Genomic DNA, 144,179 nt, shown 5'->3' with positions numbered 1-144,179 from the left:
ATTTCTTCACCAATGCTTGTTATTGTCATTTTAATTTTAGAGATCCTAGTGAATGTTAAATGATATCTCATTGTCACTAATGATGTTGAGTATCTTTTCTTGTTCTTACTGGCCATTTGTACTTCTTCTTTGGAAAATTTTCTATTAAAATCCTTTGTCCATTTTTTTCTTTAATATCTTTATTGGAGTATAATTGCTTTACAATTGTGTGTTAGTTTCTGCTTTATAACAAAGTGAATCAGCTATACATATACCTATATCCCCATATCCCTTCCCTCTTGCATGTCCCTCCCTCCCACTCTCTTTATCCCACCCCTCTAGATGGTCACAAACCACCGAGCTGATCTCCCTGTGCTATGCGGCTGCTTCCTACTAGCTATCGGTTTTACATTTGGTAGTGTATATATGTCCATGCCACTCTCTCACTTTGTCACAGCTTACCTTTCCCCCTCCCCATATCCTCAAGTGCATTCTCTAGTAGGTCTGGGTCTTTATTCCCGTCCTACCCCTAGGTTCTTCATGACCTTTTTTTTTAGAAAAAAAATACCATGTTAGCATATGGTATTTGTTTTTCTCTTTCTGACTTACTTCACTCTGTATGATAGACTCTAGGTCCATGCACCTCACTACAAATAACTCAGTTTCATTTCGTTTTATGGCTCAGTAATATTCCATTGTATATATGTGCCACACCTTCTTTATCCATTTATCTGTTGATGGACACTTAGGTTGCTTCCATGTCCTGGCTATTGTAAATAGAGCTGCCATGAACATTGTGGTACATGAGTCTTTTTGAATTATGGTTTTCTCAGGGTAAATGCCCAGTAGTGGGATTGCTGGGTCATATGGTAGTTCTGTTTTTAGTTTTTTAAGGAACCTCCATACTGTTCTCCATAGTGACTGTATCAATTTACATTCCCACCAACAGTGCATGAGGGTTCCCTTTTCTCTACACCTTCTCCAGCATTTACTGTTTGTAGGTTTTTTTGATGATGGCCATTCTGACTGGTGTGAGATGATGTCTCATTGTAGTTTTGATTTGCATTTCTCTAATGATTAGTGATGTTGAGCATTCTTTCATGTGTTTGTTGTCAATCTGTATATCTTCTTTGGAGAAATGTCTATTTAGGTCTTCTGCCCATTTTTGGATTGGGTTTCTTTCTTTTTTTTTTTTTGATATTGAGCTGCATGAGCTGCTTGTAAATTTTGGAGATTAATCCTTTGTCAGTTGCTTCATTTGCAAATATTTTCTCCCATTCTGAGGGTTGTCTTTTGGTCTTGTTTATGGTTTCCTTTGCTGTGCAAAAGATTTTAAGTTTCATTAGGTCCCATTTGTTTATTTTTGGTTTTATTTCCATTTCTCTAGGAGGTGGGTCAGAAAGGATCTTGCTGTGATTTATGTCATAGAGTGTTCTGCCTATGTTTTCCTCTAAGAGTTTTATACTGTCTGGCCTTACATTTAGGTCTTTAATCCATTTTGTGACCATTTTTAACTTGCCTGAGTTTTCTGTGGGTTGTCATTTTACTTTCTTGATAATGTGCTTTGAAACACAAATGATTTTAATTTTGACGAAGTCCTGTTTTGCATTTTTTCCTTTTGATGCTGTGCTTCTGATGTTGTATCTAAGAAACAATGCTTAATCCAGTGAAGATTTTCCTCTTTTCTTTTCTCCTAGGAATTTTATTGTTTTAGGTCTTTATTTTAGGCTATGGTTCACTTTTTTGGTATGTGATATAAGGAAAGAGTCCAAATTCATTGTTTTGCTTGTAGACATCCAGTTTCCCAGCACCATTTGTTGAAAAGATACTCTTTTGTAATGTGACTTTGCAATTCCTCCTGTCAAGTATTGAGTCTATTTCCCCACCCCTTAAATTTTGGCCTGGCTTGTGAGCATTATTTTTGTTAGAGTGGTGTCCACCAGTCTCCTTACTCTGCTATTCCAGAAGTTGGCTCTGGCCCTTCAAATTCAAAACAACTTTTTAAAGAGAAAAAAAATCATGAAAATGGATTTGAGAAACTGTTCATAATTTAAGATTATTATGCATTAATAAGTTAAAGATCTGTGTTTTTAAGAACAAATACTATAGAGAAGAAAAGGTGAGACCTTTTGAAGAGAATATGATTAATTTTTTTCCTCCTGGAATTAAATTAAAAAATGTAGAATTAAAAAAAATTTTGGTCTATCATTTGGAAGTAAAAAAATGCTACTTAGTTTTCCTAAATATTTCTTGTTTTGTCATTTTGAAACTAGCATGAATTAATCTGAGTATTAACACGTCACAATTTCTTTTGCAATGTTATGAATAGACACTATTAAGTGTTATTCAAAACATCCACAGAGTTTCGAGCCGGTCTTGCCAAGAAGACCATTGTATATCATCTGGAAGTTGCTGAAAACTAAATTGCAAACTCTGCCAGCTAAGACACGTGCTTATAGGTTAAAGTATGAAAGCTGCATAAGCAAGCAGCCAGAACAACTCTTCATATTTTAAGTTTTGATGATGGCTGGAGTATAATTCTGCACAGTGAAAACAACTAGTATCTTGATCTCAGAATGTGACAAATTATACTAATCTTCAACTTTGGATAAATGTATACAGTCTTGCAATAGAAGGAAATAAAATACTGGTTTATGGGCTTTCATATGTAACTGCATTGAAGTTTTTGAAGTGAGTTATTTACTTTTTATTTTCTTATCAGCGTCTGTGCCAAGTATGTTGCATGTGACTCTTGGTGAGTCCTCTGAATTTTCTTTTAAGAGTCCTTTGATTTTTTGGATCTATAGTAAAAAGACTTTCTTTTTGACAGCTAATGTGTACTTAATTTATCATATTGGAAAAGCAATCATTGTTAAGTATCATCAGTGACAAAATGTACATTAAGTGTACATTATGGAGTATATGTCCAGCCGCATGCACAGCTGATTATGTAACTTTAAATAGTGTTTGAGACATAAATTTTGGTTTCTATTCATACGTGAAATATTTACCACTGAATGTCTAGGGAAGGTATTAATCAGTAGTTAGTTTTGTGTCCAAATTCAGGGGGGCATCCTCAAAATAGAGAATTGAGATCTGAGCCCTACAATGAGTTGCCAAAGTCAAGGTTAAGGGCATAGTTTTGTACAAGACTGGCCTCAGTTCAGACACCAGCCATAGGTTCAGGGGTTCCTGGGCCACCCTTAGTTTCTCAACAGCTGTTTACAAATTTGGGTGTTCCAACAACCACTGTCATGTGTGACAGTTCACTAGAGTGACTCACAGAACTCAAGTAAGCTCTATACTTAGGAGTACAGGTTTATAATAGCAGAAGGATACAAATCAGAATCTGGCATATGGAGAGAGACATAGAGCAAAGTCTGGCAGTGTTCCAAACATGTAGCTTCTTTCATCCTTAGGGATGTGTTATTCTCCTAGCACTGAAGTGTGACAATAATCAGTGAGTATTGCTAACCAGGAAACTCACCTGACCTTCAATTTCCAGAGTTTTTATTGGGATTTCATTGTGAAGACATTATTGAATGAGTCATTGACCATGTGGTTGAACTCAATCTGTAGCTCCCTTCCCTACCATGGAGGTTGGGCTGGTTTCATATGGCTCAAAGCCCCAACCTCTAATCACATGGTTGGTCCTTCTAGCATGACCAGCCCCATTATGAGTCATTTTGTTAACATGAGCTATTCAAAGACCCACCACAATCAACTCATTAGCATAAACCATCAGGTATGGTCCAAGAGGGCCACCTTGAACAACACAAACACTCCTATCACTAGAAAACTTCCAAGGGTTTAGAGGTTACTTCCAGGGAACTAGGGACAAGCGTCAGTCAAATTCTTTATTGCGCAAGCCTAGTCCAGGTTATTGGTATAACAGCCTGATGCGCTACTTAATGTGTGAGATACATAAAATGTAGTTGGCAATATCCATTACTATTCCTGTCTTATAAGTCTAGAGAATATAAATTCTTAGATGCCAGGTTGAAATGTTTATTCATCCACCTTGTTTTATTCTTCTCTAACATCTAAAAATATTACTTCATGTAGTTGTAAGATGGCAGGGGAAAAAAGCTAAAATTGTGAAAAAAAATTAAAAAGACACAACATTTATACTTTATTGGACATTTACTGTACACATTTTAGAATTTTTTGACAGTATCGGTGCTAAGAATTTTCTTTACATTATATAAAATAAAAGATTTTCTAAGTAACTAAAATAATTATACTCTAAAATCTACTTAGCTTTAAACTAAACAATATTATATCAGAAATCATGGATTTGATGGATTAATTATTCTTTCTTGTGTTACACATTACAATAAGCAGAAAATTGCTAAAATTAAAACTTTAAGTGTACCACATAAAATCATCACTAGTGTGTGTACAACACTTTGAGAACACTTTGCATGAATTAAATTTCAAAGGCAAAGGAACACCATCTTAATATATACTCTTAAAGACTACCCTTGTAATTTACAATAGACTATTCGCATAGGAATTTGCAAAACAACCCATGCATATATACTTCTTAAAGGAAGTTTATTTTCCCTAACTTAACTATTTTAACTGCTTCATTTTTTCATCTATTCAATAAAGCATTTATTGAGTTTACTCAATTAACTATTATGGTTAATTTTATGCATCAACTTGACTAGGTCATAGGATGCCCAGATATTTGGTCTAACATTATTCTTGTTTTTAGATGAGATTAGCATTTACATCAGTAGACTGAATAAATCAGTTGCCCTCCCTAATGTCAGTGGACCTCATCCAATCAGTTGAAAGCCTGAATAGAACAAAAACACCGACCCTCCCCCAAGCAATAGAGAATTCTTCCTGCTAGACTGCTTTTGAATTGAGATATTGTGGGGTTTTTTGTTTGTTTGTTTTGTTTTTGTTTTGTTTTTTGGCTCTTCCTCTGTCTCAAAGAAACTTGAGTTTTGTACAAGAACTAAATTACTTCTCTACTAGGTCTACACCTTGCTAACTTACCCTATAGATCTTGGATCTTGGGAATTGCCAATGTTCATAATTATGTGAGCCAATTCCTTATAATCAATCAGTCTCAATCTCTGTGTATGTGTGTGTGTGTGTGTTTTGTTTCTTTTGTGTGTATGTGTATGTCTTTGTTTCAATTGGTTTTATTTCTTTGGAGAATACTAATATAATTACTATGGGCAAGGAACTATGTTTTGGCATCTAATTGCATAATTTACAGATAATTTACAGAGTCTCAAACTTAGGGATGCTTCTTCTATCTTTGATAGGTAATTTAAAAACTTTTTTAGTATAAATGAATGAGAATATATTTTAGAAGTCAGGGATGCATCTTCTTTGTGGGATAGACGGTTTTTTGAGTTTGTAAACAAATGAAAATTTCAGTATGCAAAGAGTCAATAACTAGATTTACTCTACCTTTATTTCCTTTGCAGTTTTTTCCACAGTACTTTTTGCTATTTTCCAGAGATGAGGTTCTTCAGGTATATAGCCCCTAGTCCTTGAGCTAATATGGCTTATCAGATGGTGTTTATAGTAGGGGTGTATCCAGAGGTACTTTTCCATCAACAAGAAATCATGATTCCAAAAAAAAACTCCTAACAAGGAAGTTTTAATTTTTAAGTATCATTTTTCTTATTTCACAAAGCTATTTGCTTTGGTTGTAAAGGTATAAAGGAAATACAATTACATGTTTTTTAAGGAGTTCTCAGGTCCCAAATGAAAATTTTGTTTTTAGAGTTTCTATAGTGGGAGATACAGAGTATTGGAAAAAAATAATAAGAACGTTTTCTCAATCTAATCAGTGTTGCTCTCAAGATGTAGGGAACTGAACTAACAGATGTGATAGCTGACAGGTGAATATTTCTAGGACTATTGAAGCACCTTTTCCTGGCTTTCTGCTCTCTTGTGTTGGAAGTTTCTGCCCTGTAGAATTTTTGTAACTCTCTGGAGGATACAGTAACCTTTTAATTGAAGGAAATGAAAGGATTTTCTTTTCCAATAAAATCATGTACACTTCAGAAGTTTAACATGATTTTATTGAATGAATAATTTAGTTTAGAGATAAAATAAACACTGGACCAAATTTGATAACTAAATATCTGTGTAGATGAGATTGTGAAACTTTCCTTAATGGTATAAAACTATGTCTAAATTGATTATCTAACTATTCTACCCTCTGCCTACTTCTGTAATGGAGTCTTTATGCTGAAAAAGATATGGCATTGCCCCACCCCAGCAGAATCTGAGTGGGTGGCAACTGTGTTTAAAAGCAGAGAGAAACCTGTCGTCACCCATCAGAGCTCCTTTCAAGTTGTTAACCATTATTTGAGATTAGACCTTTAATTATGGAAATAAGTCATAAACTTACTAAAACCATGTCTAAAATGAATGAAGAAATAGTAGCTTTTAAGTTTTACTTCTGCAGTCTTTCTTATAAGCTCTCAATGTCTGGGATATTTGAGAAAACAATAACAGAAACAGCTTTGCATTGACCAATTAATGGTACCTCAGTCTTTCTCTTTACATGATCATCTTTACATGACACATTCTCTTTGAGGAAAAAGCTTGTCTTCCAGATGTCCTCTCATCCTCCTCCTCTGTCTTTTTGTCACTGAAAGGACATCTGGTGTGACATTTTGTCCTTGCTGCCTCTGAGTTGAGTGGCTGATGTTAATTGGTTTCCATTAAGTGGTGGCTAGTCTCATCTAGACCTTTGGAACATTTTTACCAGGACTCACTGCTGAAGTCCATAGCCACCCATGTACTTCCAGTCAGGAAGTCCTTGTACAGTGCAACCTCTTTGCCCTGATCTCATTACCCATTCATTCAATAATTATATGTGTTCTCCCCAAGCAAATAAAAAGAGAAGTTTTAGATAACCTTCACAGTATATCCAGGATGTGGGGAAAAATCCGTTTTCTCAAGTTTATCTCTCTAATCACCTCCCTCTGATAATGCTGAGGCATATATCTTGTGTACTGTGGGAAGTTGTTTCGAGATAAATGATGAGCTTCCTTTGGAAGCCTAACCCTTCCCCTTGTTATCCCTAGGGAAGTAGCTATAGCCCAAGGTATCTTCTTAACTTACTGCTTGCTTCTATAACCCACACGTCAAGGTTTAGCCTTAAGGCAGATAGATGGCACAGAAGCATAGAAAGTACTGTGGCAACTAAATTCTTCAATTTTCTTTTATATCTCATTATTTTTCCATGCTCCTAAGGTCATGAATTGGGCCTCTTAATCTTTGTAGGAACTTCCACTATATTATATCCTCTTTCTTTCCTCTGACACAAAGTTTCTAAGCTTTATCTTAATGTGTTACAGGACAAAAAGAAAATATTGGTATATTAATAAGGGGGTAACTGTAGGGAAGGAGGTATTTTGAAAATAATTTTTACATCATGTTCTTACTTGTCTCGATAAATCCCTTGTGTTATTGGAGAACATTTATTGTCATCTAGGTATTCCCCTACTTCTGAGAAGGAGGAAACTGGCACTTTTGTGGATTTCTCTGTCTCAGTTCCCAGTCTCAAGCTTTCAAGATGTGTCTGCGTTAAGCCTGGATACTAAGTGAAATGATCACTTCTTACCAGTAGGGGCACTAATCAATCTCCAGGGAAACTGACTTCTCAGTACTAGATCAAAACTACTTCGTCCCTTCACAGGGGCAGGTAAAATATTTATTGCATGAAAATGAGTCTCAGGTTCTAGCATTAAGCCATAGTAAACAGCTGTTATTGCTTAAAGATACAAGGTATTAGGGGCTGGCACCCCAATCCTAATCTTGAACTCAACATTGGCTACACATTAGAATCACCTAGGGAGTTTTCCAAAAGGAGATAGGACAGGACCCAACCAGCCCAACTGAATCATAATGTCAGGAGGGCTGTGTCTTTTTTTTAAAGGCTCACCAGTGGTTCTTTGCATATGAGTATTAAGAGCTGTTGAAGTTATTGTCCAGTCTCTGGTCCTAGCTCCTGAGGACCTGGGTATGAGTACGATTAATTTTGCAGAAGTCACCCAATTTTTTTCTGGTTTGACTGAAATTTCCCAACCTACCTAAACTTTTGCATTTTGGGCTGTGGGTTCTCTTTCTGGCCTGCTTGTGGAATTTTCTTTTCTCATACAAAGCGCAAGTACAGACAAATGCAGTCTAAGGAAACCCTTAATGGATGAAGTTTTTGTAATTAGAATTGCATTCAGGACTTTCAAATTTAGAGCATCCAAAGGGGACTTGCCAATGCATGTTTCTCCCTTTCTCTCCTTTTCTTACTTTCCTATTGCCTATTTTCTCTTTGACTCTGCACACTTGATGTCACAGGGGTACATCTTGGGCCTCAAGATACATAGTTCGCTTATTTTCATCCAAAGTAGGAATAAATACTGCAGGATTTTAAAGAATCTCAGAGAATCTCTTACATATATTTCATTTTCTATAACTCATTCAATACTTCAGGTTGCTGGGAAAGGTGGGAGATAGGGAGAGAGAGAAGGCACTTAAAACCTGTTTAATTTCCCTTTTTAAAAAATTTTTTTAAATTAATTAATTAATTAAATTTTGGCTGCATTGGATCTTCATTGCTGTGCACAGGCTTTCTCTAGTTGCAGCGAGAGGGGAATACTCTTTGTTGTGGTGTACGGGCTTCTCTTGTTGCGGAGCACGGGCTCTAGGCGCACAGGCTTCAGTAGTTCTGGCACGCGGGCTCAGTTGTTGTGGCACACGGGCTTAGTTGCTCCGCTGCATGTGGGATCTTCCGAGACCAGGACTGGAACCTGTGTCCCCTGCATTGGCAGGTGGATTCTTAACGACTGCACCACCAGGGAAGTCCCCTAATTTCCCTTTTAATAGTACCTGTTATTAGACTCAGTCTTTTGTGGGCAAATGCTATGTCTTGAAGACGTTCTCACCTCCTCCTTTTTTTTTTTTTTCCACTGGAAGGACACTTATTTGACTACAGGGAGATGGGCTTTTGGATGCGCAGGCTTTTTCTCTGGTCCTTGATGTCCTCTGATTCCTGATATTTAGTCTGGCCTACACACTGTATGCTGCCCAACAAGATGATCCTGCTCTTATCTGGCGTTTCACAGGCTTCCATGGCTGAAGTCTGCAGTCCACATTGCTTGCATCCTGCTATAAAGAGCTCTCTCGTTATATACTTCTTCTCAATCTCATGACTTCACTGACCCACTGGATCTCTCAACACTTCTCTGTCCATTCACTGGGGCATGTGCAACCTTCTGGATACCCTAAGCACTATATGCAGACTGTAGCGAGCCATGAGGTTTGTTTCAGTCTCATTCATCTCCACACCTCCTTCCATCTAGTGCCATCCTGTCCATATTGATTTAGGGATAAGTCCAATGTCAGGCTTTCCCCAGACTCTTAAACCTTCACCCAGGCTATACCTTGGGAATTGTGCCACTCACCCTGAGGTTCTCAGTTTCCCTCACTCTATCAATCCCTTGCATTAAAGTAGCCCCATGAAGTCAGTAAGAATAACTCTGATTGCTGACCTGCTTTTTTCACATGTCTCTTCTTTTTCTTATATACCCTGAGGCCAGAATGAATGGGATTTCTACTTCTTTTTCTTTAGAGAGCCCTCCCTATTCTGTTATATCCTCCTTCTTTCCAGGAATATTGAGCCCTGTGGCCCAGCATTAAATGTAGATGAGTTGGAGGATAAGATAAACTCATCTGATTTTCATTCTGAAAAATATTTTTATCTGTTACATGCACATTCTTGAAAATTACATTTCTCTTTGAGCTCTGCTGGCAAAGACACCTGCAGCTAGCAGAGACATTCTTCATGATTTCTTGAACTCCCCACCCCCTTGGCTTTTTAGCCCTGACTCTACCACCACAGGAATTTACCAGCAATATCTTAGTGTAAATGCTTAATTTAGCAAATATATTGAATGTATGCTATATATCAAGCATTATTCTTAAAAGAAGATTATTAAATGGTGATCGACAGTAAGTTGGTCGAAGAAAGCAGGAGGCATTCTACTTGAGAGTTAACAACCCAAGTGAAGCAACTGACAGTTGCAGACATGCCGTTTGTTCTGCAGAATACAGGGTTCCTATCCTTGAGTAACTCAAAATCTAGACAGCCAGGGAGACATTTTATGTATTTAATAGGGGAATGGTTCAAAGAAGTCAATTACAAAGTTTTATGGAAGGCTAAGTGAAAAAGTGGCTAATTCTGCCCGGGACAGTTTAAAAGCAGTGATTTCTTAGAAACTCTTGAATGCTAAACTTACTTTTGCTTTAAGCAAGGCAGTTCTAGTCAGCATAGATGACTGGTTTTGTTTACAAGCATTTAGTCAAGCTTATCTTATGTATTTTGGCTGTCCTTAAGTTGGCAGAACTGAACTCATCATCATTCAGACCTGAACCACGATATATTTCACACTCCTGCCCTCAGTTTGTTAAAGTGATTTTTCTGTGAATTGGAATAAGTCAAGATAAGGACAACTTAATGTGAAGACTATAGTTCATTGAAAATTTAGTTAAAAATATTATGCTTTCTATACTTTTAATACAATTAACATTAGGAAGGTTATGCTACTTAAAATTTTTAAATTCATTTTAGAAATGTGTTATAGGTGAGAAAAGTCTGGACCAGGAAAAAAGATGAGGCAAACAGTGCTGATTCTTATCAATATCACTGTTCCTTCTCTCCTTTTGGGCATAAAAACCATATTTCTAATTTTGTCTTTCAGCCGCATACAGCAGTCTGACTGAATTCTGACCATGATCACACAAGAAATAAATGGCAAAGCTAAGATTCGAACCTAAGTATTCTGGCTTCTAGTTCCTTGCCCTTAATAAACTAATTGTAATTCTAGGCCTTACCAAGTGTAGTGTGATTAAGGCACTGAAGATAGTTGAGTGTGCCTAGGTCCCAGGAAATAAGAGAGAGGAGATTAGAAGATGATGTTGGAATTATGTAGAGCCACATAAACCATAAAAATTTGGGAGTTTATTATAAGAGCAATAAGAAACTATAGGTGGATTTTAAGTAGATTACTGATAAAAATCTCATTTATGATTTTAAAATAACATTCTGCCATGTGGCAAATGGATTATACGAGATGAAGAGAACTATTGCAGTAGCTCATGTAAGGGATAATAGCTGAGAAAAAAGTAGTATGGTAAAAATGGAGAGACATTATTGGATTTATTTATGTGTTGAAGATAGAGCCAATAAGGCTTTCCGCTGGATTGGAAAGAAGCTGGGAGGGAAGAAGACAGAATCAAGGATAATAATTTAAGATTTTAGCTTTAAGCAGAAGGGATGGGTGGTGGTACCATTTACTAAAATAGTGAAAACTGTGGCAAGAATAGGTTAGGGTTAAAATCAATAGTTTTTTATTGTTGTTTTTTTTTGTTTTTTTTTTTAACATGGTATATTTAGGAGGCCTAGGATAAATATCCAATTAGAAATTTATACATCTGGAGTATTTCAAAGGAATTGAGTCTAGAGCTGTACATTTGGGTGTAGTTAGCACTGAGGAGGAAGTTTAAGTCATTGGGCTAAATAAGATTAGCTGCAAAGAGTGTTGCAACTTAGGTTGAGCAGAGATATTTTGAGCAGAAGCAGTGCAACCTGCAAACAAGACTGGTAAAGAGAGGTCAGAGAGGAAAGAGAAAAAGTAGGAGAGTTTCAATGGACATAAACCTTCCAAGGAGGAAATGCTCCTGATTTTTCAATTAGAATGAAGGCACAGATGTTAACCATTGGATTTGGTATCAAAGAAGACATTTTGATAATGTCATTTATCTATATTTTTAACAAATTTACTGAGGTAAACTTGAGATATAATAAATAAACTTCTCATATTTAAAATATAATGTACTATTTGAAAAGTTTTGACATAAGTATACATCCATGAAGCTATAACCACGATCAAGAGAATTAACATATCTATCCCCCGCAAGAATTTTGTTCCCCTGATAGCCCTTCCCTCCTATTCCTTGCTAACTCCCTCCTTTTGGACCCAGCCAACCACTTACCTGTGGTAAGATTACCTGTGGTAATCTTATTTAGCTCAGTGACTTCTGTCACTGTGTATTGGTTTGATTTTCTAGAATTTTATATAAATAAAATCACACAGTATAAATTCCTTTTGTCCAGATTTCTCTTACTTGACACAATTTGAGATTCATTTCTGCTGTTGTGTGTTGTCACCTACTTTGATTGCTGACTAGTAATCCATTGTATGAATATTCTACAATAGTTTATCCATTCACTTGTTGAAGGACATATGGGTTGTTTCCAGTTTGGACTGCTAAAATTAAAGCTTCTATCATATTTGTTTGGAAGTCTGAGAATGGATCATATGGTATGCTAAACTGCTTGAAAACCTTACACACTATTTTCCTTTCATGGCCTATAATATTGGTGTCATATTCAAGAAATCTTCATATAACCCAAAGTCATCTTCTAGAAGTTTCAGTTTTAAGTTTGACATTTAGTTCCATGATCCATTTTGAATTAACTTTTGAATATGATGTGGAGTATGAATTAAAGTCACTTTTCTGCATATGGATATTAAGTTGTCCCCCCACAATTTGTTGAAAATTGTGAACTATCTGTTCACCACTGAGTTTCCTTTGGGTCTTTGTCAAAAATTAGTTGTCCATTTATGTCTGGACCTTTTTCAAGTCTCTGTTGTGTTATATTGAAACAGACATCTATTTTCACTCCAGTATTATACTGTCATGATTATTGTAGTTGTATTATAAGTCTTTAAGTCAGGTAGCATTTGTCCTCTAACTTTGTTCTTTCTCAAAATTACTTTGGCTAGCCTAGGTCCTTAACATTTCCATATGAATTTAAAACCAGTTCATTAATTTCTGCAAAAGTGTCTGCTGTGACTTTGATTAGGCTTATGTTGAATCTATTGATCAGTTTGGGGAGAATGTTCACAATATGGTATTTAATGACCTGCAAACAGAGTATGTCTCTATATTTAGGTCTGCCTTACTTTCTGTCAGCAATTTTTTAGAGTTTTCAGTATACAGTTCTTTCCTATATTTTACTAAATTTATCCAAAGTATATCAAATTTTTGAAGCTTTTATAAATTGTATCTTATTACATTTTACTTTTCAATTGCTTGTGGCCAGTTTCTAGAACTACAGTTGTTTTCTTTGTATTAATTTTGTAACTCGTAATGTTAATACTGAGATCACTTATTTATTCTAGTAGCATTGTTGTAGTTTTGTAGGATTTTCTATGTAGATGATCATGTCATCTGAGAATAATAGAGATTTTATTTTTTCCCCAATCTAGATGCTTTTAAATTTCTTATCTTGCTTGATTGCTCTGGCTAGTATCTCCCGTACAATGTGTAATAGAAGTGATGAGAGTAGACACCCTTGTTTCTTTTCTGCTCTTCAGGAGTAAACATTTGGACTGGACTGCTAAATATTATGTTAGCTGTAGGTTTTTTGTAGATGATTTTTATTGATTTGCGGAAATTTCCTCTGTTGCTAATTTTGCTATGAAACTTTGTCAGGAATGGATGTTGGATTTTTGTCAAATGCTTTTTCTGCAGCTATTGAGATATCATATAGCTTTCTTTTTTAGTTAGTTAATATGATGTATTACATTAATTAGTTTTAATGTTAAACAACCTTTTATTCCTGGAATAAACCCTATTTAGTCATGAAGTATCATCATTTTATATATCAAATATTTGATTTTCTAAATATTTTATCAATGGCTTTTGCATCTGTCTTATGAGGGATATGTATTGGAAGTTGTATATTCTTATTGTCTGGTTTAATATAGAAATGCTGGCTTCATAGAATGAACTAGGAAATATTACTTCTTCTTCAATTATCTGTAAGAATTTGTTTAGCAGTGGTATTATTTATTTTTTAAATATTTGTTAGAATTTACCAGTAAAGTCATCCTGGCTAGATTTATTTATGAAAGTGGAGGTGACTAGGAGGAGAAAGTTTTAAGTAAAATTTCAATTTCCTTAATAAATACAGGGTTATTCATGTTATCTACTCACTCTTGAGTGAGCTTTGCCAATTTATGTCACTCAAGATGTTTATCTATTTTATTTAAATTGTCAAATTTATTGGCATAAATTTGTTAATATTTTCTTATTATCTTTTTAATATCTATATTATATTTAGAGATGTCACCTCTCTTATACCTGATATACATAATCTGTAACTTTCTTTTTTCCTGACCAGTCTGATAAGAGATTTATCAATTTTATGGTTCTTATAAAAGAACCAACTTTTGGGTTTGTTGATATTTCTCTATTGTTTTACTGTTTTCTATTTCATTAAAATTTCCCTGTTTGTTTTCTTTCTGTTTACCTTGGGTTTGATTTGCTTTCTTTTTTAGATTTTTATAATGGAAGCTAAGAAATGAATTTGAGATCTCTCTTCTATTATAAGGAAGAGCCATGATTTTTTTTATAAGTACTGGTTTAATCGCATAACCCAAATTGGAATTTATTGTGTTACCATTTTAATTCTGATAAAAATATTTTGTGTTTTCTTTTTCACATGGGTTAATTAGAAGTATGTTGTTCTGATTTTATATCTTTATAATTTTCCAGATATCTTTCTGTAATTTGTTACTTAACTCCATTGTAGTGAGAAAATGTATTTCGAATGACTTTAATCCTTTTAAATATATTGATATGTGTTTTCTCATTAATTTGGTTTCTCTCTGGGCACATTAAAAATGTACTTATATTTGTATTCATACACACTCATGTGTGTGTGAAGTTTTTTTGGAAGTTTCCCAACATGATATTTGAGGTTCTTTTTTTCAGTTAGAGAAAATGGCATCCAAGCAAATTTGACATAAGAGCCTAGATGTTTCTACTGTGATAACAACTTATTTATGTATACCTTTAGAGCACTGCCAAAATCTTGTAAAATATGAAGTTATCAGTTGATAATTAAGTGTAATTAATTAATTTTGCTTTGTATTTATATAGTTATTTAGTCCTTCAATTATGTGATCTATGTTCTTATGAACATTGTATACTTTATCACTCAATACCTCTTAAAAGAGAATATCTCAGGTGGTATTTTTATATTAGTGCTATTTTTGCCATACTGGTGTTGGGATGATTCAAGTTTTAGTAAATGAGTAGGGATGCTTTGATAATTTTCTACGTTTTGAAATTTTAAAAATACTTGTAAACCCAGAGCTCTTTTTGGAGCGTATAAGTGGCATGAGTAGAGAAATAATTTTTAAATTACATTTTCAGATCTTACACCCAAGATAATTTTATTTCCACAGCATCTAGCTAAATACCTATATTTTGAAGATATTTCTAGTTGATCTGCTACTCTGAACAATATTCTCCTGTTTTCATTGTCTAATACAGTGACTATAAGTAAATATATGCAGTTTTGGGTATAATTTGAAAGACCCTGTCATACCTTACTCATAAAAAGTGTAATCCCTAGAGTATACTCCTCAGTGTCTTCTTTTTATTCCATCCTAATTTAGACTGTCTTCACATCTCAAGATAAAAGTCTACTCTAAGTCATTTTCTTTCTCCCTTGGCCTTGCTGAATTCCAAAAATTTACTGCTTCTAAAAGTACACAGAAAGAGAGGTAATGTTAGAGGAATGGGAAGAGAGAAAGTCATTTGTATTGTGGGGACAGATTTTTTTTTTGGTATTGTTAGATAATCTCAAAAATCCCTGGGTGTGTTTAAATTTTCTAATAGTTCCTGCCTATTAGACCATGCTTCTATGTTTCAAAGATCAAGTCTTGAGAGTTACTAATTATTTCTCAAAATGGCCCATTTGTACCTATGTTAAATTCTTCTCAGAATTTAGCATATTGTTACACCTAATGTAACAAATAGTTTCCAGTACCATAGTTATTTTGCATCTTCTATGTGTATTTCAATGGCAAGTATGAGAGGGTGAGAAAAATGCAGCTAGTGGTCAGCAAAAAAAAATAAAATAAAACTTCTAGTTTTGAGATACATGAAGCACTGTACAAGTTTAAGGTGTACAGCATAATGATTTGACATATATACATCATGAAATAATTACCACGATAAGTATAGTGAACATCTATCTCATATAGATACAAAATTAAAGAAATAGAACACCCTTTTTTTCCCCCTTGTGATGAGAACTATTTGGATTTTCTCTCTTAGCAACTTCCATATGTAACAAACAGCAGCATTAATTATATTGAGCATGTTGTACATTAAATCATTAGTACTTATATTTTTCTTATAACTGGAAGTTGGTACCTTCTGAGTACCTTCATCCAGTTCCATGTCACCTCATCCCCCACCTCTGATAACCACAAATCTGATCTCTTTTTCTGAGTTTGTTTGTTTGTTTTTGAAGTAAAATTAACCTACAACACTATGTTAGTTTCTGGTACATAACATAGTGATTTGATATTTCTATACATTCAAAATGATCACCATGATGAGTCTAGTTACCATCTGTCACCATACAAAGATATTACATAATTATTGACTATATTCACCACACTTTACATTTCATATGCATGACTCATTTATTTTGTAATTGGAAGTTTGTACCTCCTAATCCCCTCACCTATACCTCTTCTACCCCAACAACATCCTCTTTAGGACAGTCACCTGTTTGTTCCCTTCATCTATGACTGTTCCTGTTTTGTTACATTTGTTCATTTGTTTTGTTTTTTAGATTCCACATATAAGTGAAATCATTTGTCTTTCTTTGTCTTATTTCACTTAGCATAAAACACTCTGGATTCATCCAAGTTGTTGTAAATGGCAGGATGTCATTATTTGTTATGGCTAAGTAATGTTCCAGTGTGTGTGTGTGTGTGTGTGTGTGTGTGTGTGTGTGTGTGTCTATTTATCACATCTCCTTTATCCATTCATCTATAGATGGGCACTTAGGTTGCTCCCATATCTTGACTATTGCAAATAATGCTGCAATAAACATACAGGTGCATATATCTTTTCAAATTAGTATTTTCATTTTCTTTGTATAAATACCCATAAGTAAAATTGCTGGATAAAATGGTAATTCTATTTTTAGTTTTTTGATGAACTTTCATACTGTTTTCCATAGTGGCTGCATTAATACACATTCCCACCAGTAGCGTATGAGTGTTCTCTTTTCTCCATAGCCTCACCAGCTCTTGCTATTTATTGTCTTTTTGATAATAGCTATTCTGAGAGGTGATATGCGTTTTGGTTTTGATTTGCATTTCTCTGATGATTAGTGATGTTGAACATTTTTCATGTGTCTGTTGGCTCTCTGTATGTCTTTTTTTGGAAAAAGGTCTATTCAGATTCTCTTCCAATTTTTTAAATTGGGTTGTTTGTTTTATTGATGTGGAGTATTATGAGTTCTGTGTATATTTTGGGTATTAACCCCTTATTGGGTATATTATTTGCAAATATCTTTTCCCATTCAGTAGGTGACCTTTTGTTTTATTCATAGTTTCTTTCACTGTGCAAAAGCTTTTCTGATTGATATAGTCCAAATTTGTTTGTTTTTGCTTTTGTTTCCCTTGCTTGAGGATACATATACAAAAAATATTGCTAAGATCAATGTCGAAGAACATACTGCCTATGTTTTTTTTTCTAGAAGTGAATGTTTTCAGATCTTAAATTTAAATATTTAATCCATTTTGAAATTATTTTTGTATATAGTGTGAGACATTAGTCCTGTTTCTTCTTTTGCATGTAGCTGCTCAATTTTCCCAACAGTATTTATTGAAGTGGCTGTCTTTTCTCCATTCTTGCCTCCATTGTCTGGATTAATTGACCATATACATATGGGTTCATTTCTGGGCTCTCTATTCTGTTCCATTGATTTGAGTGTCTTTTTTATGCTAGTACCAAATTGTTTTGATGACTGTAGCTTTGTAGTATAGTTTGAAATCAGGGAGAGATATATCTCCAGGTTTGTTCTTCTTTCTCAAGATTGCTTTGGCTCTTCCTGGTCATTTGTGTTTCCATACAAGTTTTAGAATTACTTGCTCTATTTCTGTGAAAGATGCCACTGGTGTTTTGATAGGGATTGCATTGAATCTGTAGATTGCCTTGGGTGGTGTGGTCATTTTAGCAATATTCTTCCAATCCATGAGCATGGTATATATTTCACTTGTTCTTTCATCAGTGTCATATAGTTTTCTGAGTACAGGTCTTTTACCTCCTTAGAGACATTTAACCCTAGGTATTATATTCTTTTTGATGCAATTGTCAATGGGATTGTTTTCTTAATTTCTCTCTTGATAGTTTGTTGTTAGTGTATAGAAATGCAGTAGATTTCTGTATATTAATTTTGTGTCCTGAAACTTTACCAAATTCACTGATGAGCTCTAGTAATTTTATTGTGGTATCTTTAGGATTTTCTAGGTATAGTATCACATTGTCTGCAAATAGTGATAGTTTTACTTCTTTCTTTCCAGTTTGGATTTATTTAATTTCTTTTTCTTATCTTATTGCTGTGGCTAGAACTTCCAATACTATCTTGAATAAAAGTGGTGAGAATGGTATCCTTGTCTTGTTCCTGATCTTGGATTAAATCCTTTAGTATTCCACCATTGAGTATGTGGGCTTGTGGTATATGGCCTTTATTATGTTGAGGTATGTTCCCTCTATACCTACTTTGATGGGCTTCTTTGGTCATAAATGGATGTTGAATCTTGTCAAAAGATTTTTTTTTCATCTATTCACATGATTATGATTTTTACTCTTCAATTTGTTAATGTGTATCCCATTAATTGATTTATGGATATTGAGCCATCCTTGCATCCCTGGGATAAATCCCATTTATCATGCTGTGTGATTTGTTTAATGTTTTGTTGAATTCAGCTTGCTAATATTTTGTTGAGAATTTTAACATCTGTATTCATCAGGGATATTAGCCTGTAATTTTCTCTTTTTTTGTGATACCTCTGTCTGGTTTTTGTAGCAGGGTGATGCTGGCCTCATAGCATGAGATCAGAAGTATTCCTTCCTCTGCAATTTTTTGCTACAGTTTGAGAATGATAGGTGTTAACTCTTCTTTAACTGTTAGAATTTACCTCTGAAGCTGTCTCATCCTGGACTTTTGGTTTTTAGGAGTTTTTTATTTTTTAAATTATTGATTAAATTTCATTACTGGTGAATTGTCTGTTCATATTTTCTATTTCTTCCTGATTCAGTCTTGGGAGATTGTACATTTCTAGAAATTTATCCATTTCTTCTAAGTTGTCCATTTTGTTGGCATATAATTGTTCTTATTGTTCTTTTATAATCCTTTGTGTTTTTGTGGTGTCATTGTAACTCCTCCTTTTTCACTTCTGATTTTAATGATTTTGGCCCTCGCTTTTTTTCTTGATGAGTCTGGCTAAAGGTTTATCAATTTTATCTTTTCAAAAACCAGATCTTAGTTTCATTTATCTTTTCTATTTTTTTGGTCTTTGTTTCAATTATTTCTGCTGTGATCTTTATAATTTCTTTCTCTCTACTATCTTTGGGATTTGTTTGTTCTTCTTTTTCTAGCTTCTTTAGGTGTAATGTTAAGTTGTTTACTTGAGATTTTTCTTGTTTCCTGAGGTAGGCTTGTATCTCTATAAAATTCCCCTCTTAGAACTGTTTTTGCATAGTCTCATAGATTTTAGATTATTGTGTGTTCATTTTCATTTGTCTCAAGGTAATTTTGATTTCTCCTTTGATACCTTCATTGATCCATTGGTTGTTTAGTAGCATGTTGCTTAGCCTCCATGTGAGTGTTTTTTTTACAGTTTTTTCCTTGTTAAATTCTAGTCTTATAGCATTGTCATAGGAAGATATGCTTGATATTATTTTAATATTCTTAAATTTATTGAGACTTGTTTTGTGGCCTATCACATGATCTCTCCAGAATGTCTCATTTGCACTTGAAAAGAACATGTATTCTGCTGCTTTTGAATGGAATGTTTCATTCCGTTCCTCCTTGTGATTGCTCTAGCCTTTCAAGTCACAGAGCACAAAGAGGTGGTGGCTGTGCAATTAGCTGGTCTGATAGAGGAGGAAATAAAGCAGATACTAAAAATAAGCAAAATTTTAGATGAAAATCTCTGTGCAAACACACAAACAGAAAAGTGGAGCCTATTCTGTCATAATTACCCAAGTACTACTAAAAGGAAAAATTGTGTTACCTTGTAACATTTTCTAAGTTCCCCTTCCATAATTTTTATGTTCTTGTGAGGAAAAAAGTAAAACAAATTTAATTGTATTTGATTTTATGACATTGCTTTTAAAAAGCATGTGTTATATGTTAAGACTTGACTTGTGTGCTTGTGTTATAAGTTTCCAATTAAAAGTGTCCCTAAAGGCTACTTCCTATATGATTTTTCCCAGTAAATGAGGCAGGCCCTTCTAAGATCTTTCACAAAGCATCTAGACATTCAAATGAAGAGATGAATCCTTCTTAAACAAGCTAGCTATTAGGATTTAATGGTCTGGGTATGTTACTGTTAGGATTTAATGGTCTGGGTATGCTACTATTAGGATTTAAGGTGTCTTCAAACTGAAATCTCAATGTTTGCCTTATGAAATACCTGAGATAAGATGCTTAAATAAGAAAAGGGCTATTCACCCAGTAAACCCAAAAGAGCAAATGGATATTTTTGGCCACATTTTGCCTTTCAGACATTTCTTTGGAAATCTTCAAGAACCTCCACTTTCTCCTTCTCTGAATAGGACCATTTAAGTGCATGTTAAGCAGTTATAGAATTGTAAATAAAAACTTTTGCTAAAATAAAAAATAAAAGGGGGGACATCGTCTCCATGATGAAATTAGTTTTTTTACAAGAAGGGTTACCAAAGAGCTTGCTTGTTCTCTTTCTGCCTTTTGAGGACATAGCTAAGGCAGCCATCTGCAAGCCAGGAAGAGAACTCTCACCAGAACCCAACCATGTTGGCATCATGATTTCTGACTTCCAGCCTCCAGAACCATGATAGTATTGTGGGAAGTGGCCAAGATGGCAGGGGAGGAAGACCATGATCACACCTCCTCCCACAAGCAGATCAAAATTATAACAATTTACATAGCAACTGTCAATGAGAGTGACCTGAATACTAGCAGAGAAAATCTTCTACAGCTTAAGAGATAAAGAAGGAGTCACAGTGAAATGGGTAGGAGGGGGAAAGATGCAGGACCCACGCCCCTGGGTAGTCAAACTACAAACAGAAAGATAAGCACAATTGTACAGGACTCCCCAAGGAGTGAAGGTCTAAACACCACATGGGGCTCCCCAGCCCAGGGATGGGCTCCCCACCAGAAGGATGAACCTCCATAACATTTGGCTTTGAAGGCCAGTGGGTCTTGGGAGAGCCAGAGTGCTGTAGGAAACAGATTCTCCTCTTAAAGGGCACACCCAAAATCTCACACACTCTGAGACCCAGGATAGAAGCAGTGAATTGAAAGGAACATGAGTCAGATCCACTTGCTGATCTTGGAGAGCCTCCTGAAGGGGTAAGAGGTGACTGAGACTCACACTGGGGACATAGATGCTGGTGGCAACCATATTTGGAGAGCTCAATCTAACATAAGGACACTGGTGCTGGCAAGGCCACTTTGGAGTCCTCCTTCTAGCTTATTAACCTTGGTAAACAGCCTAGCCCACCAGCCGGTCTGCATCAGTCTTGAGTTGTCCCAGGCCAAGCAGCTAGCTGGGCAGGACATAGCCCCACCCACCAGCAGGCTGGCTGTCCTAGGCCACCCTGAGTCCCCAGCCTTACTCACCAGTGGGCTGACACCAGATCTAGGACCCTGGGCCTGGCAGCCAGAGACACCTGGATCCATCTCTATCTACCAGTGAGCAACCACTAGCCCCAGGACCTGGATTCACCCACCAGAAGGCAGGCATCAGCCCTGGGAGCCCCCTCCAGGACCCCACAACCAGAGATCTCAGGACCCAGCTCTGCCCACTAGTAGGCTGGCACTAGCCTCAGGCCCCCTGGGTCACTCAGCCAGCTGTCAGAACCAGCCCCACCCACCAGCAGGCTGATACCAGCTCTGGGACCCTGCACATCACAGCCAGGTGCTCCAGGACCTAGTGCCACCCACCACTAGATCAGCACTAGCCCTGGGATCCCCTTCCCCCAGGTCTCTGGATCTAGCCACCTTGTGTTCTAGGCCCACCCACTACTGGTCAAGCAATAGGACTGGGGCCACCTGGGCTGTCCCAAGCTGTGCCAAGACCCAGCCCCATTCACCAACAAACGGAAGCCTCTGCAATAGACAGGGCCTGGTAAATAACCTAACCAGAGGCCAGCCACACATACCAGGGTACCCACAGTAGTTAGCCTGACACAATAGAAGGGCCCACACATCCCACAGAGAGGGTTCCACTAAAGCATATAACTATGGTGACCAGAGGGGAGTGCATTGCTGGGCCCCCTAGGACAACTCCTACAAAAGACCACTTCTCTAAGATCAGGAAATGTAAACAACATACCAAATACATAGAAATAAAAGCAGAGAATTAGGCAAAATGAGGCAAGAGAAGAATATGTCTCAAATGAAGGAACATGATAAAACTCCAGAAGAAGAACTAACTGAAGTGGAGATATGCTACCTACCTGATAAATAGTACAAGGTAATTGATCATAAAAATGCTCAAAGAACTCAAGAGAAGAATGGATGAACACAGACATTTGCAACAAAGGGTTAGAAAATAAAAGAAGAACCAAACAGAGCTGAAGAATACAATAACTGAAATAAAAATACACTAGAATAAATCAAGAGTAGAGGAACAGATCATCAGGTTAGAAGATAATGTAGTGGAAATCACCCAAGCTGAAGTGAAAATAGAGAAAAAATAAAAAGAAATAAGCTTAAGAAACATCTGGGACAATATCAAGGCATGCTAACATTCACATTTTTAGGGTCTTAGAAGGAAGAGAGAGAGAGAGAGAGAGAGAGAGAGAGATAAAGGTGAAAATAACATATTTGAAGACATACAAGTTGAAATCTTCCCCAACTTGGTAAAGGAAACAGACATCCAGGTCCAGGAAGCACAAACAGTCCCCAAGAAGATGAACCCAAAGAGGATTACAACAGACATATTGTAATTAAAATGGTAAAAATAAAGATAAAAAGAGAATTTTAAAAGCAGCAAGAGTTAGCAAAGGAAACCATAAACAAAATGAAAGACAACACACAGAATGGGAGAAAATATTTGCAAACAAAGCAACAGACAAGGGATTAATCTCCAAAATATACAGGCAGCTCATGCAGCTCAATATCAGAAAAACAAAAACCCAATCAAAAAATGGCATAATATCTAAATAGACATTTCTCCAAAGAAGACACACAGATGTCCAAGAAGCACATGAAAAGATGCTCAACATCACTAATTATTAGAGAAATGTAAATCAAAAGTACAGTGAGGTATCACCTCGCACACATCAGAATGGCCATCATCAAAAAAATCTACAAACAATAAATGCTGGAGAGGGTGTGGAAAAAAGGGAACCTTCCTACACTGTTGGGGGAATGTAATTGGTACAGCCACTATGGAGAACAGTATGGAGTTTCCTTAAAAAACTAAAACTAGAGATACTATATGATCCAGTAATCCCACTCCTGGGCATACATCTGGAGAAAACCATAATTTGAATAGATACATGTACCCCAATATTTATTGCAGCACTATTTACAATAGCCAGGACATGGAAGCAACCTAAATGTCCATCGATGGAGAAATGGATAAAGAAGATTGGCACATATATACAATGGAATACTACTCAGTCATAAAAAATGAAATGATGTCATTTGCAGCAACATGAATGAACCTAGAGATCGTCATGCTGGGTGAAGTTAGACAGAGAAAGACAAATATCATATGATACCACTTATATGTGGAATCTAAAAAAATGGTACAAATGAACCTATTTACAAAACGGAAATAGAGTCACAGAGGCAGAAAACAAACTTATGGTTACCAAGGGAGAAAGTGTTGGGGGGGGGATAAATTGGGAGATTGGGATTGACATATACACACTACTATGTATAAAATAGGTAACTAATAAAAGCCTACTGTATAGCACAGGGAACCCTACTCAGTAGTCTTTAATGACCTATATGGGAATAGAAGCTAAAAAAGAGTGATTATATGTGTATGTATAACTGCTTCACTTTGCTGTACAGCAGAAACTAACACAACATTGTAAATCAACTATACTCCAATAAAATTAAGTTAAAAAAATAAAAGCAGCAAAGGAAAAGCAACTAGTTGTGTAGAAGGGAGATCTCGTAAGAATGTCAGCTGATTTTTAAGCAGAAACTCTGAAGGCCAGAAGGGAGAGGCATGATAAATTTAAAGTGATGAAAAGTTCTACAATAAAGAATACTGTACCAGCCAAGGCTGTCATTCAGATATGAAGGAGAGGTTAAGAGTTTTACAGATATGCAAAAGTTAAGAGAGTTTAGCACCACCAAACCATCCTTACAAGAAATTTAAAGGGACTTCTCTAAGTAGAAAAGGCCACAACAAGACTTGGGAAAATTATGAAAGAAAAAAAATCTCATTGGTAAAGGCTTATCTCAAAGGTAAAAAAATCTCAAAGGTAAAGGTAGTAGATCAACTACTTATAAAGCTAGTAGGAAGTCAAAAGTAGTAAAATCATCTATATCCACAATAGGTAGTTAAGGTGTATGCAAAACAAAAAGATGTAAAACATGACGTCAGAAACATTAAATGTGGGTGGGGGAATATATTATATATTATTATTATTGTATAATTAAATAATTATATTTTATAATATATAATTAAATGTATATTAAATTATATATTAGATATAACATATATATATTTATACACATTGCTATATATAAATCTCATGTAAGTGAAATACATGCTCTAATCAAAAGACACAGACTGGCTGAATGGATACAAAAATAAGACCCATATAGAAATATATATATTATACCCTACAGGAGACTCACTTCAGGTCTAAACACAAAAGACTGAGAGTGAAGAGATGGAAAAAGTTATTCCATACAAATGGGAATCAAAAGAATGCTGGGGTAGCAATACTTATATCAGACAAAATTGGCTTTAAATCAAAGATTCTAACAAGTGACACAGAAGGACATTACATAATGATAAAGGGATCAATCCAAGAAGGAGATATAACAACTGTAAATATATATGCATCCAACCTAAGACCGCTTAAATACATAAAGCAAATATTAACAGATATTAAGGGAGAAATTGACTGTAACACAATAATAGTAGGGAATTTTAACACCCCATTTACATCAATGACAGATAATTCAGACAGAAAATCAATAAGGGAACACTGGCCTTAAATCAACATTTCTTTTAAAATTTTGTTTATTTTGGGAATATTCTTCAAGTACACTTTGGTTGAGAATTATAATTACTACCAAACTAAATAAAAATATGTTTCTTAACATCTTACAAACATATATGAAAATTTAATGAAGAATCTAAAGTTTATTGACAGGCTCTGCTTCTAACACTTTTTCCAGTTACTATTGAAAGTACTGTCAAATATCCTTGTGACTGTCATGTGGAAATGATCTATGACTAACTCATGTAGACTATGAGTGGATCCAAATGAGAAATAATTCATGAGAGTGTTTCTAATTCATGGCACAGTAAAGATACAAAAATGTTTCCTACCCAGATGACATGACCATGAGGAGATAGTTGATATGGGTGTTTTTACTTAAGAAACACTGGTATGAATTTCTTTAATTTTTAATTTTGAACAAAGAATCTGAGAAGAATGATAGTAATAACCTACTGTGCATTTCTTGATTAGTTAAAACACATATGAAATTTACTGTAATGCATCCAACATACACACATCTGGTTTGTTTAGTCACCCCTCCCTTCTCACGCAGACCTTGTCCTCCTAGGTTGTTGTTTCATTCTGCCGAGAGTAATACTGTGTAGCATTTAATAGCAGGGCTTTAAAAAAATCTCTTCTTATACGAAGATGGAAAATTCTACTGCCCTATGTTTTTCTGTTCTAAATGCTGTTGCTATCTATCTATCTATCTATCTATCTATCTATCTATCTATCTATCTATCTATCTGTCTATCTATCTATTTATGTTGTGCCTGGTCTTAGTTGTGGCTCCAGGGCTCCTTAGGTGTGGCTCTCTGGCTCCTTAGCTGCGGCTGATGGCTCCTTAGTTGTGGCATGCGAACTATTAGTTGCGGCATGCATGTGGGATCTTGTTCCCAGACCAGGAATCCAACTCGGCCGCCCTGCATTGGGAGCATGGAGTCTTATCCACTGTACCACCAGGGAAGTCCTTGCTGTTGCTATTCTACTTCATTTCTCTTTCACCTCTTGTTCCTTTCTCTTACCTGGCTTTTTTGACTTTTTATCCCAGTCATATGTTGCTGAGTGATTGACTAAAAGAGACTTCTCTCTGAAGAAGAAATTTTTATCTTTGTAATGTGTGTTAGGCTCTGTTTCCTGATGCTACTCGAGTTTTTATTAAAATCTGCTTCTTCATGAGCCATTTTCTTTATTCCCAAGGCTCTGCTTTAGTCAACTACTCTGTAAAATAGGACTCTATGAGGTCCCATTATGATTTCACAGACATAGGGTTGATGACCCAATTGGACACATGAATGAATTTGAAATGGTCATTTCTATTCTCACTTCTTCAGAATTATTTGTAGCAACAATATAATGTTTCTACAAACATTTCTCCCTTTCTTGCCATGGAGACAACAGTGATTTCAAATGTATCTGAAAAAAATTTTTCCCTCCCTCCCAGAGTGTGGAACCATCCACACATTAATATTTCTTATTTTAAAGGAGTCAGTTTTCTGAAGGAAGAAATAAGTAAGGGAAGCCTATATTTAAGTAAATCCCAAGCTCTTTTCCTAAATGTTTTGATCTTCACACTGAACGGATTTGAGGATATCTTCTAGGCACTATAGCTGGAAACTGAGAAGAAAGAAAAAAAAAAAACCAAAAACAGTACTTGCAAAAACAAGCATAATGTCTTGCTCTGTGGTTTAGTTTAATCTCTCTATAATTGAACTCCTTTGGTAGACATCCCAGAATACTGTCAAAAGTGGTGGTGTGATGAATTGGGAGATTGGGATTGACATATGTACACTAATATGTATAAAGTGCATAACAAATAAGAACCTGCTGTATAAAAAAAATAAAATTCAAAAGAAAAAGAATTCCTAAGTTGATAAACTCTAATTGTGGAATTATCCAATACAATAAATGTCTCTTTAAATTTGAGCAAATTCTAAGAAGCTGGGTTTTCCCGTGGTGAAAATTCATTTCTCCAGCATATTGATCAAAGCCCCCAAATATATTGCTGTTTGTAAGACAAATTCTCATTCTCTCCCTTACTGATTTTATACTGAAGGTAGAGCTCAAATTGAGCTAGGGCAACTCTACATAATTATAAGCTTATATTTGTCAGAGTTCCAAACAGTTCATTTACTGGGAATAGTAAATGATAAACCAAACAGGTGGGCAAATGAATGTTTGTTTATGTGCAAAAACAAAAACATTAATAGATACACAAGGATTTTTCAAAACTGGTCAGCTCTTGAAAGCCTGAGGCAATGTCTGTGCTGTCAAGGCACAGCTTGCTATATGAAAATATGAGACTACTGCAAGCTTCTGATCCAAACATAGTGGATTATTTATAAGAAATCCAGGCATATTATTTTCTGGTAACTATAAAAAACACCTATTTTTATTCTGACTCACTTTTGCCTGCAACATTTGCAGTTGACTACTAAAACAGTAGTTTTAGTGCAGGTTTAGACAAAACTGGCAAGTTATTTAGATAGAAAAGACTGCTACGTACATAGTCGTGCTCTGAGGACTGTGAGGAAAATGTCTCTCTACCTCCCACTATAAAATATAGAGCCCTCTCTTATTACTAATTGCATATCTAAAATTCGCATTTTGATCAAGGTTAATTTTAAACATGCACTAATTATCAACTCTGTGATTTGGAGCATGCTTTTTTATAATTCTGAACCTTAGTCTATTCATTTTTCAAAGGGGATAACATATGGATGTCACAAAAGTTTTCTGAGGGCTACATGAAACAATTCATATAAAGTGTTCACTACTGTTGCTAAAAAGTTAGTTCTTGTTGTTATAATTATTGTTACTATAATCATCATCAGGCCTTTACAAATAGCAATGCCTTTTAGAGTGCTCAGTGTTTAGCAGCCGGAGGAAGGAGGGAAATCAGTCAATGGAATAAGCAGCTATAGTTGTTAGTAGCTCAAGCCAATTCGAAACATTTACCTGAAGAATGTGCATTCCTGTCACTCAGGACTGCAGCTGCTGCCCATATACCAATGGCTCTAGGTAGAAGAAGTGAACTCTCTTTGATACATTCAGGTCTGGCACCTGTGCACTGACTGCCCTCCTGTCAGTGAGTGAGGCACAGATTCACATGCATGAAAAATTCTCCACATTAGGAATTCAGCAAATTTTTGAAAAGTTATCACCTGTGGTCAAAGCACTGATTTCACCCAACCTTCACAGTCAGGACTCTTTCCTGTACAGTAAGTCCACTACATACGAACCTTCAAGTTGCAAATTTTCAAAGATGCGAACATGCGTTCCCATGTCCAATCACGTAAGTTAGTTCACGTGTCTGACGTACACTGTCATATGTGTGCATCCTCTACAAGTGGTTGTGCTTTTGTGTACTTTATTGTACAGTACTGTATACAATACAGTAGTACAATATCTTTATTTCAAGCCCAGGCTGTCCGGAAGCAAGCATAAAAACAGTGGTGATGTAGCTGGTACTGCAAAGAAGTGCCAAGGGATAACGATGGAAACAAAAGTGAAAATAATTGAGAGAGTGGAGTGAGGAAAAAAGATAGCTTGCCCTCTGTCTCCTATTGCTGACAATCCTTCAGCTCTACCATCTCCCACCTCCTCTCCCTCCTCCAGTCAGTAACTCTTCTTGCCTGTTCACTTGATGCCAGCCCCTGTATGCCAGCTGTTGTACTGTACCACTGTACTTTTCAAGGTACTACACTGCAAGCTTAAAAATGTTTTCTTTATTTTTTGTATTTGTTTTTATGTATTATTTGTGTGAAGAGTATTATAAACCTATTACAGTACAGCACTATATAGCCAATTGTGTTAGTTGGGTGCCTAGGCTAACTTTGTGGGACTTACCAACAAATTGGACTTACGAACATGCTCTCGGAATGGAATTCGTGTGTATGCAGGGGACTTGCTGTACTGTACATCCTCTATCCTAAATTAATGCTATCATTTGTGTGTGGCTTATTTTGTCAGTGTATTATTATTTAGAGAAGGATGCCCGCAGCAAGAGCAGCCAGAAATTGTGCCTGTGAATTTCATCTTTTGTGGGACATTCTTTTGCACTTGAATAAACTGGAGATGATTTTTCTAGAGGTATAATTGACATATATTAGTTTCAGGTGTACAACATAATGATTTGATATTTGTAAATACTGCAAAATGATCACCACAATAAGTCTGGTTAACATCCGTCACCATGCATAGTGACAGAATTTATTTTTCTTGTGATGAGAACTTTTAAGACGTACTCATAGCACCTTTCAAATATGAAATACAGTATTATTAACTACAGTAGCCATGCTGTACATTATATCCCATGACTTATTTATTTTGTAACTGGAAGTTTGTACCTTTTGACTCCCTTCAACTGTTTAGCCCACCCCTCATGCCCTGCCTCTGGCAACCACGAATCTGTTAACTGTATCTATGACCTTTATTTTTTTTTCTATAAGTGAGATTATATGATATTTGCCTTTTTCTGTCTCACTGATTTCACTTAACATAATGCTCTCAAGGTCCACCATTTTGTGACAAATGGCAAGATCCCCTTCTATTTATGGCTGAATAATATTTAATCTTCCTTATCCATTATCTGTTAATGGACGCTTGGGTTGTTTTCATATCTTGGGTATTGTAAATAATGCTTCAATAAACATGAGGGTGCATATATCTTTTTGAGTTAGTGTTTTCATTTTCTTTGGGTAAACACCCAGAAGTAGAATTGCTAGGTCAGATAGTAGTGCTATTTTTAATTTTTTCAGGAACTTCTATAATGTTTTCCACAGTGGCTGCACCAGTTTACATTCCTACCAACAGTGTACAAGTTTTTCTTTTTCTCCACATCCTTGCAAGTATTTGTTATCTCTTACCATTTTAATAATAGCCATTCAGACAGGTGGGAGGTGATATCTCATTGTGGGTTTGATTTGCATTTCTCTGATGATTAGTGATATTGAGCACCTTTCATGTACCTATTGGCCACCTGTGTGTCTTCTTTGAAGAATGTCTATTCAGGTACTTTGCCCATTTTAAATTGGATTAGTTGAGGTTTTTTGCTATTGAGTTATATGACATTTATTTTGGCTATCAAGCCCTTATCAGATACATAATTTGCAAATGTTTTATCCCATTTGGAAGATTGATTGTTCGTTTTCTTGAATGTTTCCTTTACTGTGCAGAGACTTTTTAGATTAATGTAGTCCCACTTCTTTATATTTTCTTTTGTTGCCTTTGCGTTGGGGTATCAAATCCAAAAAAAACCATCTCCAAGACTGATGTCAAGAAGCTTACTGCCTGTTTTCTTCCAGGAGTTTTATAGTTTCAGGTATTACATTCAAACCTTTAATCCATTTTGAGTTAATTTCTGTCTACGGTATAAGATAATGGTCCAGTTTCACTCTTTTCTGTGGCTATTCAATTTTCCCAACACCATTTATTGAAGAGACTATCTTTTCCCCATTGTATGTTCTTGGCTAATTTGTCATAAATTAATAGACCATATAAGTGTTGTTTTGGCTAATCAGGGTCTTTCATTGTTCCATACAAATTTTAGGATTTTTTGTTTTTCATCTGTGAAAATGGGATTGAAATTTTGATAAGGATTGCATTGGCTCAATAGATTGCTTTGAGTATGGACATTTTAACAGTATTAATTCTTCCAATTCGTGAGCGCAGAATATCTTTTCCTTTATTAGCATTTTCTTCAATTTTTTTCATCAGTGTTTTATAGTTTTCACCTCCTTAGTTAAATTTATTCCTAGGTATTTTATTTTTTTTGGATACAATTTTAAATTGGATTGTTTTCTTAATTTCTCTTTCTGAAAGAGAAGTTTATTTTTAGTGTATAGAAACACAACTCATTTTTAAGTATTGATTTTATATCCTGCACCTGTACTTAAGTTATTTATTAGTTCTAACGTTTTTTTGATGGGGTCTTTAAGGTCTTCTAAATATGATATAATGTCACCTGCAAAGAGTAACAGTTTTATATTTTCCTTTCCAATCTGGATGCCTTTTATTTCCTTTTCTTGTCTAATTGATTATACCAGGACTTCTGATACTATGTTGAATAAAACATCCTTGTCTCATTTCCAGTCTTAGAGAAAAAGCTTTCAGCTTTTCACCATTGAGTATAATGTTAGCTGTGATCTTGTCATAGAAAGCCTTTACTATATGGAGGTATGTTCCCTCTATCCCCACTTTGTTGAGAGTTTTTATGATAAGTGGATGTTGAATTTTGTCAAATGCTTTCTCTGCATCTGAGTTGATTATATAATTTTTATTCTTCATTTTGTTAATGTGTTATATCACATTGACTGATTTGATGATATTGAACCATCCTTGCATGTGTGGGATAAATCCCAATTGATCATTGTGTTTGATCCTTTTAATGTATTGTTGAAGTTTTTTGTTTTTTTGTTTTTCGGTTTTTTTTGGCTGCCCTGTGCAGCTTGTGGGATCTTAGTTCCCCCCAGGCATTGAACCCAGTCCCTCGGCAGTGAGAGCACAGAGTCCTAACCACTGGACTGCCAGGGAATTCCCAATGTATTGTTGAATTTGTTTTGCTAATATTTTATTGAGGATTTTTGCATCTATGTTCATCAGGGATATTGACCTATAATTTTCTTTTTTGTGGCATCCCCATCTGGTTTTAGTATCAGGTTAATGCTGGCCTCATAAAATAAATTTGGAACTGTTGTCTCCTTTACCATTGTCTGGAAAAGTTTGAGAAAGATTGGTATTAATTTTCTTTGAATGTTTGGTAGAATTCACCAGTGAATTAATCTTGTAATGACTGGTTATTTGGGAGTTTTAAAACTATTGATTCAATCTCCTTACTAGTAATCATTCTGGTCAGAGTTTCTACTACTTTAAGATTCAGTTTTGGAGGTTTGCCCGCTTCTAGGAATTACCCATTTCTTCTTGGTTGTCCAATATTTGGTGTATAATTGTTTATAGTAGTCTTTCATGATCCTTTGTAAATTTTGGTATCAGTTGTAACATCTCTTCTTTCAGAAATTTCTGATTTTATTTGAGTGTATTCTCTTTATTTTTTTGGAGATTCTAACTGAAGTTTCATCAATTTTGTTCATCTTTTCAGGTGCCAGTCTTTAATTTCGTTGATCTTTTATATATTTTTTTTTAGTCATCAGGTGTCAAGTGTCTCTTTCATTTATTTCCACTCTGATCTCGGTTATTTCCTTCCTACTTCTAAATTTGGACTTGCTTTGTTCTTTTTCTACATCCTTCAGGTGTGAAGTTACTTTTGGTATTCATTTGCATGGCATATTATTTTCATCTTTCACTTTCAATCTTTATATCTGAAGTGAGTCTCTTGTATTCTGCATACAGATGGATTTTAGTTTGGTTTTTAAAAAATAATCCATTTAGCCACACCATATGCCTTTTGATTGGAGAATTTAGTCTATTTACTTTTAAAGAAAGTATTAATGGTTATGTACTTATTGCCATTTTGTTAATTGTTTTCTGGCGTTTTTGCAGTTCCGCTGTTGCCTTCTTTTCTTGGTCTCTTCCTTTGTGGTTTGGTTAGTCTCTTTATTGTATGCTTAGATTCCTTTCTCTTTTTCTTTCATGTATATATAGGTTTTTGCTTGGGTGGTTACCATGAAGCTTACACATAACATCTTATATTACAACAGTCCATGTGATAACAACTTAAATTTGAATGCATTCAAAGCTCTACGTTTTTACTCTCCCCTCACAATAGTTTATGTTTTTGATATCTTTCAACATCTTTTTATCCTGTGTACCCCTTAACTAATTACTGTAGTTGTAGTTATTTTGGCTACTTTGGCTTTTAACCTTCATACTACCTTTATAAATGATTAATCCACTGCCTTTACTGTGTACGTACCTTTACCAGTGAGATTCATACTTCCATATGTTTTCTTGTTGCTAATTAGTACCCTTCCTTTTCAGTTAAAAAGTCTCTTTAACAATTCTTATACAGCCAGTTTATTGTTGATTGAACTCTCCTTCAATTCTCAATGATAACTTTGGTTGGAAGTTTTTTCCTTCAGCATTTTGAATATATCCTGCCTCTCCCTTCTGTACTGCAAAGTTTCTGCTAAAAATCTGCAGATAATCTTATGGGGAACTCTTCTGCCATTATTTTGTTAAATAAGTTTTTTGCTCTTTTCTTTCTCTCATCTCCTTCTGGGACCCCTATAATGCAAATATTAGTACTTGATGTCCCATTAGTCCCTTTTACTATCTTCCTGTTTTTGAATTCCTTTTTCATTTTGCTGCCCTGATTGGGTGAGCTCCACAGCTCTGTTTCCTAGGTCCCTGATCCTTTCTCCTACTTCATTTAGTCTGCTATTGAACCCTTCTCATGTAATTTTCAGCTCTATGACTTTGATATGGTACTTTTTGAAATTTCGTATTTCTGTTGAAGTTTTCACTGTGTTCATCCATTCTTCTCCTGAGTTTGTTGGGCATTTTTATGACCATTACATGGATCTTTTATCATGTAAATTACTTTTCTCTAATACATTACATTTCTTTCTGAGGTTTTAATTTTTTCTCTTATTTGGAACATATTTCTCTGCTTCTTTATTTTACTTGACTCTCTGTATTGGTGTTTCTGCATTAGATGAAACAGGCATGTCTTGTAGTCTTGAAGCAACATCCTGTAGGAGATAAATCTTGTTGTTCAACCCTACCCTGGCTCTTCAATGTCTCTCAAACCTTTTTGCTTGTCCAAACAGGCTATTTTATTTTTAACAGCTGCCAGTAGTTGAGGGTGTGCCAAGACCTGTCACTGTCTCAAAGGAGAGGATCTTAGTTAACCTTTACCTGATTGGAAACCAGAGCCTCAGGCAGCAGCTTTTAATGAATGCAAATATATACAGTCCTATGGGACTCCAAGAATAATCCTCACTGGCCACCAGAGCCAGAGGATCTGGAGGTGTCCCTTGGTTAGCAGTCAAAAAAATTGGGGCTATAAGTTCTTTCATGTGAGACACCAATGAGGTGTAGTGAGGCAGAGGGAGAGCGCAAAGATAGCATCCTTTAGCCTATGTTTTCTGAGAGTAACTCCATAGGCTTGGAGATCAACAAGGCGAGGGGATAAGTTGAACAGATTTACATAATTTCAAGAAACACAGGGGAAAAGAAATGCAGTACAGTTGTGAAGTAGGGACCACAGTATAAAGATTGAAGATTAGTAGAAAAACAAGTATCACATAATTTCTTTTCAGTCTCACCTTCGTTCCTGGCCATTAAGATATACTATTATTATTTGCATCTTTTATAAACTTATTTTAATTTTTTTCACAGAATATTTTTGCCTCGTCCTGAGAATTCTGTACATGATATTTTATTTTTAAAGTTTATATGATTGAAATAAATTTTATTACAAATTTGTTTAAAGTTCTGGCATATTAAGATAGGTACAAAGTTCTCCTCTCCCGTGGCAGCCTCTGACACTCCTTGTTGTCTGGGAGAGCAAGGAAATGTGGTACTAACATGAAAGTCTTCTACGTTCATCAACAACATGCCATACTGCTGTGCTTCCACACAGGTTATTCTCTTTGCACTCCTCAGCAAACAAGTTCTGTAGAGGTGAAATATCATTCTCTCCCACAGGATGTCATACACAGCATAGGTAATTTGGTATGTTAGAACTGATTCATCCTTTCTCAGCATTTGTTGTTGGTCCCAAATATTTGTTTTAAGTCCTATAATTGTAACACTGGACCATTTATCCTGTTGAAGTTGATTCATAGCTTAGCTGAAATGTGTTTTCCCAGTGTTGAAGTAGGATAGAAATTTCTAGAATTAGTCTTTACAAGTTTTTCTGGGTAGATGAGTTTCTAAAGCTGCTCAAAGGTATGGAGCCAGAGGATTTTTAAAAAACTTACAGAAAAGCAGTTTTTTCATTATAAAAACGGTCCCCATGGCTGTTCTCTAGTGATAATTTCCATCTACAAATAATGTGTAGTTACAGCGGTGTTTACTAAAATCTCATTTTAAATGAAAAGTAATGCCTTCATTTACATGTTAAAAAAATGACAGCAAATAATTTTTTTCTTTAGAAAAAGATACAATATGTTTTTTTAAATTTAATACTGTTTTTAATTTTTTTTCTAGAATTTTGAAGCTCATTGCAAGCAATTACATGCTACCAAATCCACAGTTTCTTTTTGCTGCCAGAGGTTTTGCCATGTCAAATGTTATTTGAAAAATAGGGGTTGGAAGGTGACAATATTAATCATCTTGGGAAGAGGAGGTGCACTGAGAACACAGTCAGTTGCTAGCATTCTAGAACTAAGTGCAAAATATCAACTCAGTTGATCTGATATCAATAATCATAGTGGGACTAGACAAGTTGTACTTCCTTCATCTCTCTTCTTGGCTTAAACATTCACTGATTCTATATGGACTGTCATATGTATGAGATACTGATAAAAGAACTCAGTAGGGCTGGACTCACCATTATAAAGATAATTTGGGGTATTTTAAGCATTCACTGACTGAGATCTGTGCTGTAGTTTTTCAGTGTACTTGTTATAAGTTTGTTAGAATTCACTTGTGATGTGGAATTTTCTTTGTGTGAAGTGTTTTAATTATGGATTCAATTTCTTTAATGACTAATGCGACACAGTTTCTATTTCTTTTTTGTGAGTATTGGTAATTTGCATGTTTCTAGGATTTTTTTCATGTTACCTGTATTTAAAAAAAAATTGCCATAAATATAATTGCAGTGTCGTTTTATGGTTCATTGCCTGTAGGATTTGTAGTCTTCTCCCATGTTTAATTACTGTTATTATTTATGTTTTCCCTTTCTTTTTGTTTATCTGTTTAGGCCTTGCTGATACTTTCTATTCTATATTTTCAGCCTTTATCTTTTCTACTATGTGCATTTTCCTTTTAAGTACAACTTTAACTTCATCCTACACATTTTCATATGCTATGTTTTTCATTGATTTCAAATTATACTATTTTATACTTTTCATTGTGATGTTTTCTTTGACCCATCGTTTATTAGTAACTGTATTTCTTATTTTCAAACACATGGAAATTCATGGAAAGATTCCCTATTTTTTTCCTCTTTGCATTCATAGGTAGAGTAAGATTTGTAAAACTCATGCTGAGAAGTTTTATTTGTTATGAAATCAACAATTTTTATATTTTTTTCATCCTCAGTGATGATAAACATTTTGGAAAGTACTGTCTTTCACCAGACACAACTGTGCTAAGTTGCATATTTTGTATGATTTCATGGAGGAGTAAGAAAAGCATTCCTTGTTTATTTTAGACAAATCAACATTATATCTTGGAATAAAAGAAACATAGTGGATATAAGATAATGTTTTAAGCAATGCACATTTATTACTTGCAGTAGAATATTTCCATTTTATCTGACAAAAGATTAACTGTACATTTATATTATTTTTCTTTTTTTAATATTTTTTCACATTTGTATTTTTTGCATGTCTCCTTTCCACTATCAGTTTTCACAGTTGTCAACCTTTTCTAACCTGTACTTGTTATTCATTCCTTCATTTCTAACCTGTTTATTCATTCATTTCTAGCCTGTACTTGTTAGATTTATATTACTTTAATTGGAACATGTCATTTCTTAAAAAAAAATCAGTAAAAATATTAACTAGCATTCTTTCAAAGCCTTGCATTTACTATTGGCATGTAAACTTCTCTTTTTAAAGTTAATTTTCAGAGAATAGATTAAAATGTACTCCTAAAGAGAGAACATCTACTTATTTGCATATGTAGGATAAAATGATTCCAATATGCAATCAATGACAGAAAGCCATGCACACTAGAAGTCCCAGCTCAATGAGGACAGTAATATATGAGACCAGCCATATAATTTGCAATTTGAATACAGCTGGTGCTAGGTGATGACATATATTTTCCCATCTTTTGGTATCTGGCAATACTCTTCCTCAGCTTTCTTCTCTTTGGTTTATTTAAACAAACTGTGAAATAATTCTAAGCAAAGGAAAAAAAAGAGGTGTAAAACAGAAGAATCTATAATTCATTTCTATTATTCCGTTTATTTATACTTTATGACATGATAAAGTGCTCCTTCTTCTTGGAAGAAGAAATGCCAGTGGCTATAAACCTGTTATACCAATAGATCGTGCATTTACAACAGTAGTCATGTCTTATAGTCAAGCAGGTTCCTTACTGGAAATGTTAGATGCGAAGTAGCAATTAATACTACAGGGCTGTTAATACCATTGTGACTGGTTTTATTAGAGAAAGATTCTTGAATTTTACATCAAAGTTAGGATTTGTTTCATAACAAAATAATGAAAGTGAACAGTAGTGGATATCTGTCATATTCTGGATATAATAAATATGTCAACTTTTAAAATATTAATGGTGGGGCAAAATAACTTTTCACATGTTATCAGTTTACTTGTCTACATAGCATATAAGCAGTTAATAGGTAAAATGAATTGGCTTTCTGTATAAAATCATCTAAATGTTTGCTCTATGTTTTTATTCTTCCCCCAAACCAGTTTATATGAAGCATTTTCAATGCATGGCTGCATGTCAAAAGGCATTTCTGGATATGTTTTGGTCACTTAAATCAGCAAGCTCAGGAAAGTAAAACAGGGTAGAAGTTTTACTTGGGGCATAGTCATATTGCTTCATGCTTTGCCTTATATTTCTAGTAAGCCCTATTACTCACCTTTCTTGTATACACTTACTCTTATGATACCTCCTATTTGGTCTAAAGTCTTCACTACATATATGTTTAGAAACTCCAAATCTATTTAAAAAATTTTTTTTGCAACCACAATGTTATGACTTAAAATTTTGCCTCTGCTAGACTCTTCAATCCACTTGCTCCCTCTTTCAATGTGGTTTCAGCTAAGAGTTGAGAGGATCATTCACTTATTTATTAATGTATTCTTGAATTAATAAATTCATGCAATTCAGTATTTGTTGACCACTTACTATTTGGCAATTACATAGGTGCAATTGGGTTGAAAAAGTTCTCGACAAATGATGAATGAATGATAACCTTCTTACTTTCCTTCCCGAACCTGAAATGATCATGTTAAGAAAGACACATTTTAAATCAGCAATGAAGTCCTTTCCTATAACATGTGGGAAGAATTTTTCTTTTTGAGAAAAGTGTACCATTTATATTTCTTAGTATTTTTTTAATCAATTCTAAATACAATGGTCTCTTTCAAAAAGTTATTTTCAATGTCCAAAGAACGGAAACAAACCAACAGATCACTTGCATGCTCATATAGCCAAGTGTTGGTGCTGTCAAACTGGGAGACCACCACACGATGTATGAAACAAACGACAAACACATCATGCTGAATTTATTGCAAATATGAGTAAGAGTCATTATATTGGTAGGGCACGTCACTTCCAGAAGAGCAGGCTGCTGATTTTATAGAGGGATTTTAGAGAGTGTAGCAAATAGGGATTGGCCAGCTTTCATTGGCATGGGTGAGTTGATGCCATTTGTAGAAACATGAGGTTGTTTATTGGTTGGTACTGAGAAGTGTGTTCATTAGAACAGAGTCCACTTCATAATTTGAAAGGCCCAGTGCTAAATGAAAATGTTAGGTTCTTTATTCAAAAATGCAGGGGGATAAAACCTTTTTTTCCTTTTTTAACATGGTCTGTCTCTTAACCTGTCATGGTATTTTTATTTTGTTATATAATGTCACATTCTTTTGAGGACAGTAAATGTAGACCTTCACAGGAGGCTGAGGCCTGATACCTGGACCCTTCTCACATTAGTGCCCAAGCCCCTGTAGAAAGGCAGAGATTGGCAAATGGTCATTGAGTGGGATTCGGGGAGAGGGTGGCTGTGGACCCTCCCAAGAATGCAGACTGGTGATGGGTAGTGGGATTGTGCATGAGCCAAGGATCCTAGCTGCTAACTCAGGCTTTACTGACCTACTGGACCTCATTTATAAATAAATTTAAAGATAAAAGTATTAAGAATTATAAGCTAATGACCATAGGGCATTAAATCCCAAGTACTGAACCTCTTCTGAGTACAGAGTCCTATGTGCCTATGTTGGTCACATGTTCATGAAGCTGGCTGTGCTTTGGAGTGAGTTTTTTCCAGATTGGCTAGAATTAGAAGCAAAGAGCTACAATTGCAAGCAACTTGCCATGGTGTATTCACTGGGATAAGGTAAGCCATCAAAATCTGGTCCATGTAGTATCTGTCCCCAAGCCTTTAGAAAGCTGTCATTTATTGTTTAATCAGGCTGATGGCTATAAGACAATCAGCTGTTTCCTGATAATGTGGGAGCATTTTTAAAATTTTCCTTGCTTAGGCTGCAGGAGAGCCCTTCAAGCGTTGTCACATCTACACCATTCTTACTGAATTCCTTGAAGATAAAGGTTAGCTTGAGTAGGTCTCACTTTTAGTTTGAATTTGATTAACATGAAAAGTTTACATGAAAAGTTTGCATCGCCTGTTAGGACAGTGAACACAAGCACTTAGGACTGAGACAACCTGATTGTATAGCTGTGAAACAATAGGTATAACTAAAAATACTGTAAGAAGGATATTGAAGGCTTTCTAGAACTATGATCTGATATTTCCCTGGTTTAAGCAATTTGTAAGCTGCAAGAACTGAGCCGGTATGAATTTTTTCAAAAAATTTGTATTGGGGTATAGTTGATTTACAATGTTGTGTTAGTTTCAGGTGTACAGCAAAGTGCATCTGTTATACATATACATATATCCACTCCTTTTTAGATTATTTTCCCATATAGGCCACTACAGAGTATTGAGGAGATTTCCCTGTGCTATACAGTAGGTCCTTATTAGTTATCTATTTCATATATAGCAGTGTGTATATGTCAATCCCAATCTTGCAATTTATCCCTTATCCCATGGTAACCATAATTTTATTTTCTATATCAGTAACTCTATTTCCATTTTCTAGATAAGTTCATTTGTACCGTTTTTTTTTAAGATTCCACATATGAGTGATATCATATGATAATGGAATTTTAGCTTAGATATAGATTGTACCACCATACCCATGATGTTAATCCAGAAACAGCATGAAGTGTTAGCAATGGTACAGATACCCTCTGGTGGGCAAAATGAAATCCAATGCCTTTTTTTTTTTTTTTTAACTAATGACTTTAGCTAAGAAATACAAACTTGTTCGTTTGTTTTGCCCCAAGGGAATGGGATTTAGTATCAACAACGTTGGCCCAAATGAAGAACATATTTTTGATTATCTCGTTGAGCTTTCCAACTACTGTGGATAGAATTATTATGTTCAAGAATATGTTCTATGAGTTATCATTTAACCTACTAGGAAAGGTTTTATCCCTTCAAACTGTTAGCGAAGAGACAAAGTCCTTAAGGGTATTGGGAGTCATATACTTTGAACAGTCAGTAGCTCAGTGAACAATTAATCTTCGCCCTGATTTGGCATTTAAAATCCAGAGTCCCACATAGGGGAAATAATCTAGTAGCTACAGAGGAGATATGTTCAACTTTAGAGGATATGTGGATGGACATACTCTGTGTGGGTGTTGTTGACACAGTTACTGTGAAATGCCAAGAAATGTCTATCTTTCTCTTGGGGAGCAAGGATTTTCCTGTATTTATTTATTGTCTCTACCATGTATCATTATTACTAAGGTTAGTGTAACATACCTTTATATCATGGTTTAAGTTGGCTACACTAGCAATAAAGTTCAGGTTGACATTCTGTACATAATAGAATTTTCTGAATCTTATGTAACGCCAAAATATACATTCTTGAAATAAAAAAGCAAATTAATAGAACTTCCTCCAAGTAATAGATGTGAGACAATAGAATCACAGCAAAGTATGGCACAATTAAATCTACACACTGATTTATAAAATTATTTTACTTTGTGTAGTTTAAATAGATTCTTAGGAAAATATACTTTTGTGTCTTAGCTCTCAAAAAGACCTTGACTTATTGGTCCTGCTGTTGTGAATACAATCATACAATCCTCTCTTCTCCCCACACCAAAATAAATAATCAGTTATTTTACTACATATCATTCGGGGATCCAACAGAAAAATCAATGGCACTTGAAAAACTGGTTAAATTAAGGAGTATTTATTTACAAAAGGGGTCTATTTATGGAGGTGCTTTAATAAGGTAACTACAAAGCATAGTGCAGTACCCTTGAACTAACTTTTGCTGTCCCTATGCCTGAAGACAAGAGGGATATATTCACAAATGAATGTACTTTTAGAACATTTTCATCCCCCCAAGAAGAAACCGCTGTACCTATTAGGAAACCACTGTACCTGTTAGCTGTCATTCCATATTCCCACTCCACTCCCTCCTCAGCCACTTTCTGAACTTGCACCAGCCCCACTTTGTCTTTATGGATTTGCCTATATGGAATACTGTACAGATATTTTGTTTATTCATTTATCAAGGCGATGGACATTTAGGATATTTTCAGTTTTGGTTATTATGAATAATGCTATGAAAATTCATGTACAAGGGGACATATGTTTTCATTTCTCTTGGGTATATACCTAGGAATGGAATTGCTGGGTTATAGGGTAACTGCATGCTTAACACATTGAGGAATTGCCAAAATATTTCACAAAGTGGCTGCACCATTTTAGATTCCCACCATCAACAGATGAAGAATCCAAATTCTGAACATCTTCACCAACACTTGTTACTGTCTTTGATTTTAAACATCCTAGTGGGTGTCAACTGACATCTCAGTGTAGTTTTGATTTGCACTTCCCTAATGACTAAAAATATTGAGCATCATTTCATGTATTTACTGACCATTTGTTTATGCTCTTTGGAGAAATGTCTATTCATACCCCTTGATAATTTTTTAATTGGATTATTTGTCTTTTTGTTGCTGAATTATAAATTTTTTTACATATTCTAGATACAAGTTGCTTATCAAATATGATTTGAAAATATTTTATCCCATTCTGTGTATTGTCTTTTTACTTTCTTGGTGGTATTCTTTGAGCACAAAAGTTTTAAATTTTGATGAACTTCAATTTTACTATTTTTTCTTTTATTGCTTGTACTTTTGGTGTCACAGCTAAACAATCAAGGCATAATATAAAGTAATGAAAATGTATTCATATTTTCTTTTAGGAGTTTTATAGTTTGAGGAGTTTTTCCATGAAGACATGTGCTTCATTTTGAGTCAAATTCTGTGTATGGTGTGAGGTAGAGGTTCAAATGAGTTCTTTCACAGGTGGCTCTCCAGTTAGTTGTTACAGCACTGTTTGTTGAAAAGATTAGTCCTTCCTCACTGAATTGTCTAGGCACACTGACTGGGCTCTCACTTCTGTTCTATTTATCTATATCACTATCCTTATGTCAGTACCCCATGTTGTCTTGATTAATCTAGCTTGGTGGTAAATTTTAAAATAGGGCCGTGTGAGCCTTCCAACTTCTTCCTCTTTTTCAAGATTGTCTTGGATCTTCATTTCAAGATCAGATTGTCAATTTATGATTAAAAAAGCTGGAATACCGATAGGAATTATGTTGACTATATAGATCAATTTGGGGAGTATTGCCATTTTAAAATGTTTGGGTCCATAAATATGAGATATCATCCAATTTTTTTGGATCTTCTTTAATACCTTTGAACATTTTGTATTTTTCACTGTCCAAGTTGGGTGCTTTTTTTGCTAAATTTATTTCTACTTATCTATTTTGTTGCTACTGTAAATGAGACTGTTCATTTTTGGATTGTTCATTGCTAGTGTATAAAAATGCAATAGATTTTTATATATCTTCATTGCTGCACGTGGGCTTTCTCTAGTTGCAGCGCACGGGCTTCTCACTGCAGTGGCTTCTCTAGTTGCAGAGCGCAGGCTCTAGGCATGCGGGCTTCAGTAGTTGTCGTGCACGGGCTTAGTTGCTCCCCAAAGTATTATACTGTACAATGAAAAAGAAGAAAACATTTGAAAATTCAAGGGCTAAAAACATTTTTATAAGTGCAATGTAACAATTAGCTGTTTATCAAATAAAAATGCTGGAATTAGGCAGAATACTTTGAAGTGTAAAAGGCTATATACAAGTATTTATTAATTCCACAACACACATGAAGCACACAGTACTTGTAGATAGTATGTGAGGTCTTTGGTATATAACAGTAAATGAAACAGTCTTGGTCCTCAAGTTTATATCACAGTGAGGGGACAAATAGTAAATTGTGAATAGTAAATTGTGCAATGATAAGTAAGTGCAGAATGTTGTAGGAGCACATTGGAACAACACCTAACAACATTTATAAAAGTATGTGAAGATTTTAAGGAAGTGGTGCCACAGAAGATTTGAGGGCAATATGAGGATTGAGGTCAAGTTTTCTGAATGTAGATAGCATTTCAAAAACCCAAATAAAAAGATTATTAGAAATTAAGCACAGGAGTAAAATAATCTGTGTGTGAGAGAGAGAGAAAACAAGCAAAAATGACACTGATTAGGAACGCTTGAGTCAAACATTGAATAGCAACTGAAAGTTTAAACTTTATCCTGAGGACAAATGATGAATAGCATTAATTCTTAAAATACATGGGAATGATAAATCCAAATTCAGAGTAATAGGTATTTTAATACTTTTCCTTTTCCTGAAATTATATTTATCTATAGGCAACAGTTGACATTTTTGTATGTTTTTAAGTTGTACAAAAAAAAAATCTGCTCTACATATGATTACATGAAGTACAGTTAAATTTAGGTTTTGATTTCAATGAACTGGGACTTAACCTGCTAGCTATATATACACATAATATATTATCTAGAAATATTTATGGAAACTAGAAGTTATGTCTTACATTTAGTTATTACAGACTAGTTTAAATGTAAAATATTTGTAACCTATCTATCTAACACTCAGTTGGGAAACAATTTCCTCAGTACTATTATTCTCTCCCCTACTGAATCTCATCTTTCTTCTTGCCTACAAATCTGATAGTCCAACTAATGTGTTTATCATCCCTTGCACATTTTATGAATATGCATGCATCCCTAAAAAGCACAGGGCTACATATGTTTTTTGAAACCATCATATTGAATGTACTCTTCTTCTGCTTATTTTTGTTTAATATTATGTTGTTTTTGAGATTAATATATTTTGTTTCCTGTGGAAGCAGTTCATTCTTTCCATACTGTGTGGTATGATATTTTTTCAATTCGTACAAGTGGAATTGATAGGTCATATGGTGGTGTATGTTTAAATTGAAAAGATACTGCAGAATGATTTTGCAAAGTATTGAACTATTTATACTATACTTTCAGAAATGTATATATGTTGTAATTGTGCCATATACTTGTCAATACTTGGTATATTTAGTGTTTTAAATTTTAGCTATCCTAAATTCTAAAATTATGTACTATCTCATTATGATTGAAGTATGTATATCCCTGAAGGCTAATGATGGAGGGCATCTTTTCCTGTACTATGGACATTTTATTTTTGAAGTCTCTATTGCATTGTTTTCTTGCCAATTTTTGAGGACTAATGGACATACAGCATTATATTACTTTCAGGTGTTGAGGATTATTTAAATTTTTGTAAATATTGCAAAATAGTCGCTATACAGACTGTTTTCTTGTGATGAAAACTCAAGACCTATTATATAAGCAAGCAACTCATAAATATTATTAACTATAATCGCATGCTGTACATTACATCCCCATGACTTGTAACTTTTGACCTTCTTTGCCCATTTCACCTACCCTCCAACACCCAATCAGTTCTCTGTATCTAAGAGCTCTTTATTTTTTTTAGAGTTCACATATAATAAGGTCATATGATATTTGTCTTTCTCTGTCTGACTTATCTCATTTATCATAATGCCCTCAAGTTCCACCCACGTTATTGCAATCCTACGTATATATTCCTATATATGTGTGTGCATGTATATATATATATATAATTTTCTTTATTCGTTCATCTGTTGATGGACACTTAGGCGTTTTCCATATCTTTGGTATTGTAAATAATGCTGCAATGAACATGGGGGCGCATGTATCTTTTTTAGTTAGTACTTTCTTAGTTAGTATTGGGCTGACTGGTGAAGGTCTCTTTCTGCCTGCCAGAGCAAACATGTAAAACCTGGAATAGAGGCCTAATTACCCAAATATGCAGATACCAATGTAAGGAACTGAGAGAAGCTAATAAAAAGCTCCAGTAGCTGACCCTAAAGTAATGGAATGCTCAAAGTGTTCAGCATAATTCTGGTAAGGAAATTAAGAACACAAACAAAATGAGAAGTTTAACAGAGAAACAAAACCCATCAAAAAATCACAGAGTTGAAAAATAAATAGAGAAACTGAAGAACGCAACAGAGTGTTTCAAAAGTGGACTAGATCACAGACAATTGAAATTATCCAGTCAGAGAAACAAAAAGAAGAAAAGAATGGCAAAGAATGAAAAAAGCCTATGGGACTTTGGGACACAAAGAAAAGAAAAAAAAAATTGCACTATGGAAATCCAGAAGAAAAAGAGAAAGGGACAGAGAGTATACCTAAAGCAATAATGGATCCTAAAGCAATAATGGATGAAAACTTCCTGAACTTGGGAAGAGAAATGGACATCTAGACCCACATCTAGACCCATGAGGCACAAAGGACCCAAAATGGGTTGAAACTAAATAGTGCCACAAATTATAATTAAAAGTCGAAGACAGAATTTTAAAAGCAGCAAGACAAAAGAGAGAAGTCTTATGAGGGTTCCCTAACTATCAATGGACTGCTCATCAGAAACTTTTTAGGCCAGGAGAGAATAAGGTGACATATTCAAAATACTGAAAGAAAAACTCTCAACTCAGAATTTCTCTGTCTCCTCCAGTTCTGAAGGACAGCGTTGCCAGGTAAAGACTCTCCCAAAAGAATAAAAGCTAAGGAAGTTCATTACCAGTAGACCTGCTTATAAGATATGCTAAAGGGAGTTCTTTGAGTGGTAGTAAATGATGCTAATTAATATCATAAAAAAAAGGGTGGTGTAAAACTCACTGGTAATCAAATTTAGAGTTCGTAATAGGGCACTGATGGTGCATAATACAATTCTAGTTTAAAAGTTAAAAAACTAATGTATTAGAAATAAAACTAATGTATTAGAAATAACCCATAAATAAAATAAATAATCTGTTATTAGTTACATGGTATGAGAACTACATGAACTATAACAGCAATAACCTGAAATGTGAGATGAGTTTTTAAGACAGTGTGTTATAAGTTTAAGGTACATCAAAACATGAAAAATGACAGCAGGAACAATGGATCTACAAAATAGCCAGAAAACGATTCACAAATGGCAATAGTAAGTCCTTACATCTAAATAATTCCTTTGAATGTAAGTGGATTAAATGGCTGAACGGATTAGAGAAAACAAAAACCAGGTCCAATGTTATGCTGCCTACAAGAGACTCACTTTAGCCTTAAGGACACAGACTGAGAGTGAAGGAATGGAAAAAGATGTTTCAGGTAAATGGTGACCTGAGAAAGCAGAGGTAGCAATGCTTATATCAGATAAAATAGACTTAAAAAAGAGACCAAAAAAGGTCATTATATGATAGATGTCAATATATCAAGAAGATTTGTCAGTTGCAAATATCTATGTGCCCAACAGTGAAGCACCTTGATAAATAAATCAAAAACTAATACAGCTAAAAGGAAAACTCACATCTGGGGACTTGAGTGTCCCACTCTCAACGATGGATAGATCATGCAGACAGACTCAACAAGGAAACAGCAGATATTAGCAACACTATAGGTTAAATGGACCTAACAGATGTACACAAAACATTCTATCCAACAACAGCAGAATACAAATTCTTCTCAAGCACACATGCCACATTTCCTAAGATAGACCTCAGAACAAGTCTTAGCAAATATAAGAAAACTAAAATCATACCAAGTATATTCTAAGTCATACCAAGTATATTCTGTGACTACAATGGCATGAAACTAGAAATCAATAACAAGAGGAAAACTGATGAATATATGAAAATTAAGCAAAATTTTCCTGAATAACCAATGGATAAAAGTTTGAGACAAATAAATAGGAAACACAGCATACCAGAACTTATGGGGTGCAGGAAAAGCAATAGCAATAAATACCTACATTAAGAAGCAAGAAAGATCCCAGATAACAAACTAGTTCTATGCCTTAAGGCACTAGAAAGTGAAGAACACAACAAGCCCAAAGTTAGCAAAATGAGGGAATAATGAAGATTGGAGTAGAAATAGAGACCAGGAAAGACTAATGACGGTAAAAAAAAAAAAAAAAAGAGGGGACCCAAATCAACAAGATTATAAGTTGAAAAATGAGACATTACAACTGCTACCACAGGGATACAAAGGATCATAAGAGGCTAATACGAGTAACCATATGCCAAATTGGATAACCAAGAATAACTAGATAAATTGCTAGAAACATACAATGACTGAATCATGAAGAAATAGAAAATGTGAATAGTCCAGTTACCAGTAAGGAGATTGAATCAGTAATCAAAAATCTCCCATTGAATACAAGCCCAGGCCCCAGTGGTGAATTTTACCAAACATGTAAAGAGAAATTAACACCAATCCTCGAACACTTTTAAAGAATAGAGGGAATGCTTCCAAACTGATTTTATGAGGCTAGCATTTTCCTGATACCCAAATCAGACAAGGACACTACTAAAAAAGAACACTAGAGGCCAGTATCTCTGATGAATATAGATGAAAATACCTCAACAAAATACTAGCAAATAAAATTTGGAAGTATACTAAATTTATTTGGAAGGATACTAAATTTATAAAATAAATCAGAATTTGAAAGAAAGAAGTCAAACTGTATGGGCAGATGACAAGATTTTACATACAAAAAATCCTAAAGAATCCACCAAAAAAACTGTCAGAACTAAACAAATTGAGTAAAGCTGCAAAATTAAAATACAAAAATTAGTAGTGTTTCTATACAGTAACAAGAAGTTATCTGAAAAAGAAATCAATCCCATTTACAACAGCATCAAATTAATACTTATAAATTTAACCAAAGATGTGAAAAATCTCTACTCTAAAACTATAAGACATTGATGAAAGAAATTGAAAAGGACAAAGAAATGCAAAGTTACCTCATGTTCTTGAATTGGAAGAATTAATATTGTTAAAATGTAGGTTCTACTTAAAGCCATCTATAGATTCAGTGCAATTCCCCATCAAAATTCCCACAGCATTTTTTTTTTTACAGAGATAGAAACAATTAAAAATTTATATGAATTTATATGGAACCACAAGAACCCTGAATAGCAAAAAAAATCCTGAGAAACAAGAACTAAGTAGAAGGCATCATATTTCCTATTTCAAGCTATACTATAAAGCTATAGTATTTAGAACAGTATAATATTGGCATAAGAACAGTATAATATTGGCATAATAACAGACAAATAGACCAATGGAGCAGTATTAAGCACCCAGAAATCAAACCAAGCATATACAGCTAACTAATATTTGACAAGGGAGCCAAGAACACTTGATAAAGAAAAGACAGTCTTTTCAATAAATGGTGTTGGGACAACTGGATGTTCACATGTGAAAGAATGAAACTGGACCCTTATTTTACACCACTCACAAAAATTAATTCTAAAGGGGTTAGAGACTTAAGTTTAACACCTGAAACTGTAAAACTCCTACAAGAAAACATAGGAAAAAATCTCCTGGATACAGGTCTTGGTAATGATTTTTTGGATATCACACCTAAAGCACAAGTTACTAAACAAGCACCACCAACAACAAAAAAGCAGGACTATATCAATCTAAAAAGCTTCTGCAGAGCAAAAGAAACCATCAACGAAGTGAAAGGACAACCTATGGAATGGGGAAAAACATTTGCAAACCACATACCTAATAAGGGGTTAATATCCAAAATGTATAAGACCTCATACCACTCAACAGCAACAAAAACAATCTGATTAAAAAATGGGCACGGGACCTGAATAGACATTTTTTCCAACGAAGTTATACAAATTGCCAACAGGTACATAAAAAGATGCTTAACATCACAAGTCTTGTCACTAGGAAAATGCAAATTAAAACCACAATGAGATATCACCTCACACCTGTTAGAAAGGCCATCATCAGAAAGACAAGATAACAAATGCTGGTGTAGGTATGGAGAACATGGAACACTCTGTGCAATGTTGATTGATTGTAAATTGGTACAGCCGGTGTAGAAACATTATGAAGAAAAGTAGAACTACCCTATATTCCAGAAATTCCACTTCTAGGAATATATCCAAAGGCAACAAAAACACTAGCACGAAAAGATATCTGTACCCTCATGTTCAGAGCAGCATTATTTTCAATAGCAAAGATATGAAAACAACCTAAGTGTCCAATGACGAATGAATGAATGAATAAAGATGTGGTATAGATATATATATATATATATGTGTGTGTGTGTGTGTATATATATACACACACACACATATACACAAACACAATGAAATACAATGAAGTACTTTTTGGCATAAAAAATGAGGAAATCCTACACTTTTCAATAAGATGGATGGACCTTGAAGGCATTATGCTAAATGAAATAAGTCACACAGAGAAAGAAAAACTGTATGACCTCATTTTTATGGGGAATTTTAAATAAAGCAAAAACAAAACTCACCAAACTCACAGCAGAGGAGATCAGATTTGTGGTTAGTGGGATGGGAGAGGAGGAGGAGGAATTGGTGAAAAGTGGTCAAAAGATACATACTTCCAGTTATAAGATAAATAAGTATTACAGATGTACAACATGTGACAATAGTTAGCACTGCTGCATGATACAAAGGAAAGTTGTTAAGAGAGTAAATACTAAGAATTCTCATCACTAGAATTTTCTTTTATTGTGTCTACATGATGCATGTTAACTAAACCTATTGTGGTGATCTTTTCCCAATACACTTGTCCCTCAGTATTTGCAGGGGATTGATTCTCACTATAAAACCCAAGGTCCGTGGGTGCTCAAGTCCCTTGTATAAGGTGGCGTAGTATTTGCATGTAACCTACATCTATCCTCCCATATACTTTAAATCATCTCTAGGTTACTTATAATATCTAATACAGTGTAAATGCTGTGTAAATAGTTGTTGGCACATAGAAAATTCAAGGGTTTTTATTTGGAGCTTTCTGAACTTTTTTTTTTTTTTTAATACTTTTGATCCATGGCAGGTTGAATCCACAGATACAGAATCTGATGGATAGAAAGGGCAAGTTGTATATATAAGTCAAACCATTATGCTGTATACCTTAAACTTACACAGGGATGTATGTCAGTTATTTCTCAATAAACTAAAAAAAAAACAAAAGACAAAAAAAGAAAACTGTATGATATGTCAGAATTTTAAAAAAAATCCATGTAAGCAACTTTAATGCCTGAGGCTAAAAGAACGATGAAGGGATTCAAATACTATATGTCACTGATGGGCAGAGTTGATTCATATGAAGCTTTTAAGTGTGAAAGTCCTTAAGTTAAGAGTTAGGAAACAAAACTTTCTGCTGCATAAACTGGACCGTATTGAGAGGAGGGTCAAAACGTAGCCATATGAGGAGTTGGTGGGACTCCTTTTCAAAATCCACATATATAAAAAACAACAAACATCAAAGGTTCAATTGAATCGTAGTGTGTTAGTCCCTTTACTATGGTGGCAACAGTCAATTTTTTCCTAAAGAAATGCTCCTCACTGCAATAACTGAATGCTGAATACATAATGACACATAAAATAAAAAGCTAAGGCCAGATGGAGGCAGAACACAAGACAATTCTGTAGTTTGAGGGGGAGCTTAAACTTTTACTTTTAGGATCATTAATCTGCTTGGTTTTGAAGTCTCTTTTGCCAATATAATTGAACAAAAGAATTAATGCACAACAATAATGAGGACAGCTTTTACATGCTTTCCTTTTAATTTTTATCACATTCTTGATGGATTGCCAGAATTTTGATTTTTATGTTAATGTGGGGTGCTCTGCACGTTGGATTTCTTTCTCCTTTGAATGTGGATAAAAACGACTTAATTTTTTTTAAAGAAACAATTAATATTACTATATTTCTTTTAACCTTAGACTTCTGATAGACATTCCTGATCATATTTAAGGCCTTTATAAAATAGTTCATATCTTTTCACAGTCCTTGCACTAAAAAACTGAAGGCTAGAGAGATTAATTCTGTACCTCAAAATTGCCAAGTTCATTTCTACCTAAGAGATTTTGTACTTTGTTTTCCTCTGAAATATTCATCCGTGAAGTCTTCACATGGCTGGCTTTTTCTAAACATCCAGGTCTTTGTTTATTATCACCCCCTTAGAGAAGCCTTCCTCAACCAACCAACCAACTACCACACTCTATTCAATGTTTACGACATAATTCTGTTTTGTTTTCCTTAATAGAATGATAAAAAAATACATATTTCCATAATTGTTCATGTCTATTTTCTCCTACTATAATATAAGCTTCACAAAAAGAGATCTTATCTGTTTTGTAAACTTCTTTATTCCCATTTGCTAGAACAGTACCTGACATTAGTGAGTACACAATAATTTCTGCTAAAAAATATAAGCACGGTTCTGTTCACAGAGAAAAAATAAAGTTCAAATCCTAATTTGAAGAACATCAGTAAACCTAAGCAGGGACTTAATTTTGCTTTAAAAACTGCATAAAAGTCTGTTTGTCATAGAAAAAAACTGTTCTCATTAAGAAGAAAAAGAAAGGAGAGAAGAAAAGTGGACAAACCAAGAAACAGAAAAAAACAGAAATAGCTATTCAAAGCCTTTTTTTCACTGACTACTTGTAATAAAAGTGTGGTAAATCCACCCTCCCCCCCAAAAAAAGAATGTATGCATGAATGGACAACATTTTGCAATGTTGAGTAGAAGTGAAACAAGACACCGTGAAATTGTAGCCTGATGAGCTTCATCCTCATCCTGGCTCAAGTTCGAGAATGAATAAATAATCAGATAATTTGTGAACAAAAGAAAAATTAGTAATTCTTAGCACTCATGACACGTGCTTATGAACAAACATAAGAAAACAATTAAGGAAAAACACTTAAATTCATAGATAAGCCCAGCCTTCAGTGATAACCTGAATGTTTTGGTCTCCACCAGCGGATGAGAATACATGCTCTGGAATCTGACTGCCTCCTCAGGTCCTAATTCTACCACACAATAGTTTGGTGTCCTTGTGTATGTTATCTGGCCTTTCTGATTAAACACTGCAATTTATTTTCCCCATATTATAACTTTGTAGGGTTAGGGTCAAGATTGGGTAAGATAAACAATGTAAAAAGTGCTTCATGCAGTGCCTGGCATATGGGTGCTTAATAAATGTTATTGTTATCATCATTGTTGTTAGTATTGTTAATAGGTCTCAGTACGTTTAAATATTAAGTTGCAATAAGTAAGATTATCTGTATCCTCCTTTCAGTACTACACTCTTTTCGATTGCTATAACGTGTTCATGTTAATAAATATAAATTAGATTATTTTTATTACTGTATACCATTGCATTATATGAACACCCCAAAGTTTTTCTAGTTATCCCCATTGTTGATTATTAAATTGTTTAATTCTTTCTTTTACAAGCTATTACATTGTTAAACCTTAGATATGAAATAACATCAAATGTCTCAACTATATTAAGTAAAATGTCAGAGTACACCTTACTATTATGATCAAAACTTAGAACTGGGACCTAATTGCTCTCAAAGAAATTGTAAGAAACTGATTCAGGAATCGCTATTAGATATTTCAAGGATATAACCAGATATCTGATGCCCTATAGAGGAAAGGACTTCAGATCTCGGAGGAGTAAATCTTCTACCAGGGAATTTGCAGCGTGGGTCAGTATGCAGCACTTAGTGCCAAAGTCTAAGTATTGTAAAAAAAAAAAAAAAGGTGGATGCAGGCCTGAAATCTGAGGAGGATCTTCTAAACTTCTCACAGTTTAGACACTCTGGTGCTGAGGTGGCAAGGTAGGGGAAACACTGGAAAATTACAAATGCTTTGAGTCCAAGGCTACTTCCACTGCATGTATCACAGAGGAAGAAGGATATGCTTCCTCTGATTTTGCCAGGCTTGACTAGGGGGAACCAGAGGAGACATATTCCTGGCCTGGAGTACACGCAGAAATCGTGTAGTTACTGTGTTCCTGTAGACCTTCAGGGATGGCACTATAAAGTCTGTAGTTTGAGAGGGAGCTTAAACTTTTAGGATCATTAATCTGCTTGGTTTTGAAGTCTCTTTTGCCAATATAATTGAACAAAAGAATTAATGCACAACAATAATGAGGACAGCTTTTACATGCTTTCCTTTTAATTTTTATCACATTCTTGATGGATTGCCAGAATTTTGGTACCTATACCCTCTTAGGGATTCCAACTTCCTTTGTTTGTCAGCAACTCTCTGGAGTTGCCATCAGGACTCTACTTTTTAGCACCTTAAGACTATGATGATGAGTGATGAACCCAGAGCAGGTTTTGTCAGAAACTGGAATCCAGCCCAATGTTGGGCTATAAGGACTGATTGCTAGGCAACAATATATGAAGAATAAAAGTTTTTTTCTTTCATTGTTACAGATAAATGTCATGCATCCTTAATGGTTCAATTTTGTACATAGGAGTAAGGGAGTATTTGGTAGTAATTATTATACTGACTGCATTACTAATAGTGAACACATACAGTACTTCTCTGTATCAAGCATTGTTTCAAGAACTGTTCATATGTTGATCAATTTCACCCTTAAAAAAACTCAGTTAAGAAGGGACTTTTATTAGCCCAACTTTCTCAAATGAAAAACTGAAACACAAAGGTGAAATGACTTACACAAGGTTATTTAAGTGTTGGAACTAGGATTTTATCCCCAAACTATTAACCTGTACTTAAATTTGACATTGACTAAAATAAAATAAACTAATTTCAAGTTTTTCCTTTAATTTTTAGACTATCAAAGCATGTGGTCTTTCAGCTTTTTTTTTCCATCTATAAGGTTCATGGAAAAAGCATTTAAGAACTGGTAAACTAGAACACTTCCAATAGGCAGTGAGAAGATGGAGAGACAGAAGAGTGTGTTTGTATTTCTACACTTGACTAGTGGCAGTAGCAAGAGAACGGGCAATGATTCAGACCTCAGAAGACAAAGGGAAATTTTATGTAAGAAGGAAAAAGTAAAACATAAAAGAGATTAACACCCAAGGAGGCAGGAGCTCAGAGTGTTGATATTTTGTGATGATTTTCTTGTTGCTAATTTGTACTCATCACAATAAGGACACCTGGGAACACTTTCTTGCAGTTTAAAAATAACTTAGGCCACAATTTTATATGGTGACCATAATAATCAATCAACAATTTCAATTTGGTTAAAATGAATGTATCTCCCAAATGTGCTGTTTTTATCTTTCAGACTAGGCAAGTTAGGCCATATGATATTACATAAAGAGTTCTAATCATGAAAAAGTTAGGTGTTTGAAAATGATGAGCATCTGAAAAAAAGGTAGCTGCTGGGGAATTTGGTATTAACCTTTAATTAGCAGAGTTGCCACAGTGATTATTTTAATTATAATGTTATTTCTAAAGTGTTCTGGGAGAGTACTTAATTATTTTCTAGAATAATGCCCCAGAGTCCCCAGTTAAAGAAACGGCAATATAATATTGAAATACTAACACTACATATACTTTAAAAGTTGAATTAATAATGGCTATAACCCAATAACATGACCTAGGACTTGGCAACATCACATAATCGCTAATTATGACCTTATAAATAATTACTGATAGAATTAACTACACTAAATTTGTCTCATAATCACATTCGATAGTAAAATACTAAGGAAAGTCAACCTTACAGTTTACTGCCAGCACAGAAAAATCTAAACAGGTAAGCATTCAATTCTACAAATCTTTAACTTCACATAGAGTAACATCTGCCACGTTATTTTTTTCTAATTAAAATATACGGAGAAAAAGTACCTAATAATGAAATATTTCAAGTTTGATGTTCATTTTATTTTTCCTATATTTTAATTCAATACACAAGTAAGGTCTATGAGTAAGAAAATACTTATTACTATGTTGTCATATTAATAGCTTACATATCTGTCCCATGAATTGTACTGTGATATTCTTGAGTGCATGGATTACATTTTATTCATATTTTTAGTAACTATATCTGTGCCTGATGTAAAATAGGTGTCAAATGAGTCATTAACTTATTTGTAATTTAATCCATTTTATACAACTTAAGACTTTATAAAATAAGGCAAATAAATGGATAATGTCAAATTCCGGCCTATAATTAGAGATGCAATTGTACAATGAAACCCTTATCTATATTAACAGGATATCAAAACTAAAGTCGTAATGTTTCTATAGAATATTTTCTGTAATTTTCTTTGTTTTTGACAGCATGTTTCTGGAACTGGTATGAGCACTGAGAACTAGTTGAGTTTCAACACTATGTCAGTATGGAAAAATAGTAATTTTTGTTTCACATCTCTCAAAATACAGTATAGCATTCTAGGGAAAGTTAGCATTTGTGCATAATAAAACACAGTTTAGATTAAAAATTCACATTGCTTCCTCTTATTCTCTTCATCTTACGGATATAAGATGGCTTGAATGAGATAAGCCCCACCAAGAAGAATCAAACAGCTTCTACACATTCATTTACAACATCTCTCCAACATCCACACTGCCTTAGCTCTAGTAGGATAGAGCTATCTAGTAGACCTAGGCTATCTTCCTGGGGTATTCAAGCACATTCACATTTGCCTCTGGGTACATGAGCACTGCTGTCAGCTAAGAAAAGATAAATTCCTTGCACATATGTGCAGATCTGAAGGCAGGATCGTCATGGTCTCTTGTGAGGAAAAGGTCTGTACCGATTTCTCACTAGTGAATGTTGTTGGCATAGCTACCAGAAGATGAAAGAGTCTCCACAATTACTAGCATAAAGCAAAGGGCCCAGAGCATGAAAGAGCATGTGGTAGAGTTCAAACAAAGGAACATTGGCCAACCAATCTGAATTAAATCATAAATTCTCTGTTATGAATGGAGCTTATCTTTCCTGATACATCAATGACATACAGCTGGTAAACATGAATATGTAGAGGCTGCAGAGCTATGGAAGCCAACTAACTCAGCCAGAATAGCAGCATAGGAATGAGGATGGTATTATTTTTCATTAAGTCTAGTCTGTCTATTAGCTTGTATAAACATGCATGCTGTATCCATAGAAATCTAACTAGCAACTCCTGGAAGTTATCCAAGTGTTTAATTTTTGTTGTTCAATTCAGAAGGTGCCTTTTCACAGTATTCATTTATAACAATCAATCTTTTTTTTTCACTTTTCCCTGCCATGTAATAAGAATCTAAGAAAAGCTAGTTATTATGATTAATATTATTATAGCGTTTATTCTATGAAGGAACTGGTAGAAAATATAAAGATATATAATTTGTGGACCTGCCAATACAAGGTCTTGCAATCTAGTTGAGAAGACCAAACACAGAGGCAAAATATTAATATACTGCAGGATGTTTAAAAATAAGGGGTAATGACTAAGTTATGGAAGAAATTTTCAAATAATGAAGTACATCAGTGGGAACTTCAGGAATGACTTATAGTTAAAAATGGACTTGAAATGCATTTAAAAGAGAACCAGAGGTACTGAGGACAAAGATTAGCAACTTGAATCAGTATACTATATTCAATTGCATGAGACTAGAAATACAAAGATGATAACCTTAATGTGTATTAAGGATAGAAAGGTAGTCAAATATATAATTTAATAGCAAATGTTTTGCATGTTGCAAGGTCTTTGCTCATATTATTCTTACCACCTTGATATAGCCTTTTATTTCATAGGTTGGGAAGCAGGATATACACATGAAAAGAATGAAGTTGGACCTTATTTTATAGCATACACAAAATTCAACTCAACGTGGATTCAAGACTTACATGTAAGACCCCAAATTTTGAAACTCCTAGCAGAAAACATAGGGAACAATCTCGACATTGATCTGGGCAATGAGTTTTTTGGATGTAACACCAAAAGCATAGGCAACAAAAATTAAAATAGACACGTGGGATTAACTCAAACTAAAGGGCTTCTGCAAGGCAAAGGAAAGTGTCAACAGAGTGAAAAGGCAACCTATAGAATGGGAGAAAATATTTGTAAGCCACCTATCCAATAAGGGTTAATCTCCAAAATATATAAGGAACTCCTACAACTTAATAGCAACAGCCAAATAATCTTATTTTTAAAATGGGCAAAAGACTTGAATTGATATTCCTTCAAAGACGACATACAAATGGCCAACAGGTATATGAAAAGATGGTTAATCTCACAAATCGTCAGGGAAATGCAAATCAAAACCACAATGAATGAGATAACACCTCACACCTGTAAGGATGGCTATTATCAAAAAGACAAGAAATAACGAGTATTGGGGAGACTGTGGAGTAAAGGAAACCCTTGTACACTGTTGATGGGAATGTAAATTGGTACAGCCATTACAGATAATGGTATGGAGGTTGTTCAAAAAGTAAAAAACAGAACTACCTTATGATTCAGCAATCCCACTTCTGGGTATACATATCTAATGGAAATAAAATCAGAATCTGGGAGAGATGTGAATTTCCATGTTCATTGCAGTATGACTCACGATAGCCAAAATATGAAAAAAACCAAGAGTTCATCGATGGATGAACGAATAAAGAAGACACGTATATTTATGTATACACACACACATGCAACTGGATATTATTCATCCTTAAGAAAGTAAAATTCTGCCGTTTGTGATAAAATGGATGAACCTGGAAGGTACTATGTTTAGTGAAACAAGCCAGACACAGAAAGATAAATACTGTATGACCTCATGTATATGTGAAATCTAAAGTAGTCAAACTCATAAAACAAGAGAGTATAATGGTAGTTACCAGGAGCTGGGAGGAGGAAAAAATGAAATAATGTTGGTTAAACCATCCCAAGTTTCAATTATACAAGATGAATAAGTTCTGGAGATCTAATGTACAGCAATGTGACTATACTTATCAATAATGTAGTGTATACTTTAAATTTGCTTAGAGGGTAGATCTTAAAGGTGCTCAAAAGGAAGGAAGGAAGGGAGAGAGAGAGAGAGAAAAAAGAAAGAAGGGAATAAGGGCTGAAAGAAAGGAGAAGGGACAATAAAAAAGGAGAAAGGGGAAGGGGGAAAGAAAGAAAATGCTAACTAAAATAGTAAGAAAGACAAATGTGGTATATATATATATATATATATACATATATATATATATATATATACAATGAAATATTATTCACCCATAAAAAGAAGGAAATCCTGCTATACACAATAACATGGATGAATCTTGATAACATTAAGCTAGGTGAAATAAGGCAGTCACAGAAGAACACATACTTTATGATTCCCTTATATGATATAGGGGATATAGCATAATACTTACAGAAGCAGAAAGCAGAATGTCATCACCGGGAGCTGGAGAGAGAAAGAAATGAGGAGTTACTGTTGAACATGTATAAAGTTTCAGTTATGCAAGATGAGTAAGTTATAGAGATTTTCTGTACAACATTGTGTTTATGGTTAATATACTTAAACCTTTATATATAAAAGGTAGATCTCATGCTATTGATTATTACCACAATAATAAATAAATAAAATTTTAAAAGTCCTTGCTATTATAATGCACACTAGGCATTGCTTCAGAAAGCTCATTGCTATTTCTGCAACTGAAGTGCACCAGAACTCATGGTTGATGAGGTGTAAAGTAGTATACTGTAGTATAAAAAATGCTCACATTTAGGTATACAAAAATAACATAAAATATTTTACAGCCTAGAGATCATATTAAGTTCTGTTCATGAATAGAAGCAAAGAATATACTGGTTTTGCCACTTGAGGGACACTATAAAAAAATCCATATGAATGTGATGAAACAACGGATGAGAAAGGAAATCTCTATAAAGCTGCAAGATGTTAACAGAGATTTTTTAGGCTGTTCACTTAAAATACTATCTATTAAGAAAGAAAAAAAGATGGACAGATTAGAAATTAATAATGAGTTTCATAGATATGCACTATTATTCTGAATAATGAATTTCCATTTTATACTTTTTCTTACTTGCTCAGAAGAAATAAACAATTGTAGGTAATTAATAACATGTATAATTATACATCATTTGTTATTCAGTGAAAAATGATAACGCATTAAATGAGAATGATCCATAATGTGTCTGTCACACATGAAAAATGGAATACATAATTTAATATGTCACAGTCATAGATTAATGAACTCAAGTCACTTAGCAGTAACATTTCCATCCATAAGTTATCATGTTGGGGATAAGAGCTCAAATTCAAGGCGTAAAAGACATCTGAGGCAACAATAGATCAACTTGAAAGACAATATGTACCGTAATAGGTTGACAGGATATATTGAAGGAAGAAAGCCTTGCATATGGCATTGTCTTTTCAAAAATCAATCCAAATAATACAAAGAATGAAGAGAAAAAACTTATCTTCAATTCATTAGGAAACGGTCACAGGTCAAACCATAGAAACTTAGAATAACTGATAAATACAAGGAAATTTGGACCAAATAAAGGGATAATAGCCATAGCAGATCATAGACCACCGGAGACGCACAGGACACAGAGTAAGTTAGGTATATAGAAAAGCTAATCCAGAGTCTTTTCTGAGAGTGAAGTCTAGTATCATTAGCCCAAGAGAACCTTTATGCAGCACATTCTATACGCAAAAGGGAAGCTGTAATGAGGCTAAGCAAAATTAGGTGGTAAGCAGCTTTACAGCTGCTAATCATCGAAAACTAAACACATATTAACGAATGCCAAGTTAATATACACTTAAGCCATTAATACATGGGGTTTTACCAGAGAACCAGAGAGAGAGAAAGCACCCTCATGTCCCAGTGGATGGGGGGGTGGCACTAGGCATGAAATGAAGAAGTGCCCCCAGGAGAAAGTGCCAAGAAGATGAGATGAGCTAGTGTAATGAAAGATTATATATGCACAAATTTCTTCATAATGTATGATTAAGGTATGTCTAAAATTAATTAATTGTGAAATTATAAATATAACCATTAAAAATAAAAGCACAGTTTAATGACAAATCCTCAAAATCATAAAAATTCAAACAAAGAAATTATAATAAATGAGCCCCACGATATGCTGAGGGAAAATTTAAAAAATACAGAACACTATATGTTTTACTCAAGTGTTTAACATATAAACGCCACACTTCGTTAAATTGTTTTAAAATATATTTCAAAAGTGGTAGCTTGTAACATAGGAGCACCGAGCAATCAAGGAAGGGGAATGATCAATGTCAGTTGGTCTTGTCAGTGATAAGTTTCAGTTAGGAAATACTCCTTCTGCTGTGTTTTGCACAATGTTTAGAAGTTGTGAATAAATAAATCTCAAAGAAGTGAAAGAATAGAAACAAACCCATACTAGAAATAAGGAGTATGGCAACCTTAGAAATAATTGAGGTGGGACACATAACAGAAAGCTTAAAAATCAGGCGTGGATTTGGGTCTTCATGTTCTAAGTAACTGACGTGAAACCAGTTAATTCACTGCTGAAATAGTGTATATTGCTTCATCCTACATTTCTTTATCCTCCTGCTTATAATTTCGTGATTCAAGAATATTTTACAGTGGCAAAGAGTGGTAGTTTCTTGACCAGTGTCTATTCTCATGTTTTGTCAACATTTACACACACTCTGATGGATACTAGTCAATGTTCTAGAAGAAGAGAGGAGAAAGAACATGATTTGATAGACAGCCAAAAATGGAAGAGAATTTTCCTGCAGGCAGATTTGTCTATATACCCAACAAGCACTATGCAAGCACTCCAAGGCACTCTGCAGAGAAATAAACATTTCTCAGAAGATATCTATATATAGATATATATCCCCCTCTCCAAAGAAATTATCTAACTCGTTATTTTTTTTGGAGTTTTTAACCAAGAGCAGATGTTACATTTACAAAATACCTTTTTAACATCTATGGAGCTAATTGTATGCTTTTCCCATTAATACAGAAAATTATTTGAATAATTCTAGAATTCATAGATAAGCCATACCTGTTAATAGTACATCATTTTTTTAGAATGCTTTTGAATTATCTGTAGTTGTCTGTTTAGTGCTACTTTTCTTAGGTTTTGATACCAATATTATCATAGCACCTTAAAAAGAATTTTAAAGATTTCCTTCCTTCAAATTGTTTAAATACAACTGACATTTTTATTTCTTAGAAGTTTAATAGAATTGCCCCATGAAAACATCTGTGTGCTCTTTTGGAGAGTAGTTCTTCAATAATTTTCTTTCTTTTATTTATTGTGATTGGTGAGTTTGCTTTCTGTCTTCTATGGTCAGTTTTATAATTATATTTGCCTATAAAGTTGTCTATTCTACTGATATTCTAAAATTTATTTGTATAGTAATCAATATTGTTTCTTAACATTCTTTTAAACCAGTTTTTTGTGTGTGCGTGTGTGAGGATATTTCCTTAAAAGCATTTCTTATTTTGTGATTTATGCATTCTTCCTCTTTTTTACTGTATTACCTAAAGGTTTATCATTTTCCCCCAAAGATCAAATTCTTGCATAAATTTATTAGTGAGGTCACTTTTTAAATTTTCTAATTGTAAAATTTCTATTTCTACCTTTATTAAGCTTGGTTATGCTTTCTTTGGATTTATTTTATTGTTGCTATTATTCTAACTTTAATTTGCTCAATTCACTTATTTTCATCCTATCGTTTATGAATATGTAGTTTTAGACAATAAATGCTTATCTGAATGCTGCTTTAACTGTATCTAGGGCTGTACTGTATAGTTGTTAAGAATCCCAACACTGGAGATAGACTACTTGGGTAAAACTCCTCTTTACTTCATTTACTAGCTGTGAGATTAGGAAGCAAGTCACTACGCTTTGCTGTGGCTATATTTTTCTCATCAATAAAATGTGGATAATAACAGTTTCTTTACTGAATAGTTATCATGAGAATTAAATGGATTAATACTAGAGCAATTCCTGACACCTAGTAGAAGCTTAAAAAATAGTTCTTGAATGAAATAACTACGTGATAAATATGTTTAATCTCAACTTTAATTCACATTTTTCAGAGTAACTAAAAAGGCTTGTCTATAAGCCAGGCACAGAGGCTTCCAGCTGCATCATAAATTTCTGGATCTTAAGCATAATTCAAAATCTAAAAAACACTGGATCTGATTGAACTATCTTGGTTAAGGAATAGCTCTCCTGGAAACTAATATATAGACTCAAGGTAAATGGACCCTCCCTAGCGAATTGCAGCATGACCTGGTTGGAGGCGGTAGAATTAAAACGTAAAAATAACTGAGTTTTATTTTCAGAAGAGGTTAAAACTATTGGAATGCAGAACAAAACTTAAGTTGAAATAAAGTAAATAATTATCATCTACCCTTTATGACAATGGCCTAACAGAACCAGATTTAGATTTCTGTCCTAAGCAGATAGAAAACCAAACAAAATATATGAAACAAGTTTTTAAATATTGGCAACACAGGACTATAATTCTTGAGTAAATGGAGGAGAAAGAAAAACTCTAGAAATATACCACCTGATGGCAGTTTCCAGGGCATGAGATTAATTCCAACCCGAACCCACCAGTTCAGATGAATTGAACAGAAATAGATAAGAGTACCAGCAGGTGAAGGTGACTAGAATTTATGAGAAAGAGTACCAGGAAGGAGAAAGCTGCACACCAAGAGACATCTCTAGAGATGAGGGATCTCCTCCAGGCTTTGGATATATGCTGAGCTAGGCTATGAGAAGAAACCTCACTCTCAGGAAAGAACCCCCAGAAAGAAGTAGGCGGAAAAATTTTTGGAGCTCACAAAAGGCTAAGAAATATTTGTGCTTCCCTAAACCAGAATATAAAGACCTTGTAATACAAGGGTTTTGAATAAAATTATGTAAAACGTGTTTGCAAAGTAGGGGGTCAAAGTTAACTCTGTATTAAAATGCTCCTGGGCATCCCTCAACAAAATTTAAAAACAAGCCTGAAAAGGATTAAAACTGATTCCAATTAACTGCATAACAGAAAAAAAAAAAAAAAATTAACCAAGCACTCACTTAGGAAAACAGCAAGGTGTAACATCAAATAACATACAATTTACAGTGTCTAGGATTCAATTTAAAATTAACATTCATGAAAATGAGCAAGAAAATATGACCCATAATCGAGAAAAATCAATCAATAGAAACACACAAAAGAATGGCATAAATAAGACAATGGACAGACAAGGAGGTTAAAAAAGTTGTAAGTATGGTCAATATCTCAAATAAGTAGGGGAGGAAATACAAATGAAGAGTAAACCCAAATTAAACACTGAGTAATGAAAAAATAGTACCAGAAATGAAAATTAATACTACAAAAGACACTATAGAAAAGATTAGTGAACTTTAGGACACAGTAATAGAATCTATCCAAATGAAACAGGGTAAAAAGGACACCACCACCAATAAAAAATTCTGGTGACCTGTGGCACCAGAAAAATCAGATTTTAGAGTACCAAACAGTCAAAAGTTTTCTAACAATTGATGCAAATTATAATCATACTGGTCTCAGAATCTCAATTAAGCTCAAAAATGTTATTTAAGAGAGGAACACAAATAAAAATAGAATTCTTGTCGGAAATAACAGAATCCAGAAAACAATAGAGCAATACCTTTAAACTACAAAGGGGGAAAGTGCCAACATAGAATTCTATACCCCCAAAAATTATATCTCCAAAATAAAGGTGAAATAAAGACATTTTAAGGCTAAACAATAAAAAGCTGATAGCATTTATCATCAAAAAATGTGCAAGAAAGATTGCAGAAGTTTTTTTCAGATCAAAAGAACATGGAATTTGGACCTATACAGAAGAATGAGCATCACAAGAAATAGCAAATATGTGCATAAATGTGAAAGATTTTTCCTCATCTTAAATTCTCTTTGAATAATAAGTGACCATTTAAGGCACAATAAGAGAAATGTAGTATGGGTTCAAAACAATGTACATGTGAAATGTATAAAAATGGTATCACAAAGGATGGGCAGGGAAGTGGATATGTACTGTAAGTTTCTTTAAAAATATATGAAGTATACAATTATTTGAAGGTAGATTAAGTTAAATATATAGTGTAAAAGACATAGTAAATACTAAAAAGAGATATAACTAATAATCTAATAAATAGCAGACTTAAAATAGATTCATAAAACATTCTCAATTCATTCAATGGAGGACAAGAAAAATGTTAAAAATGTATGAGGAACATAGAAAACCAAAAGGAAAACAATACACTTAACTTGAAATATGTCAATATTCATGATTAAATATAAAGGGTCTAACTATCCAATTGAAAACCAGAGATGGTCAGATAAGATAAAAGAGCAGTATCCAATCATGTGCTTCTGAAAGATCTACTTTTACTATAAAGCCACACATATGTTAAACGTAAACTGCTCGAAAAAGATATACAATGCAAACACTACACACAGGAAAGCTGGTATGACTATATAATATCAGCAAAGCAGATTTTGGAAGAAAAATGTATCTAGGGATAAGAAGAGACATTTCATGATGATAAAGTGCTCAAGTCATCAAAATGGTTTCACAATTCTAGAAGTATATATGCACTTAATAAAAAGTATATATGCACTCAAACACATGAATCACATGTGATATAACTGGGAAAAAAAGCAAATTCATTATTATAAATGGAGTTTTAAGTTTTCCATTCTCAATTATCAATGATATAAGTAGGGAGAAATTCAGTAAGAATGCAGGTGGCTTGAGTAACGTTATCAACCAATAATGATAGGACACTTCATCTAACAACAGCAGGTTAACAATTATTTGAAGTGCACATAAAATATTCACCACGATAGACCATATTATTGGACATAAAGCAAATCTCAATAAATTTTTAAAAACTGAAATCATACCAAGAAGGTTGACCACAAGGAGCTTATACCTGAAATTAAAGCACAAAGACCAAAAAAAAGAGTACTTCTAGCAAAAATATTTTGAAGTTGAATAATACACCTTAAATAACCCATTGATTAAAGAAAAAAATCATGAATGAGATGATGAAACATTTTTAACTGAATGTGGGGGATAGAAAAAATAAATATTTTGACTGTGATAGTGGTTGCATGAATATATATGTATATAAAATACAAAACTTTGAACTGTACACTTAAAATTGATGATTTTTAAATGAATATCTTGTCTCAATAAAGTTGAATTAATTAATAAGAGTATTTTCCCATACTTGAATTTTCTCATTGAATATACACCACTAAAATTAAGAAAACTATATTTAAACACAGTTTTAGCAGGAATTCTGGAAAAACTATTTTTTCCTCCTCTTCACTCAAATTTTTATTACATTAATTGCTACCACCCCTTCACATTAATCACACTTATTTTTGCCACCATTTAATGCTAGTTTTATTGATCACACTTTAGTCATAGCCAATTAATCTTTTATCTATTGATACATTTATTCCACCACCAATATTAATTGTTTAGTCAAGTATTATGTTGGTATCTTCCCTTATGTATCCTAACATCTCACAATTTTGTGGCTTTCTGCCCCAAATATACAGGAAATTAATATTAGCTATTTATGTTCTATTTCTTTATATCTTATATGGAATATTGTATCTAACTCGAGTTGCTTTAAAAATGCTTTCAGTTGAAATGTGTATGAACCTTGAACAATAATTACCCTTTACAAGTTATTTCCTACAATTATAACACTAAGTAACATTAAAAATAAAATATGTTAAACTTTCTCAAAATAGCATTTCTCATTTTTTGCCTAAAATAGAATAAAATTAATTTTTTTCTATCTTAAGAACAAGGAAAATATCTAGGAATAACATATTGTATAATGCAAGAATATGGAGTCTACAGATACACAGTATAAAATAAATAGAGCAGAGCTTAGCAAAACGTATTCAGCTTTTAGCTTGGGGTATTCCCTGGCTTTGCTTCAAGAATGAGACAAACTGAGGAAGATAATAAAGCAACGGATCCATGAACACTTTACTGCAATCAAATACATTCTGAAACGTTCCAGAAAACAACTAACTAAAAAGTAAAAAAACACATGATGGAGGCCTGGTGAATTATAGTGTCTGTACTCCCTTCATAAAAAACACTATAGGTAGGGTTAAGGAAAGAAACCCTAGAGGCTGTACATGCTGAAAACCAGTATTTATGCAGTACCTCTACTCAGAATGTCACAGAAATAGTAGGGTGAGAGGGATAAAACTGCACTTCAATGTTATTTTAATTTTTAAAATTGCCTAGAACTGGGAATTAAACTCTGAGTTAGGTACCTCAATTTGTCCTACAAAATAAAGTTGAGGGCTCAATAATGAGGGAGTTATGCGTGCCATCTCCATGCACTGTGGAAAATCAGAGTATAACTTTATAGACAGTCCTCCTTATCTGTGGTTCTACAACTGTGGATTCATCCAACCACAGGTCGTGTTGTACTACAGTACACATTTAGTGGAAAAGAATCCATGTATAAGTGGACCCACGCAGTTCAAATCCCGTTGTTCAAGGGTCCACTGTCCATGACTATTTGGCCAACTTGTCTATAGTAGGAGGAAAAGGCCAAGGACAATTATTCATGGTGACCACTGCATTTCAGCTACCTCTGGACATCTTTGATAATGAGTACAGAAACTACTGACTTTGTAATCATAAATTTATGAAAAAAAAATGACAGAACATGGTAAAGAGCAAAATATCTAGATCACTAAATGGGAAGTCCTATGAAATTAATCTATTGTAAGGACATTCCAGTAAATTAGTTTATTGCTACCAATGGAATGTGAATAGATATGAATCTAAGGAACAGGCATCACATTATATTTAAGCTGAACATGAATATAATAAGGAATGGTGGCAAGGAGACCGAAAACCATACTAGAGGAATGTAACCATAATGTAGCCATGGTTTTAATTGATGTTGCTTGAAATTTACCAATGACATGAAGAAATTCTTGACTAAGTAGAAAAAATGGAAAAATTGACAAAGATATGAAAATAATGTGAAAGAACAGAAGATGGACAGGCAGGAGTTACCAGGAGAATAAAAAATAAAATTTTCTAAAGGTAAAGAAAAACTGAAGGAAATCACCATTTTTCAGGCAATCAATGAATTGAATCTTAAACCTAGATATATGTCGTAAACATGTTTGATGCACAAGTATATTAAAATCTTACTAGCAGCAAGTAAAAATAAAACAAAATTCCTACAAAGAATAAAACAGTTAAACATTCTCACTTAAAATGGTAATAAATGAATTGCAATTGAACTATACAACTTTGTGCCAGAAAATAAATGCTGTAATATAAAAAAAGATAAAAACAAAAAACAATTTTAAAATCTAATACTAGAACAGTGAATGCCATTGCAAAGATCAAATAAATAGACAAACCAATATCTCAAACAGATAGAAATTATGAGTTTCTGAGTTGGTGTGCATATGAAAGAGTTTGGAGATAAAGGCAGGGGAAAAGCAGCAAGAGAAAAGAAGAGAGGAGAGGAGAGGAGAAAGAATAAAATTACAGAGTGTACAAAAAATAAAAAAAAAATTAGAAGTATTTAAGTACAATCAGATATAAAATAAAAAAAATAAGATGCTATTTCATGTAACATGATAATTTTTATATCCTATATCAAATAAACTACCAAACTACATTAATAAATATTAGAAATCTTATTACAGTGACAGCAGAGTAAGGTCATTAAATAAAGTCTTCAAAGAACTAGTAATCCCTGTTTAAATTATTCCAGATCAGAGAAGGAAAGTGTTCAAATATTTTTCATGAAAATATCATTATAAGGAATCTAAAACTCGACAAAGGATTTATACATTTAAAAAAAATATTGATATCACTGAATAAAATATTAAAAATAATCAAGATGACTGCACATTAAAATCCATGATCATCTGAGATTTAGTGTAGAAACAAAAGAAAGGTCTATTAATAAAATTTATCATTCATTCATTCAACAATCATTTATTTTGTGCAAGACCCAAATCCTGGGCAAAGTCCTTGCCCTCAGGGAATTTATAATTGAATGAGTGACAGATAATAAATTATAAATTTAATAATATGTTAGATACAATCATTAATATGAAGAGAATAATATAAGGAGAATAGATGTGAATGGAGAATGATGGGAGTGGTTAGGGATGACTTCTCTGAAGAAACACAAGTCGAGTGGAAAAATAGTCACAGAATATCTGGGGAAACATTATTAGCAGAGGGAATAAAATCCCCGCATTTCATAATATGTACCTTTTAAGAATATATGAACAAAAACAAAACGAGTCCTCAGTCAAAAATAAAATCAAAATTCAGAATGACAGTGCAAGCACAAATTTACCTAAATATATGAGATAAAACAAGTGAAATCAAAGAAATAAACAAATAGTTATTGAGCACACAGTATATGTCAGGCACTATGATAAACAAAACAGGTTAGGTCCTGTTCTTGAAACCCTTGTAGTGTGGAAAGCTAAGGAGACAATGTAAGATATAGAAATGTTACAGGGAACATAGGAGGGGCATCTAAATGGCCTCGGAAGTCAAAGAAGATTTTATGGATTTAAGAGTTCCAAGCAGAATGAATAGCAGCTGCAAAAGACAAAGGGAGAGAGAAAAAAACAAACACATTTTTGGAAAGGAATCCAGAATGCCTCAAATGGTGAAGGCGGGGTTAGAGGGAGAGGCAGAGGCAGAGATAGACAGCCTGGAAAGATTGGCAGAAATAATAAGACTTCTAAAATCTCATCTTAAAGTCAAGAGGCAGTGTGCAAAGGGAATAACATGACCAGGTTTTTGTGTTAAGAAGTTATTTCTAGTGGAAGTATGGAGACTGACTTGCATACAAGATTAGGACTACAGAAAAGAGCTTGATGGGTCTATTATAACATGAGAGAGAAAGAAAAACAGGGAATGGTTAGAATAGAGGTTTAGGGGTGGAGAGGAATCTAAATATTCAGAAGATATTTTTAAAGTTGAATATAAATAGCTCCTAATGCTTTATCACTTCCATTGTTTTCTCCTAAATTTCTCTTAAACAAATTTTTATGGCACTTTTTATCTTACATGCTTTATTTTCAGACTTCAAAAAAAAAATTCTTCTTAGAAACATAGAGGAAAAAAAGCAAGGATGGGAAAAACAATTCAGAGTTTCCAAGAACTGTGGGACAATATCAAGTAATCTAACACAAATAAAATTGGAATACCAGAGGAGAAAAGAGAACATGAGGCAGAAATATTTAACGACATAATAGCTGAGAATTTTTACAAATTAATGACAGATACCTAACAACAAATCCAAGAGATTCTGAGAATATCATACAGGATGAATGCCAAACAAAAATAAACAACTAGATATATCTAATTAAATCAGCTGAATACTAGAGATAATCAAAAATTCCTGAAAACAGTCAGAGAAAAAGAGATATATTACATAGAGAATCAAACTCCTTCTGCAATATACTATTGAGGGAAGGGGACTGAATATTACCAGAGTCTCATTTTGTGTGCATGTGTGTGGAAATCTCATAAAACCCCAATTCAATAACTATTACTGTCTAATAATTTCACCTTAGCTTGAAAAAGTAAAACCAGTTAAACCAGTTTAAAATTGCTTGTTAAGAAAGGAGATGGTAAACCAATTGGCACAGGGCCTCATTAATTTAAATTTATTTATTTACTTGCAAGTCTACTAGAAAAGATCACTACATTGTCCAGTTATAAAAGGAGTTTGTCATCTGTAAGAATGTGAGCAACACTAAAAGTCTTAAAATGAGAATTGGTAGGCTTAAAGCACTTTGAAAGCCTTAATTTAAAAAGAAAATCTGTAACTATGTATGATGTTGAATTTTAGCTAGACTTATTGTGGTGATCATTTTGCGATATATACAAACATCAAATCACTACGTTACACACCTGAAACTAATATACGATTATATGTTAATTATATCTTAACAAAAAAGAGAAAGTCAATTTAGAATCAGAAGAATTCTAGATCTGAGATTAAACATAATTTAGTTTATTGCATTAATTTTGCCTATGAAGAAAATAAAGCCAATCAAATTATTGAGACTGTTGCCCAGGAAAGTGGCACAATGTTAAAAAACCCTCAAACATAAAGACAAACATATTTAAACAATTGAGAGAGATCCTCAGAATACTAAGAAAAGAACAGAACCGGGACCACAGAGTTTCCCTACTTATTAGGTCAGTGTCTAGACAGCACAAAATGTCACTCCTATTTTTAAAATGATTACAGACAACTAACATGCTGATTGAAATCAATATCATCTATTCATTATGTACTAGAAAGAAATAGTTAGAATATATCATAGTCTATATAAGAATATATGTAATATACAGTATACATATGTACTATATATGTATAGAATAATAGATTTATTTTAAAACATTCTATAATTGGTTCTTTTTACTAATTTAGACCCTTGTTGAGAATTTTGTGTGTCTTAAGGTTATCTATTATCTTATCATAAAAGAGAAGAAACAACACTCCAGAAAATAGATGAAAGAAATATCACAAACCTATAATTTTTTACAGATTTTTTAAGGTGTAATTGATATGCAAAAACACTGCATATGTATATAATTTGATGAGTTTGGACATATACATGCATACCTGTCATACCATCACCGCAAAGGAGGTAAAAAATATCAGTTTCAAAAATTTTCTTGTGTCCCTGTGCTTTTTTTGTTGTAGTAAGAACACATAACTTGAGATCTACCCTCTTGGTAACTTTTTAAAGACACAATACTGTATTGTTATCTATAGGAGCTCTGTTGCACAGCAGATCTCTAGAAGTTACTCATCTTGTATAACTGTATCTTTATACCCATTAACAATTCCCCATTTCCCCCTCCCTCTGGCAAGCGCCATTCTATTTTCTTCTTCTATGAGTACTGCTATTATAGATATCTCATATAAGTGGAGTCATACAGTATTTGTCCTTCTGTGACTGACATTCCCTTAGCATAATGCCTTCCAGATCCATCCATGTTGTTGCAAATGGCAAGATTTCCTTATGTTTATGGCTGAAATATGCTCCATTGTATGTATATACTATGTTTTCTTTAGCCATTCGTCTGTCATTGGGCATTTGGGTTCTTTCCACATCATGGTCATTGTTTTGTTTTGTTTTTTAATAAATTTACTTTTTTATTTTTGGCTGCGTTGGGTCTTCATTGCTGCATGCGGGCTTTCTCTAGTTGTGGTGAGCGGGGGCTACTCTTTGTTGCGGTGCGCAGGCTTCTCATTGTGGTGGCTTCTCCTGTTGCAGAGCACGGGCTGTAGGTGCACGGGCTTCAGTAGTTGTGGCACACGGGCTTAGTTGCTCCATGGCATGTGGGATCTTCCCGGACCAGGGCTAGACCTGTGTCCCCTGCATTGGCAGGCGGATTCTTAACCACTGCGCCACCAGGGAAGTCCATTGTTATTGTTAATATGCTGCAATAAGCATGGTAGTACAGATTTGTTTTGGGATTATAATTGTAATGTTTTTGGATATATACCCAGGAGTGTGATTGCTGGATCATATGGTGTTTCTATTTTTTAACAAACTGCATACTTTTTTCCCACAGTGACTGAACCATTTTACATTTCCACCAACAATATATGTAAGGGCTCTAATTTCTCCACACTCACCGACACGTTGTGTTTTGCTTTCTTGATAATAGCTATTCTAATAGGTATGGGATAACGTCTCATGTTAGTTCTGTTTTGCATCTCCATGATGATTAGTGATGTTGAGCATCTTTTCATACACTTACTGGCCATTTGTATGTCTTCTTTGAAGTAATGTCTATTTAGTTCCTTTGCGCTTTTTAAAATTCAGTTATTTTGGGTTTTTGCTATTGAGTTGTAGGAGTTTCTTATATAGTTTGGAAATGAACTCTTTATCAGATACATGCTTTGTAAATAGTTTCTCTGATATTTAGGTTGCTTTTCCATGCTGTTGTTTCTTGTGCAAAAGCCTTTTAATTTGATATCGTCTCACTTATCTATATTTTATTTTGTTGCCTGTGCTTTTTGTGTCATATCCATGAAATCACTGCCAAGATTAGTGCCATGAAAATTTTATTCCGTGTTTTTCTCTAGTATTTTTACAGTTTCAGATCTTACATTTAAGTCTTAAATCCATTTTGAGTTGATTTTTGTATGTATGACTTATATATCAGACACACCAAAAGGCAATAAAGTGACAATTTTACAGTGTTAAAAGAAATTTTTAATTTATAATTCTATGCCCAAAATATCATATGGAGAATTAAGACTATATGATAACAACAATTGAGAAAATCCATTGTCACCAAACTACAGAAATAAAGTTATTCAGTTAAAAATAATATGATACCAGACAGAAGCCTAGATCTGAACAACTACAACTAAAAAGAGAATTGAAAATGAAATAAATGTAGGAAATGCAGGTAAAATTAAATTTATATTTTTTCCTTTTAAATTACTCTAAGAAAACTAACAAAAGATTAGGGTGAATGCAGAAATATCAAGGGAAATTACTAAGTGAAAATGAAAATACAACGCACCAAAATTTGTGGAATGCAGTTAAAGCCATGCTTAGAAAAGAAAAATTCACAGCACAAAATGCTTATATTGGAAAAAAAAAAAGTAAAGTCTCAAGTCAATGACTACAGATACTACCTTAAGAAACTGAATAAAACCTAATCCAGCAGAATAAAGGGAAAAAACATACGGCTGGAAACTAAAGTAATAAAAGACAATAAAAAATTGAATGTCCACACCACAAAAATTGGTTCTTTGATGTCAATAAGATTTATAAATTTATAATCAGGGTGATCATAATAAAGGAGACACAAATGACCAATAACAGAAATGAGACAAATGACATCACTACAAATACTTAAAATATTATAGGATAATACTACCAATAACTTTATAATCATAGATTTGACAACTACATGAATTGTACTAATTTTTTGAATGATTCAGGAAGATATATATGTAAATATATATGTAAATGTATTTCTGTATCTACTAAAGACTTTGAATGTATAGTTACAAGCTTTCCAAGAAAGAAAACTCCAGGGGGTACAGATGATTTTTATAGGCGATATTTTCAGAAAAGACAAAGAGCTTCAAAACTTAGTTTCAGGAAATAGAGCAAATCCCAACTGTCTTGTTTCACTCTTTATATGAATCTTCTTGCTGTCATATAAATATCAGATGTATCATATATATATATATGTAATTTTCAATAAATATCTGGCTACAATTCAGCTTACAGTTTACTTCCTAGCAGGAAGACAAAAGATAAGTGTAAAATAATTGAATACTTGTCTCATGGAATAACATATGATGAATACAAATTATGAGATATATTAGGAAGAAAAATTGTCTGCTTGTGTATCATCAGATTAAGGGAGAAAAATAGGTGAGGGATAATCTCTTAGCAGTAACAGAAAGTGCTCTTAAATAAACAGCACATGTTAAATTAATACTGTCATAGGACTTTAACTCACTTCTGAAATTTATAATAGATTTTTGCTTTGGAAGAGACATACATAGTTAGACAAAGATGTAAAAATAGTGTAATTTTGAAAGCCAAGATAGATCAAGAACCACTGAATGAACACAAGATAAAGTGCAGAATTGATAATTTAATGCTTACAGAATAAGTGGAGCTAAAATATAAGAGATTATTCCACATGTCCCACTTCTTCCTTTTCTGATTTTTAAGGCATGTGGTCAGGAGCATGATTAACAATAATCTCTATTTCAATACATTTAGCACTTGGATGGGTATAGGTGTTTCATCATAGAAAATTTATTTTTCAGTTCAAGAAATAGTATCATTAAGGCTTTAACTAAATACTAATGCTGGCTATTATGAAATTATTAGATCTGTGACTTTTCATAAAATAACATTTCACCAAGTGAGAATATTACATATAACACACTATTTTAATAATTTTCTTTGTAAATAAACACACTGATTGTTGTTGTCACTGAAACTCTGATATTTAAATCAAAATTGTTTATTAAAATTCTACTTTCTATATTGAATATTTTAGAGGATTATTTTTCTCTAAACTTTAAAATACTTAAATGCTGCTAATGCATATAACTGTAAAACATGCTATTGTGTTCCTTTTCTCAACCTCCAGAAGAAAACTTTACATCAAGAAAAAAACACTTACATAGAGTTGTGCTCTTATTACAATAGCAGTGAAGTAAAAATCATCACAATAATATGTAGTCAAACAAAAGCCACACAAGATGAAATAATACAGAACTAATGTCTATTTAACTGCTTTTTCAAATCACAGTAGTCATTTTGCTCTCCAAATAAAGGCAATTTCTTAGAGAAATTATTTTTATTGTGATAAGACCCCTTCACATGTGAGCTCTTTCCTCTCAACAAATTTTTAGTGTATAATACAGTATTGTTAACCATAGGCACTATGTTTTACAGCAGACCTCTAGAATTTATTCGTCTTGTATAACTGAAACTTTATACCTCTTGAACAACAATTTTCCATTTCTCCCTTCCTCTAGACTCTAGAAATCACCATTCTACTCTCTGCTTTTATGAGTTTGAATATTTTAGATATCTCACCTTATATATATGTGAGAGCATATAGTATTCATACTCTGTGATTGGCTTATCTTCCTTAATTACTTTATAGTCCATTTCTCTCATTTTGGGGGGCCTTTCTTCAGATTAATCAAGTATCTTTCACTTATGCATGTTTGCCCTTATAGATTTCTTTTGATATACATTTTTAAACTATTAATTTAGTGCTTATCCTTGAGATTACATTTATATACATGTCTTAATAGATCTAAAATAAATCAAGTGTTTTGTGGTTTTAGCACTAACTACAACTACGTCCCTATTGCCTATTGTTTTATTGTTGTTCCCATGCATTTTAGTAATACATATATTTTAAACTAAGATACTAGTACTGCTTTGGATAATTAATGCTCAGTTAATGAATAATTAATGCTCAGTTAATCAGTTAGATGATCCCCTTTCAATTTTCATTTCTTCGCGCATACTGGGCTTTAGCCTGGGATCTTTCTCAACTTATCTGAAGTACTTTCTTTTGGGTTTCTTCAAGTTGGGTCTTCTAGTGATGAATTTTATGAATTTTTGTCTGAAAACATGCTTATTACACCTTTATTTTTAGATATTATATTTTGATAGGTATATTATTCTGAATAGACATTCATTATTTCTATTGAGATTTCAGCTGTCATTTTCATTTTTACTCCTTGTGTGTGGTTATCAGCTGTTTTTTTAATAATATGTTTCCATATAATTAATTTGTGTTTATCCTATTTGAGATCCACAACATTTCCTGAATATTTGAATTGATGAATTTTACCAGTTTTAAATAATCTTAGCTAGTATTTCCTTATTTATTATGTCTGTCCCATCTTCTGTTATTTCCTTCTAATATCCAAATAACACACCCGCTAAACCTTTTAACTGTCATATATGTCACTTAAAATCTGTATTTTAAATAAGACAACAATGAGATACCACTACACACCTATTAGAATGGCCAAAATTCACAACACCGACCACACCAAATGCTGGTGAGGATGTGGAGCAACAGGAACACCTATGCATTGCTGGTGGGAATGCAAAATGGTACAGCCACTTTGGATGACGGGTTGGTAGCTTCTTACAAAACTAAACATCCTCTTAATATATGATCCAGTAATCATGCTCCTTGGTATTTACCCACAGGAGACAAAAACTTAAGTCTACACAAAAATCTGCACAGAGCTGTTTATAGCAGTTTTAATCATAACTGTCAAATCTTAGAGGCAACCAAGATGTCCTTCAGTAGGAAAATAGATAAATAGACTGTGGTACATCCAGACAATACAACCTTATCTAGTGCTAAAAAGAAATGAGCTTTCAAGCCATGAATAGGCATGGAGGAATCTTAAGTGCATACTACTAAATGAAAGAAGGCAATCTGAAAAGCCTACATACTATATAATTCTAACCATAAGACGTTCTGGAAAAAGCAAAACTAAGGAGATAATAAAAAGATCAGTGGTTGCTAGGTTGGGGGTGAGAAGATGAATAGCAGAACACAGCAGCTTTTCAGTGCAGTGAAAATATTCTGTATGATATTATAATAATGGTTCTATGTCATTATACATCTGTCCAAATGCATAGTATGTACAACACCAAGAGTGAACCCTAAGGTAAACTATGGGCATCGGGTGATTACGATATATCAATGTAGAGTCATCCTTGACAACATGATCTGGTAAGTGATGTTGATAATGTGGGTGTTCATAGATGTGTGGAGGCAAGGGGTATATGAGAAATCTCTGTACTTTCCTCTCAATTTATGTTGTAAACTTAAACTACTCTAAAAAATAAAGTCTTTTAAAAAACTCTGTATTATCATTATTTAATTTCTCTGATACAGGTTGGAAATTTTCTACTGAACTGTCTTCCAGTACAATCTCTTGTCTTCAGCTCTATTTAATCTGCTGCAAAATCTATCTTTTGGATTCTCAATTTTATTTATTATGGTTTTATTGAATAATTTCATTTGATAATTTTTATAGTCTCTTTGGACCTTTTAAAATGAACGTATGTAAGTATATTTCTAAAACTTAAAATACTGTATTTCTTGTGGGTCTATTTCTAATGTCTGTTTCCTTCACTTGATTTATACTTATTTTCTCTTACATACTAGAATGCCGATTTTTGATTAAATGTCAGGCATTATAAATGTTGGATAGATGATTTGCAAGTCTAGATGATACTGTCTTACTTGAGAGAGGATTTTCTTTTGCTATTAGCATATGTATAGACTAGAGGCATATCATTTTGACCTAGTCCACCAATATACTGATTTGAAGTAAGGATTTAGTATTTGAAAAGTGGTCTATCATTGGATAATATTTACTCATGTTAGTATAAGTAGCCATATTAACCTTCAGGCATCTCAATTGACAGTCTGTGATGTATTCCTGGGCTACTTACTCTTGCATTCTCTTTACTCCTACCTCAATAAAATTGCTTACAACTCTACTCAGTCTGTCCATTTCTCATTCATGAGTTTCCACTTGGTTCTCTGTCTCTCTAATCTTTTCCATGGGGCTTCTTCATCACTTGATTTTGTGTTTCAGATAATTTCAGCTACTTGGCTTCTATACCTGGATGCTTTAGCTTAGAAATGGTTTCACTTCAAGGTAAAAATCTACCCAGAATATTGTAGTCACTTCTGTTCTTTGTTTCTCTCTTTGATCATGGATCCCTCATATTTTCAGTGCATTGGTAGATCTATTCTTTTAGGGAATATTTATTAAACATTACTCAGATTTTCCAGTTATGCGTTATAAGAGGCTTTGTTTGATACAAACATGGCTGGAGGTAGAATTCCTGCATTCCTGAATATATTTATTAACCAAATATGTTCTGAACACTTACTATTTACTTATTCAGTATATATTTATGTACCTGGTATTCTTCAAGGATGACTCTATTCTTATACAATGTATAATCTAGTGTGGAGGCATGAACGAAAAAACATAAATGTACAGACATATAATATTATTTGTCATAGGTAGGTAAATATTCTGTAATGAATAATAACATAGGGCAAGAAAATAGTGATACGAAGTGTACTGTTAGATAGGGTGGGTAGGAGATTTCTCTTTGTGGAGGTAAAAGGAGCACCACGAATGAAGTGAGGCACTAAATTATTTGAGGGAAGATAATATAGAGAAAGCACAAAAACCTAAAAGTAGAAGACTACTTGTTTTTCCTGAGATTAGCAAAAAGTCTAGTATGATGGAGATAAGTTATTGAGTAATAACAATAGGATGTGAACCCAGATAGATTTAGGGTACAGAGCGTGTAGGGGCTTTCAGATCATAGTAAGAACATGGGGTTTTATTCTCATGTTCTTCAGTGACATGACACTAAGTTTTGTTTTCATTCAATGTAATAGGGAGCCATATAAGAGTTTAAAACAGAGCAAATAAGATCAAATTTGCTGTTTTGAAGCAATCACTGTTACTGAATGTGTGGGACAACTTGGAAGAGAGGCTACAATGGACAAAAGTAAGTAACTTAGAAAATTAGAAAATAACAGTACCAGCAAGAGAGCCTGGTGCTGGACTAGGATGATGGTTATGGTGATGAAGATAGAGGAAAATGGACATATTCAAAATGATTTCCTTTATTTTCTACTTTTGGGTTCTTAGCAATGCATAAACTGAATTAGGATCCTTTTATATTTTCATGAATCTCTTCACATAATCTCTTTCAGAGATTCATGTGATTTTTGTGCTGACACTTTCAATAATTTCTTCCTGATGAGAGAAATGGCATGTAATACATTAATATAAACAATATCATTAGTAAGAACTTATTATAATCTATGGAGTGTTTTCATAAATGTGAGTTTTGAAATTTAGAAACAATACTATATGCTAGTAATATAAGTGCATAAAATTTTTAATACTTGTAGCCACATTTATTATTATTATTATTAACTTCTAAGTACGATTACAGGAGATTACCTGTCTTTTTCTTTATTCTAAATTACTCTGTGAGGTATGTGTTTTTATTATGTCCTTTTTTTGGCAAAGAAGCTGAGAATAAGAGCTTAACTAATATTCTCAAGATCACACAGCTACTAAATGAAAGAGTCAGAATTTGAATTCAGAAAGAGATATTGCTCTAAACCACTACATTCTAGAGCTTTTCAATGCAGAAAAAAAGGATAATCCTAATAAAAAGAAAAACCTGAATTCTCTCAGTATGTCTAACCTTAATTGTCCAAACAATGTAATTTTCTTACCTCCTAAATCACTTGACATTTGTAGCTACATTCAGTTATAAAACTGAAATCTTTAGTTATCTTAAATAATGGTCCTTCAGAAATATTTAAGCATCTGAAGTCCACTGAAGTAGTTTTTTTTTCCATAACAAATGTATTGGTTTTTAAAACTTGTACATACATTTGAAAAAAATTAATTATTAACGTTAAATATTGCCCTGCTTCACATTTCACTTCTGGGAAAAAGCCCCCAATTCCCACTTCTCCATAGTATTCCCTGCCCTGAGAGGTCCTGCAAGATTCGACCTGCCCCTGAGGAGATGTCAGGCATGCATGCTTGCCTGAGGTCGTCTAAACTGTGACAATAAAGTGGCTGAGATGAGGCCAAGTTGTCAGAGGAGATGACAGAGCCTTCACTGAAAAGACAGAAAGAAATATACTGCATCTCAGGTTCTGCAACATTTGCCCATGGGTGGTGCCAATCCCAGATCAGTGATCAATCGTAAGTATAATTAGATCAGGTTTGTCGCTCCATATCAGAATGGACCAAAAAAGGACCAAGCCTTTCCCCATGAATTTAAACACTCCATCTGCTACTACTCTCCACTACTGAGGTCATATTAGAAAACTCATGGATATGCATCCAGAAGAGAAATGAAGATGCGTAGACCAGAAAACTATGAAAGAAGTCATCTGGGTCAAGCAAGTAAAACCTAAGGTATCTAAAGAAACAAACTAAATTACCAGACTAGACTAAAATATAACACGACTTCCTTAGACACACACTAACCTTAGTGAGTTTGCTACTCATAAAAATGTTCTAATTATAGAGAAACAAAATAAATAAATCTCACTTTAAAAACATTTAGAGTTGAGACCGTATCTTAAGACTGAAGAGTAATATGCATTGACTATGAATGTCCTGGAGCTGCAAAAAGAACATAGTTTATTTAACACTGAGTACAGGGAAAGAAATCAGAATAACTTATCCAAAAAAGTTTGAAGTACCAGTTCAGTACTCATTGTTATCCAGGGCAAACCAGCAGCAAACACTGAAAAACAATATAGCCAACTCTTCAAGAACTATTTTCTGAAGGTAAAGAAAAACAGTTTGTGTATAAGAACATTACTAAACGTAAAACAGATAGCTAGTGGGAAGCAGCTGCATAGCACAGGGAGATCAGCTCGGTGCTTTGTGACCACCTAGAGGGGTGGGATAGGGAGGGTGCGAGGGAGCCAGATGCAAGAGGGAAGAGATATGGGGACATATGTATGTGTATAACTGATTCACTTTGTTATAAAGCAGAAACTAACACACCATTGTAAAGCTATTATACTCCAATAAAGATGTTAAAAGAAAAAAAGAAAAAAAAGAACAAAGAAGAGGAAAGAGAGAGGGTAAGATAGGAAAGAGGAATTTCCATAGAAAATCTGAGCACTAAAAAGAGTTAACAGTCAAGAAAAGAAAAAGAAGGCCAAAATCACACGTAATGTAGAAAAATAAAACACTATTTGAGGGGTTTCTGTAGTTTTTTTCAATAATTTTTTTTCTTCCTTGGTTGAAAAGAAAACCCTGGCCTCCAGCCAAAATGAGATGTTCTGAATGTAAAGAAAACTGGGAGTACCAAAATAATTTGAAAAATGTCAGCTTTAAAAATTGTACTGTAATAACCAATTTTTGTAGCAGCTCAATGTTTCATTTTAATTATAAATCTGGCAAGGGCAGTGGTAGAGGCTTCTGAAGAAATTTTATGATAAAAGAACCAAGCAGCAGCTTATCATGTTAAACACGTGTGTCTCCTAAAGGTATGCAAAACATATTTCCATTAAAAGTATATGCAACAGAGCATCAAAGAAATAATGCAAACAGACTGAAAGGTACTTGGGTAAATGAACGAGAAATTAAGTTTCTATATTACCCAAGCATGAAGAAGTATAATGCAGTCTCAAGGACAGAGACTCTGGTGTCAGACTGATTAGATTCAAATGGTCACTATGCCACTTATATGATGTGGAAACAGGTACAAAGCAAGACACTCAACTATCTTTCCATCCATTTATTCATTGTTAAAATAGGGACTGTATAGTATGGACCTCACAGAGTTATCATGAACATTAAATAGGAATATGCATGTTAACACTGTAACTCAATTCCTGATAAATAGTAAACAGTGAATAAAATGTAGAGGTGATGATGATGATATGATTCTTTAGTTGAGGTTACATTTTGGGAATTTCTACTTCTTCTACTTTTCAGAATATAAGTAATATAAATATTAAGTTAGGACATCTAAAAAAGATCTTATTTTTGCCTCAGTTTGTATATGTTAACCAATCTACACATATACTGTAAGCAGTTTTTATTGTAAATATGGCCACAATTAATATCTAGATATTCTCATTTTTTATATGTTAGGTACTTCCTACATCAACAATAGAAGGTACTTGATAAATGTCTGCTGAACAATAGGAGGAAGGAAAAGATAGAGGGAAGGAGGAAATGAGAGGATAAAGTGATTTGACACTAATCCAATGTATTTAACGTATGCAAAAAATTGTATAGATAAGAGTTAACCCTAAGATTTTATATGAATTCTAAATAGCCTACATTAGCTATTAGCACAGATTAAGCCAGGCAGGTAATTAACACAGATTATCTCTACTAATACTATACTGACAAAGCAATACATTAGAAAATGTGTTAATCATATTTAATACTGTATCTTTCATAGCATTATTTGATGGATACCTTTTGAATAAAAAAATTTGAAACTAGATTTTCACACCTGATTTAGAATTAAGTATACAACGGAGTTCACTGCACTAATAACAATTTATTTGAAAAATCTACTCTAATTTTTAATAAAATATATATCTCAAATTCATTGCGTAGGAATGTTAATAACAGTTCCTGTCACTTGTATCCTAATAGGTAGGTGATTCAAATGACAATATCCATCCTACAGTTATTGTTTTCAAAATTTTGATATGAAATATTATTTGAAAACCTAGTATGTAAAGGAGCTATGGTGATTTCAGGGACCAAAACCTTAGTTAGGAAGAAGCAGCTTGGGGCCAAGTTTGACACTCATTGTTCTATACAAGCTTCTTCATAATTCTCAAGAGAGAATTCAACACACAGCTGAAGAAAATTACCAGATGGAAGCATTAGCAAAGTTATTCTCATAAGTAACAACTTCAAATAAGTGTGAAGCATCCTTGGGATTCCTGTCCTGATGCCATACTTGTTCTTTGGAAGTTATTTTTGTTTGTCTGCTTGTATTTTAGATTTGAAGATGTCAAGTATAACTAGGTTAATTCTTCAAAATGGAGTACGTATTGTAATTCCAATGGGACAGACTGGATCAAATATAAAAAATAAAGAGATAGAGTGAAATTTTTCCATTTTATTAATATCCCACTGAAATAAGGCTGAATTTTTTTAAGCAGACAACAGAGATGGATATTTCTTATCCATAGAATTATGGAACTATTTCAATGAAAAGAACTTACACAAGGGCTAAGGATCAATTTCAATAGTGAAAAATACATGTAGGTTAAAAGCACTCTCCAAATGTTTTCTTTCTCAAAGTTATTTCATCTGAGGAATCCTGAAAATACTGGAAAACCTTCGATAAAAGGGTGGAATAGTGTACACTGGGGAAATACTTATACTTGTGAGTCAAAAAGTCTAATCAATATTTCACCAACCCATCTCTTTTTAAAATTATAAAAACATGGCCCAGGAGCTTTTAAATAGTGAGTACTTTTAGCAACTTAACAATAAGCATTGCCAAGCAGACTGTCAAAGCTAAAAGAACTATAAATTGGGAAAATCTTAATATTGCTATTATTGAAAAGTTAATACAAGATAATTAAGATAATTTTCTGATTTAATTAACCTATAGGTGTCTAGTTCAAGATGGTGACATAGGATGATCCTGACCTCACCCCTTCCCATGGACACATTGAATTAACAACTACATGTACAAAACTTTACTCTGGAAAAAACTGTAAACACTAGGTGAGTGATTCCTATATATTGGGCAAATGAGAAAACAAACAAAGAAACAAAAACATCAAAATGGGTAGCAGAGGCTGAGACACAATCTCACCATAATACCCAACCCTGGAACTGCAACCTACAATCGAGAGGGAACTAAAAACCTGGAGCTTCTCCCTAAGGAGTGAAGGGTTGGAACCCCACATCAAGAACCCCACCTTTTAAGACCTGCACCTGAGAGATGAGACCAGAAACATTAATTTTGAAAACCACTGGGGCTCACATCCATGAGACCCACAAGGCTATAGCACACTGAGAAGTGGCTCTTAAAGGGCTTGCACTTTGGTCTCACCCATCCCAGGGACCAGTACAAAGGCTGTCAATTAATCACACCCAAACTTTATGTGAACGAGCCTTATTTGCTTATCTTCAAGCATCAGCCTGAGGGGTAGGTATGTAACTTAACACACATCTAAGGGCCTGCTGGGATATTCTCCAGGGATGAAGGCTGGCATGAGCCATCTTTTCACTCTCTCTGCCTCGTGCCAGTCAGTAGGCACCGTCTTTATACTCCAGCTCAACGATATCTCCCAGAAAGAAGGTTGTAACCACCTCTAGTTATCTGATTTTTGTGGCTGCCATCCAGGAGACATCACTAGATTGCCTGGCTCTGGTGGCCAATGGGGCTTATGCTCCAGAGTCACACATGGTAGCAACCAAGGAGAAAGAGGTCCTAAGTGATTATCACCTTCAGAGGACAGCAAGAGGCAACAGTCTCAAGGGCCAGATTTTACAAGAAAGAGGCCTATTAGCTTATCTTCATAGCTGTGGCCTGGGGAGAAGGTTTCTAATTAAATACAGATCTAAGAGCCAATCCTTTCCAGACACCTCAGAAGTGCCAGGTCTATCTTCACACTCTCCCTCTGCCACACTCCACAGCACTGGTGTCTCCTAGCAGTGAGCTTTTATATGCATCTGGTGCCCTATTTTTTGTGGCTGCTGCCCAGGGGACACCCTTGATCACTTGGCTCTAAAGACCAAAGGATCTTGTGTTCCTGGGACCCAAGGACTGTAGCAATCAGAGACACAGTTCATGATTGGTTAACACCTGAAGACGCATAGATAGAAGACTGAAACATACTCCCAGGCTTTCTGTGAAAGAGGCCTATTTGCTTGTCTAGGTGCTTTGGCCAGAAGGGCAGACATCTGGTTTGGCACACATCTGTGGCCTATGAAGGTGTTCTCATGGAACAGAGGCCAGTGGACACAATTTTTGTGTTCTCCTTCCACCATGCTCCAGCCCACTGGTACCACCTTGAAAGGAGCTTTTACCCTTTTTTATGGTGCTCTGATTTTTGTGGCTGTTTCCAAGCTACACCTCTACATTGCCTGGCTCTGGTGGCCGGTGGGGCTTATGCTTGTGGTCCCACAGTACTGTATTATCTCTATACATTGAAAGCTGCTGCATGAGGATCCAGCTTCCAATCAGCCTGAATCTAGATGCTGACTAATATCCTCCCATTTGGGACACTCACAGGTCTTAGTACACCCTCAATTACTGGGAGCCATAAAAATAAAATAGGGTGCTTGGACAATCACAAAGATTGGAGGAACCACCAAGAACTATGACAGGGTTGAACAATATAATTCATCTCTTACACAGGCCTTTTCTTCAAAACAGGAGGAGGTACTTATTTTAACTAATGCATAGAAACCAAGAGAGTAAAGGGAAATAAAGAAACAGAGGAATTTGATCCAAATGAAAGAAGATAAAACCTCAGAAGAAAACCTTAAAGAAATGGAGATAAGTGAAATACTTGATAAAGAGTTAAAACTGACAGTCTTAAAGATGCTTACCAAATTTAGGAGAAGAATGGATGAGCACAGTGAGAACTTCAGAAAGAGATAGAAAATATAAGAGAGTATCAAATAGATGTCAGAGCTGAAAAATATAATTACTGAACTGAAAAATACACTAGAGGGATTCAACAACAGATAGATGAAGCAGGAAAAAGAAAGAATCAGTGAACTTAAAGATGGGTCAGTGAAACTCACCCAATCAAAGCAATAATAAGAAAAAAATAATTTTTAGAAAGTGAATATGGGTAGCTTAAGGGACTTGATGGGACAATATCAAGTGGATCGACATTCAAACTATAAGGGTCCCAGAAGGAAAAGAGAGAGATAATGGGGCAGAGAACATATTTGAAGAAATAATGGCTGAAAACTTCCCTAACATGGAAAAGGAAAAAGACATTTATGTCCAGGAAGCTCAGAGAGTTCCGTATAAGAGGAATCTACAGAGACATACAGCAAGATACATTATAATTAAAATGTCAACAAGTGAAAGAGAAGGAGAGAATCTTCAAAGCAGCAAGAGAAAAACAACTTATGTACAAGTGAACCTCCAAAAGACTATCAGCAGATTTTTCAGCAGAAACTTTTACCCTTTCAAATGTATTCTCCATCCTAATCTATGTTCCAGGCTTCATTGCCCCCATGTCTTCAAGTTGGGTTTGGCCATTAGGAGATCATCAGAAGATCATTAGAAGATAAAATTTGGGGTAGAAGAGGCAAGTTGAGATTTAGCCCCCTGGCTCTTTTCCTGCTGGACCAGGGCAGCCCTCTCCTAATAGCTCTGGGTCTTGTTGGATTATTATAACTCACTCCACTTCCTCCTTCAGGACTAGGGGTGGTAGGTGCTTCCTGATGCTGCTAAGCCAGGGGTATTTTACCATCCCTTACTGGCTTTCCTTAATCCTATTTGTACTTTGTAAACCACCCCTTCATTAAACACTCTTCAGTTACCCATTTTGAGTAGGTCAACAGACAACTTTTATATTATACTAGATCTAACAGAGAACTGACAGAAAAAATAATCATAATATAGCAAAGAAAAAGATGCAAAATATGAGGCAACTATAAGAGATGTAAATATAATATGCACCAAATATGTATCTTATCATATTTCCAGGAGGAGACAATAGAGTGACTGGGGAAAACCATATTAGAAAAGATCTTAGCTGAGAATTTTTCAGAACTTATGAAAGATATCAATCCACACATTACAGAATCAAAAGAATTGCTATGGTTCCAATGTTTGGGTCCTCCAAAATTCATATTCTGTAACCTAATCCCTAAGGGTGATAGTATTAGAAGTAGGGCCATTGGGAGAAAATTAGGTCATGAGGGCAGTGCCCTCATGAATAAGATCTATGCCCTTATAAGAAAGGTTTGAGAGAGCTCCTTTGCCCCTTCTGCTCTGTGAGGCTACAGTGAAAAGAAGTAAAAGAAATAAGTGTTGATTATAAGCCATCTAGTTTTTGCTATTTTTATTATAGCAGGACAAACAGACTAAGGCAGAAAGAATATCTGAAGCAGGATAAATATAAGAAAATAGACCCAGACACATTTTAGTAAAACTTCAAACTATAAAAGACAAAATGATCATCTTAGAAGTAGCTAAAATAGTGAAAAAAAGAATATCTTCCTTGAAAAAGCAACATTCAGACTGAAAGCTGACTTCTCAGTAGCAAGAGTTGAAGCCAGAAGACAGAGGAATTATCTTTTCTTCTGTGCTGAAATAGACCATAAGGCAATAAATCAATTCCTGGCAAAGATATATTTTAAGAATATGGCCAAGATAAAACTCTTTCCGAATACAAAGTAAACCATACTAAAGAATTTTTAGGGCTGTATTTTCAAATAAGCCAGAGAAAGACAAATATCATATGATATCACTTATATTTGGAATATGTATTAAAAAAAGATATGAATGAACTTATTTACAAAACAGAAATAGATTCACAGACATAGAAAGCAAACTTATGGTTACCAAAGGTGGGAGGAATAAATTAGGAGTTTGGGATTAACATACACACACTACTATATATAAAATAGACAACCAACAAGGACCTACTGTATAGCACAGGGAACTATACTCAATATTTTGTAATAACCTATAAGGGAAAAGAATCTAAAAAAAATTATATATATAAAACTGAATCACTGTGTTGTATGCCTGAAACAAACACAACGTTGTAAATCAACTATACTTCAATAAAAAAAAATCCTCACTTAAGTTGTCAAAAAAAAAAGGCTATGTTTTCATCGTAACTGGAAGATTTAAGAAGGGCTGAAGGGAAAAGTAAGTGGTAAAATTGAAGTAAAACTAATTAAGCATTGACTATTTGAAAATATAAGAATGTATTATAGAAATAAAAATTTTAAAAAATACAATATAAAATGAAAAGTTATGGCAAGAGGAGGACAAAGATGGCAGAGTAAGAGGATGTGGAGCTCACCTCCCTCCACAAATGTCAAAAATACATCCACTTGTGGAAGAATTCTCATGGAAAACTAACTGGAAACTGGCAGCAGAACTCCTATACAACCAAGGCTGCAAGAAAGATACCCACATAATCAGGCCGGATGGGAAGAAAAAGCATCAGGTCAGGACCTGTGCCCCTGGGTGGGGGGGTGACTAAGAGGAAGATGGAGATTGCAGGGTGGGGAAATCACCCTGGAGAGAGAGCAGGTCAAGCCACAAACTGGGTGTCCCAGTCCTGAGGTTCTCTGCAGAGGAGACAACCTCACTTGCGCCTGCTTGAAGAACCACTGGGACAGATAGAAAGGCTGGAGAAATGTAGACTCCACTAGCGAGGAGTAAGCAGGTGCAGGCTCGCCACCAGACAAGGCAGAGAGAGGTCTGCCCTAGTGGCTGCCACCTCTCCACACTCCCTGATATGAGCTGAGTGAACGTCCTGTCCCTGCTCACTCCACGCCACAGCTTGGCACTGCACCTAGGGCAGCCAGGACCTGGGAAAAGACTCCATCTAGGGACACAGAGGTAACCTGGGGGCCTAGGGGGTGGTCCAGGTACAGTGTTGGCAGCCACTGTTGGCGCCTACACAAACAGCGCCCCAGAGTATCCCAGATCTCTAACGGCAACCCAGCTGCTTGAACTCCCTTGACTAACATGCCACAATCTGATGGCTTCACAGGGTAATTTCGCCAAACAAATAAAGAAGAGCTAATACCTATCCTCAAACTATTACAACAAATTGAAGCGGGAAGAACACTCCCAATTTCATTCTACTAGGCCACCATTACCCTGATACCAAGTCTTCTAAGGCAAAATAAATAAAAGCAAAACTAAACAAATGGGACCCAATTACACTTAAAATCTTTGCACAGCAAAGGAAATTGACAAAATGAAAAGACAACCTATGAAATGGGAAAAAAAAATTGCAAGTGATGTGACTGACAAGCGCTTAATATACAGATCATAAAACTCAATATCAAAAAAAAAAAAACCCAACATACAACCCAATCAAAAAGTGAGCAAAAGATCTGAATATACATTTCTCCAAAGGAGACATACAGATGGCCAACAGGCACGTGAACTGATACTCAACATTACTAATTATTAGAGAAATGCAAATCAAAACCACAATGAGGTATCACCTCACACTTGTCAGATGGCCATCATCAGAAGTCTACAAGTAGCAAATGTTGGTGGATGTGGAGAAAAGGGAACCTTCATATATTGTTGGTGGGAATGTAAATTGGAGTAACTACTGTGGAAAATAGTATGGGGGTTCCTCAAAAAACTAAAAATAGAGCTACCATATGATCCAGCAATTCCACTCCTGGGTGTAGATCCAGAAAAAAATCAGAAACACTGATTTTAAAAGGTACATACACCCCAATGTTCATAGCAGCACTACTTACAATAGCCAAGACATGCAAGTAACCCTAGTGCCCATCAATAGACAACTGGATTAAGAAGAGGTAGCATATATACACAATGGAATATTACTCAGGTATAAAAAAGAATGAAATACTGCCATTTGCAGCAACATAAATAGACTTAGAGAATACTATGCTTTGTGAAATAAGTCAGAGAAAGACATACTCTATCACTTATAGGTAGAATCTAAAAAAATAATACTACTGAATGTATATGTGATACAGAAACAGACTCACAGATACAAAAACAAACTTGTGGTTATCAAAGGGAAGAGGAGAGGGAGGAGGGGAAAATTAGGAGTATGAGTTTAACAGATACAAGCTTATATTTATAAAATAAGTAAGAAACAATGATGTATTGTATAGCACAGGGATTTATACCATTATCTTGTAATAACCTATAATGGAGTATAATCTCCAAAAATACTGAATTGCTATGCTATACACCTGAAACTAAAACAATACTGTAGATAATCTATGCTTCAAGAAAAACTTTTTAAAAGGTGAGAAAAGGTATGCCAATAATAAATTTAAGTCACAAAGTGATTGAAGGTGAAGATAAACATATTACTTAAATGTTGAGTTTGACAAATTAAATACTTAGACTGTAATTTCTTGGGTAAGGAGTAAATATTACAAACAGGTAGTTTCACTTTGAAAATAGTCCAGAGGGGAAAAATAAAATGGTTAAAATAAACTCTTTATATCCAACACATATAAGAAATGAGAGAAGGGAAAAGCATAGAACAGATGGGACAAATAGAAACAAGAATTATGTGACATATAGAATTTATATAGATTAATTTCTACAGGAAAAGAACGCAACCACTGCATTAGAACTTTAAGTAATTCAACTATAAAAATAAAACAATGTATCATTTCTACGAGAAATCTGTGAAACATAAGGATGTAGAAAGTTTGGAAGGAATAATGGTAGAAGAAGATATTCCATGCAGAAATACAAGAACTATTGTGGAGGAAGTTTCTACCTCCATACAGACAATGCAACTGCTGGAAAATAATGAAAAGAAATGGAGCTAGAGGTAAACTCTGTGTCTTAGCGGGTAAGCCACTACAAGTAAATTTAAAAGCAAGTGTTTCTGGCAAGATATTTGGGAGACTGTAGCTTATCAGCGAAGCAGGAGTGAAGGGTTGGGGGTAGAGAAAAAATTATTCTCCTTCAGTGTTTTAGTCTTTCAGGCTGCTATAACAAAATACCATGAACTGGGTAGCTTACATACAACTTCTCACAGTACAGGAGGCTAGAAGTCCAAGATCAAGGTGCCAGCACTGCTGGCTGAGGGCCCTCTTCTGGTTAGAGGCTTCTTGTTGTACCCTCACATGGCAGAAGGGAGGTGCTAGCTCTCTGGGGCCTCTTAAATAAGGGTGCTAATCTCATTCATGAGGGCTCTGCTTTCATGACCTAATCACTTTCCAAAAACCCAATACCTTGGGGCATTAGTTTTTCAACATATAAATTTGGGGAGGGAGGCACAAACATTCAGACCATAGCACTCAGTTAACCAGAACTACTGAAATGGCTTCAAGTAGGTTAAATGGGTAAAACTATATGGTACTGGATTTTGATTTAATATGAGGAAATTTAATACTGTCAAAAGCTGACATTGGAACAGAACTCTGGAAATAAGGAGTTCCTCATTAATAGGGCTCTTATGTGGGGTAATAATTTGGAAGACTAATCAAGTTTGATTTTGTATTTTGGCAGTTATGTGAGCAATCAGACTAAGGATTGTGCACTCAGCTAGCTAACAAATTAGCTATACATCTGCAAATAAGAGTAAAACAGCACCAAATAGATGCCAGGCCATCAAGAGAATGTGATTAAAGTATTTCACAGAATTTCAGTCTCTCCGTCTCTAAGGGTTTGAGCATAGGAGAATCTAAGATGCAATCTACGTTAGGAACTGCAGATCAAATATGTTGTGGCACTACAGTAATGAATAAGAAAATGGGAAATGTGGGAACCTGGTGTGCTACTAGACAGTGACTGTAAAAGTGAAATTTATGTATTATTGGTTAAGGATAAAGTAAACTGGACATAAATTACAGAATCTATAGTGTCACTATTAAAACTATGCTATAATATTTTTATTTTAAAATAATATTTCATATAATATCAGGATTATAATATTAAATTAATGCTTTTTAAGATGAAAAAATAAGTGTTAGAAGAAATCTAGGATCTTAGCAAGAATCTATCCATCTTGTAGCATTTTCTTCTTACTGCCTAAGAGAAAAAATGGAGAGAGTAACAACAAAATGTTGACTGATGAAGAAGTTACCTTGCTTGTTTGACCTCATTTTTTATAGAAAAATCTTTTAAAGAGAGACAGTGTCTACCACCTGTTCAGATTAGATATTCTTTTTAAAAGGAAAATAAATCACATGATAACCATAGCATATCTCCAGGAAAGAAGTTGTTGCAAGTTGAGGGCAGTTCTCCAATCTGCAAATTTCTTAGAAAAGTGTTGACAAACCTTAGCTGTCACTTCAATTTCATTTTCCAACTTGTATGCTCAATCTTTGTCATCTTCTCCAAAGCATCCTTTCCTAAATATATAACCAAAAAGAAAGACTAACAAGGAAACTATTTTCTCAAAAGTAGTACCATGGGTTGAGAACAATTAATCTCAAATGAAGTTGAAGACCTTCTACTTCAAATGGAAGGGGAAAACGGCAAATATAAATGCTCTTCACAGAAGGACTGCAATCATTCTTTCTCCATCTAGCTTTGTCTTACAGATCACCTCATGCCATGTTAGGCAAAGTTGGAGAAAGAATGAGCCACAGTGACAATGAAACCAACTCCCTTCTAGGACTCAGAGCTTGTCAGAGCTGCTCTAATTCTTGAGTCCTGATTTTTCGTTCTGTTGCACTCAGTCCTTGAGGACAATGTATTTTCTTAGAATTTCTAGCACCTAACAAATGTTGCTCAGAGTCATTGACTGAAACACAGTTGTTTTGGTTAAGGTTGCAAATCCTTGAAAATTATGGAGTAAAAGATGCACAACTAAGTAATTTGTTTACCTAGCATTGGTTTCTGGTGTATTATCCTATAGTGCTTTGCAAACTCTCAGCTTCATTCATCTCAAAGACTACATACACATGCATGCTGAATGAGAATATGCTCAAAGGTCTTACGTCCAGGAATTTGTCTCATGGGAGTTTGGCAAGTCTGTATATAACTTCCAAACTGAAAAAAAGATGCACCAGAAATTATACTTTTGCATTCAGTTTTGCTCACGTTTTAATGTGGGTAGTTTGAAAAATGCTTCACTTGGTTCCTGTAGTGCATTAAGAAATCATATGCAAGAATTGAAAAGGCATATGACTTCAGGTGATAAAATCCTTAAGGACTCAACTGATACTGCAAGTAAATTCAGATTATCCAGTCTGCATATCAACATCAGGGATGCTACTTGAATGCTGGAGAAGATCATAAAGTTATGATCCTTCTCATGGGATAAGCACTGCCTAGATATTCAGGAGTGCCCGTGGCTATTACCAATTTTACTACATCCACAAAATGTATCTTTCTTAGTAAATGTGAAAAAGGAGTAGGTAGATGACTGTTCTTTCTGTAGTGTGTGAAGGCTAAAATAAAAGAACAACATTGTTTTATGAGAGTTCAAATAGGTGAGGGAGAGACATTATTTAAAGGTGTCTAATTGATCACATGTGAAAAAATATCTTCATATGGACAATTTTCTAGTGTAATAGGTCCTGACTAAACATCTCCTATGTAATTCCTTTTCTTTTAGAATTGCAAATGGGAATGAGAAAAGTATTTGGGTAATATAATAAGATTTATGTAATGATAAGCAGAATAGAAGAAAAAATGATAAGAAGGACTGTTTAGAAATTATTCTGTCATAAGAGTTTAAAAGCATACATTTTAATAAGATTGAACTTTTGCACTAAGGTAATAAAATATCACCCAAATTAAAGTGGTACAAAGGGCATCAAGAAGGCCTCTTCCATCTAAATAAAATTGCTCCACTATTAGAATTGCTCTGATGCAAGAAATTCCAGTGTTAGTATTCCTTTCCTTTCTTATAATGTCTTCCTTGTAGTTTTATTGCAAATTTTACTCAGGACAGATAGTAAAACCCTCACATGATTTTTGTGATGACGCTTACAACATAACAGTTAGATGTAAGAATTGATAAAATAGGTGGCAGAAAAAGAAAAATTAATTTATAGCAACGAAATTCACTTACTCGAAATTTTATCTAGGGCTTTTAGACAGGGATAGTCATAAGAAAGTTATCCTGTCATGGATAACTCCAGCACTTTTGAACAAATATCTTTATATCAAATTTGCATCTTTTATAGTCTTGTAAGGGTATGTATGTGTCAGCAAAGGAAAAATTGGCAAGGTCAAGAGAAGACTAGTACTTTAATTTCCTGATATGTTCACAATGGCAGTTAGGAGAATGGAGCTAAGAATGTCAGGGCTGGGTTTCCAGGGAAGCTGACTTGCCACAGAGTTTGTCATTGGGGAAATTTCTTAGCAGGTGCTTTAGGAATCAACATCCATGGGAGGCAGAATAAAGATACAGGATTGGGTAGAGGGTGAGGCTGGACTGTATTGCAGTACCAGAAAGGCCTCGGCCAGCCCAGCAGTGACCTCTGAATCTGTGATGACCCTTCAGAGTTGTCTGGATTTGGGTTTGGGGCCTGGGCTTTTAGGCTCCTCTGTCAAAAAGTCACTGGATACAGGCTGTCCCTGGAAAGGGGTTTAACCTTGGGCTAAGCTCTCTTCAGCTGAGTCAAGCTTTCTAAAAGGGGTTGAAAACTGAGGATTATCAGTCAGAAAACTTTCCATCATCTTGGGGATAAATTCTTCAGTCCTGATGGTGGATCTGGGTAGCAAAAAACAGCATCCACAACAAAGATGTGCTACTTTCTTCAAATTTAGCCAAGTTACTAATTAATGACCTTTGATCGAAATGTTCACTTTCACTCTTTTATGTTCTCCATACAATCTATACTTAAACAGGCTCCACTATTTTCCTGTTCCTTTCCTCCTCCGTGAGTCCACCTTCTGACATTTTTAAAGTGTTTATTCATTGTTACCTTGTGTGCCAAATATTTGAGTAAACCATTTGAAAATACAGGGAAGATAAAATAATTTTTTTTTAAAGTACAATAATGTCTGGTACATGTTTTTTGTTTGTAGTTTTGCCTTGTGCTTTTTTTTTTTTTGGCTCTAAAGAAAACCATAGAATGTCACTGTATCCTTTGTATTTATTTCTCAACTATTTATTCTCATATACATGCAGAAACATATGCCATAATTCTGCTACAATATAACAGTTGAATAGGAAGTATTAAAGTAGCCACTACTTATGACAGAATTGTGAGAGCTTACTTCATTATACTTCATTTACTGTGAGAAGTCTTAAAACAGTAAATATGAAAAATAAAAACAACTGAATTCTCATTTTATGTATTGTATATGAGGATTTTACAGGTGTATGTGTAAGTATACAGAGTCAATTCTAATATTTCTCACATATTCTTTGGTGGATTGTGGCTATGTGTAAGACAGGTATTATAAAACTAAAACAATGTATTTCAAAGACCATTACGTGATGAATTTTCCTGATGGGACACTGATTCTGACAAGTTCTTGATGCATATTCCCAAAACACTGTTTTTCAACTTCGCCTGACACCGTCATTTTTATAAGAATGACTCACTCAACCTCACTATTCAGAACTCGGTCTTATATGGATTCACCAGTCTCAATTATAAACTTTGTCATCACTTCATTATATCGCAACTTAGACCCCTGCGTATCCCCTGTATCATGTTTGTCAGATGAATATTAAGTAGACAGGCTATTTACTGTCATGATTATTTCTTGTTTGTCCTGTCTACAGAGCTGTAAGCTACATCAAGAACTATGTGTGTTGCTCACCCACTGTATCCCCAGGGCCCAGGACAGGGCCAGGCAGATAGGAGGCAACTCCTAAGTAGCTATAGGATGACTACATGAATGTCAGATAACTTCTTAATGTATGGTTTATCAAATCCATATTCACTGAAATTTTGAAGATAAACTATAACTCTTCCCCTTATTCTTTAAGAAATGGATAATAACATTCATGTAACATCTATGCTTTCTTTATTTAGTCAATTGTTATTTTGTTCATCCATTCATCTAAGAACTACTTATTTGACACATATTTGCCAAACTCTGGGTATACAATGGTGAACAGAACAGACTGTCCTGGCTCTCAAGGATATTACAGTGCGTGTGGAGAACCAACATTAATCAAGTATTTACATAAACATCCATGTCTAAAGTATTATGAGCACTACATAAACACACCCACAAAAACTGTAGGGAACTGAGAGTGTGTAAACAGCACATGATATGAGCTAAGGGGATTAAGGAAAACTTTGCTGGAAAAAAGCATTTGAGCTAGGATTCGAAGAGTGACAGTGAATTAAGATGTGGCGGTAAATCTTTATTTACATGCATCATTTTGTACAAAGGTCATGGGGCAAACACCACTGTTACCACCTGGTACTGATGGAGCAATCAGGAGGATCAGGTGAAGCACAGTCACCCAGTCTCTCTGAAACTTGCAGAATGACACAGTGGTGTGTAGAGTGCTGTGGGCTGTGCTTTTTCAGAAGGACCTTGCTCCTTCTCTGTGCTTCCAAGTTACGAGGTTAGCATGAGAGTGCTTTGTGACTGACAGAGAAAAAGACTACTTGAGCTCAAAGCAATTGAGTTTAAATACAAGTGATCCAGCTCGGTGCTTTGTGACCACCCAGAGGGTGGTTCCTCTTCTTAAAGAGCGGGGTTTATTGATCTTTAGGGACGAGTGTTTATTGTCAATGAGTATCAGTGCTGCTAAGCTCTTTCGATACAGTAGAAAATATAAGGTCTAACTTCCAGTTTGAATTTAACATTTCAGGGTTTTAATTATTATTATTTTGTTGTATATGTGTATCTACATTAGAAATTTGATTTTAAAAACATGAGTATAATGTTCATACAACATACATAAAATAATTTTAAATGACTGTACAAATATTACATTAACAGCAAGACTACTGAGAGAAACATAACAGCATTTTTTTGTCTTTAAGCCTGTGTTTACTTACATCATCTATTTATTGAAATTTTTGGATCTAGACATCATTAAAGCAAGTATATTCAAAAGTGTGCTTGTTTAAAACAGCAATTATAAATGAAATAATTTAAACTATTTCTAAAACTTTTCATATTTATAGACCTATTTTTCTGAATCACTTTTCAACTCAGCCATCAAAGTCTGTATTGTTCTATCCTATATTGTCCTTTTAGTCAAAAAAATTATTGATAAAGCAGCATTTCTTTACATAGTGCACATTATAATCTCTGGGTTTTTCTTCCAAGTGGCTGGCACTCATTTGGGTACATTATTGTTTAACTAAACTTAACATTTTTACTCAAATTCAGCAGGAAGTTTTTGACAAATTGATGTGCACAGTCTTAAAAATGGCCCTGATTAATGTATGAATCAGTCCCATTAGACTATTATTGATTTTAAAGTCTTCAAATATATTGCTACATTTGGCAAGTCCTCGCCTCCAGTTGTGTTGCTGGGTGTGCCCCCACCACACGTGTGTTACCAACTCTACACATCCTTCCATTTAGATGATGAAAACAAAAACTAGTAAGAGGTTGATAGGTAATGATAATTAGAGTATGACCAACTCCTTACCCAATAAAAAGATGTCACTATATGCAGAATGCAATCTGATTTTAGAGATGTAAAAAACTGCTTGCTTGAAATATGAGATAAGATATTGCCAAATGCCACCCATAAGGATGAATAAAAAGCTCTCTTTTCTCATAAGTTTTTTGTCAAACTGATTTTTATGACCTGGAGAGATAAGTAGGCATATTTAGTGTTGTTTCAGTTTGATTTTGTCTTATCATGGGTAAATCTGAGCATTGTTTTCACGTGTTTAAAGACTGTTGGCATTTCTCTAATGGTGAACTTTTTTATATGTATTATACCTTTATATCAGGCACTTGATTTCAAGGAGATTTTAATGAGTTGTGAGATTAACCTCTTGCCTTTCATATAAATAACAATTTTCTCATAATTTTGGTTTTTGATTTTGCTTATGACATTTTTCCTATAAAAATCTTTTAATTTTATAATCAAAGTAATTACTATTTTATTGTACTGCTTCTGGAGTTTGAACATTAAAAATGTTTTTCCACTTTAAGGTTATAAAAGAATTCAAGCAATGTTGTTCTAATAATGGCATGGTTTATATTTATATATCTAAATCTCTGACCCATGTGGAAATGATCATAAAATGTGAGGTGACATTTTACAAATAGCTACCCAGTTCATCTAGCACCATTTATTAAAAAGTCTACTTTTTCTCTCATTGATTGGAAATGCCATCTCTATTGCATACTAATTTCCTTATGTACTGGATTCTCTATATGGATTTTATATTTTGTTCCACTGATCTTCTCATGTCTGTGCCATATGCAGTGATTTTACCATCGACTCTTCATCTTCTGTTTTAATATCTGGTAGGTCTTTTGGTAGGTGTTACTCAGCTATTCTAGCATTGTTTATGCGTACTGCTGTTTCTCAGGACCTACTTGCCATTTTCTTTGTAGAAGTTTAACCTATTTCTTACTGTCGTATTTCTTATTTTCATATTGAAAATGAGGTCTTCTGTTCCATTATGTCTTTGAATTGATAGTGTTTGTATATATGAAGATAGATAGATTTAAGTTAATTTCATATCCTGCTCCCTTACTGAATGTTCTCATGGTTATAGTAGTTTTTGCATTGATTCCTTTTGGTTTTCCTGCTGTATAAAAAAAGTAATCTCTTAATAGAGTTATTTTTACCTCTTTCTTTATAATTGTTATACATCTAGTTGCCTTCTCTTGTCTAATTTCATTGATGACTATATCCAGTATATGTTTAATTTTGTATATTTTAAATATTACAAATACATAGGAATCCATATTAAACAGGCATACAGATCAATAAATTAATATACCTACCTATGTAATCACCACTGATGTAAGAAGAATATTTCCAGCCACTTCACACACCCTCTGGTTGATATTAATGTAACCATACTGGCTTTCTACTGACCAGTTTTTATAGTAAAAATTTCATTTAGAATATTGTATATTTCAGGTCTAGAGTTTCTATTTGACTCTATTTCTTATAACATCTACTTCTTTCCCCATTATGTTCATGTTTTCCTTTTGATATTTGAGTATATAACGCATATGTATAAAAACATTTCAAAGTTCATGTCTGCAAATTCCAACATCTCTGTGATTGCTGCTCTGTTTCTGTCAACTGATTTCCTCCTATAGGACACATTTTTCTATGTCTTGATATGCCTAGTAATTTTTATTTGATGCTGGACTTGATGTTACATTATTCAACGCCTGGACTTTGTTGTCTCACTTTAAAGACTATGGTCTTTGTTCTGGCAGGTAGTTACTTACAAATTAGCTTGTTAATATTGGGACTTGTTTTCAGGCTTTTAAAAGGGATAATAATCCAGAGTAGACTTACTCATTGGTGAGTTCAACCCCATTACTATGGTGAAACCCTTCTGGTGTCTCCACTAAATACCGTGTGCATTGAAAAAAGTCTCTCTACTCTGGTGGAAACTCAAACTGCCATCTTTCTGAGAATCCTTGTAATTATTTGACTTCCTCAGAAACTTTTCTTTCTCTGGGAGTTTTTCTTTGCTTGGACCCCCGGAGTTTTACCACGTAGGTATATATATATATACTGGTATTCATACAAAGCCTGAAGGGGTCTCCTATGCAGATTTTTTTAACTCTCTCTATGCATAATTCTCTCCTCTCTCATTCCTGATGCACAAATTCCTGTCACTTTAGGCTCACCATACTCAAATCTGTTGGGTTCTGTTTGTGTTCCCTCTCCTGTTTTACTGTTCAGAAATTGCCTGAAGGAAAAAAAATCCAGAGCAATTGTAGAGCTGACCTCATTTCTATGCCCCCATTTCCTCAAGGATAACAGTCCTCTGCTATCTCATGTCCAACACGTGGAAAGAATTATTTTATGTATTTTGTGCAGTTTTCAAGTTATTTATGGTACAATGGTCATTCTGGACTTGTTATTCCAAAATTAGATCTCTAATTACCTTTTTTATTTTTTAGCAGCATATTTCTTGATTGCTTATTGCTCTGTACTATTTAAAATTCAGCAATAAAGTCTGATGTAAAAGCCTAGTAGAAAAACTAATTGACTTATGTGAGATTGTGTTTTCCATGAATCTTGCAACATATTTATGTATATAATTGTGTTGTAATTTCATTTTTCTTGTTGATGTTTGAGTGTGTTTTTCCTGTACTACCTTTTAGGAGATTTTTTTCTGGTTTGGGAGAGGGAGCGTTTTCTATGTTTTCTTAAAGAACTTCTTTTTCTGTTCCTACAGCAATAGAAAATTTTAATAATAGAGTGCACTCTTTTTGTTGTTGTTGTTACTTTATTTTAGAAGTGTCCTTAGTTCTAGCTGTTATTTTTTTTCCCTTCATTGCTTTAATATCAGCTGCTTCCCCAAGGGAAGCCCACCGTGTCATGCATTTTTTTTTTAATTTGTCCACTGTGATGGCTCTGAACTGTGCTTTCTCAGAGACAGGCACATTAGTTCCCATTATGGATGGGGACTTCCTCTTCTGGGGATAAACTTATGCTGAAGTTATCCAGATTCTTCTACTCCTAAGATCTAGCTGCTCCCTATTCTTCTGTGCATCTACCATCAGACTCATGGCACCTCTGTGGGTACTGGCTCTGATTCTGCTGGTCTCAGGTATCTGTTTTTCCCCTTAAATGTAAGTTGAGGTTTATACTTTTTCATTCATCTAGTCACTGCATACAGGTAGGTTATGTATATTTTCTATCTTTGTTGCATAGTATGACTTTTGGAAGAGGTGTGAGGATAATTTGATCTAGACACATGTTTTTATTCTAGAGCAAACCAGAAGACCCACCAGATAGAATTTAATGTGGTCACAGAAACTAGGCCTCAGTAGGGATAGGCAGATGCTAAAAGACTCAACATAGTGTATAGTTGTACACTATAGTGTATATATGTATAGTGTATATGGCTCAAGCTTGACTTTGCCTAGATAGGTGGGGTAGAGGAGTAGAGGAGAAAGCTGGTCAGAGAAGACCAACAGATTTTCCCATGGGAATGCAATAATATCAAATATGATGTAACTCCATTATACACTCAGGTCATATATCTCTTTATAGTTGGTACTCAACAAGGATATTGTGGTTAGGTGTGCTGAAGTCATATAGAGAGACTGTACTAGTTTCCTTGGAAGAATAGGACACAATGATCAAGGGAGAAGTTTAGTTCTGTAAAATAAGTCATGATAGAAAAAATAGAAGAACTTTTAAAATATTCCCTGGCACTCTGGATACTATAATAGTTGTTTAGCAAAGCATCTCAATTCTGAGACATTGAGCAATGAGCTGAAGATCTTCATACTATCTATCGCCTATTTGTGCCTCTGAAACTTGTGCATGACTGATCTACAGAAGGGAAATATTTCTACTGCTATTAATGTGAAGCTACTAATTTTTGAGTGTTTATATATCTATGAGATTATAATTGTGCTAATATTACACATGAAGAAAGTGAGTATTAAACGTAATTTGCTCAGTATAAAACCACTGGTAAATACTCCTTTCTGTATGACTGCAAAGCTAATGCCCTTAATTTCTACACAAGACTGCCTCCAGGGAGACAGTAGCAACTGTTTTGTAGCTCTACAAGCCAGTAGTATGGAATTATCAAGGTAACATAAATTGTCTAAGAGTGGCCATGCATCTTCACAAAGAAGCTTTTGTTTTTTTCTCTTTTTGTTCTTTTAATGGTTGTGGACCATGATGGCAATCATAGGAAATTTTTAAAAAGTCTGAAGGGAAATACACTGGCCCAGGAAAAGACAGTTTGGCGGAGATAAGATGATCAATAAAGCAGAAACCTAAATTGGATAGTATGAATGTGCCCTTCTTTTGAAGTAGAGATAAATTCAACAGAAATATATTCCAATGTTGTATATCAATTTGTCTTTACAACTTCCATTTTTACAACCAAATACTTCATATCTTTCAATACACTGATGAATTAATTACACCTTTTCTGCTTCTGAGCATTTCTGGAGTTTGTAATCTGGCTCCATCTGGCTTCACAGGTAGTATTTTCACTGAAGTGCACATGATGTTTTCATAAGGTGCTACTATTTGGTCATAAAAATTAAGTAATATTATTTCATTTGGAAGTATGTGTTGAAATTTAATATGGTCTTTTAAACTATCCACATTCTCCTTCAATTCTAGTGCAACTGAACTAAGGAAAGTTAAAGCAGTGACCACATGAAATTTAAGTATGGAAAGAATGTACTACCTTTAGATATAACTGTACAGATTGCTATCAATAATTAGCTACTAATTTTTGAGTGTTTACACCTATAGTTTCTTTATACAAAGTATGTTTAGTACTCAACAAAATTATGTATAAATGGTGACTAATATGTTTTATAAAAAGTAAAGAAACATCGCTATGGTAAATATGAAAAAAATGCATGTAAATAAGACAATTTTATCTTTTCCAAAATGATTATCTTAAACATCTATTATATGACATAACAGAGTCCCTTAATTAGTAGCAGTATAATGCAGGTTTAATGGATGTCATTTTTCAGACATTTAGTTTTTTAATTGCTTTCCTTTCAGCTTCATTAGAACAATGGCAACTCTTCAGTCATTCCAATTTTAGGTAAAAAAAATTCCTGTAACTTTTTTCTGGTTTCAAGAAAATGTGCTATTAAATAAAGATGTCATAGAAATTCAGGGTTTTTTTTATACATGACACCAAATTTCAGAGTGGCTGAAAAAGACAGCCATTGTTTGGCTTTTCCAGCACCTCTTCCCCTGTAATCTAATAAAATTAATACTATTTTACTCTGGATATCACCCCTTTCTAGCTCCACGTCTTCCAGAGAGCGTGCTTATCATAATGCCTGGTTCAGCTCCCTAACCTCACTAAAAGTATGGTCAAGAAGGGTTATGAGATCCAGAAAAATAATCAAATCAGCCCACAGTTTTAGCCCATGAGCTATAAGGACTATGTATGTTTAATCTGGTTGACAATCATCTTCTCTAACTGTATATAAGAAGCTCTCTCTACACAGAAGAATGCAGAGAGGGATTTTTGGAAATAGGGTGATGACTACATTGTTTGGCATGTTAACTCTGCCACACTTTAAGCCAGGTTATTAACCTCTGTACTTCCCAGTTATGTGAGTCACTATATCTCTGATTTTGATTTTTGTAACTAGCTCAAGTTAGTTTTCAGGCACAGGGAGCCAAAATCAATTTTCATTAATCCAATCATTTCAGCGAAGTGGCTCAAGAAATAATAATGCACAGTAGTAGAATCACTGGCTAACAGCCTCAAAATGTCAAGGTTGGATGGAAAGGCTCCTGTGGCTGAGTACACAACACAGATTTCTCAGGAAGTGACAAAATTATAGAAAGGTGGTGACCATATATTTGAATTTCTCTGCTCTTCCCTGATTACACAGCATTGCTAGACTGTTCCTATGAAATCAAATTTGTTAATTTACAGACCAATGAACTCATTCAAAAAATTCCATGCAAGAAAAAGACAAATTGGTTATTTGTCTAAATTTCCTAGCCAATTCCTCCCAAACGGATGTTATTTTTGGGTCCCAGAGGCCATCACAGTTGTTAAGAAAAGAACTCTGGCAGCCATAGAAAACTGCTTTATAGGCTGCTGCCATAGCTTTCAACTTGGAAAGCTGCTGTCCCGAAAAGGCAAATGTGACTTCCAATAAGAGCTATTTTATTATACAGAGTAGGCATGAATTAAACTGGCATAAGTCCCTGTGAGAAGACCAAAGAGAAAAAGAAAGAATGAACTTTAAAGCTATGAGCTATAGATTCAGTGAACCTTACAGAAGATAGAAAATAATTCAATCCAGGAGAAACTGAATAACATTTAAGACTGTGTGTCTATGGTAAATATGACAAAAATAAGTATATATAAATAAAACAATCTTATCTTTTCCAAACTTATAATTTATCTCTAGTAAGTAGTAAAGATAAATTAATGAAAATTTTAACATTTATATATATATATATATAAAACAACTAATGTTAACCCATTTTATATTACTGCAAACAACTGAAATCTTCATGAGGTGGCCTGAATAAAATATAATAAATGGAGCAATTGTTAGAAAGTCAACTATTGATGAGTAACCTAGTATTTACTTTTTCATTTAAAATTGTTTCCTTTTTAAATTTCTGTATGTGATGCAGTTTATAACTGTGAATTTATTTATATAATCCTAAGTAGAAACAAAAACATTGTAAAATATATGGCAATATCTATGGTTTTCTTTATGTTTTTCAAGAATAAACAGAGCCTATCCCTTCTGTTTGTTCTGTTTGGTGTCCTCCTCCTTTGGTGTTTTCTCAGGGAGAGATCACTAACCAGTGTGGTCTCTACAAGATATTTAGACAGCAACCATGAAGAAATAAAGAGCCTTGGCCTCAATATTCTTTATTTTCCTTTTCATCAGTCTCTCTCTCTCTCTCTCTCTCTCTGTTTCTTTTTCTGGTTCCTTCTTAGTCTCTCTCCTGTTTCTTTCTGACCTTTGTTTCCTCACTCCTTTTCTGTAAGCCCAAAGTACATTAGCTAATTCTCACAGTATGTGATAAAATGTTATATAAGAAAGAAGAAACTGAGAAAAAGTAATTGTTTAAGGTACTTGCTTAAGATTAAAAAGCTTGCAAATGGTAAGGACCAAGGCAAAATCACGTGCCTTTCATTTGAATGCAAATGAAAATTTAGGATAAAAAGTTAGCCTACAATTAAAAGAAGAATAGCAAAGAAAAGAAAACTCTTCACTACACCAGAGTAGCAGTAAATTTCCATCACATCAATGACTGATAGTTTTTTTAAATGGGTTTTCTAACAGCACTTCATTTCCAGAGAGTCACAGTCTTATAACCCACAGAAAGAGAATTGCTGACACTAACAAAAAGTCAAATAGTACCAGCTTTTCACCAGCAATGAGCCTCTCCTTTTCAATGATACTTTGACAACTTTCATTTCTACCAGAATGTCTGATGAAATGAGATGGAATAACACTGTCTAAATTCTAAAAGGAGACTAATCTCAACAATGAAAAAGCGGGTCATAAGAAAGTGATTTATGCATTTCAGACCACTATACAAATTCAAGATATAAAGATCCATTTTTAAAAATGTTCTTATTAATTTATTTAAATACTGATTAAGTTGTGCAATATTTCTGAAGGATTATTTTTCCATTATATCTAAGAAGCTTCAAAATACTCATAAAGTTTGATGAAATTATTCAACGTCCTGGAATTCAATACAAATTGAGAAAATAAGTAGGAATACTGAAAAATCTGTAATTATGTGAATTGTCATCCAGGCATTATTTATAATGTAGCAAATTTGAAGCAAATTATATATCCCAAAGTAAAGTATGCTTTAAAAATGATAGTGCCTTGGATATTGGTTCAAGATGGTGGAGTAGAAGGACGTGTGCTCACTCCCTCTTTCAAGAACACCAGAATCACAGGAAGACACTGGAACTCACCAAAATACCCACATCCAAAGACAGAGGAGAAGCAGCAATGAGACAGTAGGAGGGGTGCAATCATAATAAAATCAAATCCCATAACCACTGGGTAGGTGACTCACAAAATGGAGAACAATTATACCATTGAAGTCCACCCACTGGAGTGAAGGTTCTGAGCCCCATGTCAAGCTTCTCAACCTGGGGGTCCAGCAATGGGAGGAGGAATTCCCAGAGAATCAGACTTTGAAGGCTAGTGGGATTTGATTGCAGGGCTTCTACAGGACTGGGATAAACAGAGACTCCACTCTTGGAGGGCACACATAAAGTGGTGTGCACATCAGGACCCAGGGGGAAGGAGCAGTGACCCCACAGAAGACTTAACCAGACCTACTTGCTAGTGTTGGAGGGTCTCTGGTAGAGGCAGGAGGTGGCTGTGGCTCACTATGGGGACAAGGACATAGGCAGCAGAAGCTCTAGGAAGTACTCTTTGGTGTGATCCCTCCTGGAGTCTGCCATTAGGCCCAACAAAGAGCTGGGAGGCTCCAGTGCTGGGTCACCTCAGGCCAAACAAAAAACAGATAGGGAACTTAGCCCCACCCATCAAAAGACAAGCAGATTAAAGTTTTACAGAGTTCTGCCCCCCAGAGCAACACTCAGCTCTACCCACCACCAGTCCCTCCCATCAGGAAGATTACACAAGCCTCTTAGAGGGCCTCATCCACCAGAGGGCAGACAGCAGAAGCAAGAACTACAATCCTGCAGCCTGTGGAATGAAAACCATATTCACAGAAAGACTGACAAAATGAAAAGGCAGAGGACTAAGTACCAGATGAAGGAACAAGATAAAACCCCAGAAAAACAACTAAATGAAGTGAAGATAGGCAACCTTCCAGAAAAGGAATTCAGAATGATGATAGTGAAGATGCTCCAGGACCTCAAAAAGAATAGAGGCAAAGACTGAAAAGATGCAAGAAATGTTTAACAAAGATGTAGAAGAATTAAAGAACAAACACTTAGTGGAATTAAGGAACAAACAGAGATGAACAGTACCATAACTGAAATGAAAAATACACTAGAAGGAATCAATAGCAGAATAACTGAGGTAGAAGAATGGATAAGTGACCTGGAAGACAGAATGGTGGAATTCACTGCCACAGAACGGAATAAAGGAAAAGAATAAAAAGAAATGAAGACAGCCCAAGAGACCTCTGGGACAATATTAAACTCACAAACATTTGCCTTATAGGGATCCCAGAAGGAGAAAAGAGAGAGAAAGGATCCAAGAAAATATCTGAAGTGATTATAGTTGAAAACTTCCCTAACATGGGAAAGAAAATAGCCATGCAAGTCCAGGAAGCTCAGAGAATCCCAGGGAGGATAAACCCTAGGAGAAACACACCAAGACACATAGTAATAAAATTGACAAAAATTAGAGACAAAGAAAAATTATTAAAAGCAACAAGGGAAAAGCAACATATAACATACAAGGGAACTCCTATAAGGTTAACAGCTGATTTCTCAGTAGAAACACTACAAGCCAGAAGGGACTTGTATGATATAATTAAAGTGATGAAAGGGAAGAACCTACAACAAAGATTACTTTACCCAGCAAGGATCTCATTCAGATTCGAAAGAGAAATCAAAAGCTTTACAGACAAGCAAAAGTGATGAGAATACGACACCACCAAACCAGCTCTGAAACAAATGCTAAAGGAACTTCTCTAAGTAGGAAACACAAGAGAAGAAAGGGACCTACACAAACAAACCCAAAACAATTAAGAAAATGGCAATAGGAACATACATATAGACAATAACCTTAAATGCGAATGGATTAAATGCTCCAACCAAAATACACAGGCTCGTTGAATGGATACAAAAACAAGACCCATATATGTGCTGTCTAAAAGAGACCCACTTCAGACCTAGGGACACATACAGAAAGTGAGGGGATGGAAAAAGATATTCCATGCAAATGAAAATCAAAAGAAAGCTGGAGTAGCTATACTCATATCAGATAAAATAGACTTTAAAATACAGAATGTTACAAGAGACAAGGAAGGACACTACATAATGATGAAGGGATCAAACCAAGAAGAACATATAACAATTAGAAATATATATGCACCCAACATAGAAGCACATCAATACATAAGGCAAATGCTAACAGCAATAAAAGGGGAAATCAACAGTAACACAGTAATAGTGCGGGACTTTATCACTTACACTAATAGATCATCCAGACAGAAAATTAATAAGGAAACACAAGCTTTAAATGATATAATAGACCAGATAGATTTAATCGATATTTATAGGACATTCCATCTGAAAACCAGATTACACTTTCTTCTCAAGTGCACATGGAATATTCTCCAGGATAGACCATATATTAGGTCATAATTCAAACCTCAGTAAATGTAACAAAAATTGAAATCATATCACGCATCTTTTCCGACCACAATAGTATGATATTAGAAATAAATTACAAGGAACAAAACATAAAAAACACAAACACATGGATGCTAAACAGTACGTAACTAAATAACCAAGAGATCATTGAAGAAATCAGAGGAAATCAAAAAATACCAAGAGACAAATGACAATGAAAACATGACGATCCATAGGATGTAGCAAACTCAGTTCTAAGAGGGAAGCTTACAGCAATGCAATCCTACATCAAGAAACAAGAAAAATCTCAAACAAACTAAACTTACACCTAAAGGAACGAGGGAAAGAAGAACAAATGAAACCCAAAGTTAGTAGAAGGAAAGAAATTATAAAGATGAGAGCAGAAATAAATGAAACAGAAACAAAACAATAGCAAAGATCAATAAAACTAAAGGCTGGTTCTTTGAGAAGATAAAACTGATAAACCTTTAACAAGACTCATCAGGAAAAAAGGGAAATGACTCAAATCAATAAAATTAGAAATGAAAATGGAGAAGTTACAATGGACACCACAAAAATACAAAGCATCATAAGAGACTACTACAAACAACTCTATGCCAAACAATGGAAAACCTGTAAGAAATAGACAAATTCTTAGAAAGGTATAGCCTTCCAAGACTGAACCAGTAAGAAATAGAAAATATGAACAGTCCAGTCACAAGTAATGAAATTGAACCTGTGATAAAAATCTTCCCACAAATAACAGTGAGGACCAGATGGCTTCACAGGTGAATTCTATCAAATATTTAGAGAAGAGCTAACACCTATACTTCTCAAGCTCTTCCAAAAAACTGCAGAGGAAGGAACAGTCCCAAACTCATTCTACAAGGCCACCATCACCCTGATACCAAACCCAGACAAAGATACTACAAAAAAAGCAAATTACAGACTAAAATCACTGATGAACATAGATGCTAAAATCCTCAACAAAATACTAGTAAACAGAATCCAACAACACATTAAAAGGATCAAATGCCATGATCAAGTGGGATTTATCCTAGGGGTGCAAGGATTCTTCAATATACACAACTCAATCAATGTGATACACCATATTAACAAATTGAAGAATAAAAACCATAGGCTCATCTCAATAGATGCAGAAAAAGCTTTGGACAAAATCCAAAACCGATTTATGATAAAAACTCTCAAGAAAGTGGGCACAGAGGGAACATAACTCACCATAATAAAGGCCATATACAACAAACCCACAGCAAACATTATTTCAATGGTGAAAAACTGAAAGCATTTCCTGTAAGATCAGGAACAAGACAAGGATGTCCACTCTCACCACTATTATTCAACATAGATTTTGTAAGTCTTAGCCATGGCAATCAGAGAAGAAAAAGAAATAAGAGGAATACAAATTGGAAGACAAGAAGTAAAACTGTCACTATTTGCAGATGACATGAAAACTACTAGAAGCTAATCAATGAATTTGGTAAAGTTGCAGGATACAAAATTAATGCACAGAAATCTCTTGCAGGGCATGTGGAAGATGGTGGAAGAGTAAGATGTAGAGATCAATTTCCTCCCACAAATACATCAGAAATACAGCTACATGTGGATCAACTCCTACAGAACATCTACTGAGTGCTGGCAGAAGACCTCAGACTTCCCAAAAGGCAAGAAACTTCCCACGTACATGGGTAGGGCAAAAGAAAAAAGAAAAAACAGAGACAAAAGAATAGGGATGGGACCTGCACTACTGGGAGGGAGCTGTGAAGGAGGAAAAGTTTCCACACACTAGGAAACCCTTTCACTGGCTGAGACAGGGGGTGGCTGGGGGGAAGCTTCGGAGACACGGAGGAGAGCACAGCAACAGGGGTGCAGAGGGCAACGTGGAGAGATTCCCGCACAGAGGATCGGTGTTGACCAGCACCCGCCAGCCCCCACCCGCCCCAGAGGCTTTTCTGCTCACCCGCTGGGGTGGGTGGGGGCTGGGAGCTGAGGCTTGGGCTTTGGAGGTCAGATCCCAGGGAGAGGACTGGGGTTGGCTGCGTGAACACAGCCTGAAGGGGGCTAGTGTGGCACAGCTAGCTGGGAGGGAGTCCAGGAAAAATCTGGACCTGCCTAAGAGGCAAGAGACACTTGTTTCAGGATGCGCAAGGAGAGGAGATTCAGAACACTGCCCAAATGAGCTCCAGAGATGGGCACAAGCCATGGCTATAAGCACAGACACCAGACACAGGCATGAAAAGCTAAGGCTACTGCTGCAGCCACCAAGAAACCTGTGTGCAAGCACAGGTCACTCTCCACACCTCCCCTCCCGGGAGCCTGTGCAGCCCACTACTGCCAGGTTCCCGTGATCCAGGGACAACTTCCCCGGGAGAACACAGGACACGCCTCAGGCTGTTGCAACATCACTCCCGCCTGTGCCGCCACAGGCTTGCTATGCATTCCATACCCCTCCCTCCCTCCGCCTGAGGGAGCCAGAGCCACCTAATCAGCTGATCCTTTAACCCCACCCTGTCTGAGCAAGCACATATGACCTCAGGCGACCTACAAGCAGAGGCAGGGCCAAATCCAAAGCTGAACACCCGCAGCTGTGCAAAGAAAGTAGAGAAAGTGAAATCTCTCACAGCAGCCTCAGGAGCAGTGGATTAAATCTCCACAATCAACCTGATGTATCCTGCATCTGTGGAATACCTGAATAGACAACGAATCATCCAAAAATTGAGGCAGTGGATGTTGGGAGCAAAGATATATATATTTTGGCACTTTTTCCCTTTTGTGAGTGTGTATGTGAATGTTTCTTTGTGTGATTTTTGTCTCTATAGCTTTGCTTTTACCATTTGTCCTATGGTTCTGTCTGTTCATTTATTATTATTATTATTATAGTTTCTAGCACTTGTTATCATTGGTGTATTTGTGTTTTGTTGCTTTCTTCTTTTTTCTTTTTTATGTTACTTTTTAATTTTTAATAATTTTTAATTTGAATAACTTTTTCTTTCTTCCTTTCTTCCTTCCTCCCTCCCTCCATCTCTCCCTCCATCCCTCCCTCCTTTCTTTCTTTCTTTCTTTCTTTCTTTCTTTCCTTCCTTCCTTCCTTCCTTTCTCCCTTTTCTTCAAAACCATGTGGCTGACAGGGTCTTGGTGCTCCAGCCGGGTGCCAGGCCTGTGCCTCTGAGGTGGGAGAGCTGAGTTCATGACATTGATCCACCAGAGACCTCTGGGCTTCATGTAATATCAAATGGAGAAGGCTCTCCCAGAGATCTCCATCTCAAGGATAAGACCCAGCTCCACCCAACAATCAGCAAGCTACAGTGCTCGACACCCTATGCCAAACAATTAGCAAACAGGAACATAACCCCACCCATTAGCATAGCGGCTGCCTAAAATAATAATAAGGTCACAGACATGACAAAACACACCACCGGACATGGTTCTGCCCACCAGAAAGACAAGATCCAGCCGCATCCACCAGAACACAGGCACTAGTCACCTCCACCAGGAAGCCTACACAACCCACTGAACCAACCTTAGCCACTGGGGGCAGATGCCCAACACGATGGGAACTAGGACCCTGTAGCCTGTGAAAAGGAGACCCCAAACACAGTAAGTTAAGCAAAATGAGAAGACAGAGAAACACACAGCAGATGAAGGAGCAAGATAAAAACCCACCAGACCTAACAAATGAAGAGGAAATAGGCAGTCTACCTGAAAAAATATTCAGAGTACTGACAGTAAAGATGATCCAAAATCTTGGAAATAGAATGGGGAAAATAACAGAAATGTTTAACAAGGACCTAGAAGAACTAAAGAGCAAACAAAAAATGATGAACAACACAACAAATGAAATTAAAAATTTCAGAGAGAAAAGATTAGTTAAAGACAACAGAGGAATCATTTCAAAATTTTCGAAACTTGACTTTTTACCTCAAAGATGTTTTGCATCGTCAATCTCTTATTCTGGCCTGGTTTGTGTTTTTCAACCAAGAAGTAAATTCAAAATAATTGGTCCTTTGGAGAAAGATAAGACCAAGTCACTAATAGAGAAGTACTTTTCTTCACATTTGACACAGACGTTTATGGCTTGAGCTGGGGAGTCAGAATGCCCAAGTACTGGTTCCAAAGTTACCAATGTATATTAAGGTGACGTATGGTCACCTTATCTTTGATAAAGGAGGCAAGAATATACAGTGGAGAAAAGACAGCCTCTTCAATAAGTGGTGCTGGGAAAACTGGACAGGTACATATAAAAGTATGAGATTAGAACACTCCCTAACACCATACACAAAAATAAACTCAAAATGGATTAAAGACCTAAATGTAAGGCCAGACACTATCAAACTCCGAGAGGAAAACATAGGCAGAACACTCTATGACATAAATCACAGCAAGATCCTTTCTGACCCACCTCCTAGAGAAATGGAAATAAACAAAAATAAACAAATGGGACCTAATGAAACTTAAAAGCTTCTGCACAGCAAAGGAAACCATAAACAAGATGAAAAGACAACCCTCAGAATGGAGAAAATATTTGCAAATGAAGCAACTGACAAAGGATTAATCTCCAAAATTTACAAGCAGCTCATGCAGCTCAATAACAAAAAAACAAACAACCCAATCCAAAAATGGGCAGAAGACCTAAATAGAAGACCTAAATAGAAGATTTTTCCAAAGAAGATATACAGATTGCCAACAAACACATGAAAGGATGCTCAACATCACTAATCATTAGAGAAATGCAAATCAAAACTACAATGAGGTATCATCTCACAGCAGTCAGAATGGCCATCATCAAAAAATCTAGAAACAATAAATGCTGGAGAGGGTGTGGAGAAAAGGGAACCTTCTTGCACTGTTGGTGGGAATGTAAATTGATACAGCCACTATGGAGAACAGCATGGAGGTTCCTTAAAAAACTCCAAATAGAACTACCATACGACCCAGCAATCCCACTACTGGGCATATACCTTGAGAAAACCATAATTCAAAAAGAGTCATGTACCAAAATGTTCATTGCAGCTCTATTTACAATAGCCAGGACATGGAAGCAACCTAAGTGTCCATCAACAGATAAATGGATAAAGAAGGTGTGGCACATATATACAATGGAATATTACTCAGCCATAAAAAGAAACAAAACTGAGTTATTTGTAGTGAGGTGGATGGACCTAGAGTCTGTCATACAGAGTGAAGTAAGTCAGAAAGAGAAAAACAAGTACCATATGCTAACACCTATATATGGAATCTAAGAAAAAAAAATGTCATGAAGAACCTAGGGGTAAGACGGGAATAAGGATGCAGACCTGCTGGAGAATGGACTTGAGGATATGGGGAGGGGGAAGGGTAAGCTGTGACAAAGTGTGAGTGGCATGGACATATATACACTACCAAACGTAAAATAGATAGCTAGTGGGAAGCAGCCGCATAGCACAGGGAGATCAGCTCGGTGGTTTGTGACCACCTAGAGGGGTGGGATAGGGAGGGTGGGAGGGAGGGAGACGCAAGAGGGAAGAGATATGGGAACATATGTATATGTATAACTGATTCACTTTGTTGTAAAGCAGAAACTAACACACCGCTGTAAAGCAATTATACTCCAATAAAGATGTTAAAAAAAAAAAAGATTCAAGCTGGATCATGTTGCAAGGGATAGCTATACTGTACTTTGTTTATATCAAACTTTCTGCTTCTGCTTTTTAAGCAGACATAAACTGCTAAAATGGCTCTTTATTCCATGGCTTCTAATTGGCTTTTCTTTCTATAGTGTTCACAGTAAGGAAAAAGGTAGAATCTAATCTGTCAGATTTTCAAGGATGATCTGGGCAAAGTTCTGAGTTACAGGGGACTAATATAGTCATAACTTTTTCTGCTTTATTTCTAAAAGCAATTGTCCCTATCCACACATTCCACATGAATGATGAAAAGAAGATATTTTTGTTCAGAAAGTGAGAAGAAAGAAAAAAATGACAGCTATTGATATAACGTTGTGTATATACAATGAGAAGACCATTTAACTGATGTAAACTTTGGTGAAAATTTGAGGCAAGTTTTAAGTTTATGAAGGTTGTCTTTGGCTTTGAGGCTTCAAGATTAATGTATTAATGTCCAAGGCACTGATGCTATATAAGTATTTAAAGTCTTGCATCATGATCAAAAGACTAGCATATCATTTTAAGTTTGTTTGGAGTAGGCTGCAATTACAGAGGTGTTGCAAAAAGATGTCACAATGTGAGGCAGTGGCTTACCCCAGGGGGCAGCAATGAGATCAATTAATCTCACATGGGCCAAAATGGAGCATCGGTTCAAGCCATTCTCATGAATTCTTTTCCTGTCTAACCCTTAATTTACAGTTTCATCTCAAAGCCTACATAGCCATGTTTTCAATTTTATCTATTTGCTTCCTCACTTTCAACATATGGGATTACTGACCTTGAGACCTTCCTAAACTATTTACATGACATTGTTAACTACTGCGTATCATAATTTGAAGAAACCAAGAAGGGCCTAGTGTAAAATCATACTAGGACTTGCAATAAATTAATTCTGTTCAAGTGGAATAATAAGTGTGTATATATATATATATATATATATATATGTGTGTGTGTATATATAGGGTGTATATATATATATATATATATATATATATATAGGTACATCACAGCATATGTGCATTGTATAAACTATGCACAGAGTATATACAGTATATAGCATTAAACAAAATGTAGAGTACAAATATACTATATATACAAGGTATAGTACATTGTATAAACCATTATTCTATTTATACATTATGTAGTTCTATCTATCTACCTATTTTATCTAAGATATCTGTCAATCCAATTTTGCAAGCAATCCTGTGCCAAATACCTTTCTAAATACACAGTATTTTCTAGATGTACTGCTCTTGAAGAGCATTTTATTGTCTTTTTAAATGGGTTTATTCAACACCATCTTGCTATGCTAACATACATTAACTGATACAGTAGTTCTCCCTTATCTATGGTTTTGTTTCAGTTACCTGTCAACTGCGGTTCAAAAATATTAAATGAAAATTCAAGAAATAAACAATTCATAAGTTTTCAATTGCATAACATTCTGAGTAGCATGGTGAAATCTTGCACTTTCCAGCTGTGTCCCACACAGAATGTGAAGCATCCCTTTGTCCAGCCTGTATTCATGCTGTATACCCTATGTGACCATTAATATAGGAAAAAACATAGCATATGTAGGGTTTGAACTGTCTGTGGTTTCAGGCATCCACTGTAGGGCTTGTATCCCCTATGGATAAGGGGGGCTACTATATATGAGATAATAGATGATTTAACAGAAATAATTACTGACTTCCAGAAGAATGACAATTGTCCCATTACCTCAAGGAGACAATGTATAACCTTATATTACATCTAAACTGTCAGAATCATATAAAGAACAAGTATTCCATGTAATTTTAGAGAGGAATATATCAAGATTTTGAGTAGAAAATCATCAGGTTCCCTTAAAAGCAAAATGTAAAATTTATAGATTTATTTATGGTTTTAAAAGTCTACATTTAAGTCCTACAATTCACCAATCACTGTGTTACTTTCCAGATATACAGTGATTAATGTTTTGTTTTTTACTTCAAAGAGCACTTATTCTGGTGGGAACAACAAACTGACACTAAAACATAATTACAATTCAATTTCAAAAGCAATACAAGAAAAGGTCAAAGAGAATGAGTTTACTAACTCTGAGGGAGTCAAGGAAATTTTACAGAAGAGATGAACCTGAGCTAAGATGATCAAAGAGGATTTGGAAGTCACCAGTCAGAAAAAGCAAAAAAAGGTAATTCCAAATAATCACATGAGGTTTTGAAAGAGCTTGAACAGTCAAAATCCTGTAGTTCATATGACTGAAGCAGAGAATGGACGGAGGAATTTGGAGGAACTTGTTAAAGCTTCTAGCAGTGATAAATCACAGTAGTGATGTTGGGCATCCTTGTTAATAATTCTAAAGTTTATATATAAATTTTGCTTTACATCATTTGATGCAGTTTTCAGTTGGATGTCCTATATCAAGGAAATATCTATTCTTAAATTACTAATATTTTTAAAAATTCAGAAAAGTTATCAAATTTTTCTTAAGCATCTATCAAGATGATCATATGAATTTTCCCCTCCTTACTCTTCTATTGTGAACTATTTAAACAAATATCTAAAGATTGTCATGGAAGCAAGTTAAATGTCCATCTTCACATGAATAGATAAAGATGTGATACATGTATACAATGGAATATTAGTCAGCCATAACAAAAGAATAAAATAATGTCACTTGCAGCAACATGGATGGACCTAGAGATTATCATACTAAGTGAATTAAGCCAGACAGAGAAAGACAAATATCATATGATATTGCTTATATGTGGAATCTTAAAAACATGAAACAAATGAACTTATTTACAAAACAGAAAGAAACTCACAGGTGTAAAAAAAAACCTTATGGTTACCAAAGGGGAAAAGGGGAGAGGGATAAATGAGGAGTTTGGGATTAACATATACACACTACTATATATAAAATAGATAATCAACAAGGTCCTACTATATAATATAAGGAGCTATACTCAATATTTTGTAATAACCTATAATGGAAAAGAATCTGAAAAAAATAGATATGTAGGTATGTATAACTGAATCACTTTGCTGTACACCTGAAACTAACATAACATTGTAAATCAACTATATACTTCAATAAATAAATAAAATTAAGATTTTTGTGATAACCTTTATTATATTCCTGAGATAAAATATATTAATAATTTATTATTATTTCAAATGTGTACAGTTATATGTGCAGGTATTTATTTATGACTGGTCATCACTGTTCACAAAGTCAAGTTTATTTAAACTTTTAATTTTTCTACCTAGTTGTGTCTGATCCTGGAAAAAGGGGAAGAAGCCAACTTGTAATCAAATCCTCCACTCCTAGCTGCTCTAGCAGATACCACGTGGATCAGAAAACAAGCTCCCAGACAAGCCCTCTCTAAATTTCTGACTCACAACATCAAAGATAAATAAAATGGTTGTTTAAGCTATTAAGTCCAGGGGTAGTTTCGTTATATAACAACAGATAACTGAACACCAGCTTACCTATGTAAAGCTTTATGCCCTTGAACAAGTAAATCAAGGACTCACATCAAGTATTTATGGTCCCCTTGGCACCAATCCATAGTTCACCTTGCAATGCTGTCAACAATCATCTAGCTCTATTGTTGTATGGGGGAAAGGATTTTTTTTACGAGCTTTTACATTTTTTCTATGTTGGCATACTCTGTTTCCAACTCTATTCTGAGATAATATTGCTGCAATATAAGCTTATCATTTTCAATTATATTCTCAAATTAATATGTAGAAAATATTATGTTGAAAAAGGAAAGTATGAAGTACTTACAATTTATTTGCTCACTTTCTTAAATTCATCCCCAAATAAGGAATTTCCTTTGTTTTTGCTGCTGGGCCAAAAGGCGTTGTCTTTGTTTCTGTTGAGTGATGTAAGGCAAACAGATATCATCCTGAGAAAGCCAAAAAAGTGAATAAATGAATTGACATATGGAAATGTAGATTTCTATCCATTTATTTTCTCTTTCCCTCTCTATCTATAGAGTTGTAACCTTTGTCATAAATGTTCAGGTATACTACATAAACAACAAAAAAGAGTTGGTATAGAAATCATAAACATTTTTAAATGTATATTTTATTATATATATATGCACACACACACACATATATAAGAAAAGGGAAACATTATAAGAGATAAAAAGAGTATCATTCACTCAAATAAATGAAAAAAAATTCCTAAAGATAGAGCAATCATATGTATATATGTCTAACAAAATCTCTAAAATGTAAAGCAAAAATAGACCAAAAAAGAGGGAGCAATTGAGTGGCAAATTTTAATATACTTCTAAGAAATGGGTATAGTAAGTGGAAATTGCATGGGTATGAAATATTTGATTAAAAGTGTAATATGTATTTAGAAAATCATAGCTTCAATGAAGAATCTATATATCTATATCTATATCCATATATCTATATTTTTCAGTTTGGGAGATTTGTCACCAGAGGACATTTGGAAATCTCTGGAGATATTCACAGATGTCACAAATGAGGGGGTGGGAGGGGAGGTTGTTACACCCCATTGGAAAGGCCAAGAATGCTGCTAAGCATCCCACAGTGCATAGGGCAACAAATTATTACCCAGCTCAAAATGTTAATATGCCTCTATCAAGAACTCATGATATCCATCTGTATATTTTTGTATCTATCTACATCTGTACCTATATATTTGAATCTAGAGGCCCCTCTGCCATATTCAGTGGTAAAGTTTAAAGGAAGATTACAGAAATGCAATACAAGAAGGATCATTAAGAACTCATACCCCTCAGAACGAGGGCTTAGGTAAACCGAGTGAGGAAGCCATATCAATTCATTGAATGATGACTGAAAGCAAGGACATTACTGAACATGTATTGTGGAAGGGAGAACAGACTATTGTCTTGTGACCCATTGCAGAAAGAAAAAAAAAAAAAAAGGATTGTAGGAGCTAGGTATATGTTCTACTATGATTTGTTTCTACACTTGAATTTTATGAGTAAATCTCCCCTTTTGTCTATTCTTTTCTTTTTATTTTTTCCAGTTTATTGAAATATAACTGACTACAACACTGTATTAGTACAAAGTGTACAACATAATGATTTATGTGTAACTTGTGAAATGATTACCACAACAGGCTTAGTCAACATCCATCACTTTACATAGTTACATGATTTACTAATATCTGGTCTAGCACCAAGATGAAAGTAGCTGGTATTCTGACACCATGGAGCATCTTACTAACACTAGGCTACTTCCCTATGACCTTCTTATGTACGGAAAAAAAAAAAAAACCCGTAACACATTGATCTTAAAATGAAACATTTATTGGCCACTTTTTGTTTCCTACCCAACTAGAGATACAGGTAGAGAGACAAAAGGGGACCTGTCTGGGTAAGAGGTGCTTGTGTCAAAGGAGGAAGAGAAGAAGAAATAGGAGTAGAAGGAGGAGGAGGAACTGAGAAAGGCCTCCTTCCTCTTTGTTCCTGCTTGAACACCACTTTGACATGAGCTAGCAAGAGGTTGTGTCCTTGATAGCATATTTGAAAAGTTTAACAAAATCTACAACAATCTATTTTCAAATTTTCAGTTCTGTGTGAAGAATTACTAATTGTTTAAGTCACTGTTAGGTCATCTTTGTTACTTGCAGCCAAAAAAAATTCAAACTAGTAACAGTTTTCAAATGCTGATCACATATCATTTCAAAGCATATTGAATTATTTTATTAATTTCTAGCTTGCAAGATTTCTTCCTATTCAGTTTTATTATTGTTTGTACCTTAACTTTTCAATATTTATGCACAGGCAATTTATTTTCAGTTATTTTTTTTTCCTTAGAAATGATTCAATCTATACTTGCTTCTTTGGTCAAAGTCAGCTTTGCCCATAATCCATAGATTTTGAATTGCAATAATGCTACTGGATTATTTCTTAATAGATTACATTCTTACTTACAGTTTCCTCTTTAGCCTAAAAATCGCTTAGATAAACATATTTTTTAATTCTTATTCACTTAAGTTTTCATATCAGCCATACCAGCAATTTCAGCCAAGGTTTTTAAAGTTTAAAACATTATTTTAAAAATTATAGCTACTTTGGCTATAAATTTCCACTGCACGTGCTGTATTTGGAGTTGAGCCCAATCTCTCCAACCACGAAATCCAATTGCATGGACCCTATATATCATGATGGTCCTAAATGAAGTTGATTTTGTCATCTTTAGCAAGTGTAATAGGTAATTTTTTCTTTACCAGTACCTTCTGGCAGGACAGGTGAATCTTTATGTAAAATTGAGCATAATTCAGTCTTTTACTTCTGTTTTTGAGCTGGGAATCACCTTTGTTGTCAAATTTTCAACCATACCTAAGGAACATTTTGAGAGTAGATGAGCTTTCAAAATGTTTAATCCCATCCTTCCTGCAGTAATCAACACCATCCTAATAGTTGAAAAGTAATATAACGTAATAGATGGATCTTGATCAATTTATAATTGGTTTTCCTCTACTAAAGTTAATTTAAATGAGTAGATGAGTATTGTTATTAAAGAAGAACTTATTCTGTGCTTAATAAAGACATGAGGAAAAACTTAGGAAAACTTTTTCAAGTTTTCAAGGTTCTACTGCAATGGGGATTTGCCATAGGGAAGAGAGGATGAGCTCAAATCTGAAGATAAAAAGGAGAGGTTGGAATTTATAGCCAAGGAGCAGAGTGGGGTCAGTGGATAGAAAATTAATAAGAAAAATATCATGAGTAAAAGGGGATTCTGGCTAAATAGAATAGGATTCTTGCTGAAGGCAGGCGATGGTGATAACATATCAGCTGGGGGATGGTGGGGAAGGAGGAATTTGATCAGATATCCGGGGTGATCAGATTATCTAGAGTGAGGATCTTGCTAAAATGACTTAGCTATATTCTTGCTCTAACTGCTGGGCCTGGGCCAGCAAGGACTGACACTGAAGCCAAGTCCTAGAGGGCTTAGAAGAGCCTGTACAGAGTTTGGCCAAGGCGAGCCTTTGTCAATATGTGCAGCACATAATTTATAGAAAAGAAAAATACATATTTTCATAGGAGATAATTTACTTTCCAGAAATGTGATCATTATCATATGAAGGTTTTTGAGAAACTTTCTGCCATGCAAGTTAATTTAGACCAGGATATCTTTGGGGAGGATGATTATGCAGGACATCAATTCTTTAAGCCCCCACAACACAAATGTGGCCCATGAACGAACAGCATTGTATCACTTGGGGCTGTTTATTGAAATGCTCAATTTCATATCCTGCTCTAGACCTACTAAAATGAAATGCATATTTTAAAAACATGTCTAGGAGATTCTTACACACATCTAGTTTCTTGAAAAGAAACTTTAAGAAACCAATGAAAAAAATTGAGAAAAATATTATCTGAGCTCTGGTATGTGGATAACAGTTTATCTGTGACCCTCATACTTGAAAGTCAGAGTTCTGAGTGTAAAAGTCTTGGCCCACATCTTTGAAAAGAAGTAACTAAGAACTACGTATATGTGGTATTTCTTAGTACCATATATTCAATTAAAGGGATAATGTGATATTTATGGTAGGTCCAGGATTTAGGCACATTTAATAAATCCAATCTTCCTGTTCCTTACTCCACTAATAAATCACAGTATAAAAAGAACAATCTCCAAGTTGACATTAGATATATATTAACTGAATATATAATATAATATATATTATATATATAATATTTGAGAGGGAAATTTCATATTTTACAGAATGGTTTTATTTTCTGATAATGTAAATTACTGTATTACTTCAACCTATTTGTTTCCAGATTAACTGAATATTTTATGTGTTATGACTGTGGTAGATACATAATAATTTTTGTCCCAAATATATCCACTTTGAAAAAATATGTTTTATACTGAACCCAGCCCATCTGTGGAGGTAAAATTAAAAGATTCAGGAGCATTTGGAAACCATGTCTCCCAAGCTGTAGAAGTGTCAATTGCCATAACTGGTCGTCCGTATTTTTCATTGAGAATGTGAGAGATTATTATTAAGGACAATATATCCTTCCAATATACTAAAAATAAAGAAAAGGTTAAGACCTACAGGTATACACAATTTGAATGCTTACATTGATAAATGGATATTACATAATATGTAGTAACTTAACCAAAACAAACAAGCAAACACAGTTCAGAACCAAAACACACAAGAAAGCAAGGGTGGAGCTCCTCTAGGAATTGGAAAGCTATCAGCATTCTCTTTCTCTGCCTCTCATCCCTGCTTGCATCCACATGAGGTTTTTATTTTCCTGCATATTGTTTTTATTTTCCCTTATTGAAGATGTTTTTTCCCCACACTGGCAGAGAACAGGGACCACTGTATTTGCATTTTAGAGGGTTATCATCACTGGGGGAAACGAAATCCAAGTACTCCCCCTAGTGCCAGCTGGAAACAACTGAGGAATGATGTAGAGTGGCTTAATTCAACACTAAATCATGGGGATAAGGCATCACAATTGATGGAATATGTGTCAAGGTCAATGCAGCTGATGAAGTTTTGTGATCCTGGTCAGAAACACACAGCTGGAGTACAGATGCCATCCCCATGAAAAAGGCACAGGATCATTGTTATAGGCTGAGCTCCCCCCCAAATTCATATGTTCAACTCCTAACCCCCAGTACCTCAGAATATGGCTTCAATTAAGTTAAAACGAGATCATTAGAGTGGGGCTTAATCCAATGTGACTGGTGTCCCTATAAGAAGAGGAAATTAGGACGTAGAGATATACATGTACAAGGAGAAGACAAGACACCAGGAGAAGACAGCCAGGAGAGAGGCCTCAGGAAGAACCAATCTCCCAACAGCTTGATTTTGGACTTAAAGCATCCAGAACTGTAAGGAAATAAATTCCTGTTGTTTAAGGCACCTAGTCTGTGGGACTTCTTTATGGCAGCTGGAGGAAACTAAAATAGTCATTCAAAGAAGGGCAACTGCTTCTACTACAATGAACCCACCTTCTTTTATGGTAATAAACAGTCAGTGGTTATCCCAAGAAATAGCCATCATAAGACTACTCAACTAATATATGTCTGGATGAAAGTACAGGCAATTCTAAAGCTTTTCTTTTATTTTATTCCTTACCCTAAGGAATCACATAGTTGTTGGAACCTCAAAACATTGCATGATCCATTCATTTTTCTCCACTGTTTGCACATTTACGTTATATATTTTCTGTTTTTCTCTAAAACCCATAAAATGCTTAATATATTTAATACAATAATTTTGCACTTAAAAATTTAGCACACAAAGAAAGGACTTGTTCCAATCATCATACATCAGAATAAGTTTAGTGACTCAGTCTGGACCTAAGGAATTTTTCAGATAGTTTCTCCTCACTCCATCTCAGTCTTTTCTTTTTCTTTGCTCATGAAAACAAACTACCATCATATTCAATATCAATTTCTCTTCATTCTAATGAAAAACGAAAAGAAATATATGTATATGTATGTGTTATATGAATGGATAGCAAATATAGAGTATACTTTAGAGATAAGAATATCTTTATTTAGCCAAGGCCAAAGTAGCATATGATTAACAGAAAACCTTCAAATCATGCTAGAGTAAAAGAAAAGACACACTGTATATTTTGGTTGGTGTTTCAAGAAAGATATATCACTCAATAAAATTTATTCCACAGGCATATAAATGTAAATAATTTTCTTTCTTTTGCTGTTACAATTAATTTATTTGGATCATTATTAGAAATTCTCAAAGAAAAATGTTTGTAACATTTTTTTTCTGATGAAGACATAGATGAGTTGAAAACAATTATTTTTGTGGGGGAAAAATGTCAAACTCTATATATAAATAGGGAAAAGAAGGTTTTTCCCCTATTGGTTTTATAATAAATCAAAATCCCATACTAAATTTGGGAAGAAGAAAACAAAAGATTTCAAATGGCATCTAAAGGAAAAAATGTTTCTTTCAAAACATATTTAAGAAAGTCAATAGGAATAATTTCTACTCAACACATTGCTACTCATAAACAACTTATTTATACTGAGTCTATTTAACTTCTCTCTGTTACAATGAGATATTATAATTTGGGGAAAGTTGAGTATAATAAAGATCTTCTGTCATAGAAGAATAAAGATTACTTTTTCTCTTACAAGTCTTCATCTGTGTCAATAGATTTGTATATACTTGGTACAATCTTTTATCCTAATGGACTCCCAGAAGCAATTATCAATATTTGAAGTCAAGTTTTTCTGCTTTAAGGTACATGTAAGCATGTACACAATGTATTTGTCATATATATTTGACAGGAAGACAGATTCTAATTCATAAAAAATCAATCAAACCCCTTATATTTTTAATAATTATTTTCCTTTAAAAATGTCAATATAAATTTAGTTAGATAACCTAAGATCTGTACAATTCATATATTATATTCATTCTGATTTAACTTTAAATATTGAAGATATTTTTGTTGTTCCCAGGTGGGATGATAGCATATTCAGAGGACAAATATTTACTGTTACTCATGATATACTGAGTATCAGGTGAAATAATTGGTAGTAGCATTTTATCTAAAGTTTTTTTACTTAAAAAAAAACCAGCCATAAACATAGCATAAAGCCAGGCTGAGGGATTTTGTTTTGAAAGGCAGAAAGCACCTAAAGGAAAATTATTGATCAGACTTTGGAGATAAAGTAGAAAAGAGAAGTTTGGTGTCATCTTTTTTATAGGCCACTGAATATTAGAATCCACATCAGTCTGCCTCTAGATAGGGAAGACATGCCAAATTAAATCAGAATTTTAAGCTCCAATTTTATCTAATCTGTTTGTGCAGATAAAACCTCAAAGTTCCATAATGCCAAATACATCATCTTAATCAATTTGCTTCCTTATCATCTTTCCTTTGACATTTTATTATGTGACAGACCAAGAAACAACATTGATTTCCCTTGGAGAGTTTAATTCACATCTGGTATCTTTTAGAAGGCTTCCCTGATAGGAATAGTAATCATAATATGAAATCATTCACTTTTAATAACATCTTTAAATATCACATGATTTACTTGCACACAAATTAAAGTTCTGGAAGTAACATGTCAAAGTGCCTTCAATACTGGTAGAGCTGAATTTCTTCCCAAGGCTTGAAGAGAAATTGAGTGACCTGAGACACACTCCCCACTTTATTTACAGCACATGGACAGGCACCTGACTGACCGTGGGAAAACATATATAGTACAAAAGCATGTGAACTTTTTCATAAAGGACAATTTAAGCAACAGGGACTTATTGAAAGAAATTCCCATGGGGAAGTTTAGAGACTGAACACAACGAGGTACAACTAGCTCATTCCATGCATTTCTCCATTTCTTCTGTAAAATATTTTCATGATAGCAGAAAATGTAGTCCTTTTATATTATTTTTGTGATAACGGCAAACGTTTCAAATTTATTGAGAAGGTAGCAGGATCCAGTCTCTCTATTCACATATCCCCCAAATTCAGGAAACCCATTTTAGGTGTCCCTAGAACTCCTTCACCAAATGCCACTCTTATCATGACACTGGTGGGAAATGTAGATCTGAAACTTGGCCAGCTCTGTCTAAGGGGCATGAGATATATCCAAACATAAGAAAAAATGAGATGGGTCACAATTATCAGATAAGTGATTAGATACATTATGGCAAACACTGACATTTCACAATTTTGCTTGCAATCTCATGTTTTGTACACAGACAAATAGAACCATTTCTAAGAAATACACATCTTACTGAACACTAGAGATAAGGATTGTGATTCAAATCCTTCCAACTCAGTAGAATGTGCTCTAAAACACATTGTTTCCTATACCAATTATTGGGAAGCTTTTCTGAAATCTGACTCTTTCTGAGAAAGAAGTTAAAAAAATCAAACTGAAGCAAAACTTAATATGACATTTACAGCATTTATATTTTTAGCTGTGTCTGAAACATTTTTGTCCAAGTTTTTCTGGAATGTTTTCTATTACCAGCCAAAGCTCTCTGCACTTCAAACATATTTTTAACTAAAAAAATGTTAATTTTGAACTACTTTCATTTCATATCATATGTTTCCCTATCCTTTATCTTATCTTGCCCCATATTTGACAATATTAAACATTACTTATTACAAAAATGCTTAAGAAACTGGGGATAAAAGAAGCATACCTTACCATAATAAAGGCCATATATGTCAAGGCCACAGCTAACATCATGCTCTACTGTGAATGGTTAAAAACTTTTCTTCTACGATCAGGAAGAAGAAAAGGGTGCTTATTTTCATTACTCATAATCAACATAGTTCTAGAAGTTCTGGACAGATTAATAAGGCAAGAAAAAGAAATAGACAGCCAAATCAGAAAGGAAGAAGTAAAACTGTCTTTGTTTGCAAGTGATATGATCTTATGTTTAGAAAATCCCAAGGACTGTACTAAACAACTGTTAGAACCAATCAACAAATTCAGTAAAGCTGCAAGCTAAAAAAATCAATAAATAAAAATCAGTCGTGTTTCTGTACACTAACAACAAAATATTTGAAATAGCAATTAAAAAATGCCTATCTAGGGCTTCCCTGGTGGCGCAGTGGTTGAGAGTCTGCCTGCCGATGCAGGGGACATGGGTTCGTGCCCTGGTCTGGGAAGATCCCACATGCTGCAGAGCGGCTGGGCCCGTGAGCCATGGGCACTGGCCTGCGCACCCGGAGCCTGTGCTCCGCAACGGGAGAGGCCACAACAGTGAGAGGCCTGTGTACAGAAAAAAAAAAAAAAAAAAGCCTATCTACAATAATCAAAAACAATAAAATACTTAGGAATAAATTAAACAAAAGAGGTGACATTTCTGTACAGTAAAAAGTACAAGAATTTGATCAAAGGAATTGAAGGACACACAAACAAATGGAAAGATACCTTGTGTTCATTCATGGATTGGAAGTATTAATTTGTTTAAATGTCCATACATCCCAAAGCCATCTAAAAGATTCAGTGCTTTTCCTACCAAAATTCCAGTGGTATGTTTCACAGATAGAAAACACAATGCTAAAATTTGTACAGAACTACCAAAAACTCTAGCCAAAACAGTTCTGAAAAAGAAGAAACAAACTGGATGCATCACACTTCTAGATTTCAAACTATACTACAAGTTATTGTACCATAATCAAAACAGTATGATACTGGTCTATAGATATATAGACCAATGGACCAGAATTTAGAGTTCACAAGATTCACATGTGTTCACCCTCACATATACAGTCAACTACTATTTCACAAGCAAGCCAAGAATACTCAGTGGGAATAGCATAGTCTATTCAATAAATGGACAAAGTGAATAATCGGAAGCAAAATAATGAAACTGGACCCCTATCTTACATCTCTCCTCAGAAAAATGAAGTCAAAATGGATTAAATAATTAAATATAAGACATGAAACCATAAAACTCTTAGTAGAACACATGGGGGGAGAGCTATTTGAATTTGGTTTGGGTGATGATTTGGGGGGTATGACATTAAAAGCATAAGCAACAGAAGTGAAAATAGATAAGGGGGACTATAACACTGAAAAGCTTCTGCACAGCAAAAGAAACAATGAACAAAACAAAAAGGTAAGCTATGGAATAGGAGAAATATTTGCAAAGCATATATCAGAAAGGGGTTTATATCCAAAATATATAAGGAACTCTGAAAACACAATAGAAAAAAATTAAGAATAATAAAAAAATAATAATCTAATTAAAATGGGAAGAGTACCCCAATAAACATTATTCCAAAGAAGACATACAAATGTCCAATTGGTACATGAAAATGTACTTGACATTTCTAATCATCAGGGAAATGCAAATCAAAACCACAGTGAGATATTACCTTAAATCTGTTAGAAGGGCTACCATAAATAAGACAAAGGATAACAAGTGTTGGTAAAGATGTTGAGAAAAGGGAACCCTTGTGCCCTGGTGGTAGGAATGTAAGTTGATGCAACTGCTATGGAAAATAGTACGCAGGTTCCTCAAAAAATAAAAACAGAACTGCCATTTGATGCAATTTCACTTGTTGGTATTTAGCTGAAGAAAATGAGAACACTAACTCAAAATGATATTTGCACCTTCATGTTTATTGCAGCATTATTCACAATAGCCAAGATATGGAAACAACTGAACTGTCCGTCAATGGAAGAATGGATGAAGAAGATATGATGTATATATCTAATAGAATTTCATTCAGCCATGAGAAAGAAGGAAAACATAACATTTGCAACATCATGAACGGAACTTGAGGACATTATGCTAAGTGAAATAAGTCAGAGAGTGAAAGACAAATACTCTATGATATCACTAGAATCTCATAAAGCTTATCTTATAGAAACAGAGTAGAATGGTATTTACCAGGAGATAGGGTGGGGGGATAGGGAGATATTTGTCTAAGGGTACAAACTTTCAACTACATGATAAATAAATTCTGGAGATCTAATATACAGCATAGTTATTATAGTCAACAATAGTGTAGTATATATACCTTAAAGTTGCTAAGAGAATAGACCTTAAATGTCCTCACCAGAAAAAAGAAATGGTAATCATGTGACATAATTGTCTTAGCTACTGTTATGATCATGGTAGTCATGTTGCAACACATAAGTATATCAAAGCAACAGGTTGTGTACCTTAAACCTGCACAATGTTATATGCCAGTTATATCTCAACGAAGCTGTAGGAAAATGTGAGTAAGTGCACATTGTGACAACAATAATATAAGGATTAGGAAGGAGAAGTTAAAATGTAGAGGTTTCGTGTATGACTGAACTTCTTGTTATCAGCCTGAAATAGACTGTTATAAAATATTTTATCTAAGGCCCAAGGTAAGCACACCTACACATGCAAATACCTATAGAAGTTACAGAATAAAATAAGAGAAAAAATTCAAAGCCTATCAATAAAAAGAAAATCTACAAAAGAGTAAGAAAAACAGTAAGCAGGAAAAAAGAAACAAAGAACTATAAGACTAACAGAAAAATAACAGTACAATATTGAATTATTTCCTATCGATAATACTTCAAATGTAATTTTATTAAACTCCTCTATCAAAAGGCATAATGACTGAATGGATTAAGACATAGTTTAGATTTAAGAACACAAAAAGGCTAAAAATTAAGGGAAGAAAAAGACATTCCATGCAAATGGAAACCAAAAGAGAGCAGGAGTTGCTCTATTTATATTAGACAAAATAGAACAACTCAAAAACTGTCACAAGAGACAATGAAGGGCCTTTTACAAAAATAAAAAGGTCACTCCACCAGGAAGATATATCATAAATATATATGCACTCAAATCTGATCACCTAAGTATATAAAACAAACATTGACAGAACTGAAGGGAGAAATAGATAGCAATATAACAATCAGAGGAGATTTCAATATGTCAATTTTTATAATAGATAGAACATGCAGAAAGAAAATAAATAATGACTTGAGTATACTATAGAGAAAATATATTTAACAGACATATACTGAACATTCCATTGAAGATCAGCACAATATACATTATTCTCAAGCACACATGGAACTTTCTTCAGAATAAATCACATTTTACATCACAAAACAAGTCTTGGTAAATATGAGAAGACTGAAATTATACCAAAGATCTTTTCGGACCACAATCAGACGATTTGAACAACCAATGGTCAAAGAAGAAATTTTAAAAATTATAAAATAACTTGACACAAATGAAAACAAAAACACAACATACCAAAACTTATAGTATGAAGCAAAAGTGGTATTAAGAGGGACATTTCATGCAATAAACGCCTTCATTATAAAAGAAGAAAGATCTCAAATAAACAACCTAACTTTACACCTCAATAAAAACAAACTAAGCCCAAAGTTAGAAGAAAAAAGAAATATTTTTAAATTAGAGAGAAAACAAAATAAAAAAGAAAAATAGAAAAAGTAATAAAAGAAACTGAGAGTTATTTTCTTGAAAGCTAAACAAAATTGACAAATCTTAGCCAGATTAAGGAAAAAGAGGTAATGCAAACAAATAAAATCATAAGTCAGAGAGGAAACATTACAACTGAAGCTATAGAAATAAAAATGATAAGACACTATTATGAATAATTATATGCCAATAAATGGGATAACAGAAGAAACAGTTAACTTCTTAGAAACACGTAACCTACCAAGATTGATTCAGGGTTAAATCAAAATCTGAACAGACATATAAATAGTATAGAGATTAAATCAATAATCAAAAACCTCCCAAAGGAAGCCCAGTATCAGAGGGCTTTGTGGACAAATCCTACCAAACACTTAAAGAAACTTTAATGCCAATCCTCAAACTCTTCTAAAAAATTTAAGTGGAGAGAAACTTCCAAACTCATTATATGATGCCAGCATTATCTTGATACCAAAGCCAAAGACACCACAGGAATACTATAGGCCAATATCCCTGATGAATATAGATGGAAAATTCAACAAAATGTTACTAGAAAACCAAGTCCAACTTGAAAGTGTCACACATGGTGACCAAATGGAATTTATCCCTGGATTTAAGAATGATTCAACATTTAAAAAGAATTAATGAATGTGATATACCACATTAACAGAATAAAGGATAAAAACTACATGATCCATCTCAATAACTACAGTAGAAACATTTGACAAAATTCAACACCCTTTCATGACAAAAACTCTCCATGAACTAGGTATAGAAGGAAAACCTCAATATAATAAAAGACATATATTAAAAGCCAAGAACTAACATCATACTCAAAGGTACAAAACTGAAAGCTTTTCCTCTAAAATCAGGAGCAGGGCAAAGGTATCTGCTCTTGTCATATCTATTCAACATGGTACTGGAAGTCCTAGCCAGACCAATTAGACAAGAAAAGGCAATAAGAGGCATCCAAATCACAGTGAAAGAAGTGAAATTGCCCCTGTGTGCAGATATCATGGTTTTATACATAGAAAGACTATATGAAAAAAAAATTGTTGGAACTAGTAAGCAAATTCAGTAAGGTTTCAGGATATTAAATAAACACACAAAAATAATTTACCTTTCTATATACTAGCAATAAACTATCTGAAAAGGAAATTGAGAAAAACATCCCATTTACAATAACTCTAAAAAGAATAAAATTCTTAGGAGTAAACTAGTGAGGTAAAATACTTATATACAGTAAACAATAAAACAATGATAAAAGAAACTATGTAAGACCCAAACAGATGGAGAAACCTCTTGTGTTCATGGACTGGAAGAATTAATATATTAAATTTCCATATTATCCAAACCAATCAACAGGTTCAGTGCAATTCCTATAAAATTCCCAAGGCATATTTTTAAAGAAATAGAAAAAGAATTCTAAGATTTATATGAAATCACAAAAGGTACAAATAACCAAGTTAATCTTTGGAAAAAAGAACAGAGCTGGAGGCATCACACTTCCTGATTTCAAAATATTTTACAACACTACTATTTATTTTTTTTTAATTTTTATTGGAGTATAGTTGCTTTACAGTATTGTGTTATTTTATACTGTACAGCAAAGTGAATCAGCTATACGTATACATATGCCCCCACTTTTTTGGATATCCTTCTCATTTAGGTCACCACAGAGCATTGAGTACAGTTCCCTGTGCTATACAGAAGTTTCTCATTAGTTATCTATTTTATATATAGTATTAATACTGTATATATGTCAATCCCAATCTCCCAATTCATCCTCCCCCCACAACACTACTATATTTAAAATAGATAACCAACAACGTCCTACTGTATAACACAGAGAACTCTACTCAATATTCTGTAGTAACCTAAATGGGGAAAGAATTTGTGAAAGAATAGATATATGTATATGTATAACTGAATGATTTTGCTGTACATCTGAAACTAACACAACATTGTAAACCAACTACACTCCAATATAAAATAAAAAAATAAAGTTAATGTTCAGCAGTTTAAAAAAATATGCTACAACACTACAGTAGTCAAAACAGTATGGTAGTGGCATAAAAACAGACACACAGATTGATGTTACAGAAAAAAAAAAGATCCCAGAAATAATTCCTCACATAGACAGTCAACAGATCTTCAGTATGGGTGCCAACAATCCACAGTAGATAAAGGATAGCCTCTTCAGCAAACAGTGTTGAGAAAACTGAATATTCACATACAGAAGAATGAAACTGAGCCCTTATCTTATACCATATCATCAAATAAAATCAAAATGGATTAAAAACTTAAACTAAGAACCTTAAACTGTAAAACTACTAGAAGAAAGCACAGTAGAAAAGCTCACGACTTTAGTCGTGAAAATGATTTTGTTTATATGACACCCAAAACATAGGCAACAAAAGCAAAAACAGACAAGTGGGACAGCATCAAACTAAAAAGCTTCTGTACAACTAAAAAGCAAATGAAACAATCAACAAAGTAAAAAGCTATCCTACAGAATGGTTGAAATATTTTTTAACCATAAATCTGCTTAGCAGTTAATCTTCAAAATGTATAAGGAACTTGTACAATAGCAAAAAACCTAAAAAAAGAAACCAAACAATTAATAAGTGAGCTAAGGATTTGAATAGATATTTCTCCAAATAAGACATACAAGTGCCCAAAATGTATGTGAAAACTGTTAGTTAACATCACTAATCATCAGGAAAATGCAAATCAAAACCACCCTTATACCTGGCAGGTGGCCATTATATAAAAATTTAAGAATAAAATTTTTTTTAAATGAACCAAGTATTAGTTAGAATGTAGAAAATTAGATTCCTTGCACAGGAAGGTATGGACTTTCCTCAAAAAATTAAAAATAGAACTACAATACGATCTGGAAATTCCACTTCTGGAAGCATTAGCACTCTTACACTTATTAAAATTATTCACAACAACCAAGTTGTAGAAACAACCTAAATGTCTAAAATAGATGAATGAATCAAGAAAATATGACATACATAAAATGAAATATAATTCAACCTTAAAAAGGAAGGCTTCTTAAGTTGATAATTTGAAAGGAATGGTAATATAATAAATACTTTGCAAATCAAATAACAAAAATAAGTTAGTAATTTTCAAAGTTAGGAATGAGAAAACAAAAATAGTTATGATAAAGTAATTATAGAAAAACTATTATATCTGGGGAAGCAAAATTTAAGACATTATTTCCTAGAGAAATACGAATTATATAAAAATAACCCAAGAGAGGTCTTCCCTGGTGGCGCAGTGGTTGAGAGTCCGCCTGCCGATGCAGGGGACGCAGGTTCATGCCCCAGTCTGGGAAGATCCCACATGCCGCGGAGCGGCTGGGCCCGTGAGCCATGGCCGCTGAGCCTGCGTGTCCGGAGCCTGTGCTCCGCAATGGGAGAGGCCACAACAGTGAGAGGCCCACGTACCGTGAAAAAAAAAATAACCCAAGAGAAATGAAAGCACTTAAATAGACAATCAACAGAAGAAAGATTACAAAAGAGAAAAAGCAAAATCTAACATTGAGGAGCCCAAGAACAAATGAGTTCACAGGTGAATATTATCTACTGTCATTAATAATTTCAATGATATTTAAATTATTTTGTACCATAGAAATATAAGTACATCTCCTAGATTTGATTTAGTAAGATAGCCTAAATTTATATCCGAAAGAGAATAGGAAAAAAAACCTTACTTTTGAATATAATTTTAAATGAACAATTTTTCCATAAAAGCCATGGTAATTCAGTGTCAAATTACCAGAAATTATATATTTTATTGACATATTAAAGGAAACATTTTAATCATATCTATACATGGTAGAAATATACAAAACTATTTCAAATAAAAATGAGTTCTACTTAAAATGTAATAGAATCAAAGTACTGAAATTTAATTAAAAAGAAAACTAAAAAATAAAACATCCTTTAACCCAAACCACTAAAATAATTTTAGTTAAATAAAAAGGAAATAATTAGATATCTCCATTGACATTATTGTTCAATATTGTTTTGGAGATTTTAGAAAATAAAATATAAAATATTCCTGTATTTTCATTAATAAAAATATTCAACTGCATATTTTGCTATTTACATTTTTTTTAGCTACATAACTTCTAGTAATAAGTTCTAGCCTTAACAGAACATGTAACAAATTAGTAGTTAGAATCAACATAAACATTCAAATTCAGTAATTCTTCTTTAGCCTGGGGATAAGCAAAAATAAATCCAAATGGGAAAAAATATTCTATATGTAATAGTACCAAAACTCAAATAAATTTAGGAAAGCTTAACAGAAATATATTGCCCTTATATCAAGACGGAATAACAATGCAAGCAATGATTACTACCCCATTGAGGTCTTATATTACAGATAGCATTTTAAGTATATTATAGGTACTATCTCTTTAATTCTCAAAACAATCTATATGGAATTAGTCATTCTTATATTCCGTGTTTCAGCAGATGAGGTAACTGAGACACAGATCTGCCTGCTAAGTTACACAATTTACTTCCGAGAGGAGCAGAAATAGCACTCTCCCTTCAGGGTCAATATTATCAGTTACCATAATTCTGTTAAATTTTATTGATGAACATAAAAAAGAATGAAATAGTAAAGATATCACAGTTTTGGATGGAAAGACAATACTATAAAATATAAATTCTTCAAATATTAACACGAATTTAACATACTTCCAATCACTTTAAACAGAGATTAATTTAGAAAAAGAAATGTATATTCAAAAGTATAATATATCATAATCATTAATAGTACAATTTAGGTTCTGGTCCAAGTGGGTGACATATGAAGATCCTGAACTTACCTCCTCCCATAGACACACAAAATCTACAGCTACATATGGAACAATTTAACCTAAAACCTAGCTGAGCCACTCCTACACACTGGGCAAATGAGAAAAAACTCACCTCAAACTGGGTAGTAGAAACAGAATATCACCACAAAACCCACCACAGCACAGCGATCCACAATCAGAAGGGAACTCAAAACCTGAATCTTCTCCTTGGGGAGCAAAGGGTTTGACTCCCATATTGGGTGCCACAACTTCTAAAGCCTGCACCTGAGTTATGAGCCCCCAAAACATCTAGCTTTGAAAACCAGTGAAGCTTGCATCCATGAGACCCACAAGGCTATGATGAACTGAAAAAACAGCTCTTAAAGGCCTTGTGTGTTCAGAGTCACCTTCCTCAGGGCCCAATGAAGAGGCATGTAATTGAAAAGCACCCAGACTTTAAGTGAAAGAGGTTTATTTGCTTATTTTAAAGCATTGACCTAAAGGCATCTAATTTAACACACATCTAGGAGCCTGCTGGGATACACTCCAGTGTCAGAGGCTGGCAGGAACCATCTTTGTGCTCTTCATCTACCTCACCTAGCTCACCAGTATGTCCCAGAGAAAAGTTTGTACCCTTCACTGGCACTCTGATTTTTGTAGTTGCTGCCCAGGAGACAACTCTATATAGCCTAGTTCTGGTGGCTGATAGGGTTTATGCTCAAGTGTTCAACAGGACTGGAACCAATGGCAAAATAATTCTTAACCAGCTACAACCCTTAGGACACAGCAAGAGGCAATAGCCTAAGGACCCCAATTTTTCAGTGAGAGTTCTATTAGTTTATCTTCACAGCTCCAGTCTGAAGGGCAGGCTTGTAATTAAACACATATCTAAGGGCCTACAGTAAGCCTTTTGAGAGAACTTGGAAGTATGGCACTATCTTCATGCTCTCTCTGCTGTGCTCCAGAGCCCACTATCTTCTGGAAGAGAGCTCTTATGCATATCTGGTGCCCTAGTGTTCACATCTGGTGCCCTGCTTTGGTAACTATGGCCCAAATGATGCCCCTTGATTGCCTAGCACTGGTGACCAGGGAGGTTTATGTTTCTGGGTCCCATTGGACTGTAACAATTGGAGAGACAGCTTGTGGCAGGCTACCATCCTTGGGCACTGCACAGACAGCAGACTGGAATAAAACCCTAATCTTTCTTGGAAACAGACCTATTAGCTTGTCCAAGAGCTTCGGCCTGAGGTACAAACTTCTGATCTGGCACACATCTAGGGGCCTAAGTAGATACTCTCAAGGAATGGAGGATAGCTAGTGTTCTCCTTCCGCCACTCTCTAGTTCACTGGTCATTTCTAAAAGGTACTTATACTATTGACAGATGCTCTGGTTTTCTGAAGTTGGAGAGCTGAAGAATACATTAACTGAACTGAAAAATACACCAAATGGGTTCAACTGCACACTAGATATAACAGAAGAAAGGATCAGTGAACTTCAAGAAATAGCAGTGAAAGTCACCTAATCAGAGCAGCAAAAAGAGAAAAAAAAAAGAGAGAATGAAAAAAGTGAAGACAGCTTAAGGGACTTTTGGGGCAACATCAAATGGATCAAGTTTTGCATTATCAGGGTCTCAGAAGAAGAGAAAGGGACAAAAAAATTATTTGAAGAAATAATGGCTGAAAACTTTCCTAACCTGGAGAAGGAAAAGACATCTACATCCAAAGCTCAAAAAGCTCCAAATAAGATGAACCCAAAAAGAGCAATGACAAGTCATACTATAATTTAAGTGTCAAAAGACAAAGATAAGGAGAGAATCTTAGAAGCAAGAAGAGAAAAACAACTCGTTACATACAAGGAACCTCCATAAAACTATCAGCAGATTCCAGCTAAGAATATTCTACCTAACAAAGTTGACATACAGAATTGAAGGAGAGGTAAGGACTCTTCCAGAGAAGCAAAAACTAAAGGAGTTCATCACCACTAGACTTGCCTTCAAAGAAATGTTAAATGGACTTCTTCAAGCTGAAAAGAAAGGGTAATTAGTAACAAGAAAACATATGGAGACACATCTCATTGGTAAAGCTAAATATATAGTAAATTTTAGAATTATCTAATGTTGTAAAGTTGGGGAATCACTTATAAATCAAGTATGAAGGTTAAAAGACAAATGTAGTAAGAATAACTACACAATAATTGGTGAAGGGACATACAAGATAAAAAGATATAAAATGTGACATCAAAAACATAAAACATGGGAGGGGAGAAAAGAAAAAATATAGAGATTTAAAAGGTATTCAAGTTTAAGTTTTTATCAACTGTATCTTGATAAAAGTAGTACAATATAGACTTGATATAAGATAGTCATAGATTGTAATTTCTGCTCTCCCAAATATTAGCTGAATGAGAAAGAATTACTCAGATTTACTGAACCCAAAATGGATTTTTTGATGATTAAATAAAATAGCATATTTTTGTAATATATAACTTAAAGAAATGTTGAAAAATGGTAGCTATTATTTTTAATAAACCTCTAAGCAATTAATAAGTGTAGCTGTTATCTTAAATGCTTTCACAAACAAAGAGAGCTATTTAAAAAATAGAGCATTATAACTGTCATTATCTCAAAAGAGTTTTCATTAGTTATAAGAGTTTGGAGTTAGACAACATAGAGTTATCCTAAATTTATTTACAGTAATTCAATATCCAAAGAATTTCAGTAACTTAACCATGAGATCAAAGCTAAGCATCTTGCTGCATTTATTTACACCATTCTTTCTTTAATGTTGACATTTAAAAAGTTGTTGAATATAACATTTCAAAATTCTATAAGGCTAGAAGTAAAATCTGCAATTTTAGTAAACTCATACAGCAATAAATTCATGAAAACAACCTTTGACTGGTTTTCAATGACTAGCTTAAGAAATATACTTGAGTTTAAGAATTTACCAAATTATAGCACATGCCAAAAATTTAGACCCTATTTTCACTCTTTACATTTAATTGAAAGATGAAAGCATTAAAAATTTTTTAAATTGTAAATTTATGAAGTGCCTATTTTACCAAACTGTCAACATGTGTAGGTAAATACTTTCCCAAGGCGATTACAAATAGTGAGACCACATGCATATTTATGGGTGAAATATCAGCAACAGAAAAGGTAGCAAGGACTGGTGCTGTTTTTAATCCACATTTAAGAGAAGGAACAATCCAGTTTTCTTTGAATGTCATTCTTTATTCAAAGGTTACCTCTCATTTGACATAATTAGAAAAGTGGTATGAATAATGATATCCCCAAGCTCCAATTATGTTCTGCAAATTAAAATTAGGTCACATGTTACACCGAATACAAACAGTCTAACAAATTTGCCCTGAAATCTTGAAAATGAAGACAAATTTCGTTCATTGTAAAAACACCTGTTGCTAGAAAGAGAGACGATTCTTTTAGAAATAAGTGTGCCCCAAACAGACAATTCTGTAAGAGGTAGAACTTGGATTTTAATTGATAACTAATGCTATATACTAAAACAAATAGATGTGAATAACGTTTCGGATCACACTTTAAAGTATCGGTTCTTTGAAGTTATGGTTTAGTAAATTGCTTTAATTCTGTTCATTTTTCTCCTTGATACAGTAAATTGACCTCTTAGCCCAAAGGCCATCTGCTTGAGCCTGTTATTTTAATTGGCGACTCCAGTGAACTAGGGAAGCAAAATACTATAATTAAATTGATCACTTTAAAGAGAGTAGATTTGTTCACTTTTAGTTAATTAGATTTGATATATTTTGGCAATTTGAGCCTAGAAGAAGAGGGAATATATTTTATTTCTTGAAGTAGATAGTCTAGCATAGGACAAAAAGATGTGCAAATACTGAGATGTCATAGCATATTTCTGCTGATGCAAAGAAATGGAAATCTATATATCTTAATTTATACATGGGTCACCTAATAGGAGAGAGGGTGTTGCCGGGTCTGAAAGTTAAAAATTTTCAGAATCACCTCTGTATGTATATATTATATTTCACTATAGTATTGCTTTACATTTATACTGTTCCTAGCCTCAAAAGCACAACAATTTATTTGTACCCAATTCTTCAAGTCAGCAATTAGGGCTGGTCTCAGCTAGACTTAGACTGGTCTTAGCTAGACTTCTCATGTGCCTATAGTCAGAAGCAGGTTGACTGTGGGCAAAGTGTGCCACGTGTCTTGATGCCTAGGCTCACACTGGCACATTATCACTTCTGCCACATTCCATATATCAAAAACCCCCCCACAAGATCAGCATAAATTCAAGGGACAGAGAAATAAACTCTACCTCTTGATAAGGCTATCTATAAGTTAATAGGAAAAAGACATGAATACAAGGTGAAGATGATCCTGTAGGTATATATATCCTATATAACCTATAGGTATATAGATACATGTGTGTCAAAGAAAAATTGTCCTGGATGGCGTTAAACAGCCAAGACTTTATTCCAGACTATTGCAATAGGAGAGAGAAATTAAACTCAACTCCACTGAAACAAAAAGCAGGAGAGATTTTAAGTACTGGGGTGAACTAGGATCTGTGTCTGCTAAATGGTGCTCATTGGCTAATAGAAATTAGGCTTCTATCCTCCCACACAGACTAGAAGAGAGACACAATCTTTCTTGATGATTACATTTCAAAGTGATGGCTCCCAGTCTTTGAGAAAGACAGTTCTGGTATATAAAACTGGCAAAAGTCTGGAGGAAGATTTACATCTCAAAGAGGCAGAGAAAGAATTTACAATTCCAAGTTTTTTTTTTAAGTTAATGCTCTAAGAAAAGGGAAGTCAGAGGCCTACAGTCAGGAAAAAGCCTGTCTGAAGTTCAGTCAAGCTGAGAGAACAGTAAGCCTGCCCTGGTCAATAGAAATTGAGGGATGTGTCAGCCTGGCATAGGAAAGTGAGAAGGTAGAAAAACCGGCAGTTTATATGTATAATGCTGAATTTTGGGAAAAGCGTCTTATAGTACACATTCTCCAGCTATGTACCCAAAATAATTGCTGGCAAATAGCAATATGTAAATTGGGATAATCAATTTAAAAATTTCTTTGGAATTACAATTTTCCTTCTTTTATCTCAATATCTGGATTAACCAGTGATTGAGTGTACCTCAGATCTAAATCCCAGAGGTAAATATCAAACCACGGAACAAACTTATTTTAAAAAATCAACAAAATAACAACCTTGAAATCGTATTCTCTTTATGTCCAAATGTAGATGGCCAATAAATTTACCTAAAGGCTTAAAATGATCCTTACTTTGACTTGACCATTTTCAAATATATTATTGGTGCTTTTATTGACCTAAGGGTTACAAAAATAAAATTAAACCACATGTATCTAAATAACAATGCACTCACTAGCTAGTTTCTGGTAATTTACTTTTACGGTATATTTTAAGAAAAGATAAATAAGCTTGTGTTTTTTTAGAAGCATTGTGGCATAATAACAAAATAAATAAAAAACATAATAACTGGAAATTACCAAACACATTATACTCATTGTGGATATAAATTTCATAGGACATTATGTAGACACAAGAAACTATGGATATGAAGACTTAGTATACATTTGGGAAAGTGTAGATAATAATGCGTGAAAAATACAAAGCGTACTCATTTCACTTATAGTGTGAGTGAACCCATTTATAAATTAGAATTTTTTATGAAGAATTTTGAAATTACATGTTAAAGATCTTTTTTTTAATCATCACAGACATTAGTATCATTGCAGAGCATTTCTGCATAAACCTCAAATTGCTGTTTCATGGCATTTTCTTACACTGGTGGGAGATACTGAACTATTAGGATGAAAGCAATGAGTCAAAGAGATTTTAACACCCTTTACTTTCTAGGCATATGAGAATTACAAAAAGGTCTTTAGTTTAATACAATTTTCCTTGTATTTATTACACACCTAATACTTTGAGCAAAGCACCTTGCTGGGCATATAACAACCTGGAAGAGAGAAAATGAGAAGACTAGGGACTCAGTGTTAAATGTACTAAGTAAATAATACCTCGGTCATGCCAAAGCTGCAGTTTTTGCACTGCAATGATCTTGGTTAGTGCTTCAAGCATGAATCTTTCAAATGTAGTTCCAAAAAATACAATATATTTTTTTCCATAATTAATACAGAAAGGCTAAGGTATAAACACATCACTTTCCTCTGCATAATGTGGAAATAGTAAGAGTAATAAAACCTAGATTTTGTTAACATATTAAGTCAATAAGAAAAAATATTAATAATATATGGAGCAAAGGTCAATATAAAAATAAGGATCATTTTAAGTTTTTTAAGCATATTGATAGTATTAATCCAAAAGCAAAAGGATGGCAGAATCACTATAGATAGTGGCTTATAACATATGGGTATAATGAAAAGCACACACACAGGTGTCAACAAAATATCTAATGATTAAAAGGATTTACTGACTCAGAAAATACACACAAAATTATTTTTCTGTCAATGAAAAGGATAAAAAAAGGAACCGCAACCTATTTTCAAGAAAAAGAGAAATCAAAAAAAAAAATAAGAAAGAAAAAGAAAAATTATCAGAAACTCTGAGTTTCTTTGTAGAAAAGAAGTCAGAAAAACAGATACTCTACTCTGATTTTTAAAAACCTGTGTATTCAAAGGCTTGTTATCAAAATTTGGGGAAGTAGGATTTTTATTTTTTCATTCAGAAGACATCCAACATTTTGGATAAAAGAAAGTTTCTCAAAAATGTAATGGTATCTTAGAGGAAAAACATGGATTAGACAATTTAGACATTATTATTTAATCCTGTGCTTCTGACAAGCTTATTAAAAATAGGTTTTATGAAATATAGAAAATGGTGCAGTACCCACTGCCTTGAAGAAGATAAATAAAAATTTGAAACAAGTAGAATGAATTCAGAGGTGAAAAAGGAAAAACAGCTTAATAAATAAAAGTGTATGGAGTTCTTGTGTTTCCCATTTCTATTTGTTTCATCTGCACAGTTAGAGGTGCTTAAGTTTCTGGGTGTAAATGTATTTCATATGAGGTGGAAACATTAGCATCTTAAAGAGTAGTCAGAAGGAAATCAGGTACGTAAACTATAGTTCTCTTTTATAATTAAATTCTGGTCTAAATGTAGTAAGGCAGATAAAGGGTAGTCCTTCATCATCCTTACCTTTGTTGAAGTCTCATTATGGGTGGATAATACTTCTCCATTCCTTTGTTTGTGGCTTATCCAAGTGATCTCCTTTGGCCAATGGATGGAGTGTAAGTAAGAGTGTGTCAGTTCCAGTCCTATGCCTTAAGAGACCTAGGTAAGACCCTTTTATCCCTGTCATGCTATGAGAGTAGCATGCTCCAGCTAGCCCACTGGTTCAAGGTGGATGAGAAACAGATCTTCACCAGCTGTTGCAGCTTCAAGCGTAGTTGTTCAGCTGGGCTCAACCTATATCACCTGAATCTCAGAGGACCCACAGATGATGAGAATAAAATACTACTATTTTAAGCCACTAAATTCTGGGTGGTTTGTTACTTAATATTTTTTGAAACACTAACTAACTGAAACATAGAGTAAGCCAGAATATTGTAAAAGATAATCAAGCTTTGTGTCAAAAAGATGCAGACTGAAATGTCAGAGTTGCCACTTCCTCATTATATGTATTTAGACAGACGATTACACTTATGAACCAGATTCCATATTTCAGTGGGAACAATGACATTTATAATACAGGTTTAACAAGTCACTTCTAGTGCCTAGAATCCTTTTATATGAGAAGCTGGCCCTCAGGGATTGCCTTGTTATTTCCAAACCCTTTGGAGACCCAAGCTCAAGCTGATGTATGGTATTAACTCTCCCATCTCCTATCATAGTCAGTGTATATCCCCTGCTCCCTAAATCCTGTTCAAAAGTGTATAGTGATTGACATCAATCTTTCAATCCCTCTGAGGACTCAGACTCATCTGTCTTGTTTTTTTGTTTTGTTTTTTTTTAATTTGCTTCTGCCTGTTGCAGACTCATCCCCAAATTCAAGTTTCACCATGGCAGGCTTGGCTAATTGAGACTGGCATATCCTTGTTATGATGCCAATGAATGATAATTATCTTTTCAAGAAAAGTCTATAAAGATGTGCACAAAAACTGAGTAGTCTATAAAATGTTACTACTATTATGAAAAAGAGACTAATAAAAATATTTTAAAAATTCTATCACATTGAGATTGCAATTCAAGTGATTCAGCATTGTTTAGAAATAGTCAATTCTGCTGCATTTGGAGTTGGCCAGATTCTACTAGGAACACTGCACGTAGTTCTGACTGCCATAATTCAGGTGGAACATACAGAATGGAACTCATTCAGGGTACTATGATGAGAGTACTAAGAAAAGCCAAAACAGGCTTTATAATACATTATTAGGAGTGTAAAATGATGACTTTTAAGCATTTAAAGGAAGTTTGACAGGAGTAGATTTATTCAGTTAAGCTTGAAAGGTAATTCTAGATCATTTATAGAGGTTACAAGGAGATAATTTTAGGCTCTGTATCAGGACGTACTTTCCAAAAGTTATAACTGGTTCAAAGATGGTTTGATCTGCCTTAAGGGGAAGAGAGGTCTCTATCCAGTAGATCTAAGAATGCCACAATAGGGCTTCCCTGGTGGCACAGTGGTTGAGAGTCCGCCTACCGATGCAGGGGACGCGGGTTTGTGCCCCAGTTCGGGAAGATCTCACATGCTGCGGAGCGGCTGGGCCCGTGAGCCATGGCCGCTGAGCCTGCGCATCTGGAGCCTGTGCTCCGCACAGGGAGAGGCCACAACAGTGAGATGCCCACATACCACAAAAAAAAAAAAAAAAAAAGGATGCCACAATAGACAATTTGTTGGGTTGTTTTGTGTATCTGTACAGTATTTTACAAGACAATCTAAATAGTGGTTGTATACTAAGATGGAGTATAAGACGCTTAGCACATATTTTCTTCCATCCAGTCCAGGTAAAGCATTTATGTTAACTGAGTGCATCTTCCATTGGATATGAGGATGGGGAGAGAAACACTGGTGTGCAAAAATGTACACTGGTGATGTACAGCTATTGTTCAACAACTATGTTCTTTATTTTTGTAGCTAATCCATCTCAAGGCCCTAACCCATAGGATACAAAAACAAAAGATGAAAATGAAAACAAAAAACTTGCCATTAAAAGCTATAACAGTCTCTTCTCATTTAAGTTGGTTTATTTCAGCCTTGTTTGGATAAATATTCAATTGCAAGGTAAAAATTCTACTTAAGTACTAATTTTCTTGCTACAATTGTTTGTCCCTGTAATTTTTTTTCCCTCCAAATTGGAGTTGGAATGTAAGGAAACACTATGGGATATTATGCCCAAGCTGAGAAATTTCTTTTCTTTCCTCTGCTTTCTCACCACCCTTCATCGAGATGAAATTTTTCACATAGACTGGATGTGCTCCTAAATTTCACTCAAGTACAAAACTAGTAGAACCCACATTGTAATCTCTCCACACAGTAGGAGTCAAGTGTACCTCTTCTCTCCACTAACTAAGCTCCACCTCAACTCTAGCTCTCTCTGCAGAGTCTCTGAGCCTCATTCACATTCTCCAACTGGTTTGTGGATTAGCTCTCAGTCCCTGACCTCTGCCACAGCATTATCTCATCTCTAACCCCTTGCCTGCTGCTGCCCCACTGCAACCTCAGTGCCTGTCAACTCATTTACCTTTCCAATTGGGAGGAAAAAGGAATTTCAGAACCTCAGTACAGTACAACGGAGGCACTTCTAGCTCTCTCTATACCTACTTTGCAGTGGCTACTGCTATTTGTATGAGACTTCCTGTGGCATAGTCTCTATCGGAGTCCTGAAAAAGGAACAGGGCACTATTCCCCTATGTTTTGAGTTTTCCTTTCAACATGAGTTGTGGTAGGAGATAAAACAAGAACATATCTAAAAGACCTCTAACCTCACTTCTGTCTCATTCCTCCAAAGGTTCTGCTACTTCCCTTGGTATTAAGACCTTTTTTATATCTTATAAGGGAAGAACCCACGTTAAGTTCTTTATACCAAAGGTTTATAATTAGGCATCAAGATCCAAGTCGCCAAAGCACACATACTATAAAAATAGAGAAATTATAATTTAGAATGGGAAATAAATAACTTCTATCTGTGCCAAAAATTTCAATACTGTTTTTTTTTAATCTTACAATTTACACAGTAAATCAACCAATGGATCCATTCTTATAGCCATTAGCTATCTGCTCTTTAATTTGGCAGTAAGACTTACAATGGTCATAGGCTTTAATAGAATATTTTTGGGAAAGCATTATTTGTGGGAAAATATATACATATATTTAATATTACAAAACATTCATCACTTTTGTTTCTAGGAAGATGTTTCTCTATTGTTCCTCCTAAATATGACTAACACATTACTCATTATATATAAAACAAATACAAGGAAGTTCTCAAAGTTAGAGAAGGTGGCAGATTGGCTAGAAACTTCAAATTCCAGGGAACATCACTGAGGTGAATTCACTGGGTTTTCTTTTTGCCTCATATAACCCAGGCTTAGAGCTGAATAAACCATCAACTTGGAAACACCAAAAAATGTAGACTAATAAAAAGCCATAAGAAAAGGCTGCTCTCTTTAACTGGAAACTAGGAAAGGGGACA

Source organism: Monodon monoceros, unplaced genomic scaffold (genome assembly GCF_005190385.1).
Source record: "Monodon monoceros isolate NGI ecotype Baffin Bay Population unplaced genomic scaffold, NGI_Narwhal_1 Super_Scaffold_12, whole genome shotgun sequence".
NCBI lineage: Eukaryota > Metazoa > Chordata > Mammalia > Artiodactyla > Monodontidae > Monodon > Monodon monoceros.
The sequence above is the reverse complement of the archived record's forward strand: the minus strand, read 5'-3'. Positions refer to the sequence as shown.